The following is a 121,896-nucleotide window of genomic DNA, read 5'->3' as shown; positions in this document are numbered from 1 at the left end:
CACACACACACACACACACACACACACACACACACACACACTTTAAAAGGAAATAAAATACATTTATAGAACTCTAGAAATATATGCCAAAAACTTTGTACCTACTGTGCCTGTTGGGGAACTCAGCTCTATTCCTTGTCCTTCTGAGGTTGAGCTCCACAATTAAACACTCAGAGATGCTTCTCTTCCTCTCCCTCCTCTGTGGTGCCCTCTCCTTCTTATGAGACACAGTCTTATTATTTAGCTCTGGGTGACCCACTCTGTCAATCTCACCTTGCTCTCCTAGAGATCCACCTTCCTCTATCTCTGGGGCTCTGAGATTAAAAGCATGGGCCACCATACCCAGCTTTTATTCTTGCCCCACCCCCATCTCTCTTTTTTTCCAATTTGTGTGTGTACCATGTGTAAGTGTGCATAAGTGCATGGGCACATGCATGTCACAGTGCATGCATGAAAGTCAGAGTACAACTTGCAGGAGTCAGGTCTCACTTTCCAACATATGATTCAGGAATCATGTTTCTCTTGCCAGCAAATGTCTTTACCCATTGAGCAATCCCATTGGCCCAATGTTTATTTTTTGAAAAAAAAAATGGATTAGGAGAAAAAGCCAGAGGGCATGGAAGAATGGGATAGAAAACATATACAAGGCCAGACTTGATGGCATTTGTCTGCAATCACAGCACTTGGGAGGTGCTGGGTAGACAGGAGGATCGAGTGTTTAAGGTAGTCTCAGCTGCATAGTGAGTTTGAGGCTATGTGAGAGCCTGTCTCAAGAAACAAAAATGAAAAAACAAACAGAAGAGGAAACAAAATATAAATGCAAAACTTATTTATTAACAATTCCATAACCACAACCAACCAGAACAGAGACTTCCTCATACAAACATCTTGAAAGTGTTCTCTCAGCAAGGCTAACAATATCAGGCTCTGGTATATTAAATTTAGACTGCAGTCTTTGTCTTCATATGAATGGTGGGATACCCATGCTTTTATCTAGGCTTGAATAGAACCATGGCCACATGGCCCACATAGAAGTAGACAAAGTCTTTGGTTTCATATGCTACAAAATGACTCCATCCCTTGCAGGATGTAGTGCCAGGTGGAGATTTACTGATTGCTAGATGTTTTACATGGGCTGTTATACCCTCTGCTTTTGGTATTCCACTAATGCCTGGCTAGCATAGTTCAGCAAATCCTGTCTCATTTCTTCCACAATATTTGCACTAAAAACCTTTTTTAGATTTATTTAATTTTGTGTGTAAGTGTTTTGCCTACATGAATGTTTGTGTATCACCTGCATGCTTGATGCCTGTGGACATCAGAAGAGGACATTGGATTTCTTGGGACTAAAGTTAGATAGTTTTGAGCTGCCATGTGGATACTGGGAACCAAACCCGGGTCCTCTGCAAGACCACTGAGCTGTCTCTCCACCCCGTGTCTGCATTTTTTTTTTTTTATCACTTCTTTCTGGTCACACATGATCACCATGAAGTAGGGCAGGCAAACTGCATCACCCAGGGAGATACTGGCAAGGTTATGTCCAGATTCAGATTCTTTGTCTATAAGGGTGTGGCACTATTGAGATTTTGCATGACAAACACTTGTGCACAATATAGGGCAGTAATAAATATTACCTGTATGTGAAGAGCAGCTTATCGTACAAAGTCTATGTTGAGAGCCAAGGGAGAAGATTATTAAATGGAATGACTGTACCATTGGTATAAATCTGGACATAATAGTCACTCTAAATATCTTCCTTTCCAGAACCTTTTCCTTGCAAGATACCTATGGTATGTGTCTTGGGGTCCAGCAATGATTCCTGGTTCTCTGCTTCCTCTGTTTCAGGGTGTCGAGACACTGATGCACTGATGCTTGAAGCATGAAGCAGAGTTCAGAATGAGTGGGCTCTACAGGATCCTGGTCCAGCTGGAAGTGAGTGCGAGGGGATGTGGGGGAGGGCCTTCTTTGCGGGTCTTAGTGCTACAGCTCTTTTAGACAAAGGGCTTTCTCCAACAATCTTCAGTGAAACAGCTTTCTGAGACAATCTTAGCTTGAGCACATACCTTTTTTTGGGAGCGGACTTGTATTAATAGACTTCCTTCTGGGTTGAAAAGGGCTGTCTATGAACTTTGGAGAGCAGGAAGGGGTTTTTCATAGGATGAAGTTTCCATTGGCTAGAGTTTAAAGGTCTAGGAATGCCTCATTCGTATGATGAAGCAGCCCACAAATTGCAGGTACTAACTGGAAGGGTTCTTATTTTGAAAAGAGGAAGTTGAAGTTTTAGGTCTACCAAAGACTTTCCCTAGGTAGAGAGAGTTGGGGGTGGGGGGAGGTCAGGCTTCCCAGACAGAGTCAGAGAAGGAGAAGCCTTGCTGGTAAAAGAGTCCTCCATTTTGTGTCAAGCTCAGAGGAGCTATCCAGTCACGGTAGACTTTGACCTTAATTAGCAGGGTTTACCCACAGATACCCTCACTAGGAGTTAGTGCTCCAGTGAAAGGAAATTGTTTTACACACCACCTAGATGAGTAAGTAAGTAGGGTAGGCTCTATGGTTTGTGTGTGCAGAATGAACTAATAGATGAATGTATGGGCCCAAAACAGCTTTATGGTCTCATAACTAATACCTCAACTGTCTTGGCACTTGGTTCTCTCTTTAAATTGAGAATTATGTTGTTCCTGTTGTAACTCATAAGCTATAAATACAGCACAGACGGCAGATTGTGATATATTTTAGCCTATGATATCTTGGTCACAGGGTGACCAAGATGTTGCAACCAATTTCATCTTTGTTAGTTCCTGTTATTTTTTGGTACCCTTCTCATACTTAGTGTCTCTGTTTGGTTGGTAAATTGTGGGTAGTCATCCTTCATACAGCATCTTTCCTCTTCTTTTATGTTTACAACATAATCTTTTGAGTGTGTCATACTAGAGACTGCCCATTTCAGGCAAGCACTCTACTGTTTTTGTTTTTGTTTTTGTTTTTTTGGTTTGTGTGTGTGTGTGTGTGTGTGTGTGTGTGTTTGCTTGCTTTTAAGATTGGTCTAACTAAATTACCCAGGCTGGCTGTGAACCTACTCTGTAGCAGGCCCTATGCTCGTGGTCCTCCTGTCTCAGCCTCTGAGTAGTTGTGATTATAGGGCTATACCATCAGATCCAGCTAAGGTGTTCTCGCATTATCCTCAGCTTGTCTTAGGACATGTCACTAAAGACACTGTGCTTACTGGCATTTATCATTTTTTACATTTATCCGATATAATGTGTGTTCATTTCTGTTTGTAGAAAACCTAAACAAAAGGTGATAGGCTTGAGTTGATGAGAAAAGGCTACAAGATCTAGACCAGGAGGAACCACTAAACCAATCTATAAACTACCACCGAGTACTGTGGTCTCTCAGACCCTGCTGTGGAGTCTCAGAATTCCTCTGCTTATATTAAACCAAGGCATGCTTCAAGATTTTTAATGACCTTTAAAAATCTCTCCTAGATTTGTGATTCTCTAGTTTTTGTTTGCATTTATTCATTCATTCATTCATTCATTCATTTATTCATTTATTTACTTATTTATTGACAGGGTTTCTCTGTGTAGCCCTGGCTGTCCTGAAACTCACACTGTAGTCCGGGCTGATCCTGAATTGTTTTTAGAGACAGGGTGTTGCTTATAAGCACAAGCTGTCCCGAAACTCACTCTGAGGACTGGCTTTGGATGTACAATGCTCCTGCCTCAGCCTCCTGAGTACTGCCAGGATTACAGGCCTGTATTATCATCCTGTCTGGCTCTCTGTTGAATTTTAAAGCCCGATTAGAAGTAAATCTCTGTTTATGCCTAGGGTTAGGGTCAGCATGTGGTTGATCCCAGGGTAGATTAAACCACAGAATTAGAAAGTCTTTTATCTCTGTTAGGAAAGGAACGTTGCAGTTGTCATGTGGGCATGCCTTTGTGGAAATTTCACAATCCATCTTTCCCAAGCTGGGTTTCCCAAGATCACCTATTTAAGTCTAGAGCAATGGTGGCTTAAGGTCTGCTCTGCCTGAATCATGCTTGCACTCTTTACTTTCCCACATAAAAGCAGCTGACCCAGCCAGCTTCTAGCATGGGAAAGAAACGGTGCCACAAGCCACATCTGATCTGAAAAATCCCTAGTGACCGGAGCAAAAGAAACTGCTATTGTCTAGATTAGCCTGTTGTACAACCCATGAAAGCCAAATCTTCATGGCCTTGGCGAGCTTCTGTTCTACTGCCCAGTCTGTACCTACCCTCAGCTCTACTGCCCAGTCTTCACCCAACCTCAGGTCTCATCACATGAGTAAAACTTCCTTGGTGAAAGATACCAGTGACCAACCTCTGACCTACACACACACACACACACACACACACACACACACACACACACACAGGCCCTTACTCATGTGCATTTACACAAGCAAGTACACATATACCCCACACACAAAACGTCTACAAAACAAAACAAAACAAAACAACAACAACAACAGCAACAACAACAAAACAATAACAAGTAATGTTATAAACCAGTTGAAGTTTGCTTCTCAGATCTCTTTCTTGAGACCAGGTCTCCCGATGTAGTAGTTCCGTTTGGCCTCAGCCTCTCTGGGGCTAGAATTACAGGCGTGTAAGACCATACTAGGCATCCTTACCTTGTTTGTAATGTCACAACTGCAAGGGGTTTGTTCTCTTCCCTGTCTTTTCAAAAGTTCCTTGCATCATACACTGTTGTGGCAGGGAAGCCTATGAAATCCAGCTGTCCAGGCTAGCAAGTAAAGACACGTGCTGCCAAGCCTGAAGACAAGCTGAGTCTAATCCCACATTGTGGGAGGAAAGAAAGGGACTCTCACATTGTCTCCTGATTTCCACATTCCAGCTGTGCTGCACTGGCCCTCACAAAATGCATGAACATGTATGTGCGTGCACGCACTCACACACACACACACACACACACACACACACACACACACACACACACTCTCTCTCTCTCTCTCTCTCTCTAAATTAAATTAAATGTAATGTAACGTAATTTTAAAAATCCAGCTGAAGGAGCCATGCCTTTGAAGCCTGACTTGCTCCCTGCTTCTCTCTTCAGAGCTTTAGGATCTCACCTGATCCACACTTTTAAGAATTTTCTTTGTGTTGCTGTCAGGCCCCAGCTTCCTGTTGTGGCCTTTGTTCTGCCTGCCCCTGTCTCCTCTGCCAGCCCTGCCCCAGGACAACTTCACAGATGACGCTCCCCTCTCTGTCCCTTGCAAGGCAAGGTAGATATTTACATGTTCAGATCAGGTTTTGTGTTTTCCCTTAGACTACTTCATGGCGAGTGTCCTTTCTTTCTTTCTTTCTTTCTTTCTTTCTTTCTTTCTTTCTTTCTTTCTTTCTTTCTTTCTTTCTTTCTTTCTTTCTTTCTTTCTTCCTTCCTTTCTTTCTTTCTTTCTTTCTTTCTTTCTTAATTTCTTCTTTTTTTTTTTTTTTCCGACAGGGTTTCTCTTTATAGCCCTGGCTGTCCTGGAACTCACTCTGTAGACCAGGCTGGCCTCAAACTCAGAAATTCACCTGCCTCTGCCTCCCAAGTGCTGGGATCAAAGGCATGCGCCATCACTGCCCGGCGTGTCCTTTATTTCTAATATTCTTGTAGCAAACACTGGTAGATTTGAGGGCTTATATCGCTGTCCTTTGTCATCTCTGAGAACAAAGAGCACAGTCTTCCTGCAGTGTCATCCTGCTCCACCCAATTTCCTCTAGCCACATTTGTGCAATATGGATTTACAGTTTCCTTTCTCTTCTCCATTTCTTCGACCTCCCCTCCTCCCGCTCTTCTCTCCTCTCCCCTCTCTTACCCTCCCTGCTTCTCTGCTCTCTTTCCTTAACTAATATGCCCAGAAGAGTTAAGTTCCTTGGTTTGCGAGAGTCTTGGGACTCAAACTCAGGGCCTTGGGCTTCATCTCTATTTCTCTACTTCTTGCATTTACTTTTATAGATCCTCCTCTTTGTTCTGTTCCATTCTTTTTACCTCAACAGATAAAAGGGCCTTAAAATCCAGGCATAGTGGTGCATGCCTTTAATTTCATTACTCAGGAGACTGAGGAAGGAGGATCACCATGAGGCAACCTGGGATGCATAGTGAATTCCAGGATAGCCTGGGCTCCAGAGTGGGACCTAGTCTCAGCGATTACAGCAACAGAAATGCCCTCAACCTCAGTTCCTATCACTCAGTTAGCTTATTCAGCTCAGTCTGGTGACTGTTTTCCAGTCTAGGTATTTCCAGATACTTGGGGACTTATTCATATAATTAGGAAAGTGCAAAGTGGCAAGGAAGCTACATCCAAAGGCAAAATTATAATACAGATTAAATACGCTGCAAGAGAGCAGCAGTTCCCTTGAGTTTGAGTGCTCAAGGGCCCCTGGCTATCATCTGGGGTCTTGACGGGGTTTAGGAGGAGGTGTTTGATGACCACAAATGACTCGATTTTGATCGAAAGGTTTGGATTATGTAAGCCTGTGTTCACTGCACATGTCATTTCCTGTAGTACACCAGGTTTAATCACATGTATGACCAGCCACGCGTAAGCATACGATGGTAGTTAAAGGATCTTTCTTGAAAATTCGTTCAGAAGACACAGTTTGCCTTGTTACAGAAGCACCTCAAACCAGTCCAGACTCAATTGGCTCATCTGCCCTGTTTTAGGATTGTATTCTAAGACACATGTGGATAGAAATTGCATTACTGGGGTGGTTGCTACAGGGAGTAACACATTTCCATTGCTTAAATGTTAGTATACATGTGCTTTGGTGCACATGGAGGAGCCTAGGTTCCCAGGTCCATTACTTGCAGACAAGTCTATGTATAGGCCAAGCTAAGCAGCATCCTGAATCTCTGAACCATTTTTGCCCTTGCATGCCTGCCTCTAGCAGATATTAAACAAAAGTGAACACAATCATTAAAATGTTGCATCTTCTGTGCATCATGGACTGTATTAAACAATACCCACTCCATTGGTAGATGGCTCTATTTCCATGTTCTTCTTTTCTTTTCTGGTCAAAGTAAACTATATCTGTCATCTAAAAATTAGGAATAAAGTCCACGAGATGGCTAGCCTGGCAATCCATTTGAATTTGACTCATAAAGTGGAAGAAGAGAAATGACTCCACAAAGTTGTTCTCTGACCTCAACACTCAGTTCCAAGCAGCTCAAACCAGCTCTATATAGCAGCAGGTCCAAGGAATCTGGCATCTTTACTGGCCTCCCTGGAAACAGCCACCCCTGCCCAATCTTAAAAAAATTAAGGGGGCTGGTGAGATGGCTCAGTGTTGAGCACTGACTGCTCTTTCAAAGGTCCTGAGTTCAAATCCCACCAACCACATGGTGGCTCACAACTGCCTGTAATGAGATCTGACGCCCTCTTCTGGTATCTGATGACAGCTACAGTGTACTTATGTATACTAATAAATAAATCTTTAAAAAAATTAAGAATGGGAAGAAATTTTCCTGACTTGATATTTGTCAAGCACTAAAGCAAATGATAATAAGAAGATTGTAGACGCCTTCTCACTGGTGAAGGACATACATACTCTATCACTACTATAATATAATGATAGAAACTGTAACCAATTTTTAGGAAATAAACATAAAAGAAAGGCATAAAAATGAGAAAACTTAAAAAGGAAATGTGTAATTTCTGTTCCTTGCTAAAGGCATAATTGTTAACAGATAAAAATGCAACTAGTATAGTGGTGAACACCATTAATTCCAGCACTTGGGAGGGAGAAGCAGGTGGCTCTCTGTGAGTTTCAGTTCGAGACCAGCCTAGTCTACAAAGTGATCTAGGACAGCCAGGGCTATATAGTGAGACATTGTCTCAGGAGAGAAAAAAAAGGAAAAAAAGAAAAAACAAACAAACAAAAACCAGAAAAAAACTAATTAAAAATTCTAATGAAACCAACATTCACATTTTAAAAACTACGAGAATTTAGAAAGCTTGTTATATTTATGATCACCATCAATGAACATTCTGATCCTCTTGTTGTATCGAACTAGGAACTAAGAGGAAACAGAGAGTCCTAAAAATAACAAGATGTATCTGCTTCCAGGAGACAGCACAGAAAATTGTGTAGAGGGCAGAAGGTCCTTTTGCTCAAAGATAAGCACTGGGGGAAAGGAATGTCAAACACACAAGGTTGTCCCCTCAGCAAGGACATGTTTACTCATTTCCCACCCAGAAAGCTGGGTTTGGATGTAGCTGATAACCTGGTGACCTGTGCTATCTGGAGGGTCAGGCAACACCTGAATCCCCCAGATTTTTATGGTTTTTGTCCCAGACTCTTCCTCCCTAGACCTTTATCTTGAGCATTGTTTCTCAGCCAATAAAACCCTTCCTTATGGGAGATGCCTCTTGTACTTTACAACAGCCTGGGTAACCCCTGTGCTATCTGTATAGGGCCAGGCCACTCTGAACTCCCACCGACTTTCATGTTTATCTCAGTCATTTCCCCTACACCCACATTTTTTATTAGATATTTTCTTTATATACATTTCAAATTTCAAATGCTATCCTGAAAGTTCCCTATACCCTCTCCCCACCCCCACCCCCACCCCCCGCCCTGCTCCCCTACCCACCCACTCCCACTTCTTGGCCCTGGCATTCCCCTGTACTGGGGCATATAAAGTTTGCAATACCAAGGGGTCTATCTTTCCACTGATGGCCGACTAGACCATCTTCTGCTACATATGCAGTTAGAGACACGAGCTCTGGGGGTACTGGTTAGTTCATATTGTTCTACACCCACATTTTAAGCATTGTTTCTGAGTCTACAGAACCCATCTTTATGGAAGAGGTCACACGTACTTTGTAAAGTGTTTCAATGTAAACATGTCTTAAGTTTTATTGTACAAATGAGATTTTGTTAATTATCATGAGGAAACATTTATTTTCAAGGTTGTACTGTACTTAAGTATGCCTAAAATAAACTAAACTGCCCAGTGTCAGACTCAAGTTTGAACCAGTACAGGGTAACTAAGTCATGGTAGATCAGATTTCCTTCTTTGTTCATGTGGTTTGTTGCTCTGAAACTTGTGGTGTTTGTAGAGACCGCCACAAAACACCCTCTCAAAGAGCCCATTTTCATATGGAGACTATCATTGCAGGGAAATATGGGCAGCAGGACTGAAAGCATCTGATCATATGACGCCCAAGTCAAGAGCAGAGAACAAATGCATAGCCACTGCTCAGCTTGCTTTCTCTACTCCTATAGGATTCTGAGCCAACCCCAGGGAATAGTGCCACATACTTTTAGGTTAGGTCTTCCCATCTCAACTAATGTAGTTAAGACAGCCCCTCCCCCCAGATATGCTCTCAAGTTAATCTGATCTAGACAATCCTTTCTTGAGACTCATCTCATTCAATTCTATATTATTTTAGGTTGACAATTAAACCAACCAATTAACACACCATATTATTACTGATTTTTTTTCTGTCAACAAGGAAGTTCATAAACAATGTTAAATTATAGATTGCAGAATACATTTAAATTACTGACAAAGTATTAACATATAAAGAATATACAAGAATGCTCATAAAGGATTTTAAAAAAGAAAAGAAAGAAAATGAAGAATGGAGATAAACAAGCAGGCTACTGGAAGAGAAGCTTCCAAATATATAAGCAGACTTTCAAAATCACCAATACTCAGATAATGTGGTCCTGCATCTCACTAGTCAAGGCATCTTGCTCAAATTGTATCAGTTATCTCAATGTTCACTCTTCCTCCTGCCCAATGCCCCTTCCCCCAGTTCAGCTCAAGGACAGAGCTTACCGAGTCACCTCTCCCTCACTCAAAAGCAAACTGTGGTGAAATGATTGATCACTCAGACTCATTCATATTGAGGTAGCAGTGACTTGGATCACAGATGATATTGCATTTCCACAACCCATTCAATGCATCTGCAATGATGGCATTTCCAGTACCAGCCCACAAGACAGGGGGCGTGTTTTGTTGTATGGATGTAAGAAGAGGATAAGGGGACTCCCTGATTGTCATACTAAAGTAACTGGTACACCTTGTTGCCTCTTTTGGCTCTGAATGCTGAGAATTTTGGTTGCAGAAAAAGAGCAGCAGCTTTCCTTGTTAACACAGAGAATACTCTGGAAGTGGGTTTTGAAAGTTGGTGTTGGACTGAGCATAGTGGTTCATGCCTTTAATCCCAGCACTCAGGAGGCAAACAGATCTCTCTGTGTTTGAGGGCAGCCTGCTCTATAGAGTGAGTTCCATGATAGCCAGGGCTATACAGAGAAACCTTGCAGGAGGTGGAGGTGGGGACAAAACCAAACCAAACCAAACCAAACCAAAAAACAACCCAGGTTGATGTTGAGATTGAGCTTTTTTGTTTCCTTGAAGCAGCTATTAGCACTTATTAGGATAGGGAAATTTTAACTAAAAACCTTTGTTTTTCTTTGCAGCAAAGTCCATATGTGAAGACCGTGCCTTTGAACATGAGAAGGGATTTTTTTTCCCCCTGGTTGTAACCTGGATGCCTAAGACAGTCAAGATGAATGGGAGCAGCTTTGTGCCATCTCTACAGCTCCTGCTCATGTTAGTAGGATTTTCTCTGCTGCCTGTGGCAGAGACATATGGGTTCAACAAGTGCACACAGTATGAATTTGATATTCACCATGTGTTCTGTATTAGGAAGAAGATCACCAACTTGACAGAGGCCATTAGTGACATACCTAGATATACTACTCACCTTAACCTTACACACAATGAAATTCAAGTCCTCCCTCCCTGGAGTTTTACCAATCTGTCTGCTCTGGTGGACTTGAGACTAGAGTGGAACTCAATTTGGAAGATCGACGAAGGTGCCTTTAGGGGACTTGAGAATTTGACTCTGCTGAATTTAGTGGAAAATAAGATTCAAAGTGTGAATAACTCCTTTGAGGGCCTGTTTAGCCTGGAGACCCTGCTCCTGAGCCATAATCAGATTACCAATATTCACAAAGATGCCTTCACTCCTTTAATCAAATTGAAATATTTGAGCCTATCTCGAAACAACATTAGCGATTTTTCTGGTATTCTTGAAGCAGTCCAGCATCTTCCATGCCTGGAGCACCTTGATCTAACTAACAACAGCATCATGTACTTGGACCACAGCCCTAGGTCACTGGTTTCTCTGACCCACCTGAGTTTTCAGGGGAACAAACTAAGGGAGTTAAACTTCTCTGCTTTGTCATTACCTAACTTAACCAATCTAAGTGCTTCCCAGAATGACAATAAAGTCATTCAGAATGTGTATCTGGAAACCCTGCCCCAACTTAAAAGCTTGAATTTGAGTGGAACGGTGGTAAAATTGGAAAATCTTTCGGCCAAACACCTGCAGAATGTAAGAGCTATGGATCTCAGTAACCGGGAGCTTAGACATGGTCACTTAGATATGAAAACTGTTTGTCACCTGCTTGGAAACCTACCCAAGTTAGAGACATTGGTTTTTCAGAAAAATGTCACCAATGCAGAGGGCATTAAGCAGCTGGCAAAGTGCACCAGGCTCTTGTTCCTCGACCTGGGCCAAAACAGTGACTTGGTTCATCTCAATGACAGCGAGTTCAATGCTCTGCCCAGTCTCCAAAGACTGAACCTGAACAAGTGCCAGCTCTCCTTCGTCAACAACAGGACCTGGAGTTCCTTGCAGAACTTGACCATCCTAGATCTGAGCCACAACAAGTTTAAAAGCTTTCCAGATTTTGCATTTTCCCCCTTGAAGCACTTGGAGTTTCTCTCTCTTTCAAGAAACCCCATCACAGAACTCAATAATCTGGCCTTTAGTGGGCTATTTGCACTGAAGGAGCTCAACTTGGCTGCATGTTGGATTGTAACAATTGACAAGTATTCCTTTACTCAGTTTCCAAACTTAGAGGTCTTAGATCTTGGAGACAACAATATTCGGACTCTCAACCACGGAACCTTCCGACCTCTGAAAAAACTCCAGGCTTTGATTCTTTCCCACAACTGCCTAAAAATCCTGGAGCCAAATGCGTTTTCTGGTCTCACTAACCTACGTTCCCTTGACCTGATGTACAATAGCTTGTCATATTTTCATGAACACCTTTTCTCGGGCCTTGAAAAGCTTCTGATTTTGAAACTTGGTTTTAATAAGATCACATATGAAACTACTAGGACCCTTCAGTATCCTCCATTTATAAAGCTCAAGTCTTTGAAACAGCTCAACCTAGAAGGACAAAGACATGGGATTCAGGTTGTTCCGAGCAACTTTTTCCAAGGATTGGGTAGTTTGCAGGAGTTACTCTTAGGAAAAAATCCCTCTGTATTCCTGGACCACCACCAATTTGACCCTCTGATTAACCTCACAAAGTTGGATATCTCAGGAACAAAAGATGGAGAGCGAAGCCTCTATTTAAATGCTTCCTTATTCCAAAACCTCAAAAGGCTAAAGATCCTCCGCCTTGAAAATAACAATTTAGAGTCACTGGTTCCTGACATGTTCTCCAGCTTACAGAGCCTCCAGGTCTTTTCTTTAAGATTCAACAACTTGAAGGTCATTAATCAAAGTCATCTGAAGAATCTGAAATCACTGATGTTTTTTGATGTCTATGGGAACAAACTTCAGTGCACCTGTGACAATTTGTGGTTCAAGAACTGGTCAATGAACACAGAGGAGGTCCACATCCCCTTCCTCCGGAGCTATCCCTGTCAGCAGCCAGGCAGCCAGAGTTTACTTATAGATTTTGATGATGCCATGTGTAATTTTGACTTGGGAAAGGTCTACTTCTTATGTTCCTTCAGTATGGTCCTCAGCACCATGGTCTTCTCTTGGTTCAGTACCAAGATGATTGCATCTCTGTGGTATGGTTTGTACATATGTAGGGCCTGGTACCTCACTAAATGGCACAAAACGGAGAAGACGTTCTTATATGATGCGTTTGTCTCTTTCTCGGCCAATGATGAGGCATGGGTATACAAAGAGCTTGTTCCAGCCCTAGAACAAGGCAGCCAGACCACCTTTAAACTCTGTCTTCACCAACGGGATTTTGAACCAGGCATTGATATCTTCGAGAACATCCAGAATGCTATTAACACAAGCAGGAAAACCTTGTGTGTAGTCAGTAACCACTACCTACACAGTGAATGGTGCCGACTTGAAGTCCAGCTGGCTAGCATGAAGATGTTTTATGAGCACAAGGATGTCATTATCTTGATCTTCCTTGAAGAGATTCCAAACTATAAGCTGTCCAGCTACCACCGACTCAGGAAACTCATAAACAAACAGACGTTTATCACTTGGCCAGACAGTGCTCACCAGCAGCCACTCTTCTGGGCTCGCATCAGAAATGCGTTGGGCAAGGAGACTGTGGAGAAAGAAAATACACATCTAATTGTTGTTGAGTGACTCGAGTCTTAACAATCCCAAATCCAGCTGCATGAATGTTGCCCAAAATAAGTGTAAGCTGTTTGACTAAATGAACTCTCTCTCTCTCTCTCTCTCTCTCTCTCTCTCTCTCTCTCTCTCTCTCTCTCTCTCTCTCTCTCTCTCTCTCTCTCCCCCCAGGGACAAACATGATTGTTTTCATAGTGTTCATCAGAAGAGTAGGGAGGACTGCTTGTAAAACTTTCAGGAGCAGGGTCCCACTATGATGGGATTGGATATGCAGAAGGAATTGCTATTTTATTAAGGAGAGGACTTGGAACCCCAGTCACCTGAACACTGAGGAACAGGAAGGTCTTTGCATATGTTCTAAATCTTTGCTCATGTTGTTTCTCCAAATCAGTTGTGGTCATGGGAGACTGCACTTGTGTATTCAAATTGCCCCAAGATTGAAACTTTCCATCTTGAAAGGAAACTTCCTATGACAGAGGTTTACAGGGAGAGAGAACAACAGGATGTTCTAAGGGGAGATTGAAATATTCCGCCCTGCATGGAAGCTTGTTAAGACAGGAGGTAAATGACTCAAAATACTTTCATGAAGTCCCTGAAACTGACCAGGGACTAGACCCTTTCCTTCCCCAAGTGTATATAATACAATAGAGACTGCTGAGACGCTCAGACAAGCCTAGCTGTCTGGAAGAAGCAGAGAGCAGCCTTGGTGCCTGGAAGAGGCTCAGACCAGCTGAGCCACCAGGAAAGGACACTCTCCATCCTGTTGAGCTGCCTGCAGCCTGTGTAGTATGCTCCAGGTTCCCAGCGTTTTTGAGCTGTCACCCATGCTGGGGTGGGCTTTAATGATGCAGCTGTCTTTGAAACATTTCTGCTCCTGTAAGTAACCCTTCACCTATGTTCTTGTAAATAACCCCAATAAAACTCATTGGTTCACCAAGTTGGACTTTGATGCTATCCATATTTTGGTTTGTTGTCAGTTCCCTATCTGGAGTGAGTAGACATTTGTTTGTGTCTCCCCATGTCACATAATAACAGAAACAACAAAACAAAGACAACCCAACAACAAAAAATGACATTAAAAAATAAGAAAAAGAAGGAAAAGAAAAGCAATTGTCTCCTGCACGACTCTGGTCTGTGAGTGATGCTCCAGGCCCACAGCCATTGGAGTTTCAAACCTATCTTAAGATGTCTTGAGGGACTGGCAAGATGGCTCAGTGATTAAGAGCACTGATTGCTCTTCCAGAGGTCCTAAGTTCAATTTCCAGCAACCACATGGTGGCTCACAACCATCTGTAGTGAAATCTGATGCCGTCTTCTGGTGTGTCTGGTGACAGTGTAGTATACTCACATATATGAAATATAATAAATCAAAAATTTAAACAAAAGATGTCGTGAGATGGCATTTTTATGAAGTCTATTTTGCCCAAGTAGGCTGGCTGATATCTTCTGCAACTCTTACTGCTCTGCTAATCTATCAAGCAGTTTTTCTCCAAAAACTGATAGATCTAATACAGCCACTCTCCCTAGCTCTTGTGCTCTGAATTAGAGAAAAAACTGACTTATGGAGTCTCATGCAGAAACTATAATGGAAACTTCACATGGATTCCAATAAAAAGACCAGTTTAAGTTGTTTCCAGTACCAGTACTATAACTTTGAACTGGTGTTCTGTTTTGAAGTTTCAGAACCCTTCTCAACAGAATGTTCTTAAAGTTGAACAGGGCATTAGCCAATGGGTCCACAACATATTACTGACAACAGGTATTTTGTACAAAAGTGCTACAAATTCCTGTTGTATGTGACACCTTAGGAACCTAAAATCAGATCAGCTTACAGAGGACAGTGCTGTCTATTTCAGACTGTTTTCCCAGAAATAGCTTTCACCTAAGTTGCTGACTTACTTCCAGTTTCTCACCTTATCTAACAAGATTCTAGGGGCAGCTTGTTGAGGAAGAGACTTGAAGAAGACATTTTTTTTTCATCTGGGATAACAGGCATGTACTTCAAGATGCCCTAGTCAACACCCCTCCCCCAAATAAATGGTATCTTAATGAACTCCAGTCCTTTCTACTACTTACTAAAAAAAAAAAGAAAGAATGAAAAAAAGGAAAAAAAGAAAAGAAAAGAAAAAAGAAAAAGAAAGAAAGAAAATCCTCTCCCCTTTTTTGAACTGAGTTCTTGTTATGTAGCTCAGATTGGCTTGGAACTCAAGATCTTATTGTGGCCTCATAGTTTCTAAGATTACAGGCATGCACCACTATGTGCACCTTAGTTTCTACTATTTTTATACATAGAGAAAAAATTGGGGACAGTGTCCCATTTTTTTTAACCATGTTAGTCACCAATAATGTACCCATTGTCCAAACCAGACCTTGGGAGCCTGAGCCTCTGCAGCTTCTGAGCAGTGCTGGGCACTGTAATTTTGCTGAAACCAGCCACTCCCACTCCTTCCTGATCTTCTGTCAACTCTCTGGGGGCGGAGTAGCTCTTGAGTAATGGAAGGGACGTGCAAGCCTGTGTTCCTCTCCTGGTCTTGGGCAATCTTCACCTGTCTGGTTGATCTGGTCACCGCATGACTGCTCTCTCCACCCCAGGGTTGCATCCCTTTCTGCCCTTCCTGCATGCCAGGCAGAAGAGAAGAAGGCTTCAAATCATCTCAGTAGGCATAAGAACAAATTATTTTGGATTGAGAGAACATTGTTGTCTTCTCATTCTTAGTGATTCATTCACAGCAGGAAAAACAAAACATAGACTAAGATGTAACATAACTAACATGACACATTTATTTTACTGAAACTAGCTTATCTCACATAACATCAAAAAGACTAAGATCATCTAACACACTGGTCAATGGGCCAAGAGTCCTTGAAACTATGTAACATGAGAGTTCCAATGCTGGGAAGATGATTATAGCTGAGGGCTAGTAGGAAAGTACACTTAGGTGCATAGGGGTCGAGTCTTTCTTGACAGAAAAGGTAAATAGTTAACTACAAGAACTGACTTCGTTTTGGAGAGCTTTTGAAATAGGCAAATTCTAGGAAACAGAATGAACAGTATGTTTGTTCTTGTACTGGAGAGATTGGGGGACTCTGTGTAAACTGGAAATGTTGCTGAGCATGGTGGCACGTGCCTTTAATCTCAACCCTCTAGAAGGAGAGGCTGACATACTTCTGTGAGTTCAAGGCCAGGCTGGAATACACAGTGAGCTTAAGGTTTTTCAGAATTTCAAGATTAGAGATCTTGAAAGCATCCAACCAAGTATAAGGACCTTCATGGTTTGGGGCCTTGTGTGAGGACATGGGTTATGTGCTCATGAAGGAGGTCTTTCTTGTTACTATGAGCTACAATATCAGCTTTGCCCACACAAGATCAGTTTCTACAGAAAAAAACCAGTGGGCATATGCCTAAAGTGTCTATGAATCAGTTCAGTCAAGGAGTGGACACTTGCTGCAACAAAATGATCCTGCACCTTCGAGGCAGTCTGAGAAGTGGAGTGGAGAAATGGTTTCTCTTTCAAAAGGCAAGGCTTTGGTTCCCAGAAGCCACATGCTGGCTCATAGCTATCTATAATTCCAGTTTCATGGAATCTGGCCTCCTCTTCTGGCCTCTGAGGACATTGCACTCACACAGTATATAGACATACATTCAGGTAAAACCCATACATATAAAAATAAAAATAAAGTCTTACTCAATAAAAAGAAATATGAGGGCAATCAAGATGGCTCAGCAGGCAAAAGTATTTTCCCTCAAAAATGTGATGACTTCTGTTTGATTTTTTTTTTTTTTTTTTTTTTGGTTTTTCGAGACAAGGTTTCTCTGTATAGCCCCTGGCTGTTCTGTAACTTTGGCCCTATGAAGAAACAAAATAGCCTGGTGGGGAGCACCGTGGAGCAAAGTCTCAAACCTCAGAAACAGAGGAAAAGGGATGGGGTTGCAAACCTCAGGGTTTTCTCCCACTGATTTAACCACTGGGCTACATCCTAACGCTCCTAACACCACCCATAAATGCCACAGTCTGCCTCTCTCTCTCTCTCTCTCTCTCTCTCTCTCTCTCTCTCTCTCTCTCTCTCTCTCACACACACACACACACACACACACTTATTAATTTCAAAATAACAGTAGCAATAATGGAATTTCACAAACACTTCCCTACCTATGGTCATCTTTCTACCAATAAATATAAAGTTAGGGCAATAATGGTTTTTTTTGTGTGTGTGTGTGTGTGTGTGTGTGTGTGATGCCTCAAGAGTGTGTGGCAGTCAGAATAGAACTTCTGGGAGCTGATTCTCTCCTTCTCTTATGTGGGTCCCAGGGATCAAATCCAGATTGTCAGGCTTGGAAGTAAAACCCCATTATGCACTGAGACATTTTTCAGGTCCAAATATTGTTTTATTTTCAAAGACTGATATTTATAAACCTAAGAATAACATAGGTACAGTTAAATTAAAGTAAATTATGATTATTAGAGATATATTAGAGTTATATTATAAATGGAATTTAATGAGAATAAATGTTTGCATGTCAAAATACATAATGGTTCTCCGAATCCCAGAAGTGCTCTTTATCCTTGGGCAAATTCAATTATTTGTCTAAAATAATGTTCATTCTCATTGTCAAAGTACTGAAATAGAGGATCTACAAGCTACATGTATCTTTGAGCTCGTGTATCCAAGGCTGGCCTTGAATTTATTATATAGCTGAGGAAAAACTTCAACTACTGATCCTTCAGCCTGAAGCTCAACACTGCCGGGATGATAGACAAGTACTATTGTGGGAAAACTGCTAATTAAGGTTGAAGTCTACCATTGTCCAGGTAGCCTTTTGGGCTCAGTGTAAAATGGGTGACTCCCTTTACTAGCAGGGCTTCCCCTTCTCTGACCTAACCCTCCCACACACACAACTCTACAGGCAGAATGTCACGTAGCCTTAGATTATAGGTTCAACTTCCTTTCTCCTGATAAGAGCCCATTCAGCTAGCACCTGAGTTTCTTGGAATGCCTGCCTCCCTGTGCTAATGAGGCATCTCAGGACCTTAGCCTTCAGCCAATGACATTTGCCCATCCTGGATATCCCTACCCCCTGAACCTAAAAACTATATAACCCTTGAATCACCTCCAAGTAAAGTTGATCTGTTTCCCCACAGTTGGTCCTCGGGTGTGCTCATTACTGTACTTAATTACAGGGCTTCAGAATCCCCTGACCATAGGCTCTGCTCCATTCGCCCTCATGAACCATGATGACCCCAGGGGGGCAGGGAGGATCACATGCTATTACACTGTTTTATGCAGTGCTGGAGATCCAAACTAGAGCTTTATTCTACCAACTGGACTACATATCCAGCCATACATTATGTATTTTATATAAAACTGAGAATTTAATTTGAGTGTTCTCCAATTAGCTTAATAAAAATGGCCTGTAAGCTCAGGAAATACGCAATAAGGTTTCTAGATGTGTCTGGACATTAGCTTCTGTGCAGATCTGTCTGTAAACCAGGAAGGGCTTACATTGACTGAATAATGGCTTAATGCAATCGCCTGATTTTACTACGTACTTTACCTTCAGGGTGCATTTTAAGACTATTACTGGTGGCTAATGGTAAGTAGATCACAGATGAACTTTGCCAGGGGTTCTTTCCATATTAAATCATTAAATATAGTGACATGGTAAGTAGATCACAGATGAAGTTTGCCAGGGGCTCTTTCCATATTAAATTGTTAAGTATACTGACATGAACAAGAGCCTGTTATGGTTTGGGTTTTGAGTGCACCCCACAAAACTTCCCAAATCCTACATCAAGACCTGTTTGCCAGACTGTGGCACTTGTGGGTGGTGTTAGGAGCTTTAGGATGTAGGCCCACTGGGAGGTTAAATCAGTGGGAGAAAACCCTGAGGTTTGCAACCCTGACCCCTTTTCCTCTGTTTCTGAGGTTTGAGACTTTGCTCCACGGTGCTCCTCACCAGGCTATTTTGTTTCGTCACAGGGCCAAAGTCACTGGAATCAAACAACCAGGGACTGAAACCTCTGAAATGGCCAGCCAAAGTTAATCCTTCCTTCTTTAAGATGCTTTTCCTCAGGGAGTTTGTCACAGCAATCAAAGGTTCATTGACTTAAGGTCTAACTATGGAACATCCTCAAATCACACGTTAACAAGTATGTAGTAGAAAGTAATGACACAGCACAGCACCAGGTTCTGGGTGGATGTCAAGGTTTGCTAACCTTTTTTTCATGAAATTTGCTATCTAATTAGGAAAAAAAAACATATTTGATGGTTAATAATGGCTGTCAACTTGATAGATTTAGAATCACCTAGGAAACAAACTCCAGGGGGGGCTTCTGGCAATTTGTAGTTGGGGGGTCCATTGTGGTGGGAATGGGATGGTAGCTAGGCTGCGTACAAAAGAGAAAGCGAGCTGAGCAAAAGTGTTCATTTCCTCCTGCTCCCGGACTGCTGGTGCAGCGTTGCACTCTACCACTGTGCCTTTTCCACTATTAATGGACTCTATTCAAACTGTGAGCCAAAATAGATCCTTAGGCCGCCTTTGCCAGGTAGATTATCAAGGTGATGATTGCAGCAATTAATACAACATTTCTCTTTGTATAAAATGATAATTGCAATGCCATGTGATACATGGTTCAAGGATCAAATCAATGATACACGATGTGCTGAATCAAAAAGAAAGATGGCCAGAAGTCAAATCCCTTCCATTAGCACAGAAATTGATATCCAGATGACCAGGACTTGGGGCTTGTATTTTTTCCTCAGATATTTCCTCTGATATTAAAGTTCCCTAAACTTCATGTGTCTCATCTATTACAATGGCATCACTGAAACAGCATCTTCTAAAGTGTTGTAAGGATTAACTGAACTAATACATAGCAGGGATCAGTGGCACTTCTGTCCGAGAAACACTAGCTAAGAAACGCATCTTCTTCATGACAGAAGGAACTGGCGTGGAAGGAGCACCATGTTTGATGTTGGCATTATTAAAGAGAAGCCACTATAAACACAGCGGCTACCAGCTTAGTCCATCTTGTTATTAGCTAAGTCTGAAGATGCACAAGGGCCATAAAGACAAACCTGGAGCATTTTCTCCAAAGACCACAGTATTTGGTTATATATTACTATACTGGACATAAAACCTAGGGCCTCAATCGACCCAATGGGTTATATCCACAGCTCTCTTTTGACTTCTCTTTTTGAGACAAGTTCTCACTAATTTCCTCCTGTTTGCCTTGAACCCCCTCTTCATCCCAGACAGGCCTTGAACTAAATGGAGACATCCAGTATTAGCCTCCTAAGTAGCTGGGATTGCAGGCATATGCCAACAGAGCCAGATCAAAGGTTGCAATTTTCCAGCATCGAAAGCTTTGTAAATACTAACAGCAGGGCATGGTGACATGTTCCTGCACTCCTAAATACTTAAGATGCTTAAAGCAGGAAGATTAAGCTCTCAGCCAGCCTGGGCAACACAGTATGGCTTTGGCTACACTTCAAAACTCCTTTGCAGTTTTTGAAATGCCAAATCTAGAGATTGGGACTGTAGTTTAACTAGAAGAGTGCTGGTTTAGCAGGGTTGGAATCCTGGGTTCAAACCTCAGTATCACACAAAGTGGGTGTTGCTGTGGATATGTCTGTAATCTCAGCATTCAGGAGGTGGAATCAGATGGGTTTGGAGTTGAAGGTCAGCTTTGGCTGCTCAATGAGTTCTAGACTAGCGGAGAACACATGAGATGCTGTTACAAAAGGAGAAAGGAAGAAAGATAAGGAGGGAAGAGAGGAAGGGAGAAAGAGAAATGCCCAATCTAATTTCTGGAATCTAAATTATCTACAGCCTGAAGGTGCACAAGGGCCAAACATGCTGCTTTGAGAAAGAAGATTCTGTTTTTAGGGTATGAAGGATGAAAATAAGCTATTTAACGAGGATCTGGGTAGAGTGATGCACACCTGTAATTCTAGGTCTTGGAAAATGGAGGCAAGAGAACAGGCAGTTCAAGACCATTCTCAGCTACATAGTGAGTTAAAAGGCAGCCTGGGTCACAGATTTTGCCTCAAAAGAAATAAAAATGCAGGGAGAATGTGAACGGGAAGGAAGTTCCTCTTCAGCTCCTGTATAGCACCGCCACCTGCTGGTCATCTGAGGAATAACCAACCAAGCAATGCTGGAAGCAGGCACCAAATAGAACCCTCGACAGCCTATTGGGCCCCATTGTTCTTTCTTAATGAGCCGCCTAAGCACTCCACTGTTATCAGATAAGCAGGTAACAACACAGTGTGATCAATTTCTTGTGTCCACTATAACGAATTATTACGAACACAGTGACTTAAAGCATCAGAAATGTATTCTTCACAGTCCTAGAGGTCAGAAATCCCAAGGTATGTGTGTGGGGGTGGGGGTTGGGGGGTGGGAATGTGTGCTTGAGTGTGCCAGAGGTCCGTGTTAAAGTTTTCCTTGGTAGCTCCTCCGGTCACGTTTTGGCCTTGGAACTCGCTGCTTTGACTAGTTTGGCTGGCTAGCAAGTCCCGGGGATCATCCTGTTTCTGCCTCCTGAGCCTGAGATTATACATTCTGGTTGCCACATTCGGCTTTTCTGTGCGTGCTGGAGATTAAACTCAGGTCCTCGACTTTGAAGAACAAGCGTTTTACACATTGAGCCATCTCCCCAGCCTCGTTCACTCCATTTTTATTACTCTTTAATTTATTAATAATTAATATATAGGACTGACCTGCTGCTGGACAGTGTGTGCGGAGTGGATGGCACACAGAGTGCTAAGTTTTGTGTTTGGATTTGAGGGTAGAAGAGGAAAGGGGAGGGGTGTGCTGCTAGGCAATGGAGGGCAGGAAGTGGCACTGCACAGGGAGCCCTCCTACAGGTGTGCCTGTGAGTGCATTGCTGGTGTCCAAGGAGGACAAAAGGGCGTCAGAACTCTTGATGCTGGAGTAAAGAGCATTTATGCAGCAAGCTCTCTTAACTTCAGAGCCACCTCTCCAGCCGTAAAGCTATTTCTTTTTAAATTAAAAAAAAAATTTATATATTTATGTGAATACACTGTCACTGCCTTCAGACACACCAGAAGAGGGCGTTAGATCCCATTACAGATGGTTGTGAGCCACTATGTGGTTGCTGGGCCTGACCTTTTACCTTTTTTTTTTTTTTTTTGTAATGGTGAAAACTTGGAGATCATAATAATGTTAAATATAGTTCACTGCTAAAATAATTTACAATATGTCCATAGAGTAGGGTGCTATATAAGTCTCATTAATGAGGATATCAAGTATGTATTTATCAAAATGGAAAGAAGTGCCAGTGTACTGTAAGTTGAAAACTCACCAAGTTATAAAATAATGTTAAGGAACTCCCATGTTCAAATATGTACCTTTATATGTCTGGATATGAACTTGCAATTTTATGAAGACATACTCCAGAATATTAACAGTGATAATTATTGAGTGGTGAAACTCTGAATGGTTTAACCTTTTTATATCTATATTTTACAACTTTTCCACTAATGATGTATCTAATGTCTCTGAGAGAGTGAGAGAAAGACAGAACCAGAGAGAGAGGGACACAAAAAGTGTATGTATGAGATGGAGAGAGAGACAGAGACAGAAAAGGAGAGATACACAGATAATAACTAATTTTGGGGAGATCCTAAAGGAGGGAACTGGGAAGATAACTCTGTGTGTATGAGTGCTCTGGCATCAATGCGAGGAGAGGCTCTTGGTCCTATGAAGGCTTGATGCCCCAGTGTGAAGGAATGCTAGGGCAGGGAGGCAGGAGTAGATGAGTGGGTGGGGGAGAACCCTCAAAGAAGTAGGGGGAGGCAGATGGGATAGGAGGTTTCAGGGGGGAACCAGAAAAGAGGATAACATTTGAAATGAAAATAAATAAAATATCCAATTAAAAAAAAATGGGCTGAAGAGATGGCTCAGAGGTTAAGAGCACTGACTGCTCTTCCAGAGGTTCTGAGTTTGATTCCCAACAACCACATGGTGGCTCACAACCATCTGTAATGGGATCTGACGCCCTCTTCTGGTGTGTCTGGAGACAGCTACAGTGTACTCACATACATTAAATAACTATTTTTTAAAAAAGAAATTGCTAAAAGAAGAGACTGACATACAGGAAAATATTTGTACTGTTGTGGATTTTGTCCTTATTTATTTATATTTGTATACGTAAGTTACCAAAGCTGAATATTATGGACTGGATAACTAGGAGGTTACTGTAAGATCTTACTTCCTGGACATCATTGTGCTATTATTGTTTATACATATGGCATTGGCCGAGAAAGTCTGAAACCACTTGGCTTTAATATAAAAGATGCTCCCTTGGGGGAGAAGGGTGAGAGTCAGTGGGATGCATCCAAGTGAAGAAAGATATCTGTTATGCCTTTATGCCTTTAAATTGTTGAATTTCACCGGTAGACTTCAGCGTGGCATCAAAAGCTAAAGTACTAGTAATTAGTTAAAATGTTAATGAATCTTGAAAATGATCAGGCATATTCAGTTCTATGCTTTGTGGTATTACATGTTGGCCTTTTAAATCATTTTACAGTAATGGTTAATTGTTTGTGTGTGTGTGTATGATGTCTTTTTTTTTTTAAGATTTATTTATTTATTATATGTAAGTACACTGTAGCCGTCTTCAGACACTCCAGAAGAGGGCGCCAGATCTTGTTACGGATGGTTGTGAGCCACCATGTGGTTGCTGGGATTTGAACTCTGGACCTTCGGAAGAGCAGTCGGGTGCTCTTACCCACTGGGCCATCTCACCAGCCCGTGTGTGTGATGTCTATGTACTTTAAACATATTTATTCCTAGCACTCAGGAGGCAGAGGCAGGAGGATTTCTGATTTTGAGGTCAGCCTGGTCTACAAAGTGAGTTCCAGGACAGCCAGGGCTACACAGAGAAACCCTGTCTCAAAGAAACCAAAAACAACAACAACAACAACAAACATATTTAAGAGGTCAATATCCCATCAACGTTTACCAGTCGTAGGAATGTGCTTATCATAAATCCTAGTTCATTTAGAGTTTATCCTTTATGGATGCTCATTTAGAATAAAGCCAAAAAAGAGGTAATCCATACTGTGTAAATTGTCATCACTAAGGCAGTTACTAAAGCACTTTCAAACTTAATAGGAGAAGAAACGTTCAAATAGGATAGAACAAACAATACACCAAGCAATAGTGAAATAGTACACTGGGATGAGCCAGGATGGACAGGGATGCTGTGTGAGTTGGTGGTTGCTAAATTGATTTCACAAGTTAGCAGAAATAAAATATATGTATTGCATATTAGCTGTATCTATGTAAATAATTATAAACTGCCTTCACTATGGCTTATGCAAAAATTTTAAATTTTATAATATGTATTGATTGTCAGTGTTCTTTGGTCTTTATAAGTAAACAGAAGTTGTTCAATTTATACGTTAACTGTTACAGGATGTTTGATGATACATATCTATAAGGTGTCATTTTTGCAAGCTACAGGAATTTTATGAAAATTACTTTGAAATAACAAAAATAAGCATTTACTTTAAAGCATATAAATATATACTTCTTCACCGTATATTCTAATATTGATTTAAAATAGATAAAGTAATAGTTACTGGTAATCTTGTATAAACTATAATAAACATCTTTGCTCAAAAAATTTAATCTAACAAACAAACAAACAAATAAACAAACAACCACCCTAGCTAAGACAACAAGTAGTCTGGGCATGCCAGGTTCATGCAGGCTTTGACTTCTTGCCTGACCCAGTTGAGCTTTCTCTGTGCTCAGTGTTGTTTCCTGGAGTTCTTGGGCACTTGTTTTTCTTGTCCTCTTCCTGTCAGTGCTGCTATACATTTTCCTGCTGCTTCTTTTCCCATTGCTCACATGTCCATGGAGACAGCAATCTACTTCCAGGACAACTCTTGGGGCTTGTTAATAAATTAATTGGTGAAAAGACGCCTCCCAGGGAACAAAAGCCAGAACCTTTTTATACCTCTGAACTTTCTATCTCCCTTCCCTTGCTACCTCACTTGACTCACATAAAGAAGGAGGGAGGGCAGGTTAAGAGGCCTAAGTGGCCTTTTTGGCTCGGGTTCTTTGTGAAAGGGGATCTGAGTTGCAGGCACTGATAAAGGATAGAGATAAAGTTACAAAGGCACGCATGATACTAATGCTATGCGATTTATACTAATGCCATAACTCTGGTTACCCAAACCAGAGTACTTCAAAGAGTTTAGGGCACCAAAAAAAAATTCCCTATGCCAGAGAATTTTTACCTGCTAGCTGAAAAATTGATTTTATTATATGGGAAGGTTATAAAAGAGTTCTATTAAAAACTAACTTCTGCCGGTCGGCCGTGGCGGCCTGGCTTTGTCTTTATGCCAAGTCTCTAGGACCGGCCCAGAAAGATGCAGGGCAGCTGCCCTGTGAGTTACCTATTGCTGTGAGACCAGGCGGCCTTGCTGTTGGGGAACTTGCTGCTGTTGCACTGTGTCTCTCAGAGCCACTCATTGTACCCGAACTGCATCTCTCACCCTCAGGGTGCCGCTCACCTGGAGAGGCCCGCAGCCAGGAGCTGGCACTCTCCAGTCATCCTTTGCTCTTAACTACCTTTGCTCTTAATCTACCTTGTAGATTGTGATGCCCCAGTGGATCACGTTGGAAAAGCAACTGCATCCCAGGAACTTGGTTCTGGTTGTCTCAAGTTAGGAGGTCAGGCCTATAGTGATGTGGAGCGCACTGCAGTCCAGTGCAGAGCCCTGGAGGGAATTGAGTGTGCCAGCCCCAGGACCTTCCTACAAGAAAATAAGCCTTGTATTATTATAAAGTATACTGGACAGCACTTCATAACCACGCTTCTCTACTCTCTCTTCCTGGGATGCTTCGGAGTCCACTGCTTCTGCCTGGGACACACTGGGAAGCTGCTAACACTTGGAGGATCTGGTGGTTCGTCGATCTTATTTTGCTCATCACTGGGGGACTGATGCCGATTGATGGCAGCAACTGGTGCACTTTCTACTAAACCTTGCTGTTGTCCTATGCTGGCAAGGAAAGCGAGTACTTGACTGCCAAGATAATTACAAGCTCTAAATTCTCCTCTGAGCATCACCATCCTCTCTAGAAGGAAGGACCGATCAATTTCTTCACCCCAAATCTGAACCTTGCAAACCAGAATGACAAGCAGTAGTGTGGAGTCCAGTCGTACCCTTCCTCACATATAAAATCTCGAAGATCAAAATGGTGACTTCTCTCCAGAGATCATTGTCAGTGATATTTCTGTGCATCTGGATCTTCAGTCGTCTGGAGCAAGGGGACACAACAGGATGAACCAAACCAGTGTTTATCCATTCACAGCCTTTTGGAACCCTACATTTTCATGAACAGATCAGAAGCTGCGCCAATGAGAAGTCTTCAGGTGATGTAGAAATGACTGTGGATGGTGAGATGGCTCAGTGGGTAAGAGCACCCGACTGCTCTTCCGAAGGTCCAGAGTTCAAATCCCAGCAACCACATGGTGGCTAACAACCACCCGTAATGAGATCTGGCGCCCTCTTCTGGAGTGTCTGAAGACAGCTACAGTGTACTTACATATAATAAATAAATAAATCTTTAAAAAAAAAAAAAAAAAAAAAAAGAAATGACTGTGGATTTTAATACACACCAAAATTCTGACTCAGAATTTGAATTGCAGAATAAAGTTAAAAAAAAAAAACTAACTAACTTCCAAAATAATACTAATGCAGAATGATGGAGTTTAAGGTCAGTATGAGACACATGGCAAAGCCAACAAAGGAAAAAAATTCTTTCTAAAAAGAAAAAATATATATATTACATATTAATGAATATAAGAGTATCCCTTATTTATACTGCCTTTCTGAACATTAAAAATAACATAAACAGAATAATTTCTTTTTATAGATTTATTTATTTATGTATATGAGTAGTTGAAGACTGTAGCTGCCTTCAGACACACCAGAAGAGGGTATCTGCTCCTATTTCAGATGGTTGTGAGCAATCATGTGCTTGCTGGGAATTAAACGCAGGACCTCTGGAAGAGCAGTCAATGCTCTTAACTACCCAGCCATCTATCTAGCCCAAATAGAGTAGTTTTTCAATAATGTCTTCAATATTACATTACTAGTATTTTTCCAAAAAATGTGGTTTTATAGTGTAATCATATTATAAACTGTTTTTAATTTTTTCACGATATTGCCCATAATCTGTTTTATTATAACTATGTTTTGTGCTTAAAATGTGAAATTATTAGACATTTTCTTTTTTAAAAAATATTTATTTATTTATTTATTTATTTATTTATTTATTATATGTGAGGACACTGTAGCTGTCTTCAGACACTCCAGAAGAGGGCATCTGCTCCTATTTCAGATGGTTGTGAGCCACTGTGTGGTTGCTGGGATTTGAACTCAGGACCTTTGGAAAAGTAATCAGTGCTCTTACCCGCTGAGCCATCTCTCCAGTCCTATTAGACATTTTCAAGTGAATTTTCTGTATAGGTCATAATGTTGGAATCACAAGATTATTCTGTGAGGAGCTAGCCCAGTGGTAGAATTCTTACACTGCTATGCCTTGGGTTCAGTCCTCAGCATCCTCCCCAAACCCCCCAAATGAAGAGTTTTAGCTAAGTGTGGTGGTGCATGCCTTTAACACCAGCAGTCCGGAGGCAGAGGCAGGTGGATCCCTGTGAGTTTGAGGCCAGCCTGGTCTACAGAAAGAGTTCCAGAACATCCAGGACTACACAAAGAAACCTTGTCTTGAAAAAAAAAAACCACAAATTAATTAATTAATTAATTAATTAATTAATTCTACAGGAACAGCAAACCTGTCAAATGGGGAATATTCTCAATACTATATTTTAATAGAAATATGGAAAGCTTCAGCTTAACTATTTTACAAGTTCCAAACACCTGAAAATCTCCCACTGGGGTCCACCTCATGAAGCTTCCCCTACTCCCAGTGCTGCAACACTAGGTAAGACCCTTTGGAGGACACAAGAATCAAATACAGCAGACTACTGAGAAAAAAGGTGCTGATGGTGACCAGATTTCAAAGCATAGTGCAAGTGGGTAAAGTCTGGAGAATGAAAGCTCTTTTGTGTCCTTCATTAGCATGCAAACAAACCACCAAGGGAGGTTCCGGAACTGAGACATGAATTCTCTCAAAGTCAATGCATATTTCAAAAAACAGAACAGAAACAGAAGCAGGATGAACTATAATGGAAGTCAAGTCTCTAAGGTTAGACATTCCTTGAATGAAGGAAGGAAAGAGGAGTCATGTCTCAATCACAGTTCATGAAAATGATGTCTGAGAGCTTTAATTACCTCATAGCTTAACTCTATGATATGGTTGAGGAAAATGATAATGTAACCCTAAGGCCACTTCATAGAAGTCTAAATTCTACTAATATCAGTTTTATATTTGTGCTAACCAGACCTCTTTTCTGCGCAGTTCAGGTCACTGATGTATATGTCATAAATACACAGCTGAGTGAACTTTGACTGTGTGAACACGTAATTGTTAGGGTGACCAACTGTTGTGATTATACTGTGATTGTTCTAATTTCATTCAGCCTTACAAATACTGTCTCCTAGGGGAGTCCTTGGTCCTAGAGTAACCCAACAGCTGTTTACAGAAGACTACCCAGAATAATAGGAAATCTCTGGCCCCCAGGAAGCTCATAAATGATGGCTCAGTTAATATGCACTCCTCCTCTAGAAAGGAAAGCACTCTCTTGATGTTTGGCACCACAGATTATTTTGAGACACTGTATTTAATATGGGTAATAAAGAGCAAAGGTTACAGCCTCGTGGCCCACGGGCTGCATCCAGTCATGCAGTACTTGCTTGCAAAGCCTGTTTCTCCCTACTTAATTTTTTAGTCGGTGGACAGTCTTAATGCACGCACGTGTGTGTGCGCGCACGCGCGCACACACACACACACACACACACACACACACAGAGAGAGAGATTCATGTAACAGTTGCAACAGTCAGAACAATGAGATGAGGAAGGGACAGGACATTTATACAAACTCACTGCATCTTTCTGCAGATTGCTTACTGATTACAGTAAGCTAAAAAGAATAAGGATAGCTGGGCATGGTGAAATACAGCTGTATTTCCAGTACCTGGGAAGCTGAGGAAGAAAGATTGTTGCATGTATGGTCTACATAGTGAGTAGTAGACCAGTCAGAGTTATATAGCAAGACTTTGTCTTAAAAAATTATGGTAGTTTTTTTAAAAATGTATTTATTTTATGTATATAAGTACACTGTAGCTGTCTTCATACACACCAGAAGAGGGCATCGGATCCCATTTCCACTGAACCATCTCTCCAGCCCCCCAAATTATGGTAGTTTTAAGGACTACCTTAGCCAAATGATCAAAGTTAATATCACTAGTAACACTGCAACAAACATCATGTATTTGCTATTAAAAGTTCAGTGAGCACCCAGTGCACATCTTTAATTCCAGCACTCAGGAGACAGAGGCAGGAGAATCTCTGTGAGTTAGAAGCCAACTTGCTTTACATAGTGGATTCTAGGCCAGCCAGGATGACATATCTCAAAAAACCCAAAATGTCAATAATAGCTAAGCATGATGGCTCAAACCTGTAATCTCAGGGCCTGGGAGGCTGAAGAAAGAGCATTGCCATGAGTTTAAGGGAAGCTCAGGCTGCATAGTGAATCTCAAAAAAGAAATCATTAGCAACAAGAAACAAAACACTAGCAAGGTGGGTCTGGTGGTGTATGACCCTACCATTAAGGGGGATGAGGCAGGAGGGAGGCTGGTCTCAGTGGTACAGTGTAGAGCCTGGAGATGTAGCTTAGTGGTACAACACTTGACTGGTATATTCAAGTCCCTGGCCTTGATCCTAACACCACAAATAAAAGAAAACAAAATTATTTCAGTGTATGTCTATGATAATGATCCTTCAAAAAAATCAAAATTGTGTAGAAGTGGGGATTTGGGAGGAGTGGTCAAAACACACTGTATGTAATTCTAAAAGAATTATATTAAATTATAATTATATAGTTATCACACTCAAAATTTTAAATAAAATATTTCAAGACCATCAAATATCCAGTCAATATTCAAAAATTTTAAGAAGCCGGGCGTGGTGGCACACGCCTTTAATCCCAGCACTCAGGAGGCAGAGGCAGGCAGATTTCTGAGTTCGAGGCTAGCCTGGTCTACAAAGTGAGTTCCAGGACAGCCAGAGCTATACAGAGAAACCCTGTCTCAAAAAAACCAAAAAAAAAAAAAAAAAAAAAAGTTTGTTCCATAAACATATGTATGTGGATCTAAATGTTTATGGTGATTTCTTTTCCTGTTGGGTGTCCTACACCTGGGATTTTGCTGGTTGTATCCTAGATCATAATTTTGCATAGCAATTTCCCAATAATTGTAACAATGTAACTATTTTTAATGTAGTATTCACTGAATATTCCCATTGAAGCTATATGCTAAGCACCAGTTAATCTAGTAGTAGTCACTGAATATTAAAATAAACCTAGATATTCAAAAGGTAATTTGCTGCAGAGAACGTAGGAGCTTGGACTGTAAAACTTTCAGAATTGCTACCAAGTGGACATTTTACCATTCCAAGAAACATCAGCACAGGTGAGACATTAAAAGAACTATAGGCAATTGTCATAAAGACTTAATTTTGGTGTCTTTGATATTCCTTATACTTGTTTCTTTCTTTTTTTTTTTTTTAAGATTTATTTATTTATTATATGTAAGTACACTATAGCTGTCTTCAGACACTCCAGAAGAGGGCACCAGATCTCGTTACGGATGGTTGTGAGCCACCATGTGGTTGCTGGGATTTGAACTCTGGACCTTCGGAAGAGCAGTCGGGTGCTCTTACCCACTGAGCCATCTCACCAGCCCTATACTTGTTTCTTTATGGACCAAGAAATGTGTGCCTGCAGGATCTCATCAGACCCAGCTCTTGGCAAAAAGGGGACTAGGAAAAGAGTCTGGTCATTTTTAATACATGCTCAAAGATCTCTAAGTTTTACCTCCAAGAAGTGAAACCCCAAAAGAAAATGAGAAAGAAAGAGATGAATCCCAGTAAGCCTCCTCTTCAGTGGGGATTGGATTTAGTGATTCATTCCCAATGGCAGATTATGACTGAGATGATGATGTTTGGCACTTGAGAATGAGTAATAAAAGCTATTGTAATTTCTTTCTCCTTCTACCACTTGGATCAGTTATTTGAGAAGTATTCAGCTCTTCTGTCATGAGGACACAGACTAGGTGTTATGGCAAGGACCATGCTAGTAAGAAACTGAGACCCCTTGTCACGATCCATGTGAGCACCATCTTGAAATACTTTCCCCTCCAATCAAGCCGTCAGGTAGCTACAATTGACAAATTAGCTCCTTGAGCAAAGGAATCAGTTAGGGTCTGCAGAGTTTACTGTTAGACTTGCCCCAACTTTAGGTTTCCGTCCTTGTCACCAAAGAAGCAAGTTTAAGCAAGAGTCCTGCGAAATCAGGTTAGGGAAAAATCTCTCAAGGGCTTGAGTTGGATCCTTGGGACCCACAAAGTGGAGGGAGAGAACTGACTCCTGAAGGTTTCCTCTGACATCTGCACTAGTGTTTGCAGTTTGCATGCATATTACACACACACACACACACACACACACACACACACACACACACACACACACGGGAGGGGGTCCTTTCAAAGAATTCCACTCCCTGGTGACTAAGCATTCAAATATATAAGGCTATGGGAGCCATTCTTATTTAAACCACTCCAACTCCTTGGTGGATTCTGACTTCTTAGGCATCTAACTGAAGCTTAACTTCATCTTCAGTCTCAATTGCCTCTTCTGGAATTGTCATGTGCCCTTGTAGGCAAACAATCCAAACTACAGACTTACCTCTATTTAAAAAAATATTTTATTTCATTTATTTTTTTGTTTGTGTGTCTATACATGTGTACCACAGCATGCATTTGAGGTCACGGTACAACTTGGGGGAGTCAGTTTCTTCTTACTATGTGCATCCCAGTGTTCAAACTCAGGTTGTTGGGCTTAGTGGCAGGTGTTTTTATTGGCTGAACTATCTTACTCCCCCTGGATTTACTTCTTTTCCTCTTAAATCTTGGTTTACAGTTCTGGGTAGTTTTTCAACATTTAAAAAACATTTTTTTTTTGTTTTTTGTTTTCGTTTTTGTTTTGTTTTTTGTTTGTTTTGTTTGAGACAGAGTTTCTCTTTATAATAACCATAGCTGTCCTGTAGCTCACTGATCAGGGTAGCCTGGGGAGGTTCACCTGCCTTTTCCTTCTGAGTTGCAGGGGTTAAAGGTGTGTGCCTGGCACAATAAACAACATTTTAAAGGTTTTAGCTAAGTTGGACCTGATGGCATAGGCCTGAAATCTCAGTGCTTGGGATAATGGGGCAGAGGGAATCCCAAGTTTAAGTCTGGTTTAGGTACAGAGTGAGTTGAAGTCTTGCTTGGACAGCCTTAAAAAGACCCTGTCCTTAAAAAAACCTGGGATGATTTTGTGGAGTATGTGAGGCACTGGGTCCAATCCTTGGTATAGCTTCTAGCACTTGTCTCTCCAAAGAGTCCGGCTTTTCTAGTATTTTTCTGTGAGAAAATTAGTCTCAACTATTGACTCCAATATTAGCAGACATGGAAATATCTCTTAAAAATGTATAGTCAGATGTGGTGGTGTACATCTCTAATCCTGTCACTCAAGAGTTTAACACAGGAGGGTCATGAGTTTGAATGTGGCCTGGACCACATCGTGAGACCCATTCACAAAAAAAGAATTTACAAAACTGTAAACTTGATCACATGAGTACCATTTATTTCCCCCAAACCTGTAGTGAGATGTTTCAGCAGCAAGCAACACTATACTCAGCAGATTATTACTCGCATTACACGTTTGTTTATTTCACATGATAGAAAGGTAGTACAATGGTGCTGGGATTAACTAAGTCAGTAAACCGCTGATGTATACCTTTAATCCCTGCACTCACAAGGAAAAAGCAGGTAGACCTCAGTGAGTTCCGAAGCCAGCCTGACCAGTGAGCTACAGGAGAGCTATGGTGGTTAACAAAGAGAAACTGTCTCAAGCAAACAGAAATAACTAAAAGGACTCAATTATGGACTCAATGTTTGGGTTATGATTTTGTCTTACAGAACAAAATCATTGCTGAGACTCTGTATTGATTATTTCTGAATAATGAAGTACCTCAAAGTTTAGTACTTACAAACAATAAATACTATCTCAGACTTTCTGTGAGTCAGGGATTTGACAATACTTAAACTGGTTTTAGTTGGAAGCATCTCCTGAGATTGTAATTATGTGCAGACATGGCTTGACTTGGGGGCAAGAGAGTCCACTTCGAAGGTGGCTGGCTCCTTTACAAAGCTGCAGGAAGCAAGACTCACTTCTATGTTGACTGTTCCTCACTATCTGGGCCACCCCATGAAACTATTTGAATGATCCTAAGACATGGCAGCTGCTCTTCCCAGAATGAAAGATTAGAGAGAGGAAGGGGAAGGAAGGGGGAGAAGGAAGAAGGGGGAGGGAGGGAGAAGAGAAAGAGAGATGGGGAAAGGAGGGAGAAGGAGGGAGGGAGGGAGGGAGGGAGGGAGAGATCTCCATAGCTACCTCCCATCATTCTGTTAATTAGAAATGAGTCCATATATGTGCAGGGCTTGCTTTTCTCACTGATCTCCATTGTTCCCAGAACAGCAGACTTCCCTTTTTATCTTATTGACCTAAGTTGGGTCACTGCCCATTCCCAGACCAATGTGTGACAAAGGGGCATGTGGGGGATGGGATTACCAGGCTCAGCTTAGGTCAACAGTGATTTATCCTTTGGTGCTAGGAGATAAGCCTATCTTTGCTGAGCACTGGCCACTAACCCAAACGCTCTATTAAATCGGATTTCTGTAAGCAAGGAAGGTGGGACCTGGTGAGGTAACTAACTGTAATGACCGGGGTTTCCAGTTCTGTTAGGAGAAAAACTGTGTCTCTAACATTGTTATAACACCCCAGGGATCTGGTCCATATTTACCCTGCCTCACGTGTATAATTGTAGATTTTTCTATTTTTCAGGTTTTTCTGTTGTCACCGGCTTCTTCTCATTGTTGGCTGTTTTTCTTTGTCATTTTAGGCCAGTAGTGGAAAAAGCTTCCCAATCTTTATAATCTTCAGTGTTCTTGTGTTTAAGATAATACTTGCTTCATAAAGTTCTTTTCTTTTCTTCCTTTTTCTTTTCTTTTCTTTTTTTTGGTTTTCAAGACAGGGTTTCTCTGTGTAGCCCTGGCTATCCTGGAACTCACTCTGTCGGCCAGGCTGCCCTCGAACTCAGAAATCCACCTGCCTCTGCCTCCCAAGTGCTGGGATTAAAGGCATGTGCCACCACTGCCTGGCTCTTACTGCATAAAGTTCTTATGCAGAATAGTGAGTCATGTATATTCAGCCCTCAGCAGTGCCTGGCAAACAGCAAGTGCTTAATAACTGGGAAGAATCATTAAGTTAGGGAGTCAAACTGTATGTTTGCATAGTTCCCCCTTTGATAGTCAAATATCAAATATTGTAGTTCTACCTTATCTAAAGACAGTTTGACTCATTACAATGATAACTGAGCCAGAATGGAATGCTACTAAATGATAGGAAGTCCAGAGAATCATTTGGAAATAACTTCCAGTAGTTGTTTCCCAGTAAGGAAGAAAAGTTGGAAAGGATTGGCAAAAACAAATGTTTATCTTAAACACAGACATACATGCAGGCAAAAAACCCCCCACACAAGGATAAACACAAATTAAAAGGTAGTTATATGTCGAGATCTGTAGCTGGCATTAGGGCATTCAGTTCAGTATTGCTGGCACTACGGAGTCTCCTTCAGAACCTGGGGAGGTAGGGTGCTTTCATGTGCCCAGAGACCTTGCCATCCACCATGGAAAAGAATCTCACCAGGATTCAGAGTGGAGTAGTTAGCTTGTTGATAAAACAGAAAGACAAAATGTAGGGTCAGTGAGGTCAGTTAGCAGGGAAAGGTGCAGACCTCAAAATTTATGGCTTTTTTTTTGTGTGTGTGTGTGTGTGTGTGTGTGTGTGTGTGTATGTGTGTGTGTGTACTTAAAGGACAACCTTCTCAGTCTGTGTAAAGTCGCTTGTATGTATCCGATTTCAGACTGCACTACTGCTATTGGATAACCATGGGGGCTCTCAGCATTCCTGCAGTCCTTTGTGTCTTCCATGTCACGTGGCTCCTGTTACCCAGTTCTTTTTCCGTCCTCTGTTCTCTTAAAACTGTTTCCCTTTCCTGGACCTGTCTCTCCCCACTCCATGTATATGCTTATATAAAAAGCTGCGTAGGATAGAAAACACATGGTATTGTCTTTCTGAGTTACTTCACAAAATATAGTAACTTCCAGAGGTGCTTTGGCCAGTCAGTCACTCCTGGGTATCAGCCAGTGAGAGAGGTGGAAAGAAAAAACCAGGAGAGTGAAGAAGGGCTTCCATTTCTCATGTGCCCTTCAATTTCCTAACTAGTTGTCCTGCCTCAGACCGTCAGGCAAGCACTTTACCACTGAGCAGCGTCCTTAGCCCAAATGAGTGTCAGTAGAGATTTAAAGTTTTGTTTTTGTTTTAAAACAGTGCTGGAGATTGGATCCACGGCCTCTGGCCCGCATTTTACCACTGAGTTACCCTCCCAAAGCAGTCGAAATCACAGTGGCCCAGGATTGAAATGATCACTTAGATGCTTTGCAATCTTGATAAGACACTAAATCTTTGTCTATCAGTTACTTCATCTTTAATAACAGAACGTACTTAGGAATTTTATGAGCATTGTTAGTTAGCATGACACATGCTGTATATATTCGTCATTATGAATAATGTAACCACAGCAATTATATTGTACTTTTTTATTATAAAAGGGGGGGAGGCCTGGTCCTTTTTTAACTTCTGAGAGGTTTCGATTACTAAGTAAGGCCTTATGTAGACTTCCATTAAAGCAGAGGATTCCAAAAGGGGATGACATTTGCAAAGGTCTAGAAAAGGCGCCTGGGAATTCTACCGGGTAGGGGAGGCGCTTTTCCCAAGGCAGTCTGGAGCATGCGCTTTAGCAGCCCCGCTGGGCGCTGCACAAGTGGCCTCTGGCCTCGCACACATTTCACATACACCGGTAGGCGCCAACCGGCTCCGTTCTTTGGTGGCCCCTTCGCGCCACCTTCTACTCCTCCCCTAGTCAGGAAGTCCCCCCCCCCCCCCCCCGCAGCTCGCGTCGTGCAGGACGTGACAAATGGAAGTAGCACGTCTCACCAGTCTCGTGCAGATGGACAGCACCGCCGAGCAATGGAAGCGGGTAGGCCTTTGGGGCAGCGGCCAATAGCAGCTTTGCTCCTTCGCTTTCTGGGCGCAGAGGCTGGGAAGGGGTGGGTCCGGGGGCGGGCTCAGGGGCGGGCTTAGAGGCGGGGCCAGGGGCGGGGCGGGAGCCCAAAGGTCCTCCCGAAGCCCGGCATTCTGCACGCTTCAAAAGCGCACGTCTGCCGCACTGTTCTCCTCTTCCTCATCTCCGGGCCTCTCGACCTCACGGTGTTGCCAAAATGTCGCTTTCCAACAAGCTGACTTTGGACAAGCTGGACGTGAAGGGGAAGCGGGTCGTGATGAGGTAATTCCGTACTGCTGCCCTCAAGCCCTCGGGGCCACATTCTCTCTGGCCTTGGCAAGCACGCTTTCCCCATCACCTTAAGTTGCACTTATTTTTCAGCTGGGTCTTGGGGGTCCTGGTCTTGGAGGTTAAGGCTGTTCCTCTCATCCCATTGGGGCGGAGACTGTCTGAGTTTGCTTTTCTGCGTCCTAACTGCTTTTCTTCTAGCTTAAAACGACCAAATGTGTCCTTTAGGGAGTTGATCCTACTGATAAAGGGCTCAGATTCTCAGGACTCAATCTTTTCCCCATTTCTGAAGTGCGGTTTCGTCTCTTGTAGTGAGAATGGACCTAATACTTATCCTGCAAATCTCTAGGCCCCTGCTGAGGGACCTTGAAAGGTCATTTAGCTAGTTTCCCTTCCCCCAAGATTCTTGGACCATCCGTGACGAATCCGAAACCGCCCACGTTTCATTGGTCCTGGTACAAATGAGTTCTTTCCCAAAAGATGTTGCTCAAAATCCTCTCGAGTGGAGGTCCCTCTCCCCAAAGAATTGTGGGTGGGAGGGTGAGGCCCACTGGATGAAGCTCTGTACGGCTGGCTTATATAACAGGCCTCTGCTGCCCTACCTTGCGGTTGGACTCTTGGCCTTGGGGTTTGCATCAGGATTGTGACACATGCAGGGTGTGGCCGCCGGGAGTTGGAGGCCTGTAACCTCACTCTAGAAGTGGCTAGAGAAGCAGGATGTCAGAACTGAGGAAGGCTCCCACGCACGTGGCACATGGGTCCCTGGTCACTAACTTGGCTTCTCCCTTACCTGAAAGAATTACTAGGGTGTATGCATCGTCTGTATTTTTGCCTTTCATAATGTATACTTTTTTTTTTTTTTTTTTTTTTGCCAGGAGTCAAGGATGATGGTTAGATACATAAAAACTGATGGGCCTGGTTGTTCATGTAACAACTATAGGACCCAAGGATAGGAAGTCTTAAGGGCCATAGATGGTCGCAGTGACTGACTACTCTGCCTGCTTGACCTTCTTTGGAAGCGGATGATTGATTGGCAGTAATCCTGGTCCCTTTGAAGATTTGGGCCAGTTCAAGTGAGGGCATCCTTTAGATACTAACACATGTAAGGGAACAGAGGTTCTCTGGCCTCTGTACAGGCACATATTTTATCGTAGCCAATATTGGTAGGTGGCCTTCTCTTCCTGGGCTGATATCCAGAACCAACCCACTGTATTATGTTCGTGCAAAACACTTAATGTTACCCCAAATGGGATAGAATAATCAGGATGGAGTAGAAATCCCAGCCACCCTAATCATAGATAAAGGGCAGGTTCTAGCTAACTTTTCATTCTGTTCTAAGGACAAAAGATTCATCCTGTGAGGAAGACAGGCACTACTGGCTTGAGGCTGACCTTTCCAGATGCATGCAGCTGCTCAAAGACAAGACAGTGGGCCATTGTGCTGGTCACTTTTGTGGGATGGCAGTTTGGGACTTTATGCTATCTTCCACAGAGAAACTATTTTAAAGGAATTAACTCTGGTTGAGGGTGAGGCAGGAGGCAACAGTTCTCTTTTGCCCCAAATCAAGTTTCATTTAACCCAGGTTAACCTTTAAGCCTGAAAAAGACTGGCTGGCCTCCTTTGGCTGATGGAAAAGGGCACGGTGAAGGTTATTGAGGTCCAGAGAATGTAGCAGAGCCAGGACTAGGATTTGGGTCTCTTTAGCTCCTTGAACATGACTCAGGAACAGGTTGGGATAGACTTTATCTGTCGAGTTTGCAGTCCTTCTGTAATATGGTTACATTGTACTTGTTGGTTGGTATTTAGGCCACAGTGGTGAAGTTGCTTGGTTTCCAGATTAATGCATTTTGAATGGGGAGTTGCCTTGTAGGCTTCTCTGAGGAGTCTAGGCAGCCATGCCTGGGTGAGCTCAATACCTTTTTTGTTTCAGTGCCTTTTGTGGTAGTTGCTGGCAGTGCTTCAGAAATGGGGCGTCCTGGGCCCGTTCACTCACCTCCTTTCAGCTCTGTAGAAGGGTGCTCTTGTCTTTTGACTAGTCCCTTGCTTAAAATTGGCAAGGGAAGTTGATTTGTTGTTGGTAACTTTTATTAGTTTTCATTGTGTTGGGGAACACTAGCCACCTTGTGCTTGAGCACCCTACCACTGAGTCACCCCAGTTCCTTTTGGAGAAACTTTAAAATAAGCCAGAAACGCCAACAGGTTCCGCCTCACTCTAGTTGATTTTACAAGGCTCTGTGAGTACATTTCCTGCTGATTCTTGTCATGTCATTTCCTTTTTACCCATAGGTCCCTAGTCATCTTTTGCTTGCTGGCACTTCTCTTTCTTGTACGTTTTCTTCCCTCAACCTCACTGGTTTTCTTTTGGGACTTTTGAAGCAACAGCTCTGGTGGGAAGAGGAAAACGGAGAGCAGACACCATCATACTAGCAGACTTTAGCAATCAGTCCACGAGGCAGTGGTGGGCATGGTTTCTTCCCTTAGTTTTAGTTGAACAGGGCCTGGAATCCCGAGATTTCAACAAAGATGTGATAATTCTAATTTAATGTTCTCTATAGAAAGTTTTTGTTTTGTTTCTTTGCTTTGAAAAAGTTTTATTTTGGAGTAATTACGGAGTTGGAAAAGATTGCAAAGACTGCACAGAAACTCAGTTTTTCCCAGTATATACGTATATAGATGTATGTATGCTCAGTATATATGTATATATGTGTGTGTATACACCACGTTTCCCCTCCCCCTAAGTGAACAAGTGATGTGTGTAAGGAACGCTGTTCCTGCTTTGGAGTCTTCAGGAGAGAAGCTAAAGGCCGAGTTGTAAGTCTAGGAGAGAGTGAAGGTCAAAGGCAATCAAGAGGTCAGTGAGAACTAATCCAGTTTTCGTCGGTAAGCTGATGCCATCACAGCTTGGATAGAAGCCACAGATGGTTGGATAGTTTAGCCCAAAGGCATTCATTCCTTCTTGTAAGGTTCTGGGTGCAGGAAGCAGCACTATCCACCCTGTGCAGTTAACCCTTTTGTCCATTATCTTCTCTAGGAGGCTGCAAGAGGGGAACTCAGTCCTGGTAATGGGATATTGGATCTGCTGTGGTGTGCACTTTAAGGCTGGCAAGGGCCTGCTCAGGATATTTAAAGAGGGTGCCTTAAGTGCCTGAAACCAACTAGAGTGCATTTCTTTCTTTCTTTCTTTCTTTCTTTCTTTCTTTCTTTCTTTCTTTCATTTATTTATTTATTTATTTTTCGAGACAGGGTTTCTCTGTGTAGCCTTGGCTGTCCTGGAAGTCACTTTGTAGACCAGGCTGGCCTCGAACTCAGAAATCCACCTGCCTCTGCCTCCCAAGATTAAAGGTGCGCCACCACACCGGGCTTAGAGTGCATTTCTTTGTTCAGAGGTACACTGCCTTTTAATTTTAAATTGGAATCAAGAAGTATGTCCCTCAAGCTCCTTTGTGAGGTAGATTGGTGTTCAGGGTAGAGAGGAAGCCAGTGACCTGCAGGGTTTGTGGTCACTGCTGCAGACGGGAAAGACCAGTGAAAATGGGAAAGATGGAATTTCACAATCAAGAACAGTGGTAGTCTTGACCCCTCATTGCAGCCCCTTAGTGAATGGTACCAAAAGTAATGCTTTTATTATCATTCTTTCAAATAGCAGTTATAGTTTGGGGAATTAATGGCATATAATAGTAACTAACAGCAGTGTGATATTAGGTGGCACTTCTAAACCTTCTAAACCTTTTAACATTTATAAATGCTTAGCCAGATAGTATAATCATTTAAGAAAAAATAATGAAAAATGTCTTAGTATATACTTGATCTTAGTATTCATTCAGGAGATGAATGAAGGCAAGCTACATGGCAGAATGAATCTCTCAAAATCATGGCAGACACAACTTAGTAAAATCACCACCCTGTAGGAAAGAGTTCAGAATTGGTTCCTAATGGTAAAACAGGACTGGGGGTGTCATGCTCAGGTCCCTGGGTTCAATCCGCAGCACCACCACAAAAAAGAAAGGCAGTAATCTGTTAGGTTAAAAGGGACATCTTCATTGTATTAGCTTGTATTTTTTTGATCATATGCCTCCCACTTATCTATTGTCAGTGGGCCAAGGCACATCTCACTCATTTTTTCCCCCTCAGGTTTTTTGAAAGCCACTATTATCTTATATTGAAGTATTGTTTTGCCTATTCAAGCTCTAGTCAGGCATTCTCTAGGAAGAAGGAAATCGTCTTACTGTGTTTTTTTGTTTTTGTTTTTTTAAAATTTTTTTTCTTTGGGGAGTGTTATCCCAAGGAGCCAGAAGCAATATCAAGATAACTAGAATCAAGGGGCGTTACTTATTACCTGTTCCCCCCTCAGACTGCTACAGAGACCATCATACTAAACAGAATTCAGCTCAGGCCCTTGTGGAGTTGAGATGATAACTTGCTTTCTTCCACCCATGGGTCTTGGGGATAACACTCAGGTAGGTGGTCAGGCTCGCCAACAAGTGCCCGTGCCCTGAGTCATCTTGCCAGCCCTCTGTCTTTTAATGACTTCAATAAAATACTTAGGGACCAAGACATTGATCATGGCTATGAAACTGAAACCTTTTTCTTTTCTAGGGTGGACTTCAACGTTCCTATGAAGAACAACCAGATAACAAATAACCAAAGGTAAGATTCCTCTTAAACCTGGCTTGGGTTGCATTTGTTTGAGTATCTGGAGTACAAATTTCTTTCTTTCCACACTGGGAGTACAGCAGTTGAAGCCATGGTTTTGATTTACTAACCTGTCAGTGTGGGAGTTAATATTCTAAATTTATGAAAAATATATTGTATAAAAAACAGTCCTAAGCAGGGTGTGGTAGTGTATGCCTATTCCTTTAGTCCCAGCACTTGGGAGGCAGAGGTCTCATCTTGAGACCGAACAAAGAGTTCTAGGATAGCCAGGTCTGTAGAGACCCAAGGGAAAAAAAACCCAAAAATCAAAACAAAAAACCCACACAAACAAAACAAACAATCTCCTCTGCCGGTCCCCCCCCCCCCCGCCCCCAAATGTAGCTTGACATAATGGTGTATCCCTCTAATCCTAGTGCCTGGGAGTCTGGATTTAGGAGGCCCATGAGTTTTACGTTGAAAGTAGCCTGAGGTATTACAAAGCCAGTTTCAGGTCATCCTAGGCTATACAACGAGCCAAAACAAGTGAGGGGTCAATAGCATCAACACACATTGTATGGCATTTTTGAAGAATTAATAAAAAACCAGAAAATTCCAGACCTTCCCTGCCGCCCCCCAGGAAAAGACCCTCAGCTACCAACAGCCAAAACATCTCAAGAGAGTCCTTATTTTAAAAATTTTTAAGGAATTTGGAGTTTCTATTTTTTAAAAGACTATTGAAGTTAAATGTTAATTGTCTTATGAAACAAGCTATGTAAGAGAACTGTTAATATCAGTAAATTTTACCATTGCATGTAGTCTTGGTGATTGTTCTAAATAGCCCAGATAAAGTCTTTTTGTTGGTGGTGGTGGGGGAGTTTGGTTTGCTTGTGCCTCTAATTTGGGTACTAGGTTAAGAAGCAAAGTTTCTTTTTTGATTTTTGGTTTTTTATTGAGACAGGGTTTCTCTGTGTAGCCCTGGCTATCCTGGAACTCACTTTGTAGACCAGGCTGGCCTCAAACTCAGAAATTTTCCTGCCTCTGCCTCCCAAGTGCTGGGCTCAAAGGTGTGCGCCACCACTAAACGGGTAGAATTCCTTTGTAAAGATTTATTTGTGTGTGTGTGGGGGGGGGGTGGGGTGGGGGGGTGGGGGGGAGTGGTTGCCTGTGGAGGCCAGAAGAGGGCATTGGATACACTGGAGGTGAAGTTATGGTGGCTGTAAGCCAGTTGATGGCTGCTGGAAACTGAGCAGCCCTCTAGAATAGCTGCAATCCTTAACTACTGTGTACTCTCCAGTGCCCCTGCAGAAATGGAATTTTTATATAATAACACTGTTGAGAAAATTTATAAGACTTTACTTCAGAACATTATTCTGAGACATTGTTTCACTTTATGCTGGGCTTGACCTGCGGACCTTCTTGCTTAGACCTTCCAAGTGTTGGTTTACAAGTGTATTCTACAAAGCCTAGCTTTTTATTTTAAATTAAAACATTTTTAAAGATTTATGTGGGTATAGATGTTATGTTTTGTTACTGAATGGTACCTTGTTTTCTGTATTCATCTGCTGCTGGGCAGTGAGGTAGACTATTTTAGCCATTGTGAACAATTCTATAATAAACTTTTGCATAGAGATATCTTTTTGTATATTAATTTCACTTCCTTTGGGTACCAAATGACTCTGGTCACAACGGTACCTTCTACCTAGCAACTACTCATTTCAGAATGAGGGAGCAGGTGTTGAGTGTGCATTACCTTGCTTATACAGCGTGTAAGAATCAGTGAACAGCTGTTGTCAGAGCACTGAGGGGACACTTTAAAAGCTGAGGCCATTTGTTTACAGGCATGGCCTCATGTGTCTGAGGCTGGCCTCAAATTTGCTGTTACTTACTAGGATGACCTTGAACTTCGGAGTCTCTCTCTCCTCTACCTCCCAAGTGCTGGGATCACAGATGTACATCACCATGTGCAGTTTGTGTGGTGCTGATGATAGTCCCAGGGCTTTGTGCATGCCGGGGAAGTGCTTTACCAACTAAGGTGCGCCCCCAGCCCCTGAACCAGTTAACCCAGGCAGGTGCTGCCATAGACAGCAGCTTCAGGCTTGCTAAGTTGTTTTCTGCATGAGGAACAGGTCCATAATGAGACTTTGTAAGGGCAGGTAGCAGCTTTGTATCGTGTTTGTCTTCTGAACGCATCGGAATTCTGCAGCTGTCAGACCCGAGGAACCTTGGAGGAGAAAGGGAGATTTATTTTGTGAAGTCATGAGTTCAAATAGTTCCCACTAATTCCTCGAATAACATTGGTCTGCCTTCTGTCTTCTCTTGGTTATAGGATCAAGGCTGCTGTTCCAAGCATCAAATTCTGCTTGGACAATGGAGCAAAGTCGGTTGTCCTTATGAGCCACCTGGGCCGGCCTGATGGTGTTCCCATGCCTGACAAGTACTCCTTAGAGCCAGTTGCTGCTGAACTCAAATCTCTGCTGGGCAAGTGAGTTACAGGGCTGTGGTGCTGGCGAGCTGGGAGGTAAGGTAGTCAGCAGGCTGCCTGCCACTGGGTCTCAGCTTTCAGGCCACTCCAGTCTCTCCATCTCTTGCTCCCCCATCCCCTAGGGATGTTCTGTTCTTGAAGGATTGTGTGGGCCCAGAAGTCGAGAATGCCTGTGCCAACCCAGCTGCTGGGACTGTCATCCTGCTGGAAAACCTCCGCTTTCATGTAGAGGAAGAAGGGAAGGGAAAAGATGCTTCTGGGAACAAGGTAGGACCTGTGATTTTGATATTATTGGGCCATCGGGCCTCAAATTGCATGAGGCCATGATGAAAGAATAGGGGAAACTTCCCAAACTTTTTTTTGTTGTTTTTTCAAGACAGGGTTTCTCTGTGTAGCCCTGGCTGTCCTGGAACTCACTCTGTAGACTAGGCTGGCCTTGAACTCAGAAATCCGCCTGCCTCTGCCTCCCAACTGCTGGGACTAGAGGCATGTGCCACCACACTTGGCCCAAACTTTTTTTTTAAATTGAAGTGTAACATACATGTAAAAATGTATAGATGGGCGGGTCCGTGGATGTGACTCGGTGGTAGTGGACAATGCCCTGGGTACAAACAATTGTATAAAGGCACAGCATGATGTTTCTGAATTACCAAGGAGTATACAAGCTGCATAATCTGTCATGGAATGGAATATGAGCAGCAGTGCAGATGGTCTCTTTCTGTTCATGTTTGAAATACCTTTGAAAACATACAAGAATTCTATTGGATAATTAATGAGTCTTGAGTGAAGGTAATGGCAATAGTGAGATTACTTTAAGGAATTTCGTTTCTTTTGAGTTGGGTAGGTGTGGTTTGAGATACGTTCTCATGTAGCTCCTGTGCTGTGGAGCTCAGGCTGGTCTGAAATTTGTAGCCTAGGATGACCTTGAACTCCTGGTCTTTGAGGCATGTCCTCACACACCTGGCTAAAGGCATTTTTTTTAAATGAAATGTAATGTTTTCATTAACATATGTAGGTATGGGTGTCATCCTCATTTGCTAAAGAAAGGGGCTTTGGTTTCAGAAAGGCAGTCATTTTGCTGAAGTCACTGTTGCTTTATAGGTTCATGAAAGTCCATTAGATCTGTACGCTTTTCCTACAAAGATCCACATAGTAAATGTTGTTGACTTTGTGGGTCATGTAGTTAATTGTGCAGAGTTTGAATCTACTCCCCTGCCATTATCCTAGAAAGGCTGTTATAGACAATCCACTAGACTGGCTCCTAGACCTGACAGCAGAATTCAACTACCAAAAGTGTTCAAGCCGCTTTTTTGGGCACGGTATTGGATTTACCCTTTGGTTAGAAGGGGCACGAATGTCACTTCCTAGTATTTTCTCTTTGGCTCTTCAATGATGTGAGAACAAGATTCTCTGCGGCATCAGTTCCCCTTTGACCTCTGACATTTCTTAAGGCATCTGGAGTGCTTGCTTTCAAGCAGTTTCTTTTCTTAGCAGCACAGGCCCTGAGCTTGGCCCTACCCTGCTTTGGTGTGCTTGCTACAGTACTACTAGTTAAATGCTGACCTAAAATTTGCTGCCCTTTTAAACTGAAACTCAAGACTCAAAAGCTCTAGTGCTTAGAAATGGCAGGAGCAACTGGAAAGTTGATGCAGAGTGTTTTTATTCAGGAATCAATGAACTGACTTAGTTAGGTCAGTTGCTATTCAGAGTCTAATAATGGCTTAGAATGCCTGAAAGTTCAAACTGGACACAAACATAAGACAGTTCAATTTTATTTTTATGATGTGTATGTATATGTGTGTACAGGTGCACAAACAGGGCCACAAGTGCCAGGCAGTTAGTTGTGAGCTCCAGTATGTGTTGTGGAGGAGCAGCAAGTGCCACTGGGCCATCTGTCCACCCTCATAATGGAATGTTATCCAGTGTGTCTACATTGTTATTTTTAGAATTAACATTGCCTTCCTTGTACCCACTGTCAGGTCAAAAAATGGGAAGTGTCTCGATTGTTAGTTTCTATGGCATCTTTTTCCATGAAAAGCTTTCAATTTCTTATTTCCCCTCAAACATTTTTGTTTTGAAAAATTTATTGTGTATGTGTGTGTGCATATATGTGTGTATAGTTTTCAGGGAGAGGCAGAGGGGATAAGAAATGACCAAATGATTGACCCTCTTGCTAGTTGTGAAACTAGCAAGTTTCCTTGCTAGTTTCCTATTCTTGGTGGTCTGAAATGCTTTTGGTGTTTTTTGGAGTCATCGACATTTTCTATATTAGATTTTTCTTTTTAAACTTTTCTCTGCAGGTTAAAGCTGAGCCAGCCAAAATTGATGCTTTCCGAGCCTCACTGTCCAAACTAGGAGATGTCTATGTCAATGATGCTTTTGGGACTGCACACCGAGCCCATAGGTACCAAAAAGAACCTTGTCAGTACTAGGCAGAGCACAATGATCTTAGGCACCTGAGACATTCAAATTCTGGACTGTTTTTAGAGATTACAATCTTCTATTGTATTGATTGTGATTTAGACACTCAAAATCAAAAGCATTTTGAGCTGGAGGGTTCCTCTTCGAGGGAACTCTAGGTTGTCTTAGGTTGACAATAAGAACCAAGAGATATTTTTAACTTCTCTCTCTACTTGGTGCTATATGACTCTTGTTAAATATCCTGTTTCAAAGTGGAAATACAGATAAAAAATTGGGAGTACTAAATAACGCTTTTCTTTTATAGCTTCAGGAACAGGCTTCTCTAACTTTGGATGCCTTTTGTAGAATTTTCTTACCTTTGGAAACATACTATCAAAACATGTTCTCATCAACTGGCTGATTATATTCTGTGATTAACCTTCGGCCTATTGAAAACTATTAACTGAGCATGTTCTTCCTTCCTATTGTGTTTTGCCTGCATGTTTCTCTGCACCATGTATATGCAGTGCCCTCAGAGGCCAGAAGAGGGCGTTTGTTTCCCTGGGACTGGAGTTACAGAGGCTTTTGAGCTGTACTTTGGGGATTGGGTTCGGAATCCAGGTTCTCTCCAAGAACAGCGAATGATCTTAACTCCTGAGCCATCTTTCCAACCCTTTTCCTGGGTATCTTCCACGTCAGTTCATTGCTTTTTTTGCCCTTGATTATAAACTATTAGTCAGAAAAGTTATGGAAGATGTAAGTGGCTTTATTGCAATATAGGGATGAAACCAGTCTCTTAGTATCTTAGAAGTGATGAAAGCAGTTTAGTGGTATGGAACTGACTTCTAGGTGGGGACATGGTACAATTTGACTAGATTTTGAATACATTTTTCTTTTTTTTCCCTAGCTCCATGGTGGGTGTGAATCTGCCACAGAAGGCTGGTGGATTTTTGATGAAGAAGGAGCTGAACTACTTTGCCAAGGCTTTGGAGAGTCCAGAGCGACCCTTCCTGGCTATCTTGGGAGGGTATGAAAGAACACTTTTGGATCATACTTTAAATAGTGTTGGCCTGGTAGTGGTTATAACATTGGGTAACTGAGGACAGTTTAATAAAGGGACAGTTTACAGAGGTCAGGTCAGGGATGCAGGGCTGATCATCTGGTAGAGGAACTTGGACTGCTTGGACGAGCAAGCTGCATTTTACTTGGCATAGCTGTTAGGCAGCAGCCTCTTTCTGCTTAGAGAACCATGACCCTTCAATGGACTGTTCCCCCACCCTCCATGACTAATGCATACTCTGTATTTCCTCATGAAAACTTGACTCTAGAATTGTCAGCTTCACATAACATAGTTGCTCTCTAGACTTCATGAGCTCTGTTTCAGGGTCCTTAGAGAAACCAAGATGCTTATAGGGTTTTGTGTTGTCTTAAAATCCTGAAAACTGCCAGGCGTGGTGGCGCATGCCTTTAATCCCAGCACTGGGGAGGCAGAGACAGGTGGATTTCTGAGTTCGAGGCCAGCCTGGTCTACAGAGTGAGTTCCAGGACAGCCAGGACTATACAGAGAAACCCTGTTTCGAAAAACCAAAAAAAAAAAAAAATCCTGAAAACTTTGAACCTTTTCTTTTTATGTAATTTTATTTAATGTATGAGCGCTTTGTTGCATATACATCTGCCTGCCTGAAGAGGGCATCAGGTCCCCTATAGATGGTTTTGAGCCACCATGTGGTTGCTGGGGATTGAACTCATGACCTGGAAGAGCAGCCAGTGTTCTTAACCTCTAAGCCATCCCACCAGCCCCATGAAACTTTTTTTTTTAAATATCTTTTTTTTCTACTTTATTTTTTATTGGATATTTTCTTTATTTGAACCTTGTTTTTTTTTTTTTTTTTTTTTTGTTTGTTTGTTTTGTTTTGTTTTTTCGAGGCATGGTTTCTCTGTGTAGCCCTGGCTGTCCTGGAAGTCACTTTGTAGACCAGGCTGGCCTCGATCTCAGAAATCCGCCTGCCTCTGCCTCCCGAGTGCTGGGATTAAAGGCGTGCACCACCACTGCCCGGCTGAACATTTTTTAATGAGTTAAAAGCATCAGACTCTGGTCTTTGGCTTCTTCACATTAACATTTGAGCTATCTGGGTTTGTTCTGAATGAAGATCTGTAATATGGGAGTGAATGCCCCTGCTGGTGCTATTGAGGTTTCAGAATAAGCCTGAAATACAGCAGTCTTCCTTCAAGAACAGGGGATATGTTGGAAGATTTCTGAACACTTAAAGCTAAGGATAGTGTGAACCCTGATCTATAGGCAGTAGGCAGGGAGGCACACTGGGCCTAGTATGGAATTTGGAAACCTTAAAGCCCACTCCTAGTGAGTGACATTCCTTCCAACAAGGCCACACCTCCTCATCCTTTCCAGACAGTTCAACTGGGGACTAAGCATGCAAATAGGAGTCTATGGAGACTTTTCATTTACACCCTCAGTTACTAATCTGGCAATCTGGGCCTTGTGAATTTTGGATGGGAGCATGGTTGTTTAGATAGGGAAGTTTTGCTTTTCTGTTTATGGTGCTGAGAATAAACCCAGGGCTTTACACATAGATCAACGCACAGAGGGTTGGAGAAAGTGGGAAACTTTAGGCAGTACTTTTGTTGCTTTCCTACTGTGGCTTTGAGTATTAGCACTACACTCATCAGTTGTGCTGTCCTTGATGATCCTTGCTTTTTCTTCTAGAGCTAAAGTTGCAGACAAGATCCAGCTGATCAATAATATGCTAGACAAAGTCAATGAGATGATCATTGGTGGTGGAATGGCCTTTACCTTTCTTAAGGTGCTCAACAACATGGAGGTAGGGAGCCAATGGCAAGTGGCTGTGAAATGGTTTGCTAAGCAGCAGTTTATGTAAACTGCATGTGAATCCTACAGACATTTCAATCTGTGAAGTTGCTTTTGTCCCTGTATTTATAGCTGTGGTTGTGACCCCTGGGTGGGTTAAAAATTGACCCTTTCACAGTGGCTGCATATCAGATAATCTGCACATCACATATTTACACTACAATTCACGACAGAAGCAGAATTAGAGTTATGAAGTAGCCAAGAAAAGAATATAAAAGGGTCCCAGCATTAGGAAGGTTCAAACTCATAGCTTTATAGTGTGTTCCGCTCCTGTCTGTTTTATGAGTCAGTTCCGTTCTTAGTATAGGGGCTGATCTTCATCTCCTTGACTTTCTTGTGTAGATTGGCACATCTCTGTATGATGAAGAAGGAGCCAAGATTGTCAAAGGTCTCATGTCCAAAGCTGAGAAAAATGGTGTGAAGATTACCTTGCCTGTTGACTTTGTCACTGCTGACAAATTTGATGAAAATGCCAAGACTGGCCAAGCTACTTTGGCCTCCGGTATACCTGCTGGCTGGATGGTGAGTCAGCTGGTTGTTTGCTTATGTAAGGGATCAGAAATTTTTGGCATCATTCATTCATCCATTCATTCATCTAGCAGATTTTTTTTTTTTTTGTGGCATTGGAGGTCCATCTGTATGTCTCATAGATGTTAAGAAATGAGCTACCCCTGAGTTCTTCCCTCCAATAATCTCCATGGGAACTGTTAAAGAACACTGCAAATGATGCAGTGAGGACCTGAGGGCAAATCCCTGGGTAAAAGCAGTGCTAGCACATTGTCGCTGTTTTCATTAATAAGAGGGCAAACCCACTTGATTCTTTTCCTATGCGTGTTTTAGCACTATGTGCTACAGGTAGTATTATGTACTTTTTTTTTCTTCTTTGAGACAGGTACTATGTACTTTCATGGTTTGAACTGTTCTGGATTACAGTGCTAATAGCTACAAGCCATTGTAAGCAAACATTCAGGTCGGTGAGATGGCTCAGTGGGTAAAAGTGCTTGCTACACAAGCCTGATGGTCCTGAGCTATATCTGTGGGATCTGCACTGGAAGGAAACAGTTCTAAAATTGTTCTGACTTCTACATGACATGTGCGTGGTCCCACAATAACAATCATCATAAGAGATAAAAATTAAAAACTTTCACAAAACATAGATAATCAAAGTGGCTGGGCAGTGGTGGTGCTTGCCTTTAATCACAACACTCAGGAGGCAGAGGCAGGAAGATTTTTGAGTTTGAGGCCACCTATCTAAAGGACAGCCAGGGCAACAAGACATGGACCCTATCTTAAAAATACAAACCAAAAAAGGTAATGAAATTGAACTTAATTGTAAGGAATGTATGAAATATATGTACATGAAAGGTTTGTAATTGGCTATAGTTTGGTACCAAATACCTTCTCTTCTTTCATTTTCATGATGGTCTTCATCTTTTGTATAGCCTAGGTGTACCTTGAACTTAGGATATTAAGTTTAGTAATTACTGGTGTGCCACTACACCTTTAGTTTGATAGCTGCATAAAGTCATCATGTTGATCGATAGTTGCTTATCATTTCTCAAAGTGTGGTCCTCAAGTATCATTTTGGGAAATTGTTTTTAAAAGGCAAATTTGGGGTCTGGAGCGATGGCTTAGCAGTTAGGAGAGTTAGGTTCCTACTTACCCACATTGGGTGACTCACAGCTACTTATCTCCAGTTTCGGGGGACCAATGCCCTTGCTGGCCTCTGTAGGACACCATATACACACACACAAATAAAAATAAATCATATAGACCAGGCAGGGTGGCACTCACACTATTGTACTTGGGGACAAGGGCCAGCAGGTCTGAATTTGAGGCTGGCTTGGTCTATATAGCAAATTTCAGGCCAGTCAAAGTTCATAGTAAGAGCCTGTCTCAAAAAAAAAAAAAAGGCAATAGGAATGGGATCCAACACATGTTTGAGCATGGCTTCCTGGAGATCCCATACATGCAAGGTTGAACACAGCTGATCGGGTTCAGTGTTTCTCAGTCTCTATTGGAATCTTAAGGAGTTCTAGCTGTGACAAGGCTATTTTTATATTGTGACACATATAGTACCACCAGTTACAGTGTGCCACTTGTTTGTGCACACCCCAAGGTGTGACGGTCTAAAATGTCCTCAGACATTGGCACAGACTCTCTGATAGGCAGAATCACTCTGGGTTGAGAACCACTGATGTGGGTCTTTACTATTATAGTGCCAGTAAGAATGTCTTTAATTAAGCAACATGAGGTTTTTCCCATACTTGATATCTTCCATAAAATTGAATGTTTTTATCAAAGGCCATATACATATAAGTTAAAGGGAGCTAAAGGGTACATTTTGATTCTGGTAGGAACTTTGTTTTACAAGGCAGGGTTTCTCTGTAGCCTTGGCTGTCCTGGAACGCACTTTATAGACAAGTTGGTTTTGGACTCAACAGAGATCTGCTTGCCTCTGCCTCCCAAATGCTGGGATTAAGGGCATATCACTACTTACTGTCTGGTCCTAGAAGAAACTCTTGATCAGCATTACATTATGGTCTTGGTGGAGGTGATAGTTGTTTCTGGTAAGTTTTCTTGACTTTTATCCTCTTTTGAATTCTACCCTCCAGGGCTTGGACTGTGGTACTGAGAGTAGCAAGAAATATGCCGAGGCCGTGGCCCGAGCTAAGCAGATTGTTTGGAATGGTCCTGTTGGGGTATTTGAATGGGAAGCCTTTGCCAGGGGAACCAAGTCACTCATGGATGAGGTGGTGAAAGCCACTTCTAGGGGTTGCATCACCATCATAGGTAAGGGCTCCTGTGCTAAACATGTGGCAGAATTATGTTCAGGGGAAAGGCACATGGGGAATGGTTAACATTTTCTGGGTCTCTAGATTCTGATAGGTCATAGATGTGTCATTCATAGGGGGTCTTCTTGATGGGAGGAGTTCATTAGCTCCAGTTTTGGGTTGGGAACCACAGTTAGTTTTGGTGCCAAAACATTTTCCCCTCTGTTCTTCATTTATCAGGTGGTGGAGACACTGCCACTTGCTGTGCCAAATGGAACACAGAGGATAAAGTCAGCCATGTGAGCACTGGGGGCGGTGCCAGTCTAGAGCTTCTGGAAGGTAAGCTTGGTCTCTGTTTTGGCTTCTTTGAAGGCAGGGTGAAGACTGCATTCTGAGAAGTGGGGCAAAGAGTAGAGAACTTTAACTTTTGGACAGTGCTGTCACTAGCAATCACATTAACTAGGGTAGCACAAGTAAAGCCGCGTGGTGGGAGGAGGGGTAGGTAGGAACACATTTTAGTTGACCTGGGACCTGGAATGCCAGATAACATAACTTCTGCCATATAACCTAATAAAGAGCTGGTAGATGTAGCTTAGGGGATCTTATAGTAATGCTGTCTCTGTGTGTGCTTTCTCAAAAACAGGTAAAGTCCTTCCTGGGGTGGATGCTCTCAGCAATGTTTAGTATTTTCTTTCCTGCCTTTGGTTCCTGTGCACAGCCCCTAAGTCAACCTAGTGTTTTCCGCATCTCCATTTGGTGTTAGCGCAAGATTCAGCTAGTGGCTGAGATGCGGCACCAGGAACCCTTAAACAGTTGCACAGCATCTCAGCTCGTCTTTACTGCATCAGGATTTGTCTGCGTTCTTCAAGATCCCATTTAAATTCCTTAGTGACTAAAACCATTGTGCATTGTAGAGGGCGTCTATTTATATTCTGCCTGAGAAAGGAAGTGAGCTGTAAAGGCTGAGCTCTCTCTCTCTGACGTATGTAGCCTCTGGTTAGCTTCGTCACTCACTGTTCATGACTCAGCATGGCAATCTGATGAAATCCCAGCTGTAAGTCTGCAGAAGTTGATGATCTATTAAACAATAAAGATGTCCACTGAAATGGAAGTTTTTCCTGTCATACTTTGTTAAGAAGGGTGAGAACAGCAGAGTACCTACATTCTGAATGGAAGGATTGGAGCTGCGGGGGTGGGGGTGGGGTGGGGTGGGATTAGATAAATGCCTACTCTTTACTGAAGGCTCTTTACTATTGCTTTATGATAATGTTTCGTAATTGGATATCATAATTTAAACAAGCAAAACCAAATTAAGGGGCAGCTCATTCCTCCCACTCATGATCTATAGATCTTTCATGGGATCATTTTTTTTTTCTCTTGATTCCCACTTCGTGGTTCTAAGTACTGTGGTTTCCAAATGTGTCAGTTTCATAGCCTGAAGAATGAGATCAGTAGCGTCTTCCACATACACTTCATTCTCAGTATTGTTTTGCCAAGTTCTAATTCAATCAGAAGCTTAGATTATAAAGAGCCTGGCCTGGTGTTTGCTTATAATCTCATCCCTGGGTAGTGTGGACGAGAGAACTTCATTCTTGCCTACATAGTGAGTTTGGCCAGTGTGGTCTGAGACACTCTCTCTAGCCCTAGGGTTTTGTTTGTTTGTTTGTTTGTTTGTTTTTTATTATATGTAAGTACACTGTAGCTGTCTTCCGACACACCAGAAGAGGGCATCAGAACTCATTATGGGGTAGTTGTGAGCCACCATGTGGTTGCCGGGATTTGACCTTCAGAAGATCAGTCAGTGTGCTTTTTAACCGCTGAGCCACCTCTCTAGCCCTGAGCCCTAAGGTTAAAGCTAGGATTATAAGTACCATTTTTTACGTGTGTAATATGCTGTATTTTTGTCATTTTATTATTCCTTTTTTCTTTGCTGGGCATGGTGTAACACATAGTTCAATACTGACCAAGGCTACCAAGTGAGACCTGTCTAAAACCAGAAAAATAAAACAGTAATTTCCCAGTTATTTTATGCTACTGATTAATTCCAACACCCACTAAAAGTATGACCATTACAGTATATGTGAACACATCAGATAGTTTGTTTTTAAAGTGTAGAAATCTGCTGGAATCCTTGGTGCCTCTGTTCCACTTCTTGGCTGCCCTACATTGGGTAGGTGTTGCAGGGGTTTTCACCTTGGAAACCCTTGATTCCCTTTCTGTTTACTCTGCCAGGAGTTACTGTGTAGCCCAGGCTGGCAAGGATGGGCTTCCAGATTTCATTTTTTTTAATTGGATATTTTACTTACATTTCAAATGTAATCACCCTTTACCAAGTTTCCCCTCTGCAAAATCCCTATCCCATCATCCCTTACCCTGCTTCTATAAGGGTGCTCCCCCACTCACCTACCCACTCCTCACCATCCTAGCATTCCTCTACACTGGTTCATCAAGCCTTCAGGACCAAGGGCCTCCCCTCCCATTGATGCTAGTGAGATGTACAGAGGGTCAGGAAATAGAACAGAGGTGTATAGCAGTGGGGGATAGGGAACTGGGGGTAGCAACCAGAAAGTCCCAGATGCCCGGAAAGTCTCCCAGGACCCAATGGGGGTGAGATTAGCTGAAATACTCCACAAAGGGGAGGGAAAACCTGTTGAGACCATATCCAGAGGTTAGGCATGGCCCCCTGCTTGAGGGATAGGGTCACCCACCCATCTCCAAAATTTTAACCCAGAATGGCTCCTGTGTAAAGGAATTAAATACAGGGACAAAGAGTGGAGCAGAGACTGCCCCACCTGGGGAATCCATCCCATATATAGACACTATCGCTGATGCCAAGAAGTGCTTGCTGACAGTGATAACAGCTGTCTCCTGAAAAGCTCTGCCAGAGCCTGACCAATATAGATGTGGATGGTTACAGCCAACCATTGGACTGAGCACGGGACCCCAATGGAGGAGTTAGAGGAAGCACTGAAGGAGTTGAAGGGGTTTGCAATCCCATAGGAAGAACATTATCAACCAACCAGAGCTCGTAGGGATTAAACCACCAACCAAAGAGTACACATGTACACATGGGCTCCAGCCGCATATTGTAGCAGAGGATGGCCTTGTTAGTCATCAGTGGGAAGAGAGGCTCTTGGTCCTGTGAAGGCTCGATGCCCTAGGACAGTGGGGCAGGAGTGGGTAGGTGGGTGGTGGAGCACCCTGTGGAGGCAGGGGGAGGGGGTGGGATGGGGGGTTTTTGGAGGGGAAACTGGGAAGGGGGATATTTGAAATGTAAATAAATATCCAATTAAAAAAATAAAGGCCTGAGGGGATAATAGTTTGAAAAAAATAAAATTACTAATGTTAATGATAAATGAATGTTATAGGCATGTATTTTAAGTAAAATCACTTTGAATATTTCCACCTAATCCCCATGTTATAAATGAGGAATTCAAATTTTGGTGTGTGTATGTGTGTGTAGAATGACAAGAATTTTACAATACTGTTTGACCTAGCTCCAAACTCACGATCCTGATGCAGCCAGACCCCCGCACCCCCAGTGCTCATTGTTTCCTGCGTTTTCCTACCTCATGGGATACATGTTTATATGTAATCACAAAGAAAAGGCACCATCTTAGTTGTCTCCTGGCTTCCCTCCTCAAAAGCAACTAGAGCTCTATACATGTACAAATTCCCACTATCATAAGTTTGTAAGACTTAATGCCATATTCTTTGATTTTCATCATTTTCTTTACCATGACTCAAATGCTAATTCCCAGCAAAAACATGCTGTCAGCATCAGTAGATCTGAATTGCTATACTGTTGCCTTGGTCACTTTCCTTGAATCCCTTCAGCCAAGAAATGAAAGGTTAATGATTAAAGTTAAATTTTTATTAACAATGTTGAAACAAATATATTAATAATTATATAGCTTTTACAATCTTGGAACTTTCACACACACCAGCTAAACCCTCACAACATCCCTGTGAGGTAGGCAGGGTAGATGTTATTTCCCTATTACTAGTGAGAACAAGGCTCCGAGGTAAAGTAAGGTCACATTGTTGGTAAATGAAACTAATACTAGAACCTAGGCTTTCTTGTATTCTGCCTCCCTGAGAACATTCTAGTCCTGACATCTGTGTTGTATACTGCACATTTCTCTTATGATATTGATCAGATCAGCTTTCACTAACCTTCCTAGACAATTAAAACTGGCATGAAATATCTCTGTCTTGTTACTGATCTATTTCATGTGTCAAACACCATCCTATGCTGATATTTAGTAAGTTTTGATGATCCATGGCTATAAATTCTAAGTGGCATGAAGGTTTCAGAAAGTTTTTCTAATATTGGCTATGTGGAACTTAAACCAAATCAAATCAGTTCTTTTTATACTCAGAAAAAAGCTTTGCTGTTGTTTCCAGTGAGTCTTGTACGTATGTATTAAAACAAAGTAGGAGAAGGTGTATAGAAACATGGTTGGGAAATTTTGGGGTACCTAAATGGAGTCAGATGACTGTTTTCCCTGTTGGCCTGATAGGGAAAGAGAATCAGAATCTTCCTTCAGGCTTGATCCCATCTTATGTGTGACACCCTCAGCAGCAAGCTAGAAAGGTGATCTGAATGAAACCAATGGACTGGTTCAAGCAGTAGTGACCAAAGCAGGTGGTTAAGAAAAAGAACAAAGTTCTTTAGTGGTTTTATCTGGGTCCAGTGTAAATTACTTACCAAGGCAGGTTTTAAGTTATATTTTAAATTTTAAACATGAAAGATTATGAATGCAATTGATGCAAAAGTGCCTATCAATGAGAAGTGCTTAGCAGGCATGAAAGGCAAGTGCTGAGACCTGAATGCTCTGTTAGGAGTGAAGAAGAGCAAAAGCAGACACTCCAGTTCACAGGAACTGCAGAGTGCCAGGCATCTAGGGCATATTACACATTCCAATCACAGTCTATTACATTTAAGTGCAATGGCAAATGACTTAAGGCGATGAGAGGTGGGAACAGAAAACAAACGATATCTAGATAGGAAATTAGAAAAGACCAAAACCCAAATACATTCAAAATGGATTTAGCACACTTCTAAATCCACTCTTTCAAAAAAAAAAAGTTTCCTAAATTGGGAGATTTGGTCAAAAAGTGACAATGTGAATAGTTCACTATCAAAAGAAAGGCCTGTTAAATGTAAATGAGACCAGGAGCTGAAATCCAAGTGCTGCTGCTAGTGACACATAGGAAAACTGCTTCTAAAAATAGAGTTGCCATGGTGAGACTCAACATTAATGAAGCTGTCTAGAAGCAAGTCCTTGTATACCTGAAGCCTACTGAGAAACCATTTGTATCCACTGTAACAAAACCTACCAGATGTAACTAATGTGAAAAATAGTACTACTACATCTCTAAGATAAAACTTATGAAGACTTAGGCTATTGAGTCCGCCATATGGACCCAAACACACAAAAATGTTAATGTATGCAGAACAGACTTTATTCCTTACATCGAGTCATTGTCATCGTCGTCATCATGCTTCCTCTTCAGTGGGTTTGAGTCAGTGGCTGTGTTCTGTGAGGAAACCATGCTGGTGGTAATGAGAATATTTTTGGGCCCAATCATTGAAGGATTAATCAGAACATTTTGGACTGCAGTTGCTGCAGGAGCTGTAAACAGAAGAGAACCCCCACACCCAGATATGAATTACCCAGGAATAAATGTAGACAACATAGAGAATGTAATTTTAGTCAAGTTTCAATAGCACAGCACATAACTATATCATAGAAGAAACAAAGGTAATTATTAACAGTGGAATTCAATCTTTAAAAAATTTTATCTTAAATTTGCCAATAGTGATATTTTCTAGGCATAAGGATGTTTGGATATATGTATATATAAATATTAAATCTTCCTAAACCTATTGCAAAATTAACAAAATTTTGTTTTATTTTTAATTACCTGAATTTTTAATTAGTATTCAGTGCACTGGATTCATGTGCAAGGTCAGGAGACCTGCTTCTCTGATAGGGCATTTTCCAAAACAATTGCATTTATAGACTTGTGGGTGCATGCTTGCGCAGGTGTGTATGTACCATGGAACACATATGGAGGGCAGAGGACAACTTCTGGGAGTCGGTTCTCTTTATACCATGGGAGTCCTGGGAAATTGAACCCAAGTCATAAAGCTTGGTGGCAAGTGCCCTTACCCAAGAGCCATCTTGCTACCCCAACTTTTATCTAAGTTGCTACTTTTATGGAGATATGTTTCAAAAGATGTGCAGTCTAAGCACACACATTAGGAAACTGCTGTGTCAGCAGTCTATTGACATTAATCCAATCACAGCTGCCACCTATGATGTGAATAAAGGCACATTTTCATTCACATTTACATTGGGATCATACACATGCATCACATAACTATTCCAGTTCTTTTGAGATTTTACTCAAAGTGCTTTTCCCTGAAGACATCTGTGAACCCCAATTTCTTTATAGTATTTTAGAATTTAATGAGCACCTCAATATACTACCCTCATCCTGAAATTTTAGGTGTATGTAAAACTTCATGCAATTGTACAGACCTTGCGTAAAAAACCCTGGTTTGCCGTTTTACCTGTCACCTTCCTGTTGTGACACTAAACCAAAAGTCTTCCTATAGTTATACATACTGTTGTATAATTGACAACTACTCATGAACTCCATCCCCTCTCCTGTATCATGTTACCTGGCTTGGCAGGTGTGGACTGAGAAGGTGGAATCTGCACAGCAAATCTTTGGCTTGTCACTGACACCGGAGTTGCAGCCTTATTTGGGACAGATACTGCTTGTGGGGGTGCTATAGTTGAAATGAACAGATTGTACTAGTTAGATGACTTTGTACACATTCATATTCTATGGTCTATAGCTTATAGGAATACACCTTCAAAGTACAGAGGGCTAATGGAAGATGAGAAAGTTATCATCAGAAATGAAGGCAGAGTAATTTAAGATTTTTACAATGGGTATTCTTCCCCAGGAACCTCTCTCTCACTCTGGGGAGATTTTTCCTCACTTTTCCTTAATGGAAATATGTTTCCTGTGTTTTAAAATAAAAAAGTAATTGATGCCACAGGGAAGGAGGATGCTGGGGTGGGGTGTGAGGTGGGGGGATGGGTGCATAAGGTGGGTGGATGGGAGAACCTTCTCAGAGGCAAAGGGGGGGATGGGGTGAAGAACTCTGGGAGGGGGGACTGGAAAAGGGGGCAACATTTGGAATGTAAATAAATAAAATAATAACAAAAACAAAAAGTTTGCTTAATTTTAAAGACTGAATGTTTAAATAGAAAGTTTGGATTAACACTTATATTCTAGGTGGTTAAACTCTAAATGATTAACAGATGCCCAGTAATATACAAAAGCAACTGGTACTAAAATTGGCTTCCTTGCACGTTACGTGATCACTATGCCCTGTTGTTTTTAAGTGCAGTAGTACACACCTGTCTAGTGCAGCTAGTCTGCAGAACACTTGAGTTTAGGATTTAAGACAAGCCTGGGCAACATAGATAACTTTCAAAAAAGCAAAATTTTGATATTCCTTTAATTAATATGAATACACGGGTAAGTAGAATATGACTGAAGTTACAATTTTATATGCAAATTTCTGTTCACAGGAGGTCATATGTAGATTATTGGAGCTACACACCTAACTATGCTGGCATGTACAGAGGGTAAGGAAATTGAACAGAGGTGTGCAGCAATGGGGGATGGGGAACTGGGGTAGCCACCAGAAATTCCCAGATGCCAGAAAAGCAAGAGGCTCCCAGAACACAATGACATTAGCTGAAATACCCAACAAAGGGGAGGGAGAACCTGTTAGAGACCATATCCAGAGGTTAGGCACTATCCCTGGTTGAGGGATGGGGCCACTCACCCATCTCCAAAATTTTAATCCAGAACTGCTCCTGTCTAAAGGAAATGCAGGGACAAAGAGTGGAACTGAAGGAAAGGCCACCCAGAGTCTGCCCTACCTGGGGATCTATCCCACATACAGACACCAAACCCAGACACTATTGTGGATGCCAAGAAGTACTTGCTGACAGGAGCCTGATATAGCTGTCTCCTGAGAGGCTCTGCCAGAGACTGACAAATACAAAGGTGGATGTTTGCAGCCAACCATTGAACTGAGCACGGGGTCTCCAATGAAGGAGTAAGAGAAAGGACTGAAGGAGCTGAAAGAGTTTGCAACTTCACAGGAAGAACAACAATATCAATCAACCAGACACCCCCACTCCTCAGAGCTCCCAGGGACTAAACCATCAACCAAAGAGTACACATGGAGGGACCCATTCCTACAGCCACATATGTAGCAGTGGATGGATGGCCTTATCTGACATCAGTGTGAGGGGAGCCCCTTGGTCCTGTGGAGGCCGGATGCCCCAGTGTAGGATGATGCTAGGGAGGTGAGGTGGGAGGAGGAGGGTGGGTGGGAGAATACCCTCTTAGAAGCAGGGTGGAGAAGGGATAGGAGGTATGCAGAGGGGAAACTGGGAAGGGGGATAACATTTGAAATGTAAATAAACAAAATAACCAATAAAAATGCTGGCATGTAAATTTATATCCTGAGAATATGAAGAGATCGTTCATACCTCAAAGATCAAATGCTATGTGGGCAGTATTCTCCAAGCGTAATATGAATACTCAGAAGGCTGAAGAATAGCAAGTTTAAGGCTATCCTGGGTTACAGAGTAAGACCCAGTCTTTTAAAAAAATTAGTCTTATACTATAAATATGAGACCTATAAGACTCACGTTAAAGATAGTAAGAGTCATGAAATTAATACAAGTAAAAAAAGAAGAGGACTTTTTCTTCAGAAAAACATGAAAAAAATCAGAAAACATAATTTTTTATTTTGGGGGATAGGGGTTTGAGACAGGGTTGCTCTCTGTGTAGCCCTGGCTGTCCTGAAACTCACTTTGTAGACCAGGCTGGCCTCGAACTCATATCCTGCCTGCCTCTGCCTCCCAAATGCCACCACTTCCCACCTCCTTAATTAAAATAAAATTACAAATAATGGCTACCATTCACTAAAAAGACCTAAGACTCTTTGGAGAAGTATTCCATTCTAAAACTTGGACATAGAAATATAAGAGACTTGCAACATCATATGTCAGAAATATCCACAGTATGATTGAGAGTTATCAAATTGATTTCAGGACATAGCTTTAAGGGCTCTCACTGACAAATATAGGATAATCATAATAGTATGATTTTCTTTTTTGGGATGGGATCTTTCTATGCTACCCAGGCTGATCCTTGTACTGTTTTTAATAGGTAAGTATTAAAGACTATTTTTAAGAATGTTGAACTTTTCATATATTCCAAACTTCTCTGAACCTGTACCCACTTTATTGAGACATTTGCTTAAGTTCTATTATAAGTAGGTAGCTGGCATGGGTGTGTTTGGAGACCTGAACATAGAATGTGGAAAGAGCTAAGAATAAAGAGTTTCTGGAATCACAGTTTATATGAACAAAGGATGGGCCAATGTAATTTGGCATCAGTCAGTTTTTTTTTTTTTTTCTCCACTGAATGATTAAAACATGTTCACATTTTTACCAGAAGATGAATAAAATTTATCAGTGGTAACATATTGGAGTTTAGGATTCCCACTTTGACTTGGGTTATGGTTCAAAAGCAAATGCTGAGAGGCTGTTTTTCCTGTTCAGAAAGGCCATTTTCCCCTTTACTTACCTACAGTTGGAGTAGTTGGTCTACTACTGACCGCACTTAATCTAGGAACTAGTCTTCCTTGGTTAGGTCCCTAGGGGATTTAAAAACACATTAGTTTTCATGGTAAGATTTGATACCTAAACATGATGAAGAGTGAAAGTGTAACTGCTGATGTGGGTTATTAGTGGATGATCCAATGCAACAATATTTGGTTTTATTGTGTTTTTCTTTTTGTCATGTTACTGAGAACTGAACTCTTCTGTTTTAAAACCAATTATTGGGAGTTTTTACATCCATCCATATATCTGTAAATACAACACTATCATTCATATATATATATGTGTGTGTGTGTATATATATATATATATATTTTTTTTTTTGAGACAGGGTTTCTCTGTGTAGCCCTGGCTGTCCTGGAACTTACTCTGTAGACCAGGCTGGCCTTGAACTCAGAAATCCACCTGCCTCCACCTCCCAAGTGCTGGGATTAAAGGCATGTGCCACCGCTGCCCGGCTCAGTTCTGTATATTTAAGGTAGATAAATGCTCACTTGTATTATAATATTGGATTTTAAATAATGTCTTAATTCTGCCTAAAATAAAAATGTCTTATAGCAGAGTTTCAGAAAACAAGGGTGGCCCAATTTAGAGAGTTCTCTTTTCAGTGCTCAGAGAGCCTTAAGTCATATGTCTGAAAAAAAGTCTAGATATGAATGGCATACCATTCACCTCATTATTGGATGTCACACACAAAAAGCTATGGCAAGGTGGAAAGTTTGTGAGCTACCAGATCTGGGAATCAGTCCTAGCTTTTACCCTGACTCCATGAGAAAAATTCCCACTGGGTTAGATGAAATAATAAAATTCTTCTAGCTCTGAAAAAAAAATTCCAAGAATTATTTTAACCTTTACTGTGCCATCTACAGGAATTTGGCTTTCTGTTAGTTTACCTATTACTTCCACTCTTTAAAAAACCTAAGATGGAGGGATCTGAAGGGGATAGGGACTCCATATGATGGACAGAGTCAACTAACCTGGACCCGTGGAGGCCCCCAGAGACTGAACCACCAAAGTGCTAGGATGGGCTGGACACCTCTCCCTCACATCTGTAGCAGATGTGCAGCACAGCACGTCTTCATTCGAGTCTCCCAACAATTGGAGTGGGGACTATCCCTGAATCTGTTGCCTGCCTGTGGATTCTCTTCCCCTAACTGTGCCACCTTGTCTGGCATCAGTGGGAGAGGGTTAGTCCTGTAGTGACTTGATGTGCCAGGGTGGGAGGATACCCAGGGGATTCTCTCTTCTCAGAGGAGAAGGGGAGGGAGGATGTGGGGAGTAGAAGCTGTGTGAGAGGGGACTGGGAGGAGGGGGGCTTGGATCCCGATATAAAGTGAGTAAATAAATTAATGAAAAAAAAACCCATAAGCTAACTAAAACTCCCCTGTCCTCCGTTTTGACATAAGCAATTCATGTAGCCTAAGACAGCTTTGAACCCTAATCCTCCTGCCTTAGCACCCCTACTGTGGAATTATAGGCACTAGTTATTACACTTGTCCAGAAAACCTTACCTTTTTAACTAAGGACTTCAGCCTATAGTTTGGAGCTGTTAAGCAGTATCTATCAGGTGGCAGTCTGGGTCCTGCATATGGCTTAATCAGTGGCAAAGGGGTTTGATTCTTCTGCCTTGCAATATCTAGTAAAAACTAATAGAGAAAAATACTCATTAGAAATATAACTTTTAAAGTGTAAGTAAGAAAAACTGCAAATAAACGTTTGCTCACATCTCTTGGGGGAGGAGAGGTAAAAGACTGGTCAGCCCGACACTGGATGGCCAGTCTCACGTCATCGGCATCAACAGTGGGTTTCTTAGCATGACTTGAATAAATCTTTGCATCGTCCAGAATTGTAGTCACATATCCTTTAAGAGCAAAATAATTTTTTCTTAAACGAATGAAGAGATTTCAAGGCAGGATCTTAACTAGCCCATACCGGCCTCACTATATAGCCAAGGGATACCTGGAACTTCTGATCCTCTTGCCTCTCCTTCTCAAGGGCGAGATTACAGTATGCATTACCAAGACTAACCTAAAAGCACTTTACTATTTATGGTCCCTTGTTTTAAAAGGTTCCACTAATTTCTGGAACCTTTATGAATTTTGGTTGTAATAGCTAATTGTCCTATTCGCATACTTTACTTAAGCGGACATGCCATATCTAAATACTACTCTCCCTTAACTTGCGCTCCTTTTTAGTGCTTTACTCATCTCTAGATTAGTAACAACTGATTTTGGTTTAAAGTGTTACAGCAAACGATCTTCTCTAATTCATGAAGTCAGGTTTTGGGTGTATTCACTTATTTAACTTACGGAAAGCAAATTCCAACATTTGATTTATAACCCTTGGCTCATACTCTGTGATTCCCATATCCTTCAGGATCTGTGCCATCACCTGTGGATTCAAAGAAAGACAAAATGCCAGACGGAATGCACGACGTAAGTGAAAGAAATCAAGGCTGGATCGAAGGCATATTTTTATATGCAGCAAACTGTCCCTCCTAGTGCCTTTCCCAGTGTTTGCCTGTCAGTGATCACACAAAATCAGGCATATGTTCTTGCTGAAAACTTTTAGCAAGGGTGGGAGCAAAGGCACAAGAATGGCCTTTACGGGCTTTCCAGGCAGAGGTAGGGGTGGGTCCAGCTGGCTGTCATTTTCGGATCTGTCAGCGAGGGAAGCTACTAGCATCAGAACCCATGTCGCAGTCAGGGCTCCTCGTGAAGCGAGGAGGCTGCGGACTTATGGGTGGGGTGGCCTCGGATCAGCGAGACAAAGCCCCGCGGCAGCCCTTTGGAGGGGCTCCCCAGGAGCACGGACGGCGCCCCAGGGACAGGGGGACCCCATTGCCCTTTCCCAGCCACGTCTACCGGCTGCAAACGGCGCGCGAGCCCCCCCTCCCCCCCCCCCCTGCCAGGCGCTCGGGCTGGCCCGTCACACAGGTCCCAAAGCTACCGAGTGCGCCAGGTCCCGCTCCCCGTGCGTGCTTACCAAGGCATCTCTCGGAGCGTTCTTGAGAGGCGCCATCTTGGCCGGCTCCATTTTCTCCTGCGGCTCCTCAACCTCGGAGATAGAGCTGCAGGCGGTTTCCACCTCGTCCTGGCTCCACCCCTGTGGGGGATGGAAGGCGGTCTTAGCACGCAGCTCCCGGGCCGGGCCGCTTCACAGCCGCCAGCCCCCACCTGTGTGGGCTTGATTACCCGGGGCCCATGCAGGTTCGGAGGTGGAGAGGTGCGGAGGAAGTCGCCCTAGCGATGCTCAGCGACTCTGCGCCACGCAGCGCCAGCTCCCCTCCGACCATCCTCACTCCCCCTTAATGCCCACTGGTCCTCGGAGTTTCCTGGAATTCCCTCAGAGGCCCTTCCTCCACTTGGCCGCTGGGTGAACATGGTTCTGACAAACGCGACAGCCCGTTCCATTTGAATATCACATTAACAACGAATGTGTATCACCACCTCGGCACACAGGCCATGTTGATACTACAAAATCAGTTGTTCCTTAGCTGACATCCAAATTTAAGTGGGCATTAGGAAATCTTTTTCAAATCTGGGAACCCTACCCAATAGACCAGAGGTTTTGCGACTCCTTCGGGGGTCGAACCATCCTTGCACAGGGGTCGCATATTTACGTTGTTTACATTACAACTCATAACAGCAAGAAAATTACAATGATAAAGTAGGAACAAAAATACTTCTATGGTTGGGGGCTCACCACAAGCTAAAGAACTGCATGAAAGGGTACAGCATCTTGAAGGGGAAAAGCCACTGCAGTAGACCCTGTTCTTCACACGTGGGGATTTGGTCAAGCCTACAAAAGCACCTGCTTCCCTACGTCCTCACGGTCTGAGGGGCTCCAACCGCTAAGGTGGAAACTGGACTCTTTCTTATCTCCCAGATTGCTCACTCCCATTTTTTTTTCAGAATAGGGACCGGCAAAGAGAGGTTTCGAGCGGTTAAACGCTCTTCCGGCATGACAAGTCTGATGACCTCTGAATTCCACAAATACCCCCGGGCGTGAGTACCATGAGGTTCACGAGGTTCATGCCATGGTTTCTACTTCCCCTACCCTTAGAATTATGAAGTTAACAGTCTCTGGTTTAAAACGAGTCCGAGAATCCCGTCCCTATGTTTATCAACAGCCCTGTTCTCTTCCAACTTCGAAAAGGTTGCCAGGACACCTAGATCAGACACAACCAGGCCCATTAATTAGCGACAAGTCCTATCAGGGTAACTTCATAAAATTACATCCCATCTCGTTGGTACCTAGTTCTAGAGCGTTGATAGAGGCATCTTTCCGCCGACTGCTTACGAAGATTAGAGAATTAGGCCTACCAAACGAGGCCCTTTCACTTCCTCACAACTGAAGGGGCCGCGTAGTTATAACAAAGACTGTTTTACTTAAAATTCTCCGGTACTACCTCTCACAGATTTAACATTTCGGGGCTTAGCGAACCCTTCAGTTTAGGTAGGGCAGTTTACCTCATCCGAGGACTCCTCGACAATCTGGTCAAACGCATCCGATCCCTTGTCTGCCATCTTGAACTTTGATGCTCTTGCGGAACCCACGCTGACCGCTCCCAAGCTCCGCCCCACGCGCCCCGAACCCCGCCCCCTGCTCCCCCCTCGCAGCCCCATGCCCCAAGCGCCCCGAGCCACGTGCCCTGCTCCCCCGCCCTCGCAGCCCGCCCCCAGCGCCCTGCTCCTTATCAATGCTTTATTTTCCAGTGGGAATCTTCCTTATCCCGTAGTGTCTTTTCCCCACTTGTAAGCCAGCTGACCAGTGTTCAAAACTAACGATTACCCTTTCAAAGCAAGTAGAAACTAATAAATGAGTAGTTTGTACCTAGTATATAACAATTAAAAAGAAAAGAAAAAGCACCGTTTAATTCCTACAGTTTTGACTTAAAACTTGTCTATGCAAAATACAATCCGTGTATTGCTGAGTGCACTGGACGAAGGGATGACTCAATATGGGAGGACACAAGAATTTAATATACTACTGAGATCAGCTTTCTATTTATGATTCATGAATCGTTAATTTCTGGATTTTTTTTTTTTCCGAGACAGGGTTTCTCTGTGTAGTTCTGGCTGTCCTGGAACTCACTCTGTAGACCAGGCTAGCCTCGAACTCAGAAATCCGCCTGCCTCTGCCTCCCAAGTGCTGGGATTGAAGGAGTGCGCCACCACTGCCCGGCTTGGAATTTTTTATTTAATAAATTTGGATCATGGTTGACAACAGGCAACTGAAATTGTGGAAAACAAACAAAACAAAAAACAAAAAACCCCAAAAAACAGATTTAGAGAGATTACTGTAAAGAAATTAGAGTCCTGTTTCACTCTGATGCTTTTTCTGGTCACTGTATGTGTGTGTGTGTGTGTGTGTGTGTGTGTGTGTATGTGTGTGTGTGTTTGTGAGTGCTTTGAAGTTATTTTATTTTCAAATACAGCCCTTTTTTTTTTCTTTCTTGCATGAGAGTTGTTTCACAACCTACACATAATGTCTGTGCTGATTAGGGTTTGTTTTTTGTTTTCATTTTTGTTTTTTGTCTTTTTTTTCTTTTATAACATGAGTTATTTTAATAGATGATAGCAAACTGGGGCCTCAATAAGAACAACACATCTTTGAACTCTCAGTGGAGCCAGAGTGAGAGAGCTTGGGTCAGGAAAGCCTTCTCCTTCCCTGTGTGGGGAGCATGGAGGATGCAGGAGGCATAGAGAACAACCACCTAAGGTCTGAGAACTGTGCTCAAATCACAACTAACCCACCAGCTTCCAAAGGAAGCAAAGCTACAGAACACCTTTATTGTGTTTTGTTTTGTTTTGTTTTGTCTTGTTAAGGATTTGGAAATGTTTAATTTGATTGTAGGGACCTAGAACAAATATAAATGTTCCTTTCCTTAAAAACACATTTCTCCGAATGATACACAAAGTCTGTCCTCTTGGCTAAAGCTTTAACATAATGTCTCCAACACACTGTAAGTCTGAGCTTCTCAAGCTCTGATGTACTGCGGCAATGCCCTGTTCTGAGGCAGTGACTTACGGCTCCCAGGCCTATTTGTTGTTTGAAATCAGGGCCTAGAGATTATTCTTATACTCTACTCTCTCAATTCATGGTGACCAAACTGTACTAATAATTTGCCTGCCTACTGTTGTTTATAAAAACAAAGAGCAAATATAAAAAATAGGATTTTACGCTTTTTAACTATTTACTGTATAATCTTACAGGACTTAATATAAAGAAACTATCAACCCTTGTTGAAGTCTGACAGCCCAGCACTGGAAGTCATGATGTCGGAGGTAAGCAACCCTCTGTCTTCTCCCTAACACTCGGTCCTGGCTGCACCATCAAGCTGCATTGCATGAGCTTTCTCTCCTCAAACTCTTCTAAAGCCAATTTGGGGAATGAACTGAAAGAAAAACAAATGAGAGAGGTGTATATAAAGTAGCCTTTATCCTGTCCTGAGGAACTCCTTTCTATTATGAAAACTATATGCTAACCTCTCATATCATGATTTATGGATAATACTTTAAAATAAATGAAGAAAAATTTTTTTTAGCCATTTCTTCTTAGTGTTAGCAAGCAGTAAGGCATTTCATATAAGATTTATTTAAAAAATTTAGAAATATTAATCTCCCCTTGAATCTCTGTCTTTATATATGTAGAAATGGTTAGCTAGTCATGTGTACAGTATTTTTTAAGAGTCATATATGCAATATTTAAAAGAAAAAAAATGAAACAAGTGGGAAACTTTATTTAAAGAAGATCGCCTACAGAGCCCAGTCAAACTCTTTCATAACTACTCACAAGGAACTTACTTCAAACGTTAAACATGTCGCCTGATCCAAAGTCTTCATTTTATCAGAAACACAGAAGGGAATATATAAACGGTGTTGCATAATAATCTGATTAATTTTTAAAAAAAGAGGAAGTAAAAACTAAACCATTTTTTCTTTCTGAGGTATACTTTTTAAAATCTGAGAGAAAGAATGATATCATTATGGAATTTTTGCAATAGCTGGTTTATTAGAATTAAATGCCTCTCTCAAAATAATTTAAGTCCTTGGCTTGACATAATGAATAATCTATACAGAAAACCACTAATAGTGGTTTGAGTTAAGCCAGCTTTAGACCTGGGCCTCATTCTTCTGCCTTTTTTCTTGTAAATATATAAATTAATAACCTGATAGTTTAGTAATTACCAATGTAATTGTATTTGATAGGACTGTTTAGCTCTGCTTAATTAGATGAAACAGGCACACATGCTTTAGCTGAGAATTTCCTTTTTCAGGCTCTGTGTAAAGCAGCGGAGAGGAAACAGCTTCACGCCCGCAGTGGCTACACCAGGCTGTTTCCTGGAAATGCTTCCCTCCTTTTATCTTCAGACACTACTGGCTATTTTTTGGTAGGGCTAGACATTAATACTGACCAGTTTAGCTTTCCTGACTGTTAGCAAACTACCCCTGATGAACCTGCTCTCACATTGCAGGCATTGTGGTGATCCTTTAACATATTCTAAAATATATGCTCAGCGTAAAAAGATCCAAATTCACAAGAGTATGAAATATTTATAAAAAAAATCATGCATCAGATTGTACACTCTAGAATTACGATTCAAATTCAGTAATAAAGGTTAGAGCAAAGCTTGCTCTAAATATTTAAGAAAAACCTTAAGACTCCCCAGGAGGTCCCAGGTCTCAAATCTCTTTGTCTGCCTGTAGAGAGGTGGCTGCCAGTGCTACTGCCGTGACTGGCTGGATAATCCCATGCAGCTGCATCCGTGCCAGTTTCTTCTGTTCACACTCTATGACCAGGCGGTTCAGTTCTGCTGCACTGTATCCAATAAGAGTCTTCAAGTCACAAACAAATTTGTACACAAATCTCTTGCCTTGAACTTTACAAATCATGTCCCCATCATAATAATATCGTAATGCACAGCTAAGTTTCTCATAGTTCATGGTAGGCTTGTTCTTACGTTGTCCCCATTTCTGCGCAACCAACTCAGGCTGATTTAGCTTAAATTCACCTTCATCACCAACCCAAGAAATACAGTCTCGAGCATCCTTGTTAGTAAGAAGTTCTAGCAAAAACTGCCATAGTTGGATCTGACCATTGTTTCCTTTTTTTTTTTTATTTTTTATTACATTTTTTCCTCAATTACATTTCCAATGCTATCCCAAAAGTCCACCATACCCTCCCCGAAAACTCCCCTACTCACCAATTCCACTTTTTGGCCCTGGCATTCCCCTGTACTGGGGCATATAAAGTTTGCAAGTCCAATGGGCCTCTCTTTCCAGTGATGGCCTACTAGGCCATCTTTTGATACATATGCAGCTAGAGTCAAGAGCTCCGTGGTACTGGTTAGTTCATATTGTTGTTGCACCTACAGGGTTGCAGATCTCTTTAGCTCCTTGGATACTTTCTCTAGCTCCTCCATTGGGGGCCCTGTGATCCATCCAATAGCTGACTGTGAGCATCCACTTATGTGTTTGCTAGGCCCCGGCCTAGTCTCACAAGAGACAGCTATATCAGGGTCCTTTCAGCAAACGCTTGCTAGTGTATGCAATGGTGTCAACAGAGGAATGGATACAAAAAATGTGGTACATTTACACAATGGAGTACTACTCAGCTATTAAAAGGAATGAATTTATGAAATTCCTAGGCAAATGGTTGGACCTGGAGGGCATCATCCTGAGTGAGGTAACCCAATCACAAAGGAACTCACACAATATGTACTCACTGATAAGTGGATATTAGCCCAGAAACTTAGGATACTCGAGATATAAGTGACCACTGTTTCCTAAATCTGTTCTGTTCCCCGGTGAACTTCTGTCTTCTCCTGAAATCCTTGGGGACCGTTGCACTTTAGCTGCCTTTGCACTGCTGTTTATAACTTTAATCGTAGTCAGTGTAGCGGGAGGCACTGAGGCTGGAATAATCTGCACAGGCTGGTCAATTGTAACTATCTCATTCATCTGTTGCTCTTGGCTTGCAACATCATAGGGGATGCCAAGGTGCTCCTGCTCTTTTCTGTAGCCTTCTAGTGCAGCAGCCCATCTCGTCACCTGCTCTGAGGTCTCATCTGAAATGGTTGTAATATGCTTGGTGCTATCAAGAGTTATCACTTGGGCTTCTTCAACGAGATGCGCTTCTGCTTCTGCATGGTGGGCATCTGGATCAATGACCACTTCGACTGTTTCCGCAGTCTTAACAATTTCAAGAATGTTCAACTTTGGCTCGATTCCTTGGTAAGAAATTACCTGTACACTAAGCTGTACAGTCCCATCTGTTTTCACTCCTTGATCAAACAAGCTTTGGTCTGGATCCAGCTGAATATTTTGCAGGCAAAATTCATGAGCATCCAAAGAACACTGCAGTCTTGGTTCTAGTAGTTTTTTTTTTGTTTGTTTGTTTTTTAAATATTTTTTATTATGTATTTTCCTCAATTACATTTCCAATGCTATCCCAAAAGTCCCCCATACCCCACTCCCCGCTCCCCTACCCACCCATTCCCACTTTTTGGCCCTGGTGTTCCCCTGTACTGGAGCATATAAAGTTTGCAAGTCCAATGGGCCTCTCTTTCCAGTGATGGCCGACTAGGCCATCTTCTGATTCATATGCAGCTAGAGTCAAGAGCTCCGGGGTTAGTAGTTTCTTTAAATTGCCTATTGGTTCATTGATGTCTATGGCCTGACTTACACATTCAGCTGGGGTATAGGTTTGTTCCACAATGCTTTCTTCTGTGCACTCTGCTTTCTCAGATCCATCGATCTCAATTTCTATCAGTTCTTCTGCTTCTCTCTTAGTCATGGTTGAAGAATTTCAAAAGTTCAGTCCCTCCACTTCCTCCTCCTGTTTGGCTTCTGTCTCACCTAGAGGCGTCCAGTCCCAGACCCCCTTTCGAGGCGCTTCCTGTCCAGTGAGTGTCGAACCTTTTTTTTTTTTTTTGTTTTTGTTTTTTGTTTTTGTTTTGTTTTGTTTTGTTTTGTTTTGTTTGACAACTTGACACAAGCCAGGGTGATCTGGAAGAAGGAACCTCAACTGACAAAATGCCTCTGTAAGACTGGCCTTTAAGGCAAGTCTTTGGAGTATTTTCTTGATTGATGATTGATGTGTGAGGGCCCAGGCCATTGTGGGTGGTCCACTGCTGAGCAGATGGTCCTTAGTTGTATACAAAGCAGGCTGGGCAAGCAATGGGCAATAAGGCAGCAAGCAGCACTCCTCTGTTGTCTCTATTTCAGTCCCTGCCCTGACTTCCCTGAATACGATGGAGTACAACTGTAAAATGAATAAATCCTTCCCTGCCCACGGTAACTTTGTTCATGGAGTTTCATCATATCTTCCAAAATCAAGCTCTTTTGGAGAAACAGCATATTGTCAATTCTCACCCCCACTGTATTTCCAAATTAAATGCATTTCCTTCTTTCCCACCCTAATAAAAGTTTGAATTTATAGCAGACCGACATTTTAATATCTTTTCTATGGCCAATTGTTATGATAATCACTTTGCAGGCACATGCCTTAAGTGAGTTATTCCTTCTACTTATGGAAACTGAAACATTTCAGGTACCTCCGTTTGTTTTATGGAAACTGGAAAATACATGAAAACTTCCATTATGAAATCTTTAATATCCTAGACAAGAAAATCACATCCTTATTTTTCATAATTACATAGAAGACTTGTATATAGTACACCTAGTTAGTTGATATCTTGTGATTTCCTTTGCTAGTAGTTTATGGACAGAATGGAATATATTATAATTTATATTTGCACGTTCTTTGAATATGAACACAACTAAGCAAACTTTTGCGCTTTGTATTTGGACAAAATAGCAACATTTTGTTATATATTTTCTACAGTTTTATTAATGTCTTTTTAAAAAAATTTTTATTACGTATTTTCCTCAATTACATTTCCAATGCTATCCCAAAAGTCCACCATACTCTTCCCCCCACTTCCCTACCCACCCATTCCCATTTTTTGGCCCTGGCATTCCCTGTACTGGGGCATATAAAGTTTGCATGTCCAATGGGCCTCTCTTTCCAGTGATGGCCGACTAGGCTATCTTTTGATACATATGCAGCTAGAGTCAAGAGCTCTGGGGTACTGGTTAGTTCATAATGTTGTTGCACCTGCATGGTTGCAGATCTCTTTAACTCCTTGGATACTTTCTCTAGCTCCTCCATTGGGGGCCCTGTGATCCATCCAATAGCTGACTGTGAGCATCCACTTATGTGTTTGCTAGGCCCTGGCCTAGTCTCACAAGAGACAGCTATATCAGGGTCCTTTCAGCAAACGCTTGCTAGTGTATGCAATGGTGTCATCGTTTGGAGGCTAATTATGGGATGGATCCCTGGATATGGCAGTCTCTAGATGGTCCATCCTTTTGTCTCAGCTCCAAACTTTGTCTCTGTAACTCCTTCCATGGGTGATTGTTTCCATTTCTAAGAAGGGGCAAAGTGTCCACACTTTGGTCTTCGTTCTTCTTCAGTTTCATGTGTTTTACAAATTGTCTCTTATATCTCCGGTATACTAAGTTTCTGGGCTAATATCCACTTATCAGTGAGTAAATATCATTTGAGTTCTTTTGTGATTGGGTTATCTCACTCAGGATGATGCCCTCCAGGTCCATCCATTTGCCTAGGAATTTCATAAATTCATTCCTTTTAATAGCTGAGTAGTACTCCATTGTATAAATGTACCACATTTTTGTATCCATTCCTCTGTTGAGAGGCATCTGGGTTCTTTCCAGCTCCTGGCTATTATAAATAAGGCTGCTATGAACATAGTGGAGCATGTGTCCTTCTTACCGGTTGGGACATCTTCTGGATATATGCCCAGGAGAGGTGTTGCAGGATCCTCCTATAGTACCATGTCCAATTTTCTGAGGAACCGCCAGACTGATTTCCAGAGTGGTTGTAGAAGCTTGCAATCCCACCAACAATGGAGGAGTGTTCCTCTTTCTCCACATCCTTGCCAGCATCTGATGTCACCTGAATTTTTGATTTTAACCATTCTGACTGGTGTGAGATGGAATCTCAGGGTTGTTTTGATTTGCATTTCTCTGATGATTAAGGATGTTGAACATTTTTTCAGGTGCTTCTCAGCCATTTGGTATTCCTCAGGTGAGAATTCTTTGTTTAGCACTGAGCCCCATTTTTTAATGGGGTTATTTGATTTTCTGGAGTCCACCCTCTTGAGTTTTTTTTATATATATTGGATATTAGTCCCCTATCTGATTTAGGATAAGTAAAGATCCTTTCCTAATCTGTTGGTGGCCTTTTTGTCTTATTGACGGTGTCTTTTGCCTTGCAGAAGCTTTGCAGTTTCATGAGGTCCCATTTGTCAATCCTTGATCTTACAGCACAAGCCATTGCTGTTCTATTCAGGAATTTTTCCCCTGTGCCCATATCTCCGAGGCTTTCCCCCACTTTCTCCTCTATAAGTTTCAGTGTCTCTGGTTTTATGTGAAGTTCCTTGATCCACTTAGATTTGACCTTAGTACAAAGAGATAGGAATGGATCAATTTGGATTCTTCTACATGATAACAACCAGTTGTGCCAGCACCATTTGTTGAAAATGCTGTCTTTCTTCCACTGGATGGTTTTAGCTCCCTTGTCGAAGATCAAGTGACCATAGGTGTGTGGGTTCATTTCTGGGTCTTCAATTCTTTTCCATTGCTCTACTTGTTTGTCACTATACCAGTACCATGTAGTTTTTATCACAATTGCTCTGTAGTAAAGCTTTAGGTCAGGCATGGTGATTCCACCAGAGGTTCTTTTATCCTTGAGAAGAGTTTTTGCTATCCTAGGTTTTTTGTTATTCCAGATGAATTTGCAGATTGCTCTTTCTAATTCGTTGAAGAATTGAGTTGGAATTTTGATGGGGATTGCATTGAATCTGTAGATTGCTTTTGGCAAGATAGCCATTTTTACAATGTTGATCCTGCCAATCCATAAGCATGGGAGATCTTTCCATCTTCTGAGATCTTCTTTAATTTCTTTCTTCAGAGACTTGAAGTTTTTATCATACAGATCTTTCACTTCCTTAGTTAGAGTCACGCCAAGATATTTTATATTATTTGTGACTATTGAGAAGGGTGTTGTTTCCCTAATTTCTTTCTCAGCCTGTTTATTCTTTGTGTAGAGAAAGGCCATTGACTTGTTTGAGTTAATTTTATATCCAGCTACTTCACTGAAGCTGTTTATCAGGTTTAGGAGTTCTCTGGTGGAATTTTTAGGGTCACTTATATATACTATCATATCATCTGCAAAAAGTGATATTTTGACTTCCTCTTTTCCAATTTGTATCCCCTTGATCTCCTTTTGTTGTCGAATTGCTCTGGCTAGGACTTCAAGTACTATGTTGAATAGGTAGGGAGAAAGTGGGCAGCCTTGTCTAGTTTCTGATTTTAGTGGGATTGCTTCAAGCTTCTCACCATTTACTTTGATGTTGGCTAGTGGTTTGCTGTATTAATGTCTTTATGAATCAATTTAGTAGGCATGAAACTCCATTGTGTTCAAGTACACATTTTTAAAAATGAGAAGGAACATTTGTAGAAAGTATGATTGGTAGTAAGATATGACCCATTTGACTCTATATATTTTTGAATGTCTTGTTCTTTTCTTTATTTCTTGACTTTTTTTTCTTTTACAGTGTGTGTTTATACAGCTCAAGACTGGCTTTGAACTCACCATGTAGCGCAGGCAGGTATTAAAATTGTGGTTTTCAGGTCTCAGCTGCTCAAGTGCTGCAATTACAGGCATTGACTGCCGCATCTGTATGGTTGCAGTTGGTTTCAACTCAATACTGGAGTCTTACTGAGGTGAGCAAACTGGATTTGGTCTCCCTATGTCTTTCTACTTCCCTTTCTACAATGGGCAATTTCATAATCTTTTCTGTATATTATTAAGTGTGCTCTATTTTTGTTATTGTCCTTCCTATTCCAGTGTGCATGTCCTGAAGATCAGAAGGATCCAACCACCATCACACATGTTTGGCTAGAAATGAAGCACTATTAGGTAAAATTTATTGAAGAAATATATGTTATCTTCAGGTTTGTATTTGTTGTCAGGATCCCTTAGTGTTGTTTCTCTTTTCTCTTTTTAAAGGATTGATTTATTATTTACTTGTACCTGCATGAGTGTATGTACCACCTGAGTGCAGGAGCTCGTGAAGGCCAAAGGGCACTGGACCTCCTAGAAGTGGAGTTACAGGTGGTTGCTAACCATTTGATATGGGTGCTGCACACAACCCATAGCAGTAAGTGCTCTGAAGGGCAGAGGCATCTCTCAAGACCTGTTTTATTTTCCTTTTAAGTAACCAAAGCCCTCAGACACCAGCAGTTGGACTATCTAATTGGACAGTTATCTGACTCTTCCTTTCTGATACCTTTCCTTACAGGCAACTTTCAGGGAGTGGGCCAGATTGGAATTAAAACTGTTGCAGTCTTTGAGGTCTTCTAAAAGTACATGTCCATTAGCATTGTGGCAAGCACATCTACTGCTTGGGCATTTTCTTTTATTTTTTATTTATTTTTTATTTTTTGGGCATTTTCCCAGAGGCTGCACAAACTATTAATCAAACATTTGCTTCTTAGGTCATTGTTTCAACTGTCACCCATACAGCTTTGACTGCTTTAAGCACCTCACAACTGCCTGAAAACTAAGATCCAGTTCCTGGTCTAGCTATAGATGACCCAAGGGGAAATCCCTTCCAGCAATTTAGACCACTTATATTGGTCATTGTCACTTCAACATTGGGTTTGCTTCAGGAAAATTTACATCAATTCTGGCCACATCAGACATCCAGAAACAGCTCTGGGAGACTTGCATTGGGTCATGACAGATTCAGGTGAGGCTTATATGTATGGGAAAAAGCAGTCACAGTCACTATGGAAAACAGATCATCTGTGTTGTGCTGACAATCAAGACAGTGTTGTTTTATCCTTTATTTACTTATTTGGCCATTGTTTACAACTCAGTTATTTAGGATTTCTTATGTCAAAAAGATTTATGATCCATCTAGTAGATCATGTTTGTTTTTTTTTTTCCAGAGTGCCACCCTGAAGATCTTTTAAATGAGCCAAAATACAGGTCTTCAAGGAGCATGATTCTCTCTTTATATAAACTTTGTGAAGTGCAAGTTTCCTCATTGAGAATGATACAACTAACTAAAAGGGGGCCTCTTGTTTCCCTCTGCAGCTAGCAGAAGTCATACATGGCCTATTTTTGCTCTGGAATCCTGAACAAAGTAGTTTAAATCCACGATCTAGTAAAAAACAAGAATAATAAATAACAATAGTGTTATTCAATAACTAAAGTTGTTACCATGCATAGTCACATAGTCACATAGTTCTTAATTTCCCTTGAGTTGTCAAGTGAGAATTTGAACTGTGGCAAACACTTTACATTGTACTTAGACAAATACTATAGGACAAGCAAAGTAGCCTGCGACTATGAAGAAAGAAAAGACAAATTGACTCTCAAGAGAGACCCACTTGGATTTTGGGACATAATTTAGTAAGCCAAGTTTCATAATATAAGTTCTTGGCTTTGAGGTCTGTAACAAGAATAAGTAAGTGTTTCATTTCTGATAATAGCCTGTATTACAGTTTGGTGCTGGACTCTATCCAGTATAGCTCAGCAAGTAACCCCGTGTGCTGGCTAGTTTTATGCCAACTTGATACCAGCCAGAGCTATCTGAAAGGAGGAAACCTCAATTGAGAAAATGCATACATAAGGTCCACCTGTAAGGCATTTTCTTAATTAGGGATTGATTGGGGTGGTCCCAGCTCATTGTAGGTGATGCCGTCCCTCTGCAGGTGGTCCTGGGTTCTATAAGAAAGAAGGCTGAGCAAGCAGGGGGAAGCAAGCCAGTAACACCCCTCTATGATCTCTGCATCAGTTCCTGACTCTTTCCACTCTGAGTTCCTGCCCTGACTTCCCTCAGTAATGGACTATGATGTGGAAGTATAAGCCAAATAAACCCCTTTGTCTCCAGTTTGCTTTTGGCCAGTGTATTTCATCACAGCAATAGAAAACCTAACTAGGACACCTTGCAACAAGAGAATGAAAGATGAACTTGCATCTAGGCTAGACTATGCTCACTTGTCAATCCTCTGAGTTTGACTAGAAAAATCTTGGCTATAGTGAAAATTGGATTATACTGGGTTGGAGTTGCATGGTCTGATTTTGGCTAAAAGAAGAAACTGTCCCAGACAACCATTCTGTGGCATCAAGTGGCTTCTCTATTATGGTACAAACTGAGGGTTGATAGGAGTTTTCCTGGTATGTAGTGAAGGACCACATCATTTTCTTACTGGTCATAATATTAAGGAACACTAATTTCAGAGTCTTATAAAACAAGACATCAGAAAGATCCTTTTATCACTTTATCCAAACCCAGAATAAAACCCAGGCCAGGGGCTGGAGAGAAGCTCAGTACTTGAGAGCACTTCAGTGGCTCCCAACTCACTGTACGTTCAATTTCAGGGAATCCAAAATCGTTTCTATCTCCATTGATTCCACTCACACACCTGGTGCACATACATGCAGGCAAAATACCTGTATACATATAAAGTAAAATTTAAAAAATTAAAAATCAGCCAGTCAGTGGTGGTACATGCCTTTAATTTCAGCACTTGGGAAATTAATTTGGCAGAAGCAGGCAGATAGTGAGTTCAAGGCCAGCCTGGTCTCCAAAGTGAGTTCCAGGGCAGCCAGGGCTACACGAATCTCAATTGTAAGGTTGTTTCTCCTTTTGACAGCACTTTGAGATGCTCCCACAAGTTACCTTTGTTGCATGTCCTCCCCATTTTCACCCACACAAAACTTTATAGATATTATGCTTGCATGTATGTCTGTGCACCACATGTGTACAGTGCAATGGGGCCTAGAAGAGAGCACCGAATCCTCCGGGACTGGAGTTGCTGATGGATTTGAGCCATCATGTGGGTTCTGGAAATCAAACCCAGGTCTTCCTAGAAGAGCAGTCAGTGCTCTTAACCACAGAGCCATCTCTTCAGCTTCTGTTTGCTCTCTTTTGCTACAAGAAGCAAATCCATTTTTTCTCACTATTGTCATGTTCTTGACATGTACACTGACTCAAAGGAAATTGGCATTTGCTATCTGCATGTTCTGTTTAGTGAAGTAGTTCATCGTTTTAACTCATTGCTGAGTTTTTTCTTTTTTCCTTTCCTTTCCTTTCCTTTCCTTTCCTTTCCTTTCCTTTCCTTTCCTTTCCTTTCCTTTCCTTTCCTTTCCTTTCCTTTCCTTTCCTTTCCTTTCCTTTCCTTTCCTTTCCTTTCCTTTCCTTTCCTTTCCTTTCCTTTTCTTTCTTTCTTTCTTTCTTTCTTTCTTCTTCTTCTTTTTTTTACAGAGTTTTAAGAACCTCTTATATTCTGGACACAAACTTTCTTTTGTTTTTCTTCCATTTTTTCTTTTTTATTAGGTATTTTCCTCATTTACATTTCCCATGCTATCCCAAAAGTCCCCCATACCCTCCCCCCCACTCCCCTACCCACCCATTGCCACTTTTGGCCCTGGCATTCCCCTGTACTGGGGCATATAAAGTTTGCAAGTCCAATGGGCCTCTCTTTCCAGTGATGGCAGACTAGGCCATCTTTTGATACATATGCAGCTAGAGTCAAGAGCTCCGGGGTACTGGTAAGTTTATAATGTTGTTCCACCTATAGGGTTGCAGTTCCCTTTAGCTCCTTAGGTATTTTCTCTAGCTCCTCCATTGGGGGCCCTGTGATCCATCCAATAACTGACTGTGAGCATCCACTTATGTGTTTGCTAGGCCCCGGACACAAACTTTCTATCACATTTACAAATATTGCCTAGTCTGTGTTCTCAGTTTTACTGTGTGTACATTTGTGTATGTGGGTGTGAGTTTATGAGTGTATGAAGTGGAAAGTTAAGGGTTCTTTGAAAAGTTGGTTAGATGGTGTTTTGCTGGGACAAACAACGTGAAGGGACTTTTAGCTGAAGTGGACACAGGTGAAAGGCTAAGGCAGACTCGTGAAGGAACTTTTAGCTGAAGCAGACACAGGAGAGAGGATTTTCTGATAAAGCATGACAGGACACGTGATGAAGGATTCTTTGCTAAGGACATGCATGTATTGGTCCACCTTACATTACATAGTTGAGCTGTATTTGTCGGGACTCCATAGACAGAAATACACCAAAAAACTTGTGGTGGAGTGTTGCCGTTTCTTCCCACTTCTGCGGACTCAGATTGGTTGGCAGAGTGATGTCAGCTGAGATAGACACAGGTGCTGAGGCAAGGCATGTGGAGGACACATGATATTTGGAGGGTATAAATAGGACTCCATGGAGTGACAGAGACAGCTTGGCTTGCTAGTACTGCTAAATGTTCAATGATTCTGGGTCTCGAGTCTTTGCTGATCTTTGCTTCCTGGAGTCACAGCCACGAACTTCTCCTGCTGTCCCTCCTGGTCTCTCCTGCTGAACTGAGGCTGAGGCCTGGCTGTCTCTGCTAGGTCATGCTACCACTGCTGATTCCTGTCTGCTATTCTGACTCTACTGAACTGGACTGCTGGTGTATCCATGAAATGTTTGTGAGTGGATCGAGCTACCTCTGCTAACCTGTGAACTGAATGGCTGATTTCCATACAACACAGATGAGAGATGCTCCAAAGAATGTTTTAAAATAGGTCCACTTCCCCTGTATCCTATCTTTTCCACTACCTCTGGTGGGTGGTGGGCTACAAGGGAGTTTAAAGCATTTAAGAACCATCATTAAAAGTAGACTTTAAAAAAGTTAAAATTAAAAGTGTGCATATATGTGTGTGTGTGTGTGTGTGTGTGTGAGAGAGAGAGAGAGAGAGAGAGAGAGAGAGAGAGAGAGTGAGCATGCATGTGGAGGCCAAAGGACAAACTTGGATATCATTCTTAAGATGCTGCCAACTTCCAGGCAGTGGTGGCGCATGCCTTTAATCCCAGCACATGGGAGACAGAGGCAGGCAGATTTCTGAGTTCAAGGCCAGCCTGGTCTACAAAGTGAGTTCCAGAACAGCCAGGGCTACACAGAGAAACCCTGTCTCAAAAAACCACCACCACCACCAGCAAAAAAATGCTGCCAACTTATTTTAGATGCAGAATATCTCATTAGTCTGGAACTCAAAGTATGGTAGAATGACTGACTTAGTCAGGGAGCCGAAGGTACCTACATGGCCCTGTCTCTCCAGCACTGGGACAAGTATATAGCCTACATCTGACAGCTTTGCATGGGTTTTGAGGGTTTCTCTAGATTCTTGTGATTGCAAGGTAAGCACTTTTGTCAGTGTAGCTATGGTCCCAGCACGTAAGGCTCAGAAAATAAGTCGGAAGGAATCTAATCTGCCATTTTAAAATATATTATACATTTTAGTGGCATATACAAAGATGATGTATCTAGCTGAAGGACTGTAAGCTCTTCTAACACTTCCTTTAAAAGTGCTATAGTTTTATCCCTCACATTAAAGCTATATTCTTTTTAGTGTATGGTGTGAAGTAAGAATCTAAACTCATGTTGTTGCATGTGAATATTCAATTGTCTCAGTGCGATTTGTTGACAGAAAGTAATTTCTTCCTTGTTTTGCTAGTCCCTATTTAAAATGAATTGAGCAAAATTTGAGTTTTAAAATAGCTTTTACTTTGTATCAAACATCTATATAACTATTCTTATGCTATTACCACATTGTCTTGATTATTGTAAGATTATAATCACGTTTTTGAGATCGCACTACGTAGCCCTGGTTTGCCTTTAACTCATGGAAATCCACTTGCCTCTGGTACCCAAGTGCTGTAATGAAAGGCTTTTGCCACCATGGCTGGCTGTAATCATTTTTGAAATGGAGGAAATGTGAACTCTTCAACTTTATTATTTTCTTATATTATTCTCTCTATTCTTGATCTTTTGTGATTTCATTAAATTACTGGCCGAATTATATTCAAAAGTAGAATGATGGTATGGAGGGTAACTAACTGCTTTGTGATTGGATATAAGGCCTGGCCAATAGGAGTGATTTCCTGCATGGCACCGCAGACCTTGTCAGACACTCATGACTAGGCAGATCACAAGCTCTATGAGACACTAATGTTATTATTCAATAGTCATGCTATCAAACTGCTTTTTAAATCCTTAGGCTTATATGCATCAGTTTGTGTTGCTCTCAAATTTGGCCAGAGATGCTTCTTTAGGCAGCAGAGTCTTCTAAGTGATACAGTGCCATGTACAGTCAACTAAGAATGAACTGTCAGTGATCAGCTGTGGGTGAATCATCTATATCAAGCTTTCCCGATCAAGGACTCAAGAACCATGAGCAAGAATGAATGGAAAGAATGTAAGAACTGGGAAATAAGAGAGTGGTGAAAAGCTGACCTCTGAATGTGGCATGGTTATTGCACAGCTCACACTAGTTGTACCTGCACAATATCAAGCCAGTTAAAAATTCCATCCTGGACAGGAGAGTGTTGCTCAAGGCCCTACTCTTATTTGTGGAACAGTTGACAGTTGATGGCTGTTGAAGGAGAGAGAATTACTCTTTTTGGGGTAATGTGGCTGCTGCTACGTTACCCATCTGCCTACAGCTAGCCCCACATCCATGCACATATGAAGCATCACTGGACTCAAGGAGTTATTAATAACAAAAGAGGATGTAATGATGCCATGAGAGATGTGGGTAGTGACACTAGGGAGAATTGGATGAGGTACTGATGGATGAATATGATCAAATACATTGATTGAGCCATCAACTAAAAATTTAAGTTATGTTTTGTGGCTCAGAATGTAGTCTCCCTTAGGGAATGCTCCATGTGAACTCATGGCGAATATGTTCATGTATGCTACTATTTTTAGATATAGGTATTAATTGTGAGGAAGTGGTTGGTGGTACAGTTGAGTTCAGATATGTCCTTATTTTCTGCTTGCTCTGTCTGTCTTATAGAGGGTGCTGATGTCTCCTAGTAGAATAGTGCCTTTGCTTATTTTTCATTGTTATTTTGTCAATGTCTGTTTCATGTATTTTGGAACTCTATTGTTAGGTGTATATAAAATAAGCCTTAAGGATCAGAGAAATGATCATTTGCCATTATGCCATATCCTTATTTATCCTTGATGATTTTCCTTATTCTAAAGCTTTTGTTGCCTGAAATATAGACAGCTGTTTCTGTCTTCTTTTGCATGATCTCTCTCTCTCATCTCTGTGTATCACTTTACTTTTGTCTATTTCTTCATATATAAATTGGGTTCTTGTAGACAATATATATTTGGGTCTTTGACTTAAGCCCTTACTGCTAATCTCTTAACATATTTATATACTTATTTTTTTATCCACAATAAATCTACGAACAGTTTACAGACCATGTTCATCATATTATAACATTCTGAATTTGGTTTTTTTCATTTTTATTAGATAATTTCTTCATTTACATTTCAAATGTTATCCCAAAAGTTCCCTATACCATCCCCCCACCCTGCTCCCCAACCTACCCACTCCTGCTTCCTGACCCTGGCATTCCCCTGTACTGGGGCACATGATTTTCACAAGACTAAGGGCCTCTTCTCCCATTGATGGCTGACTAGGCCGTCCTCTGCTACATATGCAACTAGAGACACAGTTCTAGGGGGTACTGGTTAGTTCATATTGTTGATCCTCCTATAGGGTTGCAGACCTCTTTAGCTCCTTGCTTACTTTCTCTAGCTCATTCTTTAGGGGCTCCGTGTTCCATCCAATAGATGACTGTGAGCATCCACTTCTGTATTTGCCAGGAACTGGCATAGCCTCACAAGAGATAGCTATATCAGGGTCCTGTCAGCAAATTCTTGCTGGCCTATGCAATAGGGCCTAGGTTTGGTGGTTGTATATGGGATAGATCCCTGGGTGGGACAGTCTCTGGATGGTCTTTCCTTCTGGTCAGCTCCGAACTTTGTCTCTGTAACTCTTTCCATGTGTATTTTGTTCCCCATTTTAAGAAGTAACGAAGTATCCACATTTTGGTCCTCCTTCTTCTTGAGTTTCATGTGTTTTACAAATTGTATCTTGGGTAGTCTAAGTTTCTGGGCTAATGATATCCACTTATCAGCGAGTGCATATCAAGTGTGTTCTTTTGTGATTGGGTTACCTCACTCAGGATGATATCCTCCAGATGCATCCAATTTGCCTAAGAATTTTATAAATTCATTGTTTTTAATTGCTGAGTAGTACTCCATTGTGTAAATGTACCACATTTTCTGTATCCATTCCTCTGTTGAGGGACATTTGGGTTCTTTTCAGCTTCCGGCTATTATGAATAAGGCTTCTATGAACATAGTGGAGCGTGTGTCCTTATTACAAGTTGGAACATCTTGTAATAAGGTATATGCACACACCTATGGTCACTTGATCTTTGACAAAGGAGCTAAAACCATACAGTGGAAAGAAGACAGCATCTTCAACAAATGGTGCTGGCAGAATTAGTGGTTATCATGTAAAAGAAAGCAAATTGATCCATTCTTATCTCCTCGTACAAAGCTCAATTCTAAGTGGATCAAGGAACTCCACATAAAACCAGAGACTCTGAAACTTATAGAGGAGAAAGTGGGGAAAAGCTTCTGGGTATATGCTTAGGAGAGGTATTGCTGGATCCTCCGGTAGTACTATGTCCAATTTTCTGAGGAACCACCAAACTGATTTCCAGAGGGGTTGTACCAGCTTGCAATCCCACCAACAATGAAGGAGTGTTCCTCTTTCTCCACATCCTTGCCAGAATCTGCTGTCACCTAAATTTTTGATCTTAGCCATTCTGACTGGTGTGAGGTGGAATCTCAGGGTTGTTTTGATTTGCATTTCCCTGATGATTAAGGATGCTGAACATTTTTTCAGGTGCTTCTCAGCCATTCTCAGTTGAGAATTTTTTTTCACCTCTGTACCTCATTTTTTAATAGGGTTATTTGATTTTCTGGAGTCTATCTTCTTGAGTTCCAATATATATATATATATATATATATATATATATATATACACATATGATATTATTCCCCTATCTGATTTAGGATTGGTAAAGATCCTTTCCTAATCCGTTGGTGGCCTTTTTGTCTTATTGACAGTCTTTTGCCTTACAGAAGCTTTGCAATTTTATGAGGTCCCATTTGTCGATTCATCTTACAGCACAAGCTATTGCTGTTCTGTTCAGGAATTTTTCCCTTGTGCCCATATCTTTGAAGCTTTTCCCCACTTTCTCCTCTATAAGTTTCAGAGTCTCTGGTTTTATGTGGAGTTCCTTGATCCACTTAGAATTGAGCTTTGTACAAGGAGATAAGAATGGATCAATTTGCTTTCTTTTACATGATAACCACTAATTCTGCCAGCACCATTTGTTGAAGATGCTGTCTTCTTTCCACTGTATGGTTTTAGCTCCTTTGTCAAAGATCAAGTGACCATAGGTGTGTGGATTCATTTCTGGGTCTTCAATTCTATTCCATTGATCTACCTGTCTGTCACTGTACCAGTACCATGCAGTTTTTTTTAAAATCACAATTGCTCTGTAGTACAGCTTAATGTCAGGCATGGTGATTCCACCAGAGGTTCTTTTATTGTTGAGAATAGTTTTTGCTATCCTAGGTTTTTTGTTATTCCAGATGAATTTGCAAATTGCCCTTTCTAACTCAGTGAAGAATTGAGTTGGAATTTTGATGGGGATTGCATTGAATCTGTAGATTGCCTTTGGCAAGATAGCCATTTTGACTATGTTATTCCTGTCAATCCATGATCATGGGAGATCTTTCCATGTTCTGAGATCTTCTTTAATTTCGTTCTTCAGAGACTTGAAGTTTTATCATACAGATCTTTCACTTCCTTAGTTAGAGTCACATGAAGGTTGGAACCAAGGCATAGTTCTTCTGTGTAGCCCTGACTAACATGCAACTCAGTGTGTGGATCAGGCTAGCCTCTAACTCAGAGATCCACCTGAGTCTGCTTCCTGAGTGAAGAGATTAAAGGCAAGAGCCATGAGCCACTACTCTCCAGCTCAGTCACAATTTTTTAATCAATGGGTGCTTTGTACATAGGGCTGTAACACTGTTTAGTAATGATTTTTTTCCTATAATATCTAATCTTTTCCAAGGGTATAAATCTAGTATCAGAAATCAAGTGGAATGCATGTGGAACTAGATTTATTGCAGTTGTCAGTTGGGATCCACAGTTATTGGCTTAGTGCAAATCAAATGGTATCTGTCACAAGAAGGCAACACAGTGCCTATAGAGAAGCAAGTCTGAGGAGTGGAGAGATGGTTCAGCCATTAAAGTCTATGATCACAACCAAAGGTATAAGAGAAGGAAGACTAAGCTAATGTGTATCAAAATGTGGTGGTGGTTATATAATATCACTTATCAGTGTCCAATCAAAGGCTATATCTTAGAATATGCCAAAATTGTCAGTGGCCTTTAGAAGTGGATATCTGCATCCTGAATTTAGTGTATTCAGTGTTAGAACCACTGTAATTGGAAATATCATCTTAAACATTTTCAGTGAGGGCAGTAAGTTTCATGATACATTCTGAGAAAAGCTCCTGGAGGGTGAACTGTGGGAACCGTGGTGCGATGCTTCGTATGTAAGTAGAAATGGATGTGAATCCATCTATCGTGAGAGAAAACAATGATAATACTCCATGTCCATATGGATGTATAGGATTGTGCATGTATACAATATTTGAGAATAGCAATGAGAGGGTTTTAAAGAGCCTACAGTGGTATGAAATTGTTCTCCATGTCCTCCTTTCTATTTTGCCATCTTCCTATTACAGCAAAGTGCTATAAATTACTCTTTCCCCACTACAAAGCATGATGACTAATCTTGGATGTCAACATGACTGCTTCTGGAGTCAATGAAAACCCAAGGTGCTTGGTTCTCCTGTGTGAAGAATTTTCTTAATTAGATTACTTCAAGAAGGTAGACCCATCCTAGATTTTGGGTCTACCTTCTGGTGGTGGAGTACATCAAAGGACACAGGACAAGGAAGTTTTGGTGTTTTGCCTGCTTTCTCTTTACTTTTCCTTTTAGTTTATCTATCTGGTTGCTATCCTGTATTAAATTCCACGTCTTCAGGATTCCAATGCAATCTGAAAACCAGCAGCTCTCCAGGAATCCTCAAGGACTCCAGCCCCAGTCTGGGAGTGTTGAGCCAGCCAGCTTTCTGGATGAAACAACTACTAATTCTTGGCCTCTTTTTCAGGAGACAGTCAGTGTTGGACTATCCAGACCACACAGACAACTCTCAGGATCTCTGACAAATCCCCCTTTATTGTGTGTATGTGTATGCACACATATATATTCTGCGAGCTATGTTCTTTAGCAAATCCTAACAAACACACCAATTCTTTATCAGGGGAGAAGTCAATAGATGAGTATATTATTTTGAACAGATAAGCATACACAAGAAGTTTGCTAGATACATTTTTATTACTTTATATGGATGGAGAGACAGAAGTGATTTTTCTTACATTGTTCTAAAATAAAATTCAAAATACTGTTGTTATTTCTTAGTCCTAAAATTTTTGAAAATATTACCTTGAAATGTGAAGGCAGAAAGTTTCCACAGATGTCTTAATTTTACATAACAAGGCAATGTTTGTTGACAGAATAATGAAAATGGTAAAATTTAAGGTACTTTTGTTTCCTTAGAAATCTCTCTTCTACACTCATAAAAACTTTTAAAATGAAAGAAAGGGCTTTTTGTGTTTATTTTAAATTTTTTTGTTTTGTTTGTTTTGTTTTTTCCTCTTACTATTTTCTATCAATAAACATTAAGATATATATAAGATTTTCTAAATGTGATATAAGTTGCTTTCTTTTCTTCTAAATAATTGACTATTTGAATAGGAAGTATTGAATAGCAACAGCACACAAAACAGCAATAAGTGCAAACCCTATCCTGTACTTTCCCACTTTCCCATTGTGTTTGCCTTTTCCTTTACCCCCACTGCCTTTGCCATGCTCAGAGTGAAGCTTACAAGTTGAGAAAAGGGTACTGGGACTATATGGCCCCCACAGCTCTTGAAGACCATTGGAGGTTTCATATCGGCGTCCTGCACAGACCTTGAAGCGATAGCGTGAATTTGCATGATAGTTGGAAAAGGAAAAGGAAGTGTTCGGTCCTTTGTAAATCTAAGGAAAAAGGATCAGATTTAAATTATGGTTTTCTCTCCAATTAAACATGCATTGGATAGGTTTTTACAACAAGAGAAATGAAAATGATTTCATGTACATGTTCATAACAAAAGTGAAGGAATTCAGTACTGATTAGATAATTTTGTTCAATAAAGCACAGCATACCCTACAACAGTTGAAGTTTAATTGCATTGTATATTTGAATCATGGGTTGTGACCAGTGAGAATCAAGAAATACTATATAATTAAATGTAATGATTTAATTAAGTGAACATGCTAGTTGTCTCCAAATAAAGATTAGGTACATAAATGGTAAGAATGAGATGGAAATTTGGGATAAGATTTAGTTATTTTACATACCTTCAACAATAACTTACTCCCTGCCAAATGGGTAACCCTCAGCTGGACACAGAAGTATAATTTTATCTATTTAGTCCTCACTGTCCTATAACTCCTCTCCCCTTCGACCACACTGGCCTCAAATCAAAGGTCTACCTGCCTCGGCCTCCCAAGTACTGGGATCAAAGGCATGCTCCCCCACAACCTGGCATTTTTTCAAAGCAAGGTCTCTACCTTCCAAGTTGTTGTGTAGCCAAAGAGTACCTGTATCCTCCTGCCTTTATCCCACAAGTGCTGATGCTAGAGATATGTACTACCATGCCTGGCAAAACAATGAAGACTAAATTTGAGAGAATATACCTGATTAGACTTTTTTCCAGTGTTGACTTGAAGACAATAAACAATGGGATCACCTTCAATTGGCTCCAAAGACTCCCATTTGATCTCACAACAGTTGTTATTCAGTGGATGGACTTTAGGTGCTGGAGAAAAACGTGACGTTTTAGAAGGTCCAAACAATTTGTAATCTTTAGATTTCAAATACATTGAAAAGACTCATGCAAGCACACAATCATTACAAGAACATGTAGACCTAATATGAGAAATACATAACCATATTTAAAAACAGAGATTACTCTTAACCTCTGAGATATCTCTTTAGCTCCATGTCTTAATCTTAAAAGTGGTAGTGGTGAAGTTAGATGATCTCTAATACATTTGAAAAATACTGATTGTGGGAGTTTTATAAAACCATTTTTATGGTTTCCAAGACATGTTTTCTCTGTGTAGGCCTGGCAGTCCTGAACTCTGTACACCAGGCTAGCCTTGAACTCAGCCACCTGCTTCTCCCCCTGAGTGGTTAGATTAAAGACATGAACCCCTCTACCAGGCCCGAAATCTTAATAAATTTTACATTGCCTTTAAATCCCTAATTAAGCACTATATTGTTTGTGGAATTTTTCTATTTGTGAATTTTAAAAATTACGACTGCTAGCTTTATTTTAAGATTTAATTTTTAAATTGTTGATTTTATGTGTGTGGATTCTTTGTTGCATAAATGGTATGTCTGCACCACATTCATGCCTGCTACCTGTGGAGGTAAGAAGTGGGCATTGGTTCCCCTGGAACAAAATTTAGAACCGAGTGTTTTCATGAGATAGTACACGTGGCATCTGTCTTTCTAAGCTGGGTCTCCTGTCTTACTCTAGAATTTTCTGATTACTGCTGAATTCAATTCATGTTCCGTGGAAGCACCAGTAATATGGTTAGTGTCTTTGTATACCATTTACCTTTCAGTGCAGTGGGTGGGGACTTTGTAGTAGTGAAAGTGTAGATGTCAGACTCTGGTCCTTCCCCAGCTTCATTACATGCCTGGATTTTAAACTTGTATTCTGTATACTCACTCAATTTTTGTACTTTGTGAGTCACATCTGGTCCACGGTAAATGACAGAAAATCTGAGAGAAAGAAGATAAAGATTAAGGAGACAATATTATAATCATCATTTAAGCCCAGGAAGACAAATTAAGCCAGTAAGGTAAACAAAAGAAAACTAAATAAAACAAAAGGCTAATAGAAATCAAGTTGGTGGAGTGTGTGTGTGTGTGTGTGTGTGTGTGTGTGTGTGTAAGAGAGAGAGAGAGAGAGAGAGAGAGAGAGAGAGAGAGAGAGAGAGAGAGAGAGAGAGAGAATAACAATTTAAATTGCGTTTTACTGCAGTAGATTTTAAATGGCAAAAGTAGTTACCTGCCAGATCGATCTTCCATTAGTAAGTTGTAATCGATAAAGTAGGCAAGTGGTTTTTTGCTTGAGACAGTGCCCCATTTGAGTCTGAGACTCTGGTGTCCATAGATGACACAATTAAGCTGTGGAGGTTCTGGTGGTAGTGGTTTGGTTTTGCATCTTATTGATGGGCTAAAAGGGCTTAGTCCATAATGATTGATAGCTTGAATTCTGATTCTATTGGTAAAAGTAAAATGTATGAATTTATATTCAATAAATAAAATTATTTTCTTGATATAAGCCAACCCCACTCTATGTATATTACAATGATGTTCATCCTGATCACAAGAGAGATTTCCAAGACATAACTACTACTGAGAATTATTGATGAAAAGCAGACATTGGCTCTTACTGTTATCAAATTTCACCAATTAAGAACTCTTTTCAAGGGACATCTGTGTGTATTAATTACACAAATGTGTCTGTGCTCAAAATTCTCAGCATTCTCTTCATTTACCCAAAATAAGATATGAGTGACTAACCTGTATGTAGTATTAGGTTGTAGATCTTTCAGAACATACTCGGTTATTCTTTTGACAGTCACAATTTTTTTATCTTCATATTCAATGTTATATCCGGTGATAGGAGAACCATGACAGTCTGGCTCCTCCCACCGGATAGCTATGCAAGTTGATGACAGCTTGGGAGGCACTCTGTTTTCAACTTCTTGTAACACTGGGACCCTTGCTGGGACTGTTCCAGGTGTAGTCACTTTTGCAGTTCCTCCAAACATTCCAACCCTAACTGTATTCACAGCCTGAAAAACACATGCTTGGTTAACAATTCCTTTCAACCATTTCCCATGCATGGACCATTTTGATGCATACAAAAACGATGACTCATATACACATAGTCTAACCACTTGGTTCTATGTCTCATATTCTAATCATATGATTTTGTGTCACAGAAATAAAAGCTGAGGCTTGCAAGCTGCATTTTTTGGAATGTAAAGAGAACACACAAGGGAAAGAAAGTCAAGAGTGTTGAAGAGGGCATTTAAGGACATTACACCCCTGAAAGTCTCACCTATCACTTCACTAAGCTTTCCTCTATTATTTCCCCTATTATGCTTGAGTCTCTCTGTTAATAAATTTCTGTTATCTTGGAAAAGCATTATTTTTTGTTGTTTTTTTGAGAGTGAAAATACACAAATATCTCTAATCTCTTTCCCTCTGAAGACAATGTTTTCAATCTCTAAATTCCCATCCCACAACCAGGAAATCACCATTCATAAAACCCTCTGATGTTATTCAGAATTGTGTGTACTTATTTGTATGTGTAAATTTTATTAGGTGACTACAGCTACTTCAATTTTAAGAATTTTTCTCAGACGTTTCCATGTGCTTGTTTTTTTTTTTTTTTTTTTTTGAGACAGGGATTCTCTGTATAGTCCTGGCTGTCCTGGAACTCACTCTGTAGACCAGGCTGGCTTCGAACTTAGAAATCTGCATGCCTCTGTCTCCCAAGTGCTGGGATTAAAGGTGTGCGCCACCACTGCAGGGCTTTCTCTTATAGCCAGTCTCTTCCTACACTGTCCATCTTCTAACCTCTGGAAATCACTAATTGCTCGCCATCATTACTACAATTCCAGCATTTTCAGAATATTACATAAATTGAATAATGCAAGAGATAAACTTTGATGCAGGCTCATTTTGCAGTTACTGCAATTCCCTGGAGACTTTCAGCTATCGTATATCTTAATATTTTGTTTACTTTCATTACTGAACACTATGTCACAGTACAGATGTATCACTGTTTATTAAACCACTCACTTATTGATAGATATTTGAGCTATTTTAGTTTTTGTGTCCTACAAATAAACATAAGATGCTGCTGTGTTCTTTTCAGGAAGGGTTACAGCTCTCATCAGTAATGCGTGAATGATCAGTTTCCTCATGTCTGTGACAGCACTTGGTGTTACCATTACTCCTTAGCTTAGGCACTCTGTAAGATACGGAAAGGCATTTCATTGTGCATTTCCCTAATAGTCAATGCTGCTGAACATCTTTTCATGTGCTTATTTGCCCTCTGTATATTATCTTCAGTCACTAATCCTAACCATTTCCTAAGTGACATGTTTCAATCCACTGTTGAATTTTAGAGGTCTTTATATGTTTTAGGTGCTATTTCTTTGCAAGTTATATGTATTGCAAATATTATCTTTCAGCCTTTAAGTTTACTTTCATTCTGTTTAGAGGGTAGAGAAGTAGACGTTTTAAGCTTTGTGTAAATCAAATTAACCAAATAACTCAGTTTTGTGGGCGGTGGTTTTGCTATCAAGTGTTTTCTTAGAGACAAGTCATAAATATTTCCTCTAGTTTTTTTACAAGATTGTTTTTAAATATTTTTTCTTGTTTATAAATTTAATCTATTTATTTATATTTAGAAGGAGTCCATTAATTTCTGTTTATGTACATTGGTGTTTTGGGTGCATGTGTATCAGTATGACTGTGTAAGATCTTGTAGTACTAGAGTTACAGACTGTTTTGAGCTGCTGTGTGAAGGCTGGGAATTGAATGCAGGTCCTCTGGAATGGCAGTCAATGATCTTAACAGGTGAGCTAACTGTCCAACCTTTCTCCCTCCCTTCCTCCATCATTCTCCCTCTCTCTCTCTCTCTCTCTCTCTCTCTCTCTCTCTCTCTCTCTTTCTTTCTTTCTTCATTCACTTATTTTTAAGACAGACATTCTTGTTATGTTGCCCGGGTTGGACCAAAGCCTGTGAATGTAAGGAATCCTAGCATTTCAACCTTGAGTACCTGAGACTCCATGTACACGACATTTTGCTTGGCTTGGTTTCTGGTTTTATTTTAGTTTCTATTTTCTGGGAAGGAAGATGTAAACTCACTGTTAATTTATCTTTAAATCGTTTGTAGAATTCTCCAGTGAATCTGTTTGGGACTGGGCATTTCTAAGTGGTTTTCATATAGAGAGTAAGTTTCTTTATATCACCCAGGCTGAGGTTTAGTTCTTTGTGATTTTTGAGGACTAAGCTCATTTCTTTTTTTATGCACTTACATATGTAAAATTGTTCTGTGATTGTGAAAGTAATGCTGTTTTCCTGCAGAAATTAGTGATTTCTGTCTATTTGTTTTAGTGCAGATGAACCCTGGTCTCTCACACTGAATGCCCCCATGCCCCACAGCACCCTCAAAACCTCCCTTCACTCTGTTAGATTTCAAGGGAGCTTCCTTTCCCAAGTGCTTCTCACCTTTACCTCTTCAGTGCTAGCAACCAGGCCTTAGGCATTCTAGCCCAACTGCTCTGATTACCCCCAGCCTGTGGAAAATATCTGAGCTGGAGTCTTATGTCTCTACCTTCAGGCAATGGCTGTTCCTGCTCTGCGTCATAGCCTTCAATCTATCCTTTACTAAGTTGTTTTTTCCTGTCCTCTCCTCTATTTCGTCCTTTTGCCTCCAGTCTTGTCACATCAGTTTTCTCTACCCTGCAGTCTCTGGACAGTTTGTTCCCTTCAGTATCCCTGACGCTCTGCTCCTAGCTGCAGACCATACCCTTCTTGTGACACAAACACGCACCTCACCATTACTCAGAGACAGTAGATGAGTCCCTTAAAGTTTCTCACCAGCTCAATTCTACCTCCATTCCTGGAACACTGGATTGTTTGATTGAGGGTAGATCCCTCAAAGACCCCCCCCACTTGTTTGATTCCCATTGTTGAGGAGATAGCATGAGAATCTCAACTGCTTCCATTCTCAGTGAGTGGAAGAGGCAAACTTCCTCCTTCTTAAGCAGGCAGAGCTCAGTTCACTTGCCAGGGTCTAATCCTCAGCCTGGAACACTGCAGTGATCATCTATCATGACTCTCTATAGCTACCTACCTATATCATGATTCACCCCATCTCCTAGATTTGGAGATGATGGTTTCCTTATACCAAAGGCCAACACCATCATTAATGACAGTCTTTTCCCTCTCCTCTGTGAAGCATTCATATTTTCTTAATGGGATGCTACCATTCTCTGCCAAGTGCATCTAACAGGCAAAGACTTTGTCACCCTGAGGAATTGAATAGTGTCTCTTTGGGCTGGCCTAGTAGTTAGTCTAGGGCCAGGAATGTCCTACTGTCTCTTTCCTCTGTTTACATCACATCTCTCCTGATCCCTCCTCACCTGAATAGTATAACTTTTCTACTTGTGTTTTATGTTTTCATCCAGAAACTATAGGTTCTTGGTGAATTAGTTTACTTACTGCACGTTTCTTTTCAGAGCTGTACACCTTTCTGTTCTGATGAGGATCTTTTGCTTTTTTGTCACGCACAAGTGCTTCCAGCTTCCCATTAACAGAACGATTGTCTACAAAACATGTAAAATGCACTCAGATTCCCTTCCCTGCTCAAATTTACCTTGGTAGTAGGGATGTAACCCTGTGAGTTGTGAATACTAACCACACACTGCATCATTTGGCTCCACACCAAGTCCCTAGTTTTTAGAGATGTTTCTTTAAAACAATACTTCATACTATACAGTGAGTTAGGACAACTCTTTTAACTTGCTTAGACACTCAAAAGCTCATTGTATCCATTAACTTCTCAATTTGACTTAGACATTAAAAAGTTGGTTATCAATTACCAAGGATTCGTTTGTTAACCTTTATTCATTTCTGTTCTAAAAGAAAATGGTACTTGCTAATATTAATACATGCACACCAGGCAAAAGTCACAAGACGGGAAGTTTAGGGACAATTGTGAATCACATAAGGAAGCTTTACTTACCAGGAAGGTTGGCATCCTTGCCCTTGGTTTTACCACGTAAGGGCTGTGAACAGCAAGACTCGGGAGGAAGAGTAGGCGTCTGAATTGTCAATACATCTGAAGGCTAAGAGAAATACAAAGTATTTCACTACTATACTAAATTCAAGATGAGCTTCAGAAAACATTTAGTAATCTAACAGTTTATTTCAATTCTCAATTGGAGAACTTTTCCTATTCTGTTTTCTTACACGGCTTTGGCCTGCAGGTGAAGTGCAAAAGACTCTCAGTTTATATGTGGTGGCTGGTTGGAGGTCATCATACAGAAATTCCTGTTGAGTGCCATTGTAGATCATTTTCCAGAGATTCGCTGAAGGAAGAAGAGAAATTTGGTTCATTGTCTTTGTAAATCATGTATAAATTTTATTGGCCACCATAAGAGTTAATGTATGCATGATATAAAGCATATATGCAATCCACATATTTTATGTATGTTAAGAGACAACCATTTTGGGATATAACTTGATCCAAAATGTTGTTTTAAAGATTTATTTATTCATTTGATGTACCTGAGTACACTTTTGCTCTCTTCAGATTCACCAGAAGTGGCTATCAGACCCCTTTACAAATGGTTGTGAGCAACCATGTGTATGTTGGGAATTGAACACATGACTTCTGGAAGAGCAAGCAGTCAGTACTCTTAACATCTGAGCCATATCCCCATCCCCAATCCGATAATATTTTTATGGTTGTTAAATAAGTTCATTTCCAGTAGAATTAATCAGAAACTGTAGGTGACCAGTCAATAATAGTCTCTTATTGAAATCCAAAGGAATCCAAGTGTGTTGTAGGTTTTGGTTTATAGGTGTGTATTGATCCAGATTTTCTGGTTCTGGCAATTGTACTATGTCTGCATGAGACACTGCTTTTTTGTGAAGCCAAGTGCAAGTTTTACAGAGGAACTCTGTAGAATTTTTTAGTAATTTCTAGATGAGTGTAAGTTTATTTCAAAATAAAATCTTTTAAAATTTGTGTTGCCTTACCACCATCTGAATTTTCACAAACTTCTAGGCTGTAACTTGAAATGTTCATTCCACCGTTGTCTTTGGGTAAGTCTAAAAATAGAAAGAAAGTTTAAGCTATTCTTTTTTAAAGTGTGTTTTTGGAATGCACAAGTTTCCACTAAAATTTTATCTCATAAATTATACTTTTCACAGAAAATTATAATCATGTCACATGGTTATATTGACATCTCTATACTAATATTCTCTAAACATAATGCAAACTACATACTTGTGATATCAGCTATCAAGCATTTAGATAGCATTTCAAAGTTCTTATGAAGAGACTAAATAAGTATACATGGAATAATTATCATTTACCTGTTTTATAGATAGTAAATTCATGTAAATATAATTTCTGGCTAAGCTGACATTCATCTTTCATACAAATTCTAACTATGGTCCTCATGTTGGCTATAAATACATTTTACTTGGTAGAAGGTTATTATTCATAGATCCATATGAAATTCAACAATTTTTAGACTTTCAGAATGGTTCATATTCAAATGAGAATATTTTGCTTAGTGAAATTGCAGGCAGATTTCTCCTGAGCAGTAAATACAAGTATGGAGAGGGGAAAGTTTCAACAGAGAAGCCTTATTTACCCCATCCAATTGTCACTTGGCGTGCATGAATCATTCCCACTACATATGGCTTTTTAGGACATCCAGGCCTAGCTGGAAGAGTAGTATATTTTACTTCTCCACTGGGTTTACTCCTTCCATCCAGATTGCAGGCAAAAATCTGTTTGTATAAATGAGATACTTTGTTAATCAATGGAAATCAATGTGTTGTTTAGTAATGTGTAGAGAGCCAGCCACACGAGGATTTCTAAGAATTAACTGCCAAGGAAATTTTCATTTCAAGAGAAATTACCACCTCATAAGTCATGCCACATACCCGAAACTTGTATGTAGTATTTCTCTGAAGATTTCTTATGGTGCAGGTGAGGTCTTCTCCATCATATGTAGGTTTAAAACCTATTCCCTGAAATTGGAGGACAAAGATTTACGAGAAAGCCTAGATTCAATGTGTTCCTTCAGTTTTCTATCTACCTGAATGGGTTTGAACCCCAAAGTGGTCTGCATCAGGTCCTCGGCATCTGTGTTATGAGGTTTGTTAGCTTGGTGTTCTGTGAGACTCCTAACAGTGGGACTGGGCATTGTCTCTGGCTTTTTGCCTGGTCTTGGGATCCTTTTCCTCTTGTTGGGTTTCTTTCTCCAGGGTTGATAGGCGTGTTTGTGTCTAGTGTTATTGCAATTTGATATGCCATGTTCAGGTGATATGCCTGGGAGGCCTGCCCTTTTCTTTTTTTTTCTTTTTTTGTTTTTTTTCGAGACAGGGTTTCTCTGTGTAGCCTTGGCTGTCCTGGAACTCACTCAAAAATCTGCCTGCCTCTGCCTCCCGAGTGCTGGGATTAAAGGCGTGCGCCACCACGCCCGGCTGCCTGCCCTTTTCTGATGGAAAGGGGTGTGTGTATCAGGGGGGAGGGCAGGTTGGAGGAGTGGGATAGTGGAGGAGGGCAAACTGGTGCAGGTGTGTTGTATTCTATGAGAGAAAAATCTATTTTCAATAAAATTTGGAGATAATTTCTCTTTTCAAAAGTTAATTTTTTCAAGATGTAATAAGATAGCAGAAATGGACGTAAGTACTTATTAGTTACAAACTGGAACTCATCTTAATGATATTTAATGAATTTAAATTTTGGTAACATGGATAGAGTAACTTATAGCTGCTTTTTAAATTGACTATCTCTTTGACACAGATTTGGAAGTTCAGAGAGGAATGAAGTAGTTGCTAACCCTCATGAGGAAACTAGATGAAGAGAGGACACAGTTTGAGAATTCCTTTGAAGGTTCTTAAAAGTATGTGTGGCCACAGAGAGTCACCTAGAACAGGCTTGGAGTTGAAGATGCTAACTGTCTTCTTTGTATAGACATTGGGTAGAGTGTGGAGCTCTTGCATTCAGCTAGTTTTGGGATAAGGAGGCCTATGCCGACCTGCCGAACAATGGCTCTGCATTGCTTCCATTCTGAACACTGGTACTCAAGGGTGGGCTTTTTTCCAAGTGAGAAATAAATATAAGAAGGTGCTGAAATATGAGGTTAAGCTTATGGTCCAAAAAAAAAAAAAAAAGAGAAAATAAGACTTACAAAGTTTTCTTCCTCCATCTCTAGCACATAAGTAAGAGTGCCATTTGGGTTTGGGTTTGTTGGGGCACACCACTCTAGAGACAAACTATAGATTCCTGCTTCTTTCAATTTAGGTGGCAGTGGTGCTGGAGGTGTTTTTCCTGATGTATAGAAGACTGCTGTTTCACTGAAATTACTGAAAGAATAAGTTGAAATGAAAGCATTAATTTCAGGATTGGTGGCAGTATAGATTTTCCAGTGGTGCAAATAATTCAGTGTACCTGCAGCCAAAGTCATTTTTGGCCGCTAATCTGAAGGAATACATTGTCGAAGGGCTCAGTTTAAAGAGCTTGTGCTGTTTCAGGCGTCCACTGTAACAACTTTTGAAGTCTTCACCTTTACCCTAGACAGTGCACACAAAATATTACCATATTGAAAAATACCACATTTACCACACTTAACACACGTTCACCATAGCATTAACCATTCCCAATCAGGTGCTTTTTTTTTTTTTTTTTAAATTGCTTTGTACCAGGTCTAAGCAAGATGGGTTCTCAGCACTGAGCAAGGTAAGTGGACCCTAACCCAGAGTGTTAACCGCGAGCAAAAAAGTTAGTTTCCTCCAATGGGGTCTCACTGGGTGTATAAACCACAGTAGAGGGTGGACCTTCTGCCCAGCAGTGGTTAGCCAACACAGAATGAACTCAATTGTAATTCTGAAGTTTTTTTTTTTGTGTGTGTGTGTTTGTGTATTTGTAAGACACAATTTGTGTTGCGTGTCATTTAAAAAAACCCTACAGGTCTTTTGCTTATATTTTGTTTTCTGGGTTTGTGTCTTTATGAGATGTTGGTGTGTACGAAAGTGTGTGTATCTGTGTCTACATGTCTTCCTTGTGTTGTATCATTGGTTCTATTCTCTGTTCATTTGTTTGTTTTGTCCTTTCAGGTTTCTTTCTTTGTAGTCATATCATATTGTATTATTTTTTTCTTCCATGTTTTCTGAGAGACTTGTTTTCTACAGAGAAAAAGATAGGGTGGATTTGTATAGGGGAGGTTTTGGGGTATAGGTATCTGGAGTCGGAAGAAAGGAAACAGTAACCAAATTTTATTACATGAAAAAAAATCTATTATTAATAATAAATATGCATACCTCATCCCATTCCAAAAGAAAGCTGCTTATTTTAGATCCATTTTCATTGGAACCCTGCAAAGATCAGAATGATAAAATTATGATGGTTTATATTTATGTAGCACATATATATCCTGCACACACAGTGACCATGCTTTTAGCATTTAAAGTGTGTTGAATTTGTACTGCAAAAATTTATGTAGGGATATTTGTTTTTATGGCAATTGGAAGTTAAGTTTAAAACACTCATTTTCAGTCTCCAAGACACACCCCAGTCATATATCTCATGTTTCCAGACTGCATAAAAGGAAGTTAAAATGGATACCTAAGGAACCAGAGACATAGTGTTATTTGTAACTGAGATGATTGACACCAAAACATGAGTGCTAGAAATGGGCAGTTAGCTTTTTATTAATGATCCAAAGTATATTGATATTTCTCAAGTCACTTGGCATGATCTCTTATACTGAATGGAAAGACCATTGTGAAGAGATGTGATGGAGAAATAACTTAGATGAAACATGCATCATTTATGGTTAAAATTGAGGAAACAGGACAGTGTTTGAAAATCACATTGAGATTCTTTTGTCAGTCAAATCCTTACTTTCCATTGTAAACTCAGGCTGTTCTTGGTTCTGCTGATCAGTGTGGGTGCAAGAGGAGGGTCTGGTTCACAGCCTGGTGTTGTGAAGCTAACCACTTCAGACACACTTCTGTGTTCTGCATCTCTTATGATTGTTACTCTGAAAGGGGAATAGAAATTGGTGCATTCAGGTCCCAAGTTACAAGTTTGTATTTCTAGACATATTCTTTGTTGTTCTTTTGTTAGCACATGTTGAGTATACACAGTAACATCTTTCATTATGGCATCCTCATATATGACCATCTTTTGTTCCCCATAAAACTCTTTTGTTCACTTCCCATGCTCCCTGATCCTCTTTATCTCCCAAACTAGTCACCTGCTTTCTATTTTCATCATTTTTTTCCTTTTTCTTTTCTAGCCTCTTGAGCTTAAACTATGGTTGCTTACATGAGTATTCAAGGGGCTTTGCCAGCAAATAGCTAGACTCCCTATAGCAATTCTAAGTACTAAACCTATATAGATTAAGAAGTTTCTGCTAGCTACAGGCTGGTGGTTGGATGCGTCAGACAGAGTCCTTACCTTAAAAAGTAGACCATGCTAGGTTGTAGATCATGTAGGACCACAGTAACGCCATCGCCACTGTGAAGATAAACTTTGTTCATATGGGATCTTACACACATTTAAAAGCAAAGTTTTAGTCTCATAATTACTGATAAAGAACCACAATTCTGAAAGATTCAATCACTTTAAACCACTTTATATGTGATCAAAATAATTTTCTTAGTAGGCTGCAGCCTCCATTGAGGAGCATATCAAGGTTTTGAGGGATGGTATGATCTGGGAGTTATATGTTTTTCACCATCACACCATCTAGTGGACACGCCACAGAGCTGCTCTAGGTCTGCAAGGCTCAAGTTCAGAGGCTAGGGGTACACAGCTGCAAATCCACTCAACTGCTCATCTGTACACCTGCACTAAGAGGAAGCTGAAGGAGCTGAACAATGTAGTCATCAGGAAAGCAGCCACCAGGAAGTTCTGAGTTTGTCTTGTCCCTTCATTCACTATATATTTATACCATACTCCAACAATGATACTACTCATTCAAAGAAGCCAATTTGTATTTTAGTACTATATTTATTTAACCAAAATAGTATCATTTTGGTCTTAAGTTCCTCACTCAAAAGAGCTTTGAAGAACAGCATGTCTCACACAATTCACTCATTCAGTTTAAGAGGGACTTTCTGGGTGAGATTCTGTCTGTCACATGAACAGAGGGATTATATTGCCACAGCTATGTCTTCCTGAGCAAAGAGCATGGAATTCCTTCTAGCTCTAGATCCTAAAAAGAAATCTTTAAAATGGAAGGTATTGATACTTTTAATCAAAGGCTTCTCAAAAGCAAAGGGTAATCAGAGGTGGAAGCAAATAGGCAGTCTTCTCCTTTTGCTGTCGCTCCTACTCTTCACCCTCCTTCTCCTCCCAATGCTGAGAGCTAACTTGTTTATTCTTTTAAGGTAGTAGTGCTCATAAAATACATGACATAGCAGAAAAAGATTTCCATGCAAGCCAATTTTGCATATCCCCATCTCTGCTACACAGTACAGAGGATTTTTGGCTGGGATTATTAGATTGCACAACTTTAAGTACTAATTATCAAAGAAATAAAACTTTACATAAATTTACATTTCCACATCAAGTCTCTGAATAAAAAGAAAAATTATCAAAAATAAATTCGTATCCATGCATCCATCCATCCATCCATCCATCCATCCATCCATCCATCCATCCTTCTATCCATATTTTTCAAGGCATGGTTTCCCTTAGTGAGGCCCTGGCTGTCATGGCCCTCACTCTATAGACCAGGCTGGCTTTGATCTCAGAGATCAGACTGCCTGTATCTCCTGAGTGCTGGCTTTAAAGGTGAGCACCACCACTGGCTGGCTGATGAGCAGATATATGAATAACATACTCTGATTTTAATGAGCTTTGTGGATTGCCTTGCTAAGTTACTACTAGAAACCTACTCCTGTTAAAAAGAATTTAGGAGAAAATGAGGAATTTATCCTAGGTACAAGTTAGGGCACAGGGACCATATGTTTATATTATATGTTTGAATTGAATAATGCAAGATAATTAAAAACACTTACGTATAAATGTTTTCATAGATTCCATTTTCATCACTGGTGTACAGTGCCAATTCAAATGACATAGAATTAATATCATATTTTTTATTACTCTTCAGAGTCCATGAAACAGTAGCAGATCGTGTTTGAATATTAGAAACCTAAATGAAGAAAATGCAAGCAGTATACTTAAAAGTCATAATCTCTACTTTTAAATGCAAACTTTTCTTTAACTGTTTCATACTAGATCCAATTCTCATATTAGGTGCTTAAATATGATGATTAACTAATTAGCCACCACTCATATCTTTAATGATGGTACATTGGATCTTATTGCATTGCTACAGAAGATTATGAAAATATCAACACAGTAAATGCTTTAAAAATCGGAATGATTTTGGAGGGTTTAGATGGAAAAAAATCAAAGAGCATGGAATCTTCACTTTTGTTACATACCACAGGTTTTCCAATGGCAAAACAACATGGCTGTGTTCCGTTCTCTGTATTGTGTTCTAAAAGCAAGAAAAACCACCTCAAACAAAAGTAATATTCTTGGAAAGTCAAGAGAAAAGAGTTTGATCAGACATCAAATATATCATCACTGTGAAATCTACTAAGAGCCAATTAAATTTATATTAAAACATATGAATCAAAACCCAGTGAACATATATATTAAATGTCATGACGTCACTTGTATGTTGAATTTGGTAAAGTTGAAAAAAGCATAATAATCAGGAAATAGAACCAGGGTAGACTTGCTGATCAAAGGAAATAAAATTCATATAGAAGGAATAGGTTTTTCCAGTAATTATACAGCAGGATCACTTAGTCATTATAAGGTATATTTCAATACAGTGGACATACATTTTCATATGTTTCAACATTAAAAAAAAGAAATGAGAAAACCAATCCTAATCTATAATTATGTAAGATAATGGAAGTTAGTTATCTTCATTTTCTAATTCCAAATTATATTTATATATTCCATATATAAATGTGTATCAAAATGTCTCATTTCATTTTATAAGTTTAGGCTTATTATATTGTCAGTTAATAATACATTAAAAATAAATTAGAAAAAGTGGATGTGAAGGGGAAACAGAAGCAGAGAATGGCACTCTAATGTTTTGACGTGGCTGGCAAGGTGACATGAAGAGTAAAGGTTCTTTTTACCATGTGCTATAACCTGAGTTTGAGACGGTTACCTGCATCTTTGAAAGGAGAAAACAAATTCCCATAAGATTCCCTCTGATCTCCCTTGTTCACATACACATATAAATAGGTAATTATGTATAATAGAAATTTATTTAAAATGCACTGTGAGTCCAAATTATTTGGCTTGTACCCTCATTGGCAACAGAATGGGGTTCCTGCGTTTACCTTTCAGTGATGCATTTGATGACTGACTCTTCTTTTGGTTTTCACCTAACATCTGCTTATTGCCTCCAGCTCCCATGTTAGCCTCTGTCTCTCCATGATCGTTTTCAGAAATGCTGGAAGCATCAGAAGGTCTGAGGCCATCATTAGTTGAGATGAAAGTGTTGCAAGAATTCTCAGAAGTACAGCTTGGAATACTCTTAGTATCTGGTGGTTCCTGAGTTTCATCAGATGTGACTTGATTGTAATTACTTATGGAAGGGCCTATAATACTATTATTGATGTCAGTGTAAAAGCCTGCATTTGAGGTAGAAATGATTGCTGCATGACCAGAAGAACTAGTGATTCTGTCAGTTGTGTTAGTGTCTGCATTATTGTCAGCCATGTTTCTTGGAGCACCGTCTATGATGTAAGTGTTTAAGACAGTAGTCAGAGAGTACGTATTTGAAGTACTGTTATCAGTGTTAGTATCTGGAGCAGTATTCACAGTGGAAGGACAGAGAGTACCAGGAGGAGCAGATGTGCAATGGCTTTGTTCAGAAGCAAAGGGGTGTCACTAAACGTAGAGGCAGTCTTATGTTCACCAAATTGGTGATCTCTTATTTTCTTCTTTGAATATTCTCCAGTCTTTACAGTCTTTTCATCAGATTGGTTATGGCTCACTCTTCTGTGAGGATAGGTTTCTAAGAGATATAATAAATGCAATAAAGTTCAGTAGTAATCATATTCTCTCAAGTCCTTTTACCTAAGCATCCAAAGAACACTGACAAATCATGAATTTAAAAGTTTAAAGTTCAAGTTTTCTTACTTTGCTTCAATACAAATATTTGGTATATATATATATATATATATATATATATATATATATATATACAGAGAGAAATATTCTGTGTATACATATTTAAGGTATAGGTGTTGGTATAGAAAAAAATGAGAAAATACAATATTTTTCTAGTTCTCCTCTATTTCCATATATTATATAATCACTTACTTGAAGGTATAGGATAGGTTTTAAAGTATTTTTGTCATTACATAGAACAGTGCAAAGAATATTATGTATAGGCTATAATAATATATTATTACAAAGGTGTAAAAATGTCTGTCTGATCAATTGCATACTTGAAGATTTAAGAGAGACAAAGCAAGAGATATACATGTGTGCCCCAATTGTCTATTTCCTGATCATCTTAGGAAGTCTTAACACTCTATCTAGTGCCTAACCTGCTCACTCACAAGGAACCAGCTCATTTTTGGGCCAAAGGACTCCTTCCTGTTATTACTATTGTTAGCCAGGACATTTTAACCATGAGAACTAAAAGTTACTCTGTTATATGCTTCTCTCAGGACATGTCCAATCAACAAAGTGCAGAGACATTGTAAGCAAGAAAGTACCTCTCTGCCTTGTGAGGGAAGGCCAACCTCCACCCAAAGAACAAATCTAAATTAGGACAACTGCTCATGCTTGTGGGAGAGAACAAGAACATGAGTCATTGGCAGCCTTCATTCCAGCCCTGTCTCCTCCTGTCAATAAATTCCAGTTTGAATAATCCCTCCTTCCTGTCACTAGCAGTTTCAGTTTCCCATAGTCAGCTTCCCACAGTTCACACCACTAACATCATTCCTGTGCATCTCTGTTTAACCATGACTTTCACCTGTCCAACTTGACCTCAGCCCCTTCCCCATCTCTAATAAAATCATAGCCTGTAAGAGACATTTGTTTTCTCAGCTTCTGTGATGAGAGACCTCCTAAGATTTATTTCAAAATTAATCTGTCCCCACTGCTGTGGATCTGTCTCCTGAGTGTCAGGGTCTTCTTGCAACCCAGGAAGCAGCTGACTGTGGTAGGTCATTCTGTACTCTATTCTGGGAAGTCGTTGGCTTTCTCTCCCTGTTCTCCTTTCTCCCTCCTTTCTTTTAGCCTTGCTCTCAGTTAGCATGAAGATGATTATACATTTTGTAGAAGTATGAGAACCTAGTCATGACACCCCAAACCCTCTTCAGAATGTATCCCTTCTCCAACACACTCTATTTACTAGGTGAACCATTGGACTGGATCACTCATTTTATCTCTCACTTCTCTCTTTTTCTCTCACCTATCTCTTCTCTCCTCTCACTCTTGTTCTCTTATCTCTGTCTCTCCTTTTTCTCCTCTCTTCTCCTCTACTCCCTCTCCTCCTCAGCTCTCTCCACCATTTTCTCTCACATTCCCTTCTGTAGCAGCTCTGTCATTGTGAAGGCTTCTTGTTTTGTTCTTGGAAGTCTTCAGTGATTCCCTTCTCTTTGCCTCTCTCCCAAGGTGACTAGGAAATCTGTTCCTTGGGTACTTCCTCTATGGAGATTCCAAGGAGTTGTTACTGGGATGCCTGACATTTCCTTTTCTGTCCTCCCCCTGAAATGTCCCACAGTTGACTGACATCCTGACAGGGACACAGGTCAGGGGGCTTCAGAATACTCTGGGCTCTCCTAACCACCATGAGTTTACAATTTACCCCCAATACCAGCAACATTCTCTTTTAAGGTGCCCTTTGTCTAAAGTCTCTAAATTGGGTCTCAGGTGTAAAATCTGACCTATCCAATGTCCCAGTGCTAATATAAATTGTATATCTCTCTGTGATGTTAATAGCATATGTGACTTGAAAAATTCTCAGGAACCTCAATCACTTTAGGATCAGAAACAGAAAATGGTAGGAAGTTCTCTCTTTACAAGTCTTCTGCCCCCTTGTTGGTTTTACCTGTGCCAATCTTCTTCTACTCACCTTGTGAATATCCCCATGCCCACAAACTCTGTTACCACTGACAACATGCCCATCTTTAGTATTCAAAAGTCCAATGTTCCTTCCAAAATTTTCTAGATTTTGACAGGATGATAGTCTCCTACTTGCTGTCCACCCATGAATTCTCTAACTGTCTACTCTTTTCTCTCAGACCCCCCAGACATCACCTCCATTTTCAGTCTTGTACCCCAAAGTTGCCTTGTTCACCAGCCAAATTATGCTTCAGCCAAATCTTGGACTCTCTCTGCAATCTTTTCACTTGGACTGACCCTGACTAGAACTTCTCCCAGCAACTTACCTGGCAGGGTCTCAGCAGGGATTTGGACACAGTACCTATCATTTCTGGAATGTTCTTCAGTTGCAGTCAGGTTGTCTTGTTTCTTCTCTCCTGCCTTTCCCTCTGACTCTCCCTTTTCCTCCGTCCAAATATCCCCCTCTCCCCACAACATTCTTCTGCCAATATACTAGACCGAATTCCCTTTTGTAAGACAGAGAGATGCCCTTCAGTTTTATGCCACAGTAGCTACTTACAGTTGTAGGTCTCCAGTGTCCTCGCTAGTGTCTCCCAGCCTTTTAATGCTGCATCCAGAGATGATCTTATTGTCATCTGTTTTCAAGTCCAGACACACAGCAAGGTTTTATAGCCCTGAAACAGGCCCTCAGGAACTCCTGCCCTTGGGCTTCCCAACCCTTCCTGACCCTTCCTGACCATTATTACCTCGCTGGTATTCGTAAGTAGGTCTTAGTCCATCTAGTCCAACCAATAGGAGACTCACTCTGACCTGTTGCCCATTTCTCTATATTGCAGAGCTGGCCCCTTATGCCTTAATGTTCAAGAACCTGCCATTCTGCTCATACTCAGGCCCTTCAAAGTTATTCTCCTTTAACCCGTGGTTTGACCCTACCTCTATGCAACACGATCAGCCCTTCTGCACTGTCCTCCACTTCCTCCTTTTGTTCCCAGTCTTGTCACACTTCCCTTCCCCAATATCAAGTTCCCCTTCAGCCCTGAAATCCACTCAACCCTAACCACTCTTCTCTCTATACAAATTCAGGTAACATCTTTCTTGTGGCCCCAATACTTGGTAATTATTACAAGGTAATGGATAGTCCCTTTTGTTTTTGTGGCACTTCCCATTCCTGGGCCTCTGGATAGGCTCACTGATGGTAGTTTTTCAGGAACCCCCATATCCATCTGGCTTGACAACAGTCTTAGAGTGCTACCCTTATGATTTTGGCTGCTCTAGGGCTTCCCCAATGGGTGGATGAGGCAAGTTCCCTTCCTTTTTTAGCATGCACAGTTCATTGGCACATAGGGGGCGGGTGTCATACAACTAGCTATAGATTGTTCAGTTAGCATCTACACTCACTTTAAACATTCCTAGGACATCATTCATTCAGATTCCCACACTTGGAGACAGTAGTGCTTCCTCACTTTAAAGGGCTTCTCCTTATTAATGGAAACTTCTGTGTCTCCTTGAAGTAACCCCATTACCAGAAGGCTCCACTTTCTGAACACGATTGCCTAACACCTGACTGTATTAGCTGGCCCAAGGGCCATGATGTGTCCCACTATCTTTTCCCTCTGACTGTTTTACGTAGCTTCTCTTCCTTTCAAGTTTATCTTCTCATACCAGCAGAACACATCAGATCCACCAAAGACAACCTTTGAGAACTCTACTGGTATTTTTTTAAAGATAAAATTTGGCAGTTTATTTTAAATATTTTTATTTATTTATTTATTTATTTATTTATTTCATTTCCAATTTTTAAATTAGGTATTTTCTTCATTTACATTTCAAATGTTATCCCAAAAGTCCTCCATACCCTCCCCTCCTACTCCCCTACTCACCCACTCCCACTTCTTGGCCCTGGCGTTCCCCTATACTGAGGCATATAAAGTTTGCAAGACCAAGGGGTTTCTCTTCCCAATCTTTTCCTGAATCTACTGGTATTTTAACAACCTACTATTCTGTGCCTCTCCTGAAAAGCTTTTCCTTCCTCCATGAAAGCCATTCCTACTTCCTCCTTTTGTTCCATTCCAGGCCAACCCCTTTCCCCTCTGACATGTTCTTAGTACACAAGCTCATCTCTGCCCTCTTATGAAAAAATGCTTACAGGATCTCTGCCCTCTTATGAAAAAATGCTTACAGGATCTCTGTAAACGATGTAACATCTGTCAATGGTCTCTCTTCAAGCTAGTATTAGGCACCCACCTTTCCTTACTCATCTACTTACTGTGCAACTCATGCCATCCTTCAATAAGATACACCAAGTACTTCTTGGAAGTAGCTGTAGTTGACACTTTCACAGGTTGGGTGGAGGCTTTCCCCACTTCTAACAAATGTGTCTCCATTGTGGCCTCAAGGCTACCAAGAGATGTCATTTCTCATGCTTCCCATTAATTTGACAATGGCTCTGAATTTGTTTATCAAACATCTCAATGGATCAGTAGTACCCTAAACATTTACAGATGTTTGTACATTCTTGTCTTAGCCAGTCCTATGGGAAAGAGAGACAGTGATTGGAACTTTCAAAACCGTCTAGCCTGCTCCTCCCTCCAGCTACATATGGACTGTATTTATTTATTTATTTATTTATTTATTTATTTATTTATTTATTATATGTGTGTACACTGTAGCTGTCTTCAGACACTCCAGAAGAGGGCATCAGACTTTTGTTACGGATGGTTGTGAGCCACCATGTGGTTGCTGCGATTTGAACTCAGGACCTTTGGAAGAGCAGTTGGCGTTTGGAAGAGCAGTTGGCGCTCTTAACCTCTGATCCATCTCACCAGCACCAAGGACTGGATTTCTTTCTTGACTCAAGCATTCCTCAAACTTCCTGAGGTTCCTTATAACCCTCTCATTCTCTGCCCTCCTGAGTTAATGTATAGGCCCACACTATTGCCCACACATCCATTCAATTGGAACTCATCAAAGGACCATCCTCCTTAATCAAATACACCTTTATTTCAGTCATTCAGATCCTTCTACTACCCTTTGCTAATTTCTGGGATCCCATTTCGATCCCTGCCATAATAGACTATTCTTTACTCCTCCTACTTTGAGATCTTGATTTGATTCTCACTTCAATGAAACCTCTAAAGCCCACATGTGAGGGCCTGCACAAGCTCCCTCTAAAAGAAGGACCCTCCCACATCCTAACTTCAAGATTGTTCCCACTGGTACTACTACCTCTCCTCATAAGGAAGCTCCCTATGGCCCTGGGGACCTGAACACACTAGTTACTAAATACTCTCCCACCTGCACAGGACCTACCTTGGTGTGCCTCATCTGCATTCTAGTGAATATGGATGAATGCAAACCCCCATCTACTAGCTAACACTGTCACCACTCTTTCTTGATTTCCTCCCTCTCAGACAGGGTCTGGGTCCTTACCTGATAGCTAAATCAGAGCGCCTCACTCACTACCAATCTCCAGGAGAGCTTCAACGATTCTGTCCACTCCTCCTGTTAGGTCTGACTACATTTGCCTCGCATTGCTAACAAAGCTTTCCTGATTGTCCATGGATGCCTGGCTTGCTTCAGAAGTGGGACTTCACCCTGCCTGAGCAGACACCACTGGATCTGTATACACATTTGGGGATGTCTGGAATGGAGACAAAGATTTCTGCAAACAGGCCACCATAATTGTTTCCAGAGATCACATGCCTACCTATAACTTCCTTAGTGTCTCATCACTGGCTATGATATAAAGGCCTCTGTCTGGCCTACCAAGGCAACCTATGCAACATCTGCAGCTTTTAATCTGATCATTGCCACCTTAGCCTAACTACTCTTGCCCCAACTCAGAAATCAAAATCAGACCTACTGACTTCCAGGGAAGTGATTGGCTTTCTGATCCCTTCCTTGTGTCTTACTTTTCTCACCCTTAATTACTTTGCTATTCCTTTCTCGCCCCAAATATATCTCCCCCTGCTATTGAATTCATACTCATGATTTCCTTGAAATACCCTTCTTTTTTTTTTTTAAGATTTATTTATTTATTATATGTAAGTACACTGTAGCTGTCTTCAGACACTCCAGAAGAGGGTGCCAGATCTCGTTACGGATGGTTGTGAGCCACCATGTGGTTGCTGGGATTTGAACTCTGGACCTTCGGAAGAGCAGTTGGGTGCTCTAACCCACTGAGCCATCTCACCAGCCCTGAAATCCCCTTCTTAAGAGCTAATATTTTCAACTTAACCTTGGAGGTGTCTCCTTCAGATTGTCATGCCGTACTAAGTACCCTGTCTCAGCCCTAGCCTTTTGACACTCCACCTCCCTTTGGCATACTCATTCCTAGCACCAAATGCAGACACTCACGGAAGCTCTTCCAGATATCCTGCTTTAACCTTTCTACCTGTCTGCCTGACACACAGCACTGGAGTCTTTAATTTACAACTCCCAGGCATTCACGTCTCTTCCTTTTATCAGATAAGAGTGTCGTCTTACCTTCCTCTGCCCTACATTCTAAGTCTTTCCTCCTGACACACAAATCTCAATCTAGAACTTGCCTTCTGTCAGGACACACTGGGCTGTGAGGATGATCTTTCTCATACCAATCTTGGGGCTCTGACAGAAGTGGGCACAGGGACTTCCAAATAAGTATTAGAAAGTCTCAATACTTGTTTGTCAGGATGTGATGTTGCACATCAGCTCCTGGCAGTCCATGACCAGATGTGTTCCCTAGCTGCTTTTTATCCTACAGGACATCTTTACTTGCAGAGCACACATAGGGATGTATGTGCACTTCTGAATGATCAGAGCTACTGTATTAGTCCACCAGCACTGTTGGAGATGGATTACAGAGGTAAAGGGAGAGGGCCTCTGCTCTTCTGCAGTACTCCAGCTCATTCTTTAAAAAAATTTTTTTTAATATTTTTTTATTACATATTTTCCTCAATTACATTTCCAATGCTCTCCCAAAAGTCCCCCATACACTCCCCCCCCCCCCCCCGCTTCCCTACCTACCCATTCCCATTTTTTGGCCCTGGCTTCCCCTGTACTGGGGCATATAAAGTTTGCATGTTCAATGGGCCTCTCTTTCCAGTAATGGCCTACTAGGCCATCTTTTGATACATATGCAGCTAGAGTCAAGAGCTCTGGGGTACTGGTTATTTCATAATGTTGTTGCACTTACAGGGTTGCAGGTCTCTTTAGCTCCTTGGATACTTTCTCTAGCTCCTCCATTGGGGGGGCCCTGTGATCCATCCAATAGCTGACTGTGAGCATCCACTTATGTGTTTGCTAGGCCCCTGCCTAGTCTCACAAGAGACAGCTATATCAGGGTCCTTGCAGCAAACTCTTGCTAGTGTATGCAATGCTGTCATTGTTTGGAGGCTAATTATGGGATGGATCCCTGGATATGGCAGTCTCTAGATGGTCCATCATTTTGTCTCAGCTCCAAACTTTGTCTCTGTAATCCTTCCATGGGTGATTGTTTCCAATTCAAAGAAGGGGCTAAGTGTTCACACTTTGGTCTTCATTCTTCTTCAGTTTCATGTGTTTTGCAAATTGTCTCTTATATCTCGCTATACTAAGTTTCTCGGCTAATATCCACTTATCTGTGAGTACATATCATTTGAGTTCTTTTGTGATTGTGTTACCTCACTCAGGATGATGCCCTCCAGGTCCAACCATTTGCCTAGGAATTTTATAAATTCATTCTTTTTAATATCCAGCTCATTCTTAACATTTTCCTTGTTCTATCTGCTTTCTTTGGCTGCCCCTTTCATCCTGATGTCCCTGTAGATACTCTGCTCACCTCAGCACTGCTCTCAAACTGATTTGTAAACCCTCAGGTCTATACCCATCAATTTGTGTTGCTCTCAAATTTGGCCAGAGATGATTCTTTATGCATCAGAGTCCCAAGGGACATAGTGCCATGTACAGTCAACTGAGAATCAACTGCCAGTGATCAGTTGTGGGTGAATCATCTATATCAAGCTTTCCCGATCGAGGACTCAAGGAGCATCAGGAAGAATGGATGGAAAGAATGTAAGAACTGGGAAATAAGAGAGTTGTGAAAAGCTGACCTCTGAATGTGGCATGGCTACTGCACACAGGCACAGCAGCTCACACTGATTGTACCTACCTGTATAACATCAAGCCAGTTAAAAATTCTGTCTTGGATGAGAGAGTGTTGCTCAAGGCCCTTATTTGTGGAACAGTTGACAGTTGATGGCTTTTGAAGGAGAGAGAATTACTCTTTTTTTGGGTAATTTGGCAGCTGGTACATTGCCCATCTGCCTGCAGCTAGCCCCACATCCATGCACATTTGAAGCATCACTGGACTCAAGGAGTTATTAATAACAAATCAGGATGTAATGATACCATGAGAGATGTGGGTAGTGGCACTAGAGAGAATTGGATGAGGTACTGATTGATGAATATGATCAAATATGTTTGCTTGCGCCATCAACTAAAAATTTTAAGTTATGTTTTTTGGCTCAGAATGTGGTTTCCCATAGGGAATGCTCCATGTGAACTCATGGGGAATATGTTCATGTATGCTACTATTCTTAGATATAGGTATCAATTGTGAAGTGGTTGATGGTACAGTTGAGTTCAGGTATATCCTTATTTTTTATTTGCTCTGTCTATCTTATAAAGGGTGCTGATGCCTCCTAGTAGAATAGTGCCTTTGCTTATTTTTCACTGTTATTTTGTCAAAGTCTGTTTCATGTATTTTAGACCTCTATTGTTAGGTATATACAAAATAAGCCTTAAGGATCAGAGAAATGATCATTTGTTGTTACGCTATATCATTATTTATCCTTGATGATTTCCCTTATTCTAAAGCTTTTGTTGCCTGAAATATAGACAGCTGTTTCTGTCTTCTTTTGCATGATCTCTCTCTCAGCTCTGTGTATCACTTTACTTTTGTCTATTCCTTCACATTTAAATTGGGTTCTTGTAGACAATATATATTAGGGACTTTGACTTAAGACCTTACTGCTAATCTCTTAACATACTAATATACTTATTTTTTATCCATAGTAAATCTATGAACAGCTTACAGGCCATGTTCAACATATTAGAACATTCTGAATTTGAATAATTAATCTTACGAGTGTATTTGTTTTAATTACTTATTTTCATCAATTACATTTCCAATGCTCTCCCAAAAGTCCCCCATACCCTCTCCCCACCCCCCACCCCCTGGCTTCCAAACCTACCCATTCCCATTTTTTGGCCCTGGGGTTTCCCTGTACTGGGGCATAGAACGTTTGCATGTCCAATGGGCCTCTCTTTCCAGTAATGGCCTACTAGGCCATCTTTTGATACATATGCAGCTAGAATCAAGAGCTCCGGGATACTGGTTATTTCATAATGTTGTTGCACCTACAGGGTTGCAGATCTCTTTAGCTCCTTGGATACTTTCTCTAGCTCCTCCATTGGGGGGCCCTGTGATCCATCCAATAGCTGACTGTGAGCATCCACTTATGTGTTTGCTAGGCCCCGGCCTAGTCTCACAGGAGACAGCTATATCAGGGTCCTTTCAGCAAATGCTTGCTAGTGTATGCAATGGTGTCATCGTTTGGAGGCTAATTATGGGATGGATCCCTGGATATGGCAGTCTCTAGATGGTCCATCATTTTGTCTCAGCTCCAAACTTGCTCTCTGTAACTCCTTGCATGGGTGGTTGTTTCCAATACTAAGAAGGGGCAAAGTGTCCACACTTTCGTCTTCATTCTTCTTCAGTTTCATGTGTTTTGCAAATTGTATCTTAAATCTTGGGTATACTAAGTTTCTGGGCTTATATCCACTTATCTGTGAGTACATATCATTTGAGTTCTTTTGTGATGGTGTTACCTCACTCAGGATGATGCCCTCTAGGTCCAACCATTTGCCAAGGAATTTCATAAATTCATTCTTTTTAATAGCTGAGTAGTACTCCATTGTGTAAATGTACCACATTTTTTGTATACATTCCTCTGTTGAGGGGCATCTGGGTTCTTTTCAGCTCCTGGCTATTATAAATAAGGCTGCTATGAATATAGTGGAGCATGTGTCCTACTTAACATTTGGGACATCTTCTGGATATATGCCCAGGAGAGGTATTGCAGGATCCTCCGGTAGTACTATGTCCAATTTTCTGAGGAACCGCCAGACTGATTTCCAGAGTGGTTGTACAAGCTTGCAATCCCACCAACAATGGAGGAGTGTTCCTCTTTCTCCACATCCTCGACAGCATCTGCTGTCACCTGAATTTTTGATCTTAGCCATTCTGACTGGTGTGAGATGGAATCTCAGGGTTGTTTTGATTTGCATTTCTCTGATGATTAAGGATGTTGAACATTTTTTCAAGTGCTTCTCTGCCATTCGGTATTCCTCAGGTGAGAATTCTTTGTTCAGTTCTGAGCCCCATTTTTTAATGGGGTTATTTGATTTTCTGGAGTCCACCCTCTTGAGTTCTTTATATATATTGGATATTAGTCCCCTATCTGATTTAGGATAGGTAAAGATCCTTTCCCAATTTGTTGGTGGCCTTTTTGTCTTATTGGCAGTGCCTTTTGCCTTGGAGAAGCTTTGCAGTTTCATGAGGTCCCATTTGTCAATTCTCGATCTTACAGCACAAGCATTGCTGTTCTTTTCAGGAATTTTTCCCCTGTGCCCATATCTTCTAGGCTTTCCCCCACTTTCTCCTCTATAAGTTTCAGTGTCTCTGGTTTTATGTGAAGTTCCTTGATCCACTTAGATTTGACCTTAGTACAAGGAGATAGGAATGGATCTATTTGCATTCTTCTACATGATAACAACCAGTTGTGCCAGCACCATTTGTTGAAAATGCTGTCTTTCTTCCACTGGATGGTTTTAGCACCCTTGTCGAAGATCAAGTGACCATAGGTGTGTGGGTTCATTTCTGGGTCTTCAATTCTATTCCATTGGTCTACTTGTCTGTTGCTATACCAGTACCATGCAGTTTTTATCACAATTGCTCTGTAGTAAAGCTTTAGGTCAGGCATAGTGATTCCACCAGAGGTTCTTTTATCCTTGAGAAGAGTTTTTGCTATCCTAGATTTTTTTGTTATTCCAGATGAATTTGCAGATTGCTCTTTCTAATTCGTTGAAGAATTGAGTTGGAATTTTGATGGGGATTGCATTGAATCTGTAGATTGCTTTTAGCAAGATAGCCATTTTTACAATGTTGATCCTGCCAATCCATGAGCATGGGAGATCTTTCCATCTTCTGAGATCTTCTTTAATTTCTTTCTTCAGAGACTTGAAGTTCTTATCATACAGATATTTCACTTCCTTAGTCAGAGTCACGCCAAGATATTTTATATTATTTGTGACTATTGAGAAGGGTGTTGTTTCCCTAATTTCTTTCTTAGTCTGTTTATTCTTTGTGTAGAGAAAGGCCATTGACTTGTTTGAGTTAATTTTATATCCAGCTACTTCACCGAAGCTGTTTATCAGGTTTAGGAGTTCTCTGGTGGAATTTTTAGGGTCACTTATATATACTATCATATCATCTGCAAAAAGTGATATTTTAACTTCATCTTTTCCAATTTGTATCCCCCTGATCTCTTTTTGTTGTCGAATTGCTCTGGCTAGGACTTCAAGTACTATGTTGAAGAGGTAGGGAGAAAGTGGGCAGCCTTGTCTAGTCCCTGCTTTTAGTGGGATTGCTTCCAGCTTCTCACCATTTACTTTGATGTTGGCTACTGGTTTGCTGTAGATTGCTTTTATCCTGGTTAGGTATGGGCCTTGAATTCCTGATCTTTCCAAGACTTTCATCTTGAATGGGTGTTGGATCTTGTCAAATGCTTTCTCCACATCTAACAAGATGATCATGTGGTTTTTGTCTTTGAGTTTGTTTATATAATGGATTACATTGATGGATTTCCATATATTAAACCATCCCTGCGTCCCTGGAATAAAACCTACTTGGTCTTGATGGATGATTGCTTTAATGTGTTCTTGGATTTGGTTAGTGAGAATTTTAATGAGTATTTTTTGCATCAATATTCATAAGGGAAATTGGTCTGAAGTTTTCTATCTTTGTTGGATCTTTCTGTGGTTTAGGTATCAGAGTAATTGTGGCTTCATAGAATGAGTTGGGTAGAGTTCCTTCTACTTCTATTTTGTGCAATAGTTTGTGCAGAACTGGAATTAAATCTTCTTTGAAGGTATGGTAGAACTCTGCACTAAACCCATCTGGTCCTGGGCTGTTTTTGGCTGGGAGACTATTAATGACTGCTTCTATTTCTTTAGGGGATGTGGGACTGTTTAGATTGTTAACTTGATCCTGATTTAATTTTGGTACCTGGTATCTGTCCAGAAATTTGCCCATTTCGTCCATGTTTTCCAGTTTTGTTGAGTATAGCCTTTTGTAAAAGGAACTGATGGTGTTTTGTATTTCTTCAGGATCTGTTGTTATGTCTCCCTTTTCATTTCTGATTTTGTTAATTAGGATGTTGTCCCTGTGCCCTCTAGTGAGTCTAGCTAAGGGTTTATCTATCTTGTTGATTTTCTCAAAGAACCAACTCCATGTTTGGTTAATTCTTTGAATAGTTCTTCTTGTTTCCACTTGGTTGACTTCACCCGAGTTTGATTATTTCCTGCCTCTACTCCTCTTGGGTGAATTTTCTTCCTTTTTTTCTAGAGCTTTTAGATGTGTTGTCAAGCTGCTTGTGTGTGCTCTCTCTAGTTTCTTTTTGGAGGCACTCAGAGTTATGAGTTTCCCTCTTAGAAATGCTTTCATTGTGTCCCATAGGTTTGGGTAAGTTGTGGCTTCATTTTCATTAAACTGTAAAAAGTCTTTAATTTCTTTTTTTATTCCATCCTTGACCAAGGTATCATTGAGAAGAGTGTTATTCTGTTTCCACGTGAATGTTGGCTTTATATTATTTATGTTGTTATTGAAGATCAGCCTTAGTCCATGGTGGTCTGATAGGATGCATGGGACAATTTCAATATTTTTCTATCTGTTGAGGCCTGTTTTGTGACAAATTATATGGTCAATTTTGGAGAAGGTACCATGAGGTGCTGAGAAGAATGTATATCCTTTTGTTTTAGGATAAAATGTTCTGTAGATATCTGTTAAGTCCATTTGTTTCATAACTTCTGTTAGTTTCACTGTGTCCCTGTTTAGTTTCTGTTTCCATGCTCTGTCCATTGATGAAAGTCGTGCGTTGAAGTCTCCCACTATTATTGTGTGAGGTGCAATGTGTGCTTTGAGCTTTACTAAAGTGTCTTTAATGAATGTGGCTGCCCTTGCATTTGGAGCATAGATATTCAGAATTGAGAGTTGCTCTTGGAGGATTTTACCTTTGATGAGTATGAAGTGTCCCTCCTTGTCTTTTTTGATAACTTTGGGTTGTAAATCGATTTTATTCGATATCAGAATGGCTACTCCAGCTTGTTTCTTCAGACCATTTGCTTGGAAAATTGTTTTCCAGCCTTTTATTCTGAGGTAGTGTCTGTCTTTTTCTCTGAGATGGGTTTCCTGTAAGTAGCAGAATGGTGGGTCCTGTTTGTGTAGCCAGTCTGTTAGTCTATGTCTTTTTATTGGGGAATTGAGTCCATTGATATTAAGAGATATTAAGGAAAAGTAATTGTTGCTTCCTTTTATTTTTGTTGTTAGAGTTGGCATTCTGTTCTTGTGGCAGTCTTCTTTTAGGTTTGTTGAGGGATTACTTTCTTGCTTTCTCTAGGGCGTGATTTCCGCCCTTGTATTGTTTTTTCTTTTATTATCCGTTGAAGGGCTGGATTAGTGGAAAGATAATGTGTGAATTTGGTTTTGTTGTGGAATACTTTGGTTTCTCCATCTATGGTAATTGAGAGTTTGGCCGGGTATAGTAGCCTGGGCTGGCATTTGTGTTCTCTTAGTGTCTGTATAACATCTGTCCAGGCTCTTCTGGCTTTCATAGTCTCTGGTGAAAAGTCTGGTGTAATTCTGATGGGCCTGCCTTTATATGTTACTTGACTTTTCTCCCTTACTGCTTTTAATATTCTATCTTTATTTAGTGCATTTGTTGTTCTGATTATTATGTGTCTGGAGGAATTTCTTTTCTGGTCCAGTCTATTTGGAGTTCTGTAGGCTTCTTGTATGATCATGGGCATCTCTTTCTTTAGGATTGGGAAGTTTTCTTCTATTATTTTTTTGATGATATTTTCTGGCCCCTTAAGTTGAAAATCTTCATTCTCATCAACTCCTATTATCCATAGATTTGGTCTTCTCATTGTGTCCTGTATTTTCTGGATGTTTTGGGTTAGGATCCTTTTGCATTTTGTATTTTCTTTGATTGTTGTGCCGATGTTCTCTATGAAATCTTCTGCACCTGCGATTCTCTCTTCCATCTCTTGTATTCTTTTGCTGATACTTGCATCTATGGTTCCAGATTTCTTTCCTAGGGTTTCTATCTCCAGCGTTGCCTCACTTTGGGTTTTCTTTATTGTGTCTACTTCCCTTTTTAGGTCTAGTATTGTTTTGTTCATTTCCATCACCTGTTTGGATGTGTTTTCCTGTTTTTCTTTAAGGACTTCTACCAGTTTGGTTGTGTTTTCCTGTTTTTCTTTAAGGACCTGTAACTCTTTAGCAGTGCTCTCCTGTATTTCTTTAAGTGAGTTATGAAAGTCCTTCTTGATGTCCCCTACCATCATCATGAGATATGCTTTTAAATCTGGGTCTTGATTTTCGGCTGTGTTGGGGTGCCCAGGACTAGATGGGGTGGGAGTGCTGCTTTCTGATGATGGTGAGTGGTCTTGATTTCTGTTAGTAGGATTCTTACGTTTGCCTTTCGCCATCTGGTAATCTCTGAAGCTAGCTGTTATAGTTGTCTCTGATTAGAACTTGTTCCTCAGGAGACTCTGTTCGCCTCTATCAGCAGACCTGGGAGGCTGGCTCTCTCCTTAGTTTCAGTGGTCAGAGTATTCTCTGCAGGCAAACTCTATTCTTGCAGGGACGGTGCCAAGATATCTGGTGTTCGAACCTGTCTCCTTGCAGAAGTTGTGTTCCAATCACCAGAAGTCTTAGGATCCCGTGGGGAATCCTGTGTGGGTCTTTGAGTGTGTCCTTAGACTCCACTGGCCAGGCACCCTGGTGATCGAGTGGACCGGAAGGGACTTGTGCCCCAGCAGAGGCCGGGTTGCCTGCTTTCCTAGTTAATGCAGTCTCAGGTCCTGCTCAATTGGATTGGAGCAGAAGCTGTGTTCCACTCACCAGAGGTCTTAGGGTCCCGTGGGGAATCCTGTGCGGGTCCTTGCAGGTGTTCGGAGACTCCTCTGGCAAGGCACCCCGATACTCGAGTGGACCGGAAGGGACTTGTGCCCCAGCAGAGGCCGGGTTGCCTGCTTCCCTAATTAATGCAGTCTCAGGTTTCACATGATTGGATTGGAGCAGACGCTGTGTTCCACTCACCAGAGGTCTTAGGATCCCATGGGGAGTCCTGTGCGGGTCCTTGCGGGTGTCCGGAGACTCCACTGGCAAGGCACCCGAGTGCTGGAGTGGACCGGAAGGGACTTGTGCCCCTGATCAGGCTGGGTTATCTGCTTCCCTAGTTAATGCAGTCTCAGGTCCCGGGAGATTGGATTGGAGCAGACACTGTGTTCCGCTCATCCGAGGTCTTAGGATCCTGTGGGGTCCTTGTGGGTGTCCAGAGACTCAGCGGGCAAGGAACCCCGGTGCTGGAGTGGACCGGAAGGGATGAGTGAATTTTATACTTCCTAATATTTTCTTTTTCCTCATTTTTTATTTCAGCCTAGAGTAGGTTATAGATTTCTTTTTTATTGTTTATTTTATTTATTTACATTTCAAATGTTATCTCCATTCCAGTTTCCCCTCTGCAAACTGCCATCACTTTACCCTTGCTTCTAAGAGGGTACTCTCCCACCCATTCCCCCACTGCACCACCAGAGGACCAAGGTTCTCCCCTCCAACTGATGCCAGAAAAGGCCACCCACTGCTACATATGCAGCTCTAGCAATGGGTCCCTCCCTGTGTATTCTTTGGTTGGTGGTTTAGTCCCTGGAAATTCTGGGGTGGGGTGCAGTGTCTGATGGGTTGATATTGTTGTTCTTCTTATGGATTGCAAACCCCTTCAGCTCCTTCAGTCATTCTCCTAACTCCTCCATTGGGGTTCCTGTCCTCAGTCTGATGGTTGGCTTTCAGCATCCACCTGTGTATTTGTAAGGCTCTGGCAGAGCTTCTCAGGAGACAGCTATATCAGGCTTTTTCTTAGCAAGCAATTGTTGGCACAATAGTGTCTGGGTTTGTTGTCTGCATGTGGGATGGATCCACAGGTTGGGCAGTTTCTGGATGGCCTTTCCTTCAGTCTCTGCTCTACTCTTTGTCCCTGTATTTCCTTTAGACAGGAACAATTCTGGCTTAAAATTTTGGAGATGGTTTGGTGTCCCCCTCCCTCAAACAGTGGTAGTGCCTAACCTCTGAATATGGTCTGTATGGGGTCTTTCTCCCCTTTGTTGGGTGTTTCAGGTAATTTCAACCCCGTTGGGTCCTGGGAGCCTCTTGTTTTTCTGGCATCTGGGTATTCCTGGTGGCTACCCCCAGTTCCCCACCCCACATTTCTATACACCTCTGTTCAATTACATGACCCTTTGTATATCTCCCCTGCCTCCTTCCATACCTGATTCTGCTCCCCTTTCCCCTCTTCCTCTCTTCTTCTCAAGTCCCTCCTACCCTCTACTTCTCATGATTAGTTCCCCCCCCCTTCTAAGAAGGAATGAAGCATCCACACTTTGGTCTTTCTTCTTCTTGAGCTTCATATGTCCTGTAAGTTGTATAATAGTTATTCTGAGCTTTTTGCCTAGTATCCACTCATCAGTGAGTTTATACCATGTGTGTTCTCTTGTGATTGGGTTACCTCACTCAGGATGACATTTTCTAGTTCCATTCATTTGCCTGAGAATTTCATGAAGTCATTGTTTTTAATAGCTGAGTATTAATCCACTTTGTAAATGAATCACATTTTCTTTATCCATTTCTCTTTTGAGGGACATCTGGGTTGTTACCAGCTTTTGTTTATTAAAAATAAGGCTGCTATGAACATAGTTGAGCTTGTGTCCTTGTCATATGTTGGAGCATCTTTTGGGTATATGCCAAGGAGTGGTATAGTGGGTCCTCAGGTAGAATTATTTCCAATTTTCTGTGGAACTTCTAGATTTATTTCCAAAGTGGTTATACCATATTGTAATCCCACCACCAATGGAGGGATTCCTCTTTTTCCATATCCTTACCAGCATGTGCTGTCACTTGAGTTTTCGATCTTAGCCATTCTGACTGGTATGAGGTGAAATCTCAGAGTCATTTTGATTTTCATTTCCCATATGACTAAGGATGTTGAATATTTCTTCAGGTGCTTCTCAGCCATTCAGTATTCCTCAGTCAAAAATTCTTTGTTTAACTCTTTATCCCATTTTCTAATAGAGTTATTTGTTTCTCTGGAGTATAATTTTTTGAGTTCTTTGTGTATGTTAGATATTAGCCCTTTATCAGATGTAGGACTGGTAAAGATCTTTTCCCAAACTATTGGTGGCTGTCTTGTCCTATTGACAGTGTTCTTTGCTGAATCATTTCAATTCTATGCGGTCCCCTTTGTCAATTCTTGATCTTAGAGCATAAACCACTGTTGTTTGGTTCAGGAAAGTTTCTGCTGTGCCCATGTATTCAAGGCTCTTCCCCACTTTCTCTTCTATTAGTTTCTGTGTATCTGACTTTATGTGGAGGTCCTTGCTCCACTTGGACTTGAGCTTTGTAGAAAGAGATAGGAATGGATTAATTTGCATTTTGTACATGCAGACTACCT

The 121,896-nt window shown here is 41.1% G+C and overlaps 5 protein-coding genes and 1 pseudogene across 6 annotated transcripts; 3 read left to right on the top strand and 3 right to left on the bottom strand.

Moving 5' to 3' along the window:
* Nucleotides 1-1,847: 1,847 nt before the first annotated feature.
* LOC110286179 (toll-like receptor 13) lies at nt 1,848-14,283 on the top strand. Its single transcript, XM_021152644.3, has 2 exons — nt 1,848-1,932; nt 10,455-14,283. Exon 2 carries the CDS (start codon nt 10,526-10,528, stop codon nt 13,394-13,396), a length of 2,871 nt encoding a protein of 956 aa, XP_021008303.2. The 5' UTR covers nt 1,848-1,932; nt 10,455-10,525; the 3' UTR covers nt 13,397-14,283.
* An 11,509-nt stretch (nt 14,284-25,792) lies between these two features.
* On the top strand, nt 25,793-26,406 carry LOC110286331 (TM2 domain-containing protein 2 pseudogene; annotated as a pseudogene).
* A 10,471-nt stretch (nt 26,407-36,877) lies between these two features.
* On the top strand, nt 36,878-53,347 carry Pgk1 (phosphoglycerate kinase 1). The gene is made up of 11 exons (XM_085838052.1): nt 36,878-37,055; nt 41,658-41,708; nt 44,020-44,175; nt 44,298-44,442; nt 46,476-46,579; nt 47,483-47,602; nt 49,301-49,415; nt 49,805-49,984; nt 52,078-52,255; nt 52,477-52,575; nt 52,880-53,347. The coding sequence occupies exons 1-11, from the start codon at nt 36,991-36,993 to the stop codon at nt 52,918-52,920; spliced, it is 1,254 nt and encodes a 417-aa protein (XP_085694178.1). The 5' UTR covers nt 36,878-36,990; the 3' UTR covers nt 52,921-53,347.
* Nucleotides 53,348-56,095: 2,748 nt separating this feature from the next.
* On the bottom strand, nt 56,096-66,499 carry Taf9b (TATA-box binding protein associated factor 9b). The gene is made up of 8 exons (XM_021153685.3): nt 66,443-66,499; nt 64,956-65,075; nt 64,280-64,361; nt 63,695-63,831; nt 63,482-63,616; nt 61,936-62,005; nt 58,931-59,041; nt 56,096-57,875 (listed from the first exon to the last, which is right to left on the bottom strand). Exons 1-8 carry the CDS (start codon nt 66,497-66,499, stop codon nt 57,712-57,714), a joined length of 876 nt encoding a protein of 291 aa, XP_021009344.1. The 3' UTR covers nt 56,096-57,711.
* A 3,159-nt stretch (nt 66,500-69,658) lies between these two features.
* On the bottom strand, nt 69,659-71,808 carry LOC147004609 (GA-binding protein alpha chain-like). Of its 2 annotated transcripts, XM_085837631.1 has the most exons (4): nt 71,599-71,808; nt 70,753-71,339; nt 69,889-70,080; nt 69,659-69,795 (listed from the first exon to the last, which is right to left on the bottom strand). In XM_085837631.1, exons 1-4 carry the CDS (start codon nt 71,769-71,771, stop codon nt 69,659-69,661), a joined length of 1,089 nt encoding a protein of 362 aa, XP_085693757.1. In that variant the 5' UTR covers nt 71,772-71,808. The 2 variants fall into 2 exon arrangements, with proteins under 2 accessions (XP_085693757.1, XP_085693756.1); XM_085837630.1 differs by having other exon boundaries at nt 69,659-70,080.
* A 16,007-nt stretch (nt 71,809-87,815) lies between these two features.
* LOC110286333 (fibronectin type III domain containing protein 3C1-like) lies at nt 87,816-104,019 on the bottom strand. Its single transcript, XM_085837629.1, has 19 exons — nt 103,348-104,019; nt 102,424-102,479; nt 101,992-102,128; nt 100,424-100,483; nt 99,866-100,004; nt 99,283-99,336; nt 98,414-98,535; nt 98,154-98,328; nt 96,901-96,987; nt 96,606-96,744; nt 95,983-96,054; nt 95,191-95,309; nt 94,964-95,066; nt 94,441-94,544; nt 90,718-90,992; nt 90,200-90,412; nt 89,744-89,910; nt 88,815-88,936; nt 87,816-88,112 (listed from the first exon to the last, which is right to left on the bottom strand). Exons 1-19 carry the CDS (start codon nt 103,727-103,729, stop codon nt 87,816-87,818), a joined length of 2,823 nt encoding a protein of 940 aa, XP_085693755.1. The 5' UTR covers nt 103,730-104,019.
* Between the last annotated feature and the right edge of the window lie 17,877 nt (nt 104,020-121,896).

Source organism: Mus caroli, unplaced genomic scaffold (genome assembly GCF_978045245.1).
Source record: "Mus caroli unplaced genomic scaffold, Mus_caroli_1 scaffold_5, whole genome shotgun sequence".
Classification (NCBI taxonomy): Eukaryota; Metazoa; Chordata; class Mammalia; order Rodentia; family Muridae; genus Mus; species Mus caroli.
This window is presented reverse-complemented; position numbering and strand designations above follow the sequence as displayed.

What these genes read in the sequence shown, in the direction of transcription:
- Taf9b (XM_021153685.3), bottom strand. Translation starts at nt 66,499, where the DNA reads ATGGCAGACAAGGGATCGGATGCGTTTGACCAGATTGTCGAGGAGTCC. An exon ending in AATGTTGGAATTTGCTTTCC is followed by an intron (nt 63,832 to 64,279) that starts GTAAGTTAAATA and finishes TTGCTCTTAAAG; the next exon opens with GATATGTGACTACAATTCTG. An exon ending in GTCCACACCTGCCAAGCCAG is followed by an intron (nt 57,876 to 58,930) that starts GTAACATGATAC and finishes TTCTGTTTACAG; the next exon opens with CTCCTGCAGCAACTGCAGTC.
- Pgk1 (XM_085838052.1), top strand. Translation starts at nt 36,991, where the DNA reads ATGTCGCTTTCCAACAAGCTGACTTTGGACAAGCTGGACGTGAAGGGG. An exon ending in CAGATAACAAATAACCAAAG is followed by an intron (nt 41,709 to 44,019) that starts GTAAGATTCCTC and finishes TCTTGGTTATAG; the next exon opens with GATCAAGGCTGCTGTTCCAA. An exon ending in AGGTGCTCAACAACATGGAG is followed by an intron (nt 49,416 to 49,804) that starts GTAGGGAGCCAA and finishes TTTCTTGTGTAG; the next exon opens with ATTGGCACATCTCTGTATGA.
- LOC110286333 (XM_085837629.1), bottom strand. Translation starts at nt 103,729, where the DNA reads ATGGCTGACAATAATGCAGACACTAACACAACTGACAGAATCACTAGT. An exon ending in ATCTATGAAAACATTTATAC is followed by an intron (nt 100,484 to 101,991) that starts GTAAGTGTTTTT and finishes TTATCTTCACAG; the next exon opens with TGGCGATGGCGTTACTGTGG. An exon ending in AGCATGGTCTACTTTTTAAG is followed by an intron (nt 100,005 to 100,423) that starts GTAAGGACTCTG and finishes TTCCCCTTTCAG; the next exon opens with AGTAACAATCATAAGAGATG.
- LOC147004609 (XM_085837630.1), bottom strand. Translation starts at nt 71,771, where the DNA reads ATGACTAAGAGAGAAGCAGAAGAACTGATAGAAATTGAGATCGATGGA. An exon ending in AAGAAACTACTAACCCCGGA is followed by an intron (nt 71,340 to 71,598) that starts GCTCTTGACTCT and finishes ACTAGAACCAAG; the next exon opens with ACTGCAGTGTTCTTTGGATG. An exon ending in AACAGATTTAGGAAACAGTG is followed by an intron (nt 70,081 to 70,752) that starts GTCACTTATATC and finishes AAAAAAAAAAAG; the next exon opens with GAAACAATGGTCAGATCCAA.
- LOC110286179 (XM_021152644.3), top strand. Translation starts at nt 10,526, where the DNA reads ATGCCTAAGACAGTCAAGATGAATGGGAGCAGCTTTGTGCCATCTCTA.